The sequence below is a fragment of the Sorex araneus genome, chromosome X (genome assembly GCF_027595985.1).
Source record: "Sorex araneus isolate mSorAra2 chromosome X, mSorAra2.pri, whole genome shotgun sequence".
Taxonomy (NCBI): domain Eukaryota; kingdom Metazoa; phylum Chordata; class Mammalia; order Eulipotyphla; family Soricidae; genus Sorex; species Sorex araneus.
The window spans coordinates 141,122,855-141,263,094 of record NC_073313.1 but is presented as its reverse complement, the minus strand read 5'-3'; the positions used below and the strand labels follow the sequence as shown (position 1 = coordinate 141,263,094).

At 48.9% G+C, this 140,240-nt stretch overlaps 6 protein-coding genes across 18 annotated transcripts; 3 read left to right on the top strand and 3 right to left on the bottom strand.

Moving 5' to 3' along the window:
* Positions 1-1,141: 1,141 nt before the first annotated feature.
* SNX12 (sorting nexin 12) lies at positions 1,142-11,024 on the bottom strand. Its single transcript, XM_004621540.2, has 4 exons — positions 10,763-11,024; positions 4,986-5,081; positions 3,309-3,433; positions 1,142-2,955 (listed from the first exon to the last, which is right to left on the bottom strand). The coding sequence occupies exons 1-4, from the start codon at positions 10,925-10,927 to the stop codon at positions 2,853-2,855; spliced, it is 489 nt and encodes a 162-aa protein (XP_004621597.1). The 5' UTR covers positions 10,928-11,024; the 3' UTR covers positions 1,142-2,852.
* A 35,558-nt stretch (positions 11,025-46,582) lies between these two features.
* FOXO4 (forkhead box O4) lies at positions 46,583-54,634 on the top strand. The gene is made up of 3 exons (XM_004621539.2): positions 46,583-47,477; positions 51,697-52,762; positions 53,049-54,634. Exons 1-3 carry the CDS (start codon positions 47,025-47,027, stop codon positions 53,054-53,056), a joined length of 1,527 nt encoding a protein of 508 aa, XP_004621596.1. The 5' UTR covers positions 46,583-47,024; the 3' UTR covers positions 53,057-54,634.
* A 755-nt stretch (positions 54,635-55,389) lies between these two features.
* CXHXorf65 (chromosome X CXorf65 homolog) lies at positions 55,390-58,219 on the bottom strand. The gene is made up of 6 exons (XM_055119946.1): positions 58,195-58,219; positions 57,989-58,075; positions 57,520-57,654; positions 56,249-56,317; positions 55,692-55,798; positions 55,390-55,485 (listed from the first exon to the last, which is right to left on the bottom strand). The coding sequence occupies exons 1-6, from the start codon at positions 58,217-58,219 to the stop codon at positions 55,390-55,392; spliced, it is 519 nt and encodes a 172-aa protein (XP_054975921.1).
* Positions 58,220-59,044: 825 nt separating this feature from the next.
* Positions 59,045-64,120, bottom strand: IL2RG (interleukin 2 receptor subunit gamma). Its single transcript, XM_055121928.1, has 9 exons — positions 63,997-64,120; positions 63,619-63,775; positions 63,244-63,419; positions 61,907-62,046; positions 61,058-61,220; positions 60,469-60,510; positions 60,099-60,198; positions 59,800-59,869; positions 59,045-59,446 (listed from the first exon to the last, which is right to left on the bottom strand). The coding sequence occupies exons 1-9, from the start codon at positions 64,109-64,111 to the stop codon at positions 59,285-59,287; spliced, it is 1,125 nt and encodes a 374-aa protein (XP_054977903.1). The 5' UTR covers positions 64,112-64,120; the 3' UTR covers positions 59,045-59,284.
* A 3,659-nt stretch (positions 64,121-67,779) lies between these two features.
* Positions 67,780-95,096, top strand: MED12 (mediator complex subunit 12). Of its 11 annotated transcripts, none has more exons than XM_055121927.1 (46): positions 67,780-67,918; positions 68,451-68,555; positions 68,753-68,944; positions 69,074-69,233; positions 70,037-70,218; positions 70,400-70,510; positions 70,634-70,888; positions 71,224-71,370; positions 71,539-71,638; positions 71,770-71,906; positions 72,338-72,469; positions 72,833-72,959; positions 73,499-73,728; positions 74,478-74,558; positions 74,698-74,868; positions 75,088-75,232; positions 75,410-75,460; positions 75,763-75,881; positions 76,068-76,211; positions 76,656-76,819; positions 77,021-77,152; positions 77,584-77,811; positions 77,996-78,140; positions 78,279-78,399; positions 78,949-79,050; positions 79,156-79,269; positions 79,526-79,701; positions 79,883-80,062; positions 81,347-81,418; positions 82,128-82,261; positions 82,429-82,593; positions 83,385-83,496; positions 83,642-83,731; positions 84,548-84,657; positions 84,896-85,031; positions 85,944-86,105; positions 87,491-87,865; positions 88,282-88,432; positions 88,610-88,815; positions 88,986-89,063; positions 89,159-89,213; positions 89,289-89,376; positions 91,768-92,014; positions 92,372-92,488; positions 93,897-93,978; positions 94,202-95,096. In XM_055121927.1, exons 1-46 carry the CDS (start codon positions 67,820-67,822, stop codon positions 94,243-94,245), a joined length of 6,474 nt encoding a protein of 2,157 aa, XP_054977902.1. In that variant the 5' UTR covers positions 67,780-67,819; the 3' UTR covers positions 94,246-95,096. The 11 variants fall into 11 exon arrangements, with proteins under 11 accessions (XP_054977902.1, XP_054977901.1, XP_054977896.1 ...); XM_055121926.1 differs by having other exon boundaries at positions 88,243-88,432; XM_055121921.1 differs by having other exon boundaries at positions 88,243-88,432; positions 88,610-88,806; positions 88,989-89,063; positions 89,159-89,376.
* A 1,652-nt stretch (positions 95,097-96,748) lies between these two features.
* Positions 96,749-122,163, top strand: NLGN3 (neuroligin 3). Of its 3 annotated transcripts, XM_004621533.2 has the most exons (8): positions 96,749-96,905; positions 99,475-100,136; positions 100,772-100,831; positions 105,401-105,460; positions 107,121-107,270; positions 115,112-115,297; positions 118,573-119,362; positions 120,152-122,163. In XM_004621533.2, the coding sequence occupies exons 2-8, from the start codon at positions 99,680-99,682 to the stop codon at positions 120,993-120,995; spliced, it is 2,547 nt and encodes an 848-aa protein (XP_004621590.1). In that variant the 5' UTR covers positions 96,749-96,905; positions 99,475-99,679; the 3' UTR covers positions 120,996-122,163. The 3 variants fall into 3 exon arrangements, with proteins under 3 accessions (XP_004621590.1, XP_004621591.1, XP_004621592.1); XM_004621534.2 differs by lacking the exon at positions 100,772-100,831; XM_004621535.2 differs by lacking the exons at positions 100,772-100,831; positions 105,401-105,460.
* The last annotated feature ends 18,077 nt before the right edge of the window (positions 122,164-140,240 follow it).

Below are 140,240 nucleotides of genomic sequence, written 5' to 3'. Positions count from 1 at the left end.
GATACCTTTTTTCATCTAATTCCTGAACTACAAAAACTACAAAACCCTCAATTCAGCCTACACTCTTCTTAGACCTAACCATCATTGTAAAGTCACGTTAATTCATGTTTTGACCAAAGCACTTTCTTTGATTTTTTCTACATTCAACTGCAAGATCAAAACTAGTGTTGCCACCCCCAAGTGACATAACTCCTCTCTATCCCTCATTCCGATCCTTTCTCAAAACCTACTTTGTGTGGGAAGCCTTTTCAGAACACATTGGTCAGATGAAAGTATCTACCCATCCAAAGTTCTCAGTTTATCCACCACTCCGCCTGCATCGATCTATTTGAAAAGGGGGAGATGTCTCAACCAAGGTAAAAGTTCCATGAAAGAAAAAGTGTTAGTAGGTGGTGCCACTGGATAAGTCCAGGGACACGCGTGTTTACATATATATATATAGCATATGCATACACACTATAAATACACTCCTCCCAAGTTAGCACGAACCCACAAACCTAAAAACCAAATCTGCTAAATCTGACCCAAACCTCTGGTACTGAGCCTCTAATGGCTACTTCCTGCAAATAGATACCTTACCTCTGAGACAAAGTCAGTTGTGAGTTTCATGGTAAAATACTGCTGCCAGCAGCGAGGGTTCTGCTTTACATTTTCTGAAACCAGCTATTTCTTCAGTAAGTTTTATTATATATTTGGGTTTTGGTCCATACCCAGCAATACATTCAGGGCTCAATCCTGGCTGTCCTCAGGGATCACACCTGGAGGGGGTCAGGGAAGCCTATCACAGTAACAGGACTCAGGTCAACTGTAAGACAAGCACCTCACTCCCGATACTATCTCTATGACCCGTTTTACATTTTGGTTTTGGAGCCAAACTCAGAAGTGCTCACGAGTAACTCCTGGCTCTGCACTCAAGGATCACTCCTGGCAGTGTTCTGGGGACCACATGGGATGCCAGGGATCTAACCCAGGCCGGCTGTGTACAAGGCAAGCGCCCTAATCGCTGTACTATCTCTCCAGTCCCACTGTTTGACATTTTAAGTGAAAAACTTACTCAACGCCACTGACCACGTCTCTATGATTTCTGCCCAATACCCAGGAAATCTTAGATCTTAAAATAACCACTAAATGTACAACTGAAGAAGGTAAACAAGAGGCTTGTTTCACAGTGGTTTAATATGAACAGAGTTGAATATGACATTGTCTGACAGAAGAATGAACAGTTCGCCAAATAAAAGCCCCTAAGTCGGATATATACACAGCAGAAATGGGGCTTCAGGCTCTCAGCATTTGTGCACAATGAAAGAAGAAACCTTTAAAATCAATAACAGAAGATACAAATAAAAAAGGCAGCAACTCTACCAACACTGGGGAGGTGAAAATGGGAGCAGAGCTTCCCCGGCACAGGCTCAGCGACTGGAGAGCTGATCTGTCTCAGGAAATGCAATATTTAGATGAATTCCAAATCCTATCAAAATCCAATTCTCGTCTCCCCAAACAGGTTTTTCTCAGCGTGGGCCATCCTTTTTTCCCCAAGGCATGTTGAGAGGACTCGAACCTTTCAGTAACAGGGAGTCTGAGCAGTGAGTCCCCACGTCTTCCCTGGTACCAGAGTTCATTTGCTCCCATCCTAGCAACGTGCAAGAGAGCTCATGGGCCCCAGCAAAAACAATCGCTGCTGTCCCAGACAGCAGCCCAGCACTAAGAAGCTGCTCCCAACTCAAAAATTTGGGAAACCCACCCCCAGCTGCGAGCCTTAGCTCGGCTTCTGGGAAGAATGCTGGCGTTCCGGGGGAAACAAGTGCAGGCAGTTCAGTAACCCTGTGACCCAGTTGGGGAAGGCAGCAACAACTCTTGCCCCTGAGCCCCATCCAACAGCTCAAAGTGCTTTGGAAGGAAACTATGTGAATTGCTCGTGTGCTTCTGCCTTATGGCAGCAACTCAATGGCATGGGGAAAAGGAAAAATGGAAGGAAGAGTGTAGTGATGCCATTCCCTGCCACTGGGAAATACCTAGAAAATGATTCACTCCCACCCTTCAGGGAGTTACCTGGAAGCCACCAAACCTGCAGAGCTGTCCCTAAAGTAGTGATGGCTTGAAAAGGGAGAACTGCAGGCCTATATTCACTCCCTACCGGTGAGCAAAAATTGGAAGCCAGAACGGGGCACCAGAAAGGGGAAGAGCTAGTCAACCAGAGCTCCCCTCCAGACCTACAGCTCTCTTCTGACTCTGAAGTAGCCGTGGTGAGGATGAGCCCAGAAACCCACACACTTGTTCCACACAACAGACTGTCTCAATTCTAGGATTACCACCGTAAAGGAGGGCGATAGCAATGAAAGAAACGGTTGAGAAAACCGGGAGCAGACCTCGAGCAAACAAGGACGGCTTCTGGGTCTCTACCATCTTCACCAAAAGGAAAAAGTACATGCAGGTAGGAAAGGCAGAGTTGTTCCCTGCTCAGTGTTCCTGGTTAAATCTAAGAGTAAGAAAAATCCCCGGGGCTTGCAGCATCAGTATGTATTCGAGTGTCTCGCTGGCACAAGACACCCACCCCACAAAGTCAGCCTTCTGGCAGGGGTAAATGCCCAAGAAATTGCCTTCCAGTCCAATACCCCACCCCCACCCTTACCCCCAAGCAAAGGACATCTGCCTGGAGCTTCCCACCTCTCCTCAGGGAAGAGGATCCTAGCAGAATGCCCACGGTGTAGTCAGGTACCAAGAAGCACAATGCCAAACAGTCTATCAGGCCAGGGGATGGGTAGCCAACTTCAGATCAAAGAGAGAGAGAGGCTTAGTGTAAAAACCAATGTCATTTCAGCAGGAAAGTAGAGGGCGAGTGGCGAGAAGGCCTCCTACTGGCGCACCTTCCCGGGGACATAGTTCCTGTCAATTGCCTCCTCCTGCAGGAACATGTGTAGGCAGCGTTCATTCTGAGCCAGTGGGTGCCCCGCAATTCTATAAAAAAGATCAAGAGAGTTATTGGTAGTACTGGAGATCAGAAAGAATTCACCGGGGATTGGGGGCAGGAATAGAAGAAGTGCAAGATCAGCCCCAAGCTTCCAGTCAAACAGAGGGCAGCTGCAAGGCAGCTCCTCAACCCTAGTGTTTTATAGGTTGAACAGGGAAGTCTGGAACTCTCTAGGCACCTCCAACATGCAGGATTTTCTTAGGCCCTGAGGAACAAGATAAGAATTCTGCTCTAAGTGATGGACTTTTACTGTCTACTGCAACTCACCACATCATATAGCACACTACCAAAGAGAAAAACCAGCACAAATAGCGCAAGAGCCCCCAGGAACTTGTCTTACTTGTTAATAAATTGTTCAAGGCCCTGTCTCCTTTCTTCAATGAAAGACTCTTCAAAGATGCCTTCATCTCCTCTAAAAGGGAGCTGCCTCTTCAAGGCTTTCCCAGGAAGTGGTGGTACTACAATCTGCAGGAAAGATACAAATTATCAACCACATGGGTAAGAACAGAGGGCACATGAACTGATACAGCACTGTATACTCCATTTACTTCTTTGTGGGGGCGGCTTTTGGGTCACACCCAGAGATGCTCCTGGCTTTGATGATGCTCAGGAATATTCCAGACAGTGCACAGGGGACCATATGGGATGCCGGTGGGGATTGTACCTGTGTTGGCTGCATACAAGGCAAAAGCCCTACCCACTGTACTATTGCTCCAGCCCTACCCCCATTTACTTCTTTTTTGTTGTTGTTGTTGTTGTTGTTCTTTTCCAGGAGCTTTATTTTTTTATTTATTTTTATTTTTTATTAATTATTATTTTATTTTTTTAATTTATTTTAATTTAATTTTTTTAATTATTATTATTTTATTATTTTTAATTAGAGAGTCATCGTGAGGGTACAGTTACAGATCCATACATCTTTGTGCTCATGTTTCCCCCATACAAAGTTCGATAACCCATCCCTTCACCAGTGCCCATTCTCCACCACCAGTAAACCCAACATCCCTCCCCCCCTCCCCAGTCCCGTCTCCCCCCACCCCACCCTGCCACTATGGCAGGGAATTCCCTTTTGTTCTCTCTCTCTGATTAGGTGTTGTGGTTTGCAATAAAGGTGTTGAGTGGCCATTGCGTTCAGTCTCTAGTCTGTATTCGGCCCGCATCACCCTTCCCCCACATGACCTCCAACCACATTTTACTTGGTGGTCCCTTCCCTGAGTTACCCAGAATGAGAGACCAGCCTCCAAGCCATGGAGACAATCTCCTGGTACTTATTTCTACTATTCTTGACCCCCATTTACTTCTAAGGGTCCATCCTAACTGACAGCCAGATATTTGTAGGAACTAAGACATTAAGAACTGATGGCACAAGTCAAAAATTAACGCAACTCTACTTTGTGTGAAGAAAGGTTTATGCTCTCGGAATAAAGGCAAAAAGGATGCGAAGAGATGAATCAAAGGGCTGGCATACATGTACAGTAAGTATGAGGTTCTGAGTTCAATTCCAGGCCCCTCACCCCATTACTAGCACTGGAGGATGAAGCCCAGTGGCCCCCTCAACACCACTGGACCCAAGCAGCCATACTCAGTGGATTTAACCAAACAGCTAATGCAAGTCAGGCCCCCTATGAACTCCTTAAGAGAGTCCCCCGAAGGGAAAACCTCCAGCATACCTCGATTCCCTCCCACAACCCTACCGTCCAAGAACTCACAAACACCTTTCCTGAGACTATACCTTCCATTTTTAGTGCAAACCTTGCTAAAGTTGTAAGATTTTGCTAGATACGAAGTTTAGTAAACTAAATAATTTTTCTTTACAATTTACCGAGTTTCTACTTTCAGTTTTCAAAGTGTATCATCAACCAGGCCCAGAAGGAATTAGCCAGATTCTATAAAGTGAATTTACGTAGGCAGAATATGTTTATGTAACCATTGACTTCAAGATCGTATTTCCACTCTTATGACCTCTCAACTTCTAGAGATCACCTCCAAGGATTCCATAAAGGGAATGGAGTCATACCTTACTATCACGTTCCAGCTCATTTTTGAGCCACTCAAAATCACTGTAGCGCCGTCGTACACAGGACTCCTTCAGCTTGAAAATAGGTAGATTTGTCTATAGGAAAGGAAGAATAAATGAAGAGCAATGGTAAATAATGTTCAGTCTGTGGGAGTCACCTGTTATAACTGTAATAGCTCCCATGTATGATGCTCCTAATCATCCTTTCAAAATTTGCTGGGTGAATACCACTCCTTACCATATCCAGTCCTGTAAGTTGGTGACTAGAACTTTGCTACTTGCTATTTAGAAATTTTCCTACAAAAAATAAAAATAAAAAACTTGCAGTTGTATAAAAATACTTAAACCAAGGTTTTGATTACATTTTAATTATTTGGAATAATAATAAATGTCACCAATAGGAAAGTGACTAAATAAACTATAGTATGCCTATACAATATAACTATACTACCTACACAACCATTAAACCACGTACCACACAACCTACACAACCATGAATAGAATGTGAAATATATGTGCCAATATGAAAAGCTAGTCAACATTAGCATCAAAGTACACAACAGTGGGCTAGGGAGATAGCTCAAAGGGGTGGAGCGCATGTTTTGCGTTCACAGGCCACAAGTTCAGTCCCTTACACGGAATGTCAACCTGCTCCCCAACACCAGGTATAGCTCTGCTGGCTCTTAAGTGCCACTGCATAGGCCTCTTATTCTTTTAAAAGATACAGAACAGTATATATAACTTATCTCCCGGGTCCGGAGCGACAGCACAGTGGAGAGGGCATTTGCCTTGCACACGGCCAACCTGGGTTCAATCCCCCAGCATCCCGTATGGCCACCTGAGCACTGCCAGGAGTCAGTCCTGAGTGCAGAGCCAGGAGTAATCCCTGAGCATCACCGGGTGTGGCCCAAAAAGCCAAAAAAAATTCATATAGCCTGTCTCCATGTTCTAAAAAGATATATATGCTTGGGGGGATAATTTTATATTCATGAATAAGTTCTGCTAATAATGATCGACTCTGAATTTCTTTCTGTTGGCAGGAGACAACTGAAAGAGATGGGAGGGTAAGCTTTTACATTACACAATTTGAACTTATCATGTGCATATAAGCGAAAATTAAACTTGAGGCTGAGGTTGAGACTCGGTGGTAAAGCATCCCCCATGTGTGAAAGCCCTGAGTTCAAGTCTCAGCACACACAATCCTCACTATGTTGTGCTTTGTAGTTCTTGAGTCTGGAAATTGCTTTTTCAAAACACAGTTTTAGGCATATATCATCAGAAGCTAAATAATTTACAAGCCAACTTACATCCATTAGAACTCTGCCTAGGATCCTCCTCACGGTCTAAGAAATGTTAACAGGCTAATGTGGAGGAAGATGATATAAAGTAATATTTTATGACCGTCTCTACAGAGAAGGAAAAAAATAAGAAACTAGGAGCTGGAGAGGTAGAACAGCAAGTACAACACTTGGCCTGCACGTGGCCAAGCCAAGTTCAATACCCAGCACACTAAATGGCTCCCTAAGCCATGTCAGGAGTAACCCCTGAGCACAGAGTCGGAGCTAAACCCTGAGCATATCCAAGTGTGGCCCAAAAACAAAACAAAAAAGTTATGAAGATGTCTGAGGCCAGAGAAATAGGACAGTGGGTTAGATGCTTGTCTTGCATGCATTTGGACTAGAACCCAAGCAAAACCTCGACTCCCACCCGGATTCATTCCTAAGTGCAGAGCCACAAATAAGCACTAAGCACAAAAAATAAAGAGCAATAAACTAGAAATACTGGTTTCTTTAAAGAAATTACGACAATTTTCAATCATTTTACAACTGCAGACCAGCACTGGTGGAAAACTACTGCTCTAGAGGGCGGAGAGGGGAGAGAGACTGTCTTTTGTTTTACTGTGTATCTTTCACGGTATCTTTTGATTATTGTATCAGGTCCTGGAATTAACTTTTCAAAATAAAACATTACAGAGAACCTTTGAATCCTGCAAGAAATAGGGCACCAAATCAAATCATTACAGTACACCCCAAACCTATACAGTATCTTTTTACTGAATCACCGTGATATAGAGGATTACAAAACTGTTCATGATTGCCCTTCAGTCATACAATGTTCCAATACCCATTCCTCCACCAGTGTAATTTCTATCTTATACCAATGATATCTCAGTAAAGTGGGGGAGGAATAATTCTGCAAGAAAAGCATCCTCCGGGGCTGGAGCCATAGCACAGCGGGTAGGGCGTTTGCCTTGCACACGGCCGACCCGGGTTCGATTCCCAGCATCCCATATGGTCCCCTGAGCACAGCCAGGGGTGGTTCCTGAGTGCAGAGCCAGGAGTAACCCCTGTGCATCGCCAGGTGTGGCCCAAAAAGAAAAAAAAAGAAAAAGAAAAATATCCTCCAGTATCATAAGATTTCCATCCGAGTTCATCAGAAATTTTGTGATTCCGCTAACAGTAAAGTCTTAATTACAGGTCTTACCAGAAGTCACCAGAAGAACCAAAGAAAAGGGGGAAAATACTAAGTAGATTCTTCCACCAACTGCCATTTTGTATAGAGACTTCTTCCTTGATTCACAAAAATTATATTCTTTCCCTATCTCCCACAAGAAAACAACAGCCTTCTCTCAGTACTGAGCCACCTATAGAAGGAGCTGTATATATCTAGTCTCCTAGCTCCAGCCTACAAATCGTATGCGGAAGACAGAACTGTACATATAGGACAGGGTACGGAATCCTTTGGCTCTGGTCTACAAGAAGCCAAGGGAAAATTGGGAAAGAATCCAAGCCCAAGCCTCGTTCAAAAAAGGACAAGTGACATTTGAAAAGTTCCATATAGGGGCTGAAGCAATAGCACAGCAGGTAGGGCGTTTGCCTTGCATGTGACCAACCCGGGTTTGATTTCCAGCATCCCATATGGTCCCCTGAGCACTGCCAGGAGTAATTCCTGAGTGCAGAGCCAGGAGTAACCCCTGTGCATCGCCGGGTGTGACCCAAAATGCAAAAAAAGAAAGAAAATGTCCATATACACCATGCGATGTCATCATGACATCTCTCCATCTCATTTCTCAAGGGTCATGAGAAGGGGGGATTTTTCCCTAAGCAAAATGAAAGACAACAAAATTGGAAATATTTAATTGAACAAAAAGTGTCACCTTCTTCTGCCATACACATGCCTAACTCTCAAAGTACATCTTGTGTCTCAAGCACGTAATAAAGCCTATGTGATCATGTTTTTAAATTCAAGGGGCTAGAGAGATAGTACAGCAGGCGACCAACCTGAGTTCAATTCCTAGCAACCCACATGGCTTCTTGAACGCACCAGGAGTGATCCCTGAGCACAGAGTCAGGAATAAGCACAGAGCCAGGCACTGCTGAGAGAGGCCCAAAAACAAACCAAAATTGTAAAAATTTTAAAAATTAAGGGCCCAGAGAGATAGTACAACATAGAGGGCACTTGCCTTGACAACACGGTTCAATCCACAGCACCCCAGGTTGTCTCCCAAGCCCTCCAGGAGTGATCTCTAAGCACAGTCCCAGGAGTAAGAGCTGGGCACCTCAAGGTATGCCCCGCCCAAAAAATTTAAAACAATGATTTATTAATTTTTGCCATAAGATTCCATGAGAGCTGATAGAGACACAAATAAATAATATAGCCAATATAAACAACACAAATCAACTCAAATCCACAGGAGTAGGAACCACCATCAATTCTAAAATCACTATATAAATAGATATTGTGGAGAGGACCAAGGAAAAGCTTAATGGGTAGAAAAATATTGCACACTGAAGTTGTGCAACTAAGTTTTACCAGAATTGGCTGTAATGTGGCTCAGTGGCAAAGTGCATGCCCTGCATCCATGAATCCTCGGTTCAATCCCTACCACCACAAAAGAATTACTCTTAAGCTTTACCAGAAAGACTCAAATTTAATGGAAAGACTATTATGGGCTTTAGAGTCTGACTGACCTGAGTTCAAAGGCCAGCCCACTGCTATGCACACTCAAGGAAATGACTTAAATTACATTTCTTCTCCAGGTACTATCTGTAAAATGGGGGTTTTACAAGGGCTCAAAACTAAAACTTAGTTCAATTCCTGGCATACTGGAAGCACTGAAAGAACTGTCCCTATTGTTATCAGAATGTTGAAATAGACAGCTACTTCATACTTCCTAAGAATCTCTGGTAATACATAAAGACACTGTCTCCAAACCCCCAGAGCAGAGTCTACATACAAAACAAATTATGAAAAAAGTTATGGCTAGGATCCTCAGGTAATTAAATTCTCTACCACTGAGAGTTCCCACCTTTTATCATACTTGAGGGCTCTAACTTCCATTCATACCAAAAGAAATAATTCAAATTTTTCTCATAGATTGTTTCTTCTCATTTTTCGTCTATGGGGGTGGACCCATCAGTGCTCAGGGTGGTGGGAACCATGTGATGCTGGGGATAAATCTCAGGGCCTCTACATGCAAAGCATGCATTCAGCCCACAGAGCTCCCTCTCTGGCTCCTTTCTCTTCTTTGGATAGTCACCATTCGCTTCTCTTTTCCGTTTGGATTTAGACCTGGAATTTGGTAATCAGTTCTCAATTCAGGTAAGAGACAACAGTCTTCTCATTCATTAAAAATGAAAGCACAAATGCTATCTTCGAAGTGTTCAGATGCTGTCTGAGCTCCACGATCATGGCCTCTAGTCTACAAAGCCATCAAGAGCTCTAGAAAATGCCTTTCAAACCTTTTTTTTTTGCCAGTAATCACTTAGTGGAGCAAAAGAACCTACTGACCACATAGTCTATCTGCACATTCCATCCCTGCATTGTGGACTAAGAACGTGAGAATAAAGTCCTCTGTGGTGCACGATGAAAGCAAAGTACTGCTGCGGCAGCCCTGAATTTCATATCTATTCAAGTAACGTAGACCAGGTTGTGGCGTCAAAAGTTTTGTCGAGACCTGAAAGGGCAAAAGCTCATTCATAGTCAGAAAACTCAAGTGAAAAAGGAAAAAAATACTGCGGTATCCATTTCGGACCCTTCAACTCTCAACTCCAAAGGACCCACCCGGGATGAGAGCAGGGACGGACCAAGTACCACTCCCGGGGCTAAGTGCGGTTTCACGGGGAGACGCACAGTGTGTCAACACTGAAGCCTGAACCAGGTCTCACCTTCCAGGAGAAGTCGAGGCAAATCAGGGAAGCGCTGAGGCTCAAGAAAACGCCCTCTCTGAAACTACTCTCCCAAGTCCCCCCCCCCCCTCTGTGCCCTGGATTCCATCAGGCACCTTGCAGCACAGGCTCTGCTGAGCTCCATCATCCTCGGGAGCCCTCGCGAGGGAGCAGGGGAGGAGGGAGGCTGCCCTCCCTCCCTCTCCAGGCTAACTTCCCACGACCTAGTCCAGTTCGAGCATCCCCGACAGAGCGCCTTGGCTTTCCATCACCCCAACCCCCAGCCTCCTCCTCTCCGTTCCTTCCGCCTGGTGCCTTGAAGCCCTCCCTGTTAATAATTGCCATCCTCCCCGGCCAAACTTCACTTCTTGCTCCGGGGTACCTGCTTTTCCCTCCGCCCAGTCCGATGCCCACCTGGAGAGTTCGCTACGCCCTCGGGCCGCAACGGAGTCGAGGAGCCCTCTCCCCCCCAAGCCCCGCAACCCCCCATGACCCCCGTACGCGGCCGCTCCGCCCTTCACCCACCCCCGGGGCAGCCTTTCCCCAGGCCGGGTGTCCCCGCAGCGTCCCGGTCCCCCTTCAGCTGTCTGCCCTCACCCCGTGACTCACCCGCATGCGAACCTCATAGGTGGTGAAGCGCGCCCGGCCCACGCCCACCGTCTGGGGGTTAAAGATGTCGATCTCCAGGAAGTTGCTGGGCGGCCCGTACGCGTCGGTGAGGTCCTGCGGCTTGGAGTTGAGGCGCCGGGTGTCGGCGACCGCCGTGTCCGACATCTTTCCGCGGGAGAGGCCGGGCCGGGGAGAGGGGGTGGGGGGACGAGGCCCGAGTCAGGAGCGCGCGCGAGGCCCCTCCCGCTCGCCAAAATAAGCAGCCAACCGCTAGGCAGCGGCGGTGCGCACGCGCGCCTCACTCCCCACCCCCCCGCGCACGCACGCGCGCGCATGCGCAGCCCGCCCGGGCTCGGCCCGGGACTCGGCATGGCGTTCCGGCGGGCGGCCGGGAGTCCTTTACGGAACGGGCTCATGCCGGCTTCCGGGTGGCCTTTGTGGCCACCCCGGAACCTGTATCTGCAGCACGCCCCACCCAGTATCCCGGGAAGCACGTCCCGGCGAGCTCCGCCTCCCGCCCTTCTCGGTGTGAGAGGTTGCCTGGTGCTGCTGATCACTCAACAATGGGCACTGCCCCGCGCACCGGCGTCCTGGCCGCGATCGGCCGAGGCCCAGAGACTCTGACTCGGTGTCTCGTACCAAAACCCGAGGGTGGTCTCCCGAGGGTGGGGCTCCCACAATACCAGGTGCCCGGGATGCAGCCCGGCCGCGCGTGCTGCTGAGCGCTGCAGCTCCGTCCACCTGGAGCTGAGCACTCAGGGAGCATCGCCGGGTGCCAAGACACCAGCGAACAGGGGGTAAACAAAGATTATTTCTCGTTCTCACGTTTCAAGAGAATTGGGACACCGTCAACCCCTGCTTCTTGCCCATAAAAGTCTAGATCCAGATGTACTCGTAGATTACGGTTCTCAGCAAATTAAGGCTGTTTACTTCATTTCTCTACCTGGCACAATTCCAGATTTGCCACTGCTCTGAGGTTGCTTGTAATCCTCAGTGGAGATGGAACGCATAAAGAAGAACACCTCTAGAAATATTAATATTTGTGTGAATAATTTACATGTGATGGGGCCAGAGAGATTGAACAGCGGGTAAGGCACTTCCCTAGCGTGCAATTGACCTGAGTTCCATCCTCAGCACATTATAGGCCCCTGAGCACAAGAGGGTGTGACCCAAAATTCACAAAACATAAACACACACACAAAATCCATTGTGAATGGATAATACTCCCACATTCGGGGTTGTTTTAGTCATCCTTCCTCTGTGCTACACCTGCTACCTAAAGCTCAAGAAACAATTTTTGAGGAATTAAGAAAGTAACTCCGTGGTAAAATGCTTGTTTTGCATGTGTGAGACCCTGACTTCAATTCTAGCACTGCAAAAAACATCTAAAAAAGCATTTTTCATATTATTGATGCCTGAAATTCTTCCAACACAGTATAAGGCCTATAGTTTTGCAATTAAGTTATATAATTTGGTTTGACTGATACTTATTAAGCAATTACTATGTGAAAGACATCATGCTAGCCACTAAAGCTCTACAGTTGAATAAGAAGTGTCCCTACCCTAAAAGAGTTAACATTGTAGAAAGGGAAACAAATAAATGGAGCTAATGTTGGAGACCCAAACAATAGTACAGCTAATGCTTGCCTTATACAAAGCCAACTGGGTTCAATCCCCAGCATCCCATTTTGTCCCCTGAAGTGATTTCTGAGTACAGAGCCAGAGTAACACCTGGGCATCCCTGGGTTGGCACAAAAAAAAAACTGACATGACAAACACAAACAATCCAAGGTCCAAGGCAGCACATAGGGCATGAATAATTGGAGAAATTAGGGAAACCTTTCTGGACACTACTGAATTTCACAGACACAAAAGCTAAGAGTGCAAATAGGGAAAAGTTGTTTTTATTTTTGCAAAGGAAATAGCATCTGCAAAATCATCAAGATAAGAAGCAGCATTGCATTTTTAGGCAATTACCACCAATTCATATTGTGTAATAAAGTGCTTAGCAAAGTAAGCTCTCTAGGAATGGGCCAAAGAAGACAAATCTTCTATGTTAAATATCAGATCTCTGGTTTTATGATGTGGGTGATAGGGAGCCACTGAAGGGTCTTCAACAAGTAAAAGACATTAGGAAGCTGTGTTTGTTTTATAAGACTTATTCTAGGGAATATATGAAAGATGCATTTTACTTTAACATGCCTAATTAGGAGAGTATCAGCAATGAGACTTGTAATAAGGTGGTGATGGTAGGAAAGGAGAAAAAGGAAGAGATATAATTACAATCGAGGAAATAAAATATATCAGATTTATGAACCAGACAGCTCCATGGGCTGGAGTGCAAGCTTTGCATACAGGAGACCTGGTTCCAGGACTCCATGATGCCCTGAGCACTAGTAGGAACAACCCCTGAGCACCAATACTGAAGTCGCCCCTGAGTACTATTAGTTGTGGCCCCTAAACCAAAATAGATTTTTAAAAAACATATAAATACATACATAAGTAAATGCCAGACTAGCATCTGGTTAGCTATAGTATAGGGTCATGGTCTCAGACTGCCTGGTTTAAATCACTGATTCCTAGTTGCATAAATTTAAGCAAGCTATTCAAATAGTTTTCCTCATCTGTGAAGTAGAACCAATTTGACTAAAATCTTCTTCCAGGACTTTTGTGAGAATAAATAAAATAAAATATATGCAAATAGCAAGTATTCTGTGACATTATTACTGTTGAAGGAAGACAGAGGGTATTGAAATTTACTCCTAGATTTCTGATTTAAGTAGGTGGCTATCGGTAGATTCTTGGATTTAGGGAGGTGGGTACTAGTGAATTTAGGATTTAGGTAGCTGGATAGTGGTGAATACTAGGTAGACATCTATACTGCTACTTAAATTGAAATTACAGAAATGGGAGTTAATTTTTTTTTTGATTTTTGGGTCACACCCGACAATGCACACGGGTTACTCCTGGCTCTGCACTCAGGAATTACCCCTGGCGGTGCTCAGGGAACCATATGGGGTGCTGGGAAGCGAACCCGGGTCGGCCATGTGCAAGGCAAATGTCCTACCCGCTGTGCTATTGCTCCAGCCCTGGGAGTTAATTTTTGCAGGGAGGCAATGAATTCAGTTTAAATAAGTCTGGGTTGTCATTAAGAGTTCCAGGAGAATATGTCCAGCACACTTGCCGGAAATACTACTTACCTGGAGTTGAAAGGTGTGACAGGGTTAGAGATAGACATTTGAGAGTCATCAGCATGAAGTGTGAGAAAAAAATGTAAATAGAGTTAGAGAGATAGTACAGCAAGTAGGGCGCTTGCCTTGCATGCAGCCAACCTGGCTTCAATGCCCAGCATCCCATGTGGTCCACTGAGCACCGCCGGAGTAATTCCTGAGTGCAGAGCCAGGAGTAACCCCTGAGCATCACCAAGTGTGGCCCTAAAACAAAAAATTGTAGAGTCGAGAAGATTTTCAAATTATTGACAGCAGCAAGCCAGGTTTGATGAGAGTGACAATCTGTACAATCTTTCTGGTAGGTACAAAGGAAAAAAATGACTTAAAGAAACTTGTGATACTTGTCTCTAGAGAGCAGAACTGAAGATCAAGAGAAGAGGAGAGGGGCTGGAGTGATAGCACAGCGGGTAGAGAGTTTGCCTTGCAAGTGGCCAACCCGGGTTTGATTCTCAGCATCCCATATGGTTCCCCGAGCACTTCCAGGAGTAATTCCTGAGTGCATGAGCCAGGAGTAACCCCTGAACATCACCGGATGTGACCCAAAAAGTCAAAACAAGAGAGAAGGGGAGAGCATATTTTCATTTTATTTTTTTTTCCTTTTGGGTCTCCCAAAAGGTGGTCAGGAGCCTCTCTCAGCAATTATCAGCCAACCAGGCTGACAGTACAACATGACAGGACAAGGATGCAGTGCTGCTCTTGTTCTGTGGTGTTAGGGATTACTGCAGCTACCCTGGCAGTGCTCAGGGTCTTCAGAGATACAGCTTGCTGTGCTTAGGGGACCATGTGATATTGCACATTGAATTGATGTTGATTACATGCAAAACACTTCATTTAACCCCTGTACTTACTCTTTGGCTCCTTTCATTTTCTTTTTTTTTTTACTTTTTGGGTCACACCCAGCGATGCTCAGGGGTTACTCCTGGCTTTGTACTCAGGAATTACTCCTGGCGGTGCTTGGGGGACCCTATGGGATGCCAGGGATCGAACCCGGGTCGGCCGCGTGCAAGGCAAATGAACTACCCGCTGTGCTATCACTCCGGCCCCTTCATTTTCGTTTTATTTTTGTATTTAAAACTTTTGTTTGTTTGTTATTGGTCCACACCAGTCTGTGCTCAGGGCTTATCTCTGGCTCTATGCTCAGGGATCACTCCTGGAGGGGCTCATGAATCAAACCCGGGTCAGCCGCATGCAAGGCAAGCACCATACCCACTGTACTATTCTGGCCCTCATTTTTCTTGTTTTAAAACAATTTCATGTTTTACAAAACATTTTACTAAAAACTTTACTTTCCGTCATTTTTGTTTGTTTGGGGCTGTTGTGGGCTATTGTTGACTACTCCCAGCTCTGTGCTCAGGGGTCACTTCTGCCATTGTTCACGGGACTGTTTGGTGCTGGGGATCGAATCTGGGCTTCTTCTAAGCTTCTTCGTGAGCTTAGCCCATTGTGCTAGCTATCTCTTGACCCAACACTTCCAATAACTTATGTGAGTAAAACAATCAGATATATAATCTAGCTTTTAATACTAAATAAATATTAGATTGAGGCAGAGCACAAGCTTTGTATGTATGAGACACTGGGTTATATACCTGGCATCACGAAAAGAAAAAAAGCAAATAACTTCATTTTATGGAATGGAATATTTTTGTAGTCATTTTTTCTAATATGCCAATTTTACGTATTTGACAAATTTTGCAGAAGTTTGGATCCTAGCGCTATAGAGACAGTAGAAGATAAGACATTTGCCTTTCACGCAGCTGACCCCAGTATGATCTTCAGCACCTAATATGGTAGCTAAGCACCCCCAGGAGTGACCCCCTAGCATCCATTGGATATGGCCCAATCTCTCACTTGGAAGAAAAACAATAAATTCTAGGTTTTACAGAATTGATATATTAGCCATTTTTTTTTGCTTTTTTGGATCACACTCAACTATGCTCAGGGGTTACTCTGGTTCATGCACTCAGGAACTACTCCTGACAGTACTTAGGGGACCATATGGGATGCTGAGAATCTAACTTGAGTCGGCCACCTGCAAGGCAAATGCCCTACCCGCTGTGCTATTGCTCCAGCTCCATCTTAGCCATTTCTATGATAAAACTCAGTCTCTTGTGTAGAAAACCAAATCAGCTTCTCCTATGTATCCATTTAAAACAATGACCCAGGGATAAAGCGATAGCTCAACAAGTTAAGCACTTGCTTTGTATGCAGTGGGCCCAGGTTTGATCTCCAGCACCACATATGTTTCCTCAAGTTTCACCAAGAGTGACTTTCCAAGCATAGAGCCAGGAGTAGCTTTCAGCACCCTGGTTTGGTCCAAAAACAAAGAAAAATAAAAAATAGGGGCTGGAGCAATAGTACAATGAGTTGAGCTTTTGCCTTGCACACAACCAACCAGGGTTCAGTTCCCAGCACCCCATATGGTCCCCCAAGTCCACCAGCAGTGATCCCTGAGTGTAGAGGCAAGAGTAAGCCCTGAGCACTGCTGGACGTGGTCCAAAACACAAATAATAATAATAAAATAATCTTCTAGGGTCATAGATATTACTCAATAGTGACGTTAGTAGAGAGATAAAACATGCCTCCAAAAAGAACAAATAAATAGTTAACAGTGTTTAATACAAAATGGTCAAATTTAAAAGGCCTTGAAAATGGCCACTAGATTTGACATTTACCTAAACAAGAGAAGTTTCAGTAGAGCATTGGGGGCTAGTGTGCGCGCACACACACACACACACAAACACAAACACACACACACCGTGTTTTCAGAGTGGCACAGAATTTTACAGAATTTCCTAATATCTACTAAATGATATTAGGAAAAGTTGTTATCCTTTGTACCTCAATTATCACACACAAAATTTTAAAAGGTTTGAAAACAAAAAGAAGAGACCAGAGAGTACAACAGGTAAGGCATTTGCCTTAATTCAAATGCCCCTTGGCAAATAGGTGCCAACAAAACTTGATGTGAGAAATGTTTTTCTCTCTACTGGGTTTTGGGGACCATGTTTATTCTTTGCCAAAAGGAGTCTGGAGTCAGGGGAAAGGAATGACAAAAATGTATGATACTTAAATTGGAGGACTGGAGCACAGCAGGTAAGGTATTTGTCTTGCACGCGGCTGACCCGGGTTCGATTCTTCCATACCTCCCAGAGATCCCAGCAAGATACCAGAGTATCCCACCCGCATGCCAGAGCCATTCGATATGCCAAAAAGAGTAACAACAAGTCTCACTATGAAGATGTTACTGGTGCCCGCTCGATCAAATTGATGAACAATGGGGCGACAGTGCTACTTAAATTAGAAAAAAATATTATTACTTCTTACTCCAAACCACAGGCAATCATCATCATCATCATCATCATCATCATCATCATCATCATCATCATCATCATCATCATCATCATCCCGCTGATCATCGAATTTCTTGAGCGGTCTCAGTAACATCTCCATTCATCCTAGCCTTGAGATTTTAGAAGCCTCTCCTTACTTGTCGTTCCCAATGATGTTGCATTGGAGGCTCTTTCAGGGTCAGGGGAATTAGACCCAGCATTGTTACTGGTTTTGGCATATGGTTAAACCACGGGGAGTTTGCGAGGCTCTCCCATGTGGGCATGACACTCCACAGGCAATACTGTACCTTAATCAAACAGATGCAATCCATCTTCCTGCCCTTAAAAATCCCCCCTAAAATGAGATTACATAATTTTCGATTCAATGTTATGCTGTCATACTGACAAGAACTTCTTTCTAGTATATATTTGGACTGCCCAAGAAAATGGGACACCAAAAATCCTTGTAATATGGGGTGCTTGGGAGAATGGCAAGGAGGGAGCGGTGGTATGGGGCCTGCGAGTAATACCATTCAATGAGGAAAATCAGCACAGCACTCACAGAAAATATATATATATATAATACGTAATATATAATATATAACACATATAGTATATATATCATATGTGTATATATATACACACACACATACTATGTATGCCTAGGAATGTGGATTCTTAACTGTTTTATGATGGAGCCCCACTATCTTTTCAAACACACCCATCTAGCTACCTACTACCATTAGTGATTTCTCCCCTCCTTGAAGTTCATTTTACCTTGTGCCTCCCCTAGGGATAGTCCTCCACTGTATCCTTAATCCCTTCCTGTGATGATGAAGTATCCTTTGAATACTCAACTTGTATACTTAAGTTGGCGATTGTATTTATTTTACTAAAGAGACTCTAGATTACATTGGGGTGAGGGAAATCTGGGAGAAAGCAAGGTGGCTTAAGTGTGTGATAATCTATGCATACTTATCTTTATTGCTAAAGATTTAATCCCTTAGAACCGCGTTTCTCAACCAAGAGCCATATGGCCCCGTTTGCTCCAAGGATATTCCAAGGGGACCACAGGTTAAAATTGCATAAATGGGGGGTGGTGCGCAGCATGAGACTAGGGGGTTAACTGATAGGACAAGGGGACACAGGAAGGAAACAAGGTCTGAAGAGGACCATGGTCAGAAAGTTAAGAAACATCACTGAGATGTCAAGAGTTGGGCCACCAGCTTTGAGTCAGTTATTAATTATACAATAAATTACCTAGTAAGAGTAAGACTTAGTACAAAGGATCCAGAGAGATAGTACGTGGGTTATGAAGCTTTCCTTGCATATAGCTGGCACCACATGTTGTCCCCCAAGCACTTCCAAGAGTGTCCCCTGAGCACCACTGAGTGTTTCCCCAAAGCAAATAGAACAATAAGAACTAGAAAGATAATAATATTACAATTAATTTGCCTTCTTCCCTTAGTAAAACTAACATTTAATGAACAGTTATTATGGTACTGTGTTTGTATTTTGGGGGGATTATGCCCTGCAATGCTCAGAGGTCTCTCCCAGCAGTGATCAGGGTGCTGGAAATGGAACCTGAGACTACAGCATATGCACTCTAACACTTTGAGCTATCTCCCTGGCCCCAGCACTTTGTATTTTTAATTCAAATTATCCCCACAACAATCTTATAACATAGGTGCTATTTTATATCTACATTGGACCAAAAAAGACACAGACAGACTGAGCAACCTGACCAAAATCACACAGAAAACAGAGCAATAATAGCCAAGGTTTGAACCCAGAGAGTCTGGTTTTGTAGCTCAGGATTTTTACCTACTTCTTAAAGTTTTTTAACCATGCATGAAATAATATTTGGGAGACATATTAGAAAAGGAAAAAAGGAAGATAAATTTTTAGAAAGGTTATGTAGGGAAGTAGTGAAATGTCACTAACGGACCAGTAACAATACTGGTATTAGGTGTCTGTTCATGACTAGATGTTATTGTGGTGAAGAGGAAACCAACGGTTCTCAGGGCTTACTCCTATATTTGTGCTCAAGGACTCCTGTAAGTGTTTGGGGACCACATGAAGCTCCAGGGTTCAAACGAGGGTCAGCCACGTGCAAGGCATGTGCCATACACACTGTACTATCTCCCTGGCTGCGTGACTAAATGTTCTGCATCTCTTTGGTCTTTAGCCTGAAACATTTTGTGTTAAGATTTATCTCAGTATCTATGAGAACTTCAAGCCTATTTGATTTCTACTCATCCATCAAAGCCCAGAGCAAGCCCGACCTCCACCACAAAGACTCAGTGTACATCTAGCTTACAGAAATCAGTGCTTTACTTTTTCTTGCAGATTTATTATTTGCCATATTCATTTGGGTCATGACTTGCATTTTTTCAGGGGGGCCTCCCAAGAGGTGTTCATGGGGCCTAGGGTCAACTCCTGGTAATTCTCAGCCAGCCAGGCTGGACAGTTCAGTGCGAGGGTCCAAGAAGATGAGGCTGTTCCTGCCCTTTGGTGCCAGAGACCACCAGGGACTCTTTAGCTGTGCTCCTGCATCTGTGCTTAAGGATGACTCCTGGTGGGACTCAGGGGACCATATGAGATGACAGGGATAAAACTTAGGTCAGTCATGGTCAAGGCAAGTACTATCTCACTGGAGCCTGGCAGGCTATGTGGTGCCAGGGATGTAACTGGGGTCTGGTATCAATAAGGCATGCACCCTAACCCCTGTACTATCTCCCAGCCCTTGTGACTCACATTCACTTTTTTATTCTGTTTTTTTTGGGGCCACTCCCAGGGGTCTCAGGATCTACTACTAGGGCAGTGCCTGGGGTAGTTCTGGGTGGTGCACAGGAGTCTGTGCAGTTCAGGGATGGAACCTGGGTTCATGCTTGCTAAGCATGCACTCAGCTCTTTGAGTTACCTCCCCCGCTTGGATTCACATTCTTAATTAGACTTGTGTGCATTTATGTCTCATCTTACCAATCCGACTGTAAACTCCCTAAGGGAAGAGATTAAGACTTCTTTTTCTCTTGCATCTTGTATCCCCCATAATGCCTAGCATGGTGAACTGCAAATAATAGGCCCTCAGTAAATATTTGTTGGTTAACTGATCGAAAAAAAGGTCAGAGACTACATCAAACCTTGGTTAACTCCAGTAACATTTAGTGAAGAAGTGTGCACTCCCTGTGTACTCGATATATATTAGTAATAATTACAACATTATTCAAAAAGTCTTTATGTAGTTTCTGCAGTGTGTAGAAGATAGGATTGTGGGAAAAGAAATGAAACCAAACACACAGATTCGACCTATTTTGTGTTTTTTGTGTTTTGTGTTTGTTTCTTGATTTTTTTCTTTGGGAGCCACACCTGGCAGTACTCAAGGTGATCAAAAGTCAAACTTGGTGGTGCTCAGGGGACCAGGGGGTGGGGGAATCAAACACAGACATCCCTCATGCAAAGCATGTTCTCCAGCACTTTAAGCCCGCTCACCAGCCCCAACAGCTTCAGCCTTTAGTCTTCTCTCACTACAATGCAAACTGCATAACCCTTTTTGTTGTTGTTGCTGTTTTTCTCTTTCCAACTGTGAGCTCTTTGGAGGAAATGGTAACACTGTGCTAAAAATATAATAGGACCACAGGATTGTGAAGAACTTCCGAGTTTTCCTTATTATCAAACCCTCCACCCTTTGCAACTGCTCCGATTAAGCTCTTCTGTAATAGGCTTCCAGTATCAGGAATCAACCAAATTAAGAAGCACAACAGGAAGAGTAGGGTCAGGGGCAAAGGCATCTTATGTTTTTACTACACACAAAATGTGATTGTTAATGTGACCGTGAGACAACCTGGTGGAGACAAGATGCTGAAATTTTACATCCAATCTCAGGAAAGAGATCAGGTATGAAAACAAAATTGGGAGTCTTGGGCATGGTTTTCATGCAAGGCATGGTTCAAATAGAGAAACCCACTAAGGGAAACAGGAAAAGGGGGCTACAGATAAAATCTGATAAATCTTGTACTTGGAATATAAGAAGAGAAATCAGTAAGATGAAGGAGACGCTAGTTAAGCAATGATAGGAGGAGCAATAAATTAGCAAGGATAAAACTGAGAAAAAGTATTGGTAGTGATTTTGATGCCTGACCTTTAAGGGTCTTAAAACGAGACTCAGTGAAGTCAAGTCTATTGTTGCTTACTCTTGTTACCTCAAATGCATTGCACAATGCTAGGTTCAATATCTCTTTGTTAAGTAACTCAGTGAATATATGGATCCATTTTAGGTCTGACCAAAAGTAGGAAGGGATATGAAAAGAAAAAAATGTAAAAGCTTTCCTTTAGGGGGCAGGATGAAAAAAATTAGTTAGCCTTTTATTTTTCCTGAGCAAGACGAGAATATGGGTGGGGCTGGAGAAATCGTACTAATGGCAGAGCACTTGCCTTGTATGAAAACTGACCCAGGGAACTACTCCTGGCAGCTTTAGGGACCATGTGGGATGCCAGGAATTGAACCCAGGTCAGCCACATGCCAGCAAATGACCTGCCCGCTGTACAATTGCTCTGACTCCCAGCTGAGAACTATTTGTGATGACAGGGGTGACTGTCAGCTGAGGACTCAGGCTGACAAACAACAGAGCTGCGGATCCCGCTTGGCACACACAGGACACTGGACTTGAACTTGGAGCTTTCATCTTGTAATCCTGGTGCTCTGAACCAAAGCTATTCCCCATCCCCACCCCACCATATAAATATCTTTTAAAGTCATTACCACTCGGCCTTTATTAACTGATTAATTTTTTATCACAGATGTTTTCTCAATTTGTGGGGGTCAGTGGATGTCTTTAGGACATGTGTTAGGGATAGAACTACGTGTGCTGTAAATGCTCACTAGACCTTGCACTATCTCCCTAATCTCATAGGGTCATGCTCTGCGTGTGGGACCTGGATTAGATCTCCAGCACCACATGGGACTCACCACAGCCAGAAGTGACACCTAGAACCAGGCTGAGTAGCCCCTGAGCACCCCCATATGTGGCCCCAAAAACTAAAAAATCAATTAGCAAAATGAAAAAACTGGGTTGGAGCAAAATAGTACAATGAGTAAGGTGCTTGCCTTGCATGCAGTCAACCTGGATTAGATCCTGGCAGCGTATGTGGTTCCTGGAGCACCGTGGGGGTGATTTCTGAATGCAGAGCCAGGAGTAACCACTGAACGTTGCCAGATGTGCACTCCTGCCCAAAAAAACCACTAAAACTGACCTAGGTTCTATCCCAGGCACTCCATATTGTTCCCCAAACATTGCAGGAATAAGCCCTGAGTACATCTGAGTGTGACCCAAAAACAAAAGGAAAAAGGAGAAGGATGAGGGCTGGAGCGATAGCACAGTGGGTAGGGCGTTTGCCTTGCACGTGGCCAACCCGAGTGGGTTCGATTCCCAGCATCCCATATGGTCCCCCAAGCACCGCCAGGAGTAATTCCTGAGTGCATGAGCCAGGAGTAACCCCTGTGCATCGCCGGGTGTGACCCAAAAACCAAAAAAAAAGAGAGAGAGAGAGAGAAGGATGAGAAGGAGCAGAGAAGAAGAAGAAGAGAAGGAGGAGGAGGGGGGGAGTGGAGGAGGAAGAAGAGAAAGAGAAGGATATGGGTGATAATATGGACAGATTGCTAAAATAAGGGCAGCAGGTCACTCGGCAGTAGGGTCATTGCCTTGCATAAATAAGACCCTGAGTTTGATCCCCAGAATTCCCTCACAAAAAGAAAGGGGACCTTAAAATATAGCTCAATGGGATGAACACACATTGCATGCAAGAGGCCAGGTTTGATCCCTGGCACTACATTGTCCCCAGGCATCTCCAGGAGCAATCCCAGAGCCAAGACAAAGTAACTTCTGAGCACCACAAGGTGAAGACTGTGTGTTCACAAAAGAGGGCAGCGGGGCTCTAACCTTCCCGCCGCCAGCGTTCGGTAGCTTCCCCCACCCCAGGGAGGCTGAAGGAGATGGGCAGGCGAAGGAAGGAACAAATACCAGGCTGGTCTGTATCAGTTGCAGTTTATTCAAATCTCCATTCCTGTTCTGCTTCTCTCTCTTCACCCTTCTGCTTCTCTCTCCCAAGCCCCTCTTGTTCTCACATCTTTCATCTTGTGCTCTGCTTCTGTGTCTTCCCTGCTTCTGTGTGTTCTCCTGTGCTTCTGTGTGTTCTCCCATGCTTCTGTGTGTTCTCCCATGTTTCTGTGTGTTCTCTCTACTTCTGCTACAGTCTTAGTTTATATAGCAATCACATAGGGTGGTAACATCGGAACATTAACACATCAACAAAGAGAGGTAAGACCACTCCTCAAGGACACAAAATCTCATCTAAAGAGATTACTCCAGATGACTAGGAAATCTGCTCAAGGGTGGAATCCAAACAAAGGTGTGTCACTTTCTTCTTTCCTCAACTAGAAATCCACTTAAATAGTTGTAGTAAATCTACTTCTACTATTTCTAGCAATGTCATTCTGTATGAGCACAGTAAGAGATATAAGCTTAAAGTTTGGTTCTTCCTGAGGACATTCACCATATATTCCAGACCACAGTCCTCAGGCCAGGTTAATCTTCCTAAACCCAGTGGGGTCCTAATCTCATCGTTACCTAATCTCATGGACAGCATTTGTCCATGATCATGCCCTCAACTTATAGTTGAGTATTGTGGCACTTTGGCCTGGCCCATTTCGATGCCAGGGTAGCTCACAGCTTGCCATGGGTCCTTTCAGTCCCTTGTCGGGACCGTGCTTTTGGGATGCTAGGAACTAAGGGCAACTGAGTCGAGAAATCAGATGCCCAGGAGTAAATATTATTGGAGTCCATCAACTCCCAAGTTACAAAGCATATTAACTGTCTTCCTGTGTCCAAACAGAAAAGACATTGCTTTAAGATAAACTACGCAAAAGACACTAACTTACATATAAGTTCAGAGTCCTTAGAAGGATCTGATCTTACAAGATAACAGAATATGATTAGGGAAAAGGTAATTAACTGGTTAGGAAGGAGGGTGCAGAGAAGAGTTTACAGATAAACAAAGGAATGGGAGTGTCTGGGAGCACTGTGATGGGTGTAACCCAATAAACCTAAGTTCCCTGCAGCAAGGCTGAAAGGACAACCCTTGTGTTCCCCTACAGAAGACCAACATTTTTATTAAAAATAAGCAACAAGCTCATTTTAAAATCTATTACAGTTTCCATTCTCAGTATTATGTAATAAGCTCTTAATAGATAACCTTAAATCTTAGCTAAAACATACACAGGTGCATGCACATAGACAGACTACCTGAATGCTCCGTAGGGTGAACAAAAGCAGTTAGATATTGGAGGAAGGTTAGAACTTGAAAGAAAGGAACAACATAAAGCAAATTTTCCATTTTGTTTATTTGGTGTGTTGGAGTAGAGGAGCTCTCAGCAGTGCTCCGGGGATCTGGGGACCACTTCTGGGGATATTCAACCTAGCTGTGTAGGCCTGAAAGTTCAATGCCTGATCAGCCACCAGATGAATTTCCCATTTTCATAACTGGGTGACTATGCCACTAAAACTAAGTTAGAAATCTCATCTTGGTAGCCTAAAAAGCTATAGGAGGTAAACCCACAAAGGTAATTCAAATGGCTGAAACATATGTTTTGCATGCAGGAGCCCTCAGTAAAATCCCTGACACCACACAGTCCCTAAGCACCACCAAGAATGATCCAAAGTACCAGAAGTAGCTCCTGGAACTTGCTGGTTGTAACCCTGCAAAAAAAAAAAAAAAGCAAAAACAAAACAAACAAAACAAAAACTTCCAGGCCACTTCTTGGGCCCAGTTAGTGCCAGGGACCACCAGGGCCCCAATACTCACTGATATTCTGGGCCTCCAGGTGATATTTTGGCAATATTCAGGGGACCATATGGTGCTGGGGATCAAACAGGAGTTGGCTGCATTCAACACATGCGCCTTAAACCCTGTGATAACTCTCTGGCCCTCTGTTTTTCTTATTGATATATTTATAGTCCCTGGCATGTAATAGGCACTCAATTGATATTTATTAAATAAAGGAAAGACTGCCTGATTTCAGAACAGGCTGTAATCGTGGAGAGGGAAGTCCTGATATTAGTACAGCAAGTTCTCAACATCGTATTATTCAACATGGTTTCTTTATCCACATTGATAGGAAAGGAAATATTCCAGCATGTGTTGAACAAAAAAGGATGTTATCTGAAGATCTGATCTCATTATAAATTGTTTCACTTAAAGTTACAGTTTTTAAGAACCCACTGACAGGGGCTGGAGCAGTAGTACAGCAGGTAGGGTGTTTGCCTTGTACGCGGCCGACCCAGGTTTAATTCCCAGCATCCCATATGGTCCCTAGAACACCGCCAGGAATAATTCCTGAGTGCATGAGCCAGGAGTAACCCCTGTACATCCCTGGGTGTGACTCAAAAATGCAAAAAGAAAATACATTGGGGGCTGGAGCAATAGCACAGCGGGTAGGGCATTTGCTTTGCACGCGGCCGACCCGGGTTCGATTTCCAGCATCCCATATGGTCCCCTGAGCACCGCCAGGGGTGGTTCCTGAGTGCAGAGCCAGGAGTAACCCCTGTGCATCGCCAGGTGTCACCCAAAAAGCAAAAAAAAATACACTGACAATGTGAAATGAGAAGTTGCTGTATAAGTTTCACTATAATTATACTCTTAGATTTTATGGAGAAAATCTATTATATGAAAAACTGAAGCTTTTAAGGAGTGGGGAGATAGTTCAAAGCTAGAGTGAGTGTCTTGCATGCCCAAGGTCCTGAATTCAATCCCCAGAACTGAGTGGCTTCCCAGGTACCATTTTACTAGGGGAACCCCCAAATGTTTTCATTGACTTGACATTTTTCTGTGATAACATAGTTAATTACTGTTTCTGGTACAATCTATATGTGCTTAACATGGCAATCAATGCTTCTGCAACTTCTTACTTTAATACCATTCCAAGAAAAATGGCTAAAATATATAGGAATTACTAAAGTGGTATAGCCAAATGATAGAATACTATGCAGGCGCTGCAGTTTTATTTATGGACCTGTGTAATAATTTGAAAACATCCTTGTATGTTAAGTGGGCAAAAAATCAGGGCTAGAGCAATAGTACAGCAGGTAGGATAATTGCCTTGCATACAGCCAGTCTGAGTTCAATCCCCAGCATCCCATATGGTTCCCCAAGCACTGCCATGAGTAATTCCTGAGTGAAGGGCCAAGAAAAACCTCTGAGGATCACCAGCTGTGGCTCCAAAACAAGACCCCAAGATCACACAATTGTACACAGACTATGATTGCAACAGTGGTTTGCAATCTATGAAGAAGGAAAAAAATAACACTGAAAGAAATACAGAAAATATGAATTGTAGTTTTTATTGGGCAAGAGTATTTTGGGGGCTGATGACATAGCGCCAGGTGCTGAAACAGCACATGCCTCAATGCAGCACATGGTCCATCAAGCATTTTAAGGAGCAACCCCTAAGCACCACACCCCTGAGGACTGCAGGATGTGGCCTCCAAGCAAACAAACAAACAAAACCAAAGTGCATGTTTTAATTTTAAATGTGCATTACTGTTGAACCTTCTTTTAGAAGTTTAAAATAGAATGCAAAAAAATCATAAATAAAATAGAAAATCTCAGGAGGGGCCAGTCTGTGGTTCAGTAATAGAGTGCATGCCTCACATATGTGAGACCATGACTGGCAAAAAAGTGAAAGGAGGGGCTGGAGCCATAGCACAGTGGGTAGGGCGTTTGCCTTGCATGCAGCCGACCCAGATTCGATTCCCAGCATCCCATATGGTCCCCCGAGCAACGCCAGGAGTAATTCCTGAGTGCAGAGCCAGGAGTAACCCCTGAGCATCGCTGGATGTGACCCAAAAAGCAAAAAAAAAGTGAAAGGAAAGAAAGGAAGAAAGAAAGGAAAATGGAAGAAAAAACAAAAGAAAGAAAGAAAGAAAGAAAGAAAGAAAGAAAGAAAGAAAGAAAGAAAGAAAGAAAGAAAGAAAGGATATAGAAAAATTAAAAAGAAGAAAACGGAAGACTTAGGAGGAGCTAGAAAGATAATTCTAAGGTTAAGATGGTTGCCTTGTATGCAGCTGACCCAAACTCAATCCCTGGTACCACATATGATCCCCAAGTACAGGAGTGATCCATGAGCAAAGAGCCAGGAGTAATACTTGAAAACTGCTAGCTATGGCCCCCAAACTCAAATTCCCCCAGAAAAGAAGAGAAAATGAAAGTCTATAGATCAAACATGGTGGCCACTTAATACCTCTATTGCAAACCACAACACCCAACAAGAGAGAGAACAAAAAGGAATGCCACAGAGGTGGGGTGGGGTGGGGAGATGGGATGGGGGGTGGGAGGGATACTGGGATCATTGGTGGTGGAAAATAGGCACTGGTGGAGGGATGGGTACTCGAGCATTGTATGACTGAAACACAAGCACGAAAAGTTGTAAGTCTGTAACTGTACCTCATAGTGATCCACTAACAAAAAATTTTTTAAAAACCCTTTAACTTACCACAATCTAGTTGTCGAAGAAATGGTGACCTCTTGGCACTTTGCTTTCAACAAAGTGCAGCTGATTCTTGACTTCTGCTCTCCAGAATTGTAAGAAAATTAATGATGTTTTCTTAATAAATAAATAAATAAATAAATAAATAAATAAATATTCATACTTGGGAAAAAAGGAAAATCTCAGGGGACAGCTGTATGGAATTGGACTTCTAGTGGTGAGTTTAATGTAGCTCATACGTATGTTGATTTTCAGTGATGCAATGTTACTTTGATTAAAAATTTATCTATCTAAAAAATAAACATGGGGGATCTGGAATAGCTTAGTGGCAGAATGCCTGCTTTGCAAGCATGAGACAGCTAATTCCATTCCCAAGTGTGCTCAGTCCAATCCCAGGGCACTGCCATTTTGGACCCCTAAAGTCACAAGAAACTGTGCCATCTCTGATGAATCTCAACCAAATGTGTGTGACCCCTAGCTGTGTCAACCAGAGAAAGGGAAAGGAAACATGTAAATTTTAAATTAAAGGTAGAAATTAAAATGGAATTATTAGTGCAATAATGTCACCATTGTGCCCATTTCTAAATAATGATTAGTAATAATAAAATAAAGAGTCAGGGAGTTAAAAATCCCCTGTGATACCAGACCACAATCCCAGGTAGAAAAGAACTGTGTTTGAGCCTTCTTTCTCTTTAACTTTTATCTTAATGGCCTGATTCCACGTATAGATTAACTGGGTGCGTGACCTTGTCCAAGGATGCTCTAAGACTGGCCTCAGGAAAAGAAGAAAGGGGATCAGCAATGAAAACTGCCAGGGGCAGAAGGAGAAAAAGACTGAGCAAAGAGATCAGAGGAAATAAACATAAAAGAACAGGAAATGGGAGGGGGAGGAAAAGACAACAGGGTAGGTATGGTTTTCTACATCAGCACCCATAAGAAAAAGAGGAGATAGTAATGGACTTACATAACAGGCATAGATAGCGTATTTTCCATGTCATTTTATTATTGAGTATTAAGAGTACTTATATTTGTGCCTTGTGCCTCATCATTCCTCCCAGAGCTCAGTCTGTGAATTTCCTCAGTCCACATGTGCTGTTCTATCTCCCTGATGCTGCCAGGAAGATCAACTGGACACTAGATCTGGCCATTCTGGAACCTACTTTGAGCAAATTGCATAACCACATGCCTATGTGAGCTAGAGATTTAACAGGCTATATGGGACAGTCAGGAACCTTCTGGTGATAAAGGAGATCGGGATGGGGAGTCAGGAGTCCCAGAGGCATTTATGGAAAACAAGAAAATAAATCAGTTTTCTCTGGGTCTGAACCCCATTTGTGACATACAACCCTAGCAACTGAACAAAGCTGGATTATTGCCAAAACCATTTTTGTGAGATGTTTATACTATTCTGTTGCTTTTGTGTACTACTTCTGTCATCCCTAAAGCTTTTAGTGGACTAATGGATGACTGATGGAAGATTTTAGTTTATTAAATGTCAAGTGAGGGTGTTTGGATTAGAACTAAATTTCTACATGGTTTGGGTATAATCATTTCCCAGAAAGACAGGCACTCACTCTGCAACCTTGACTTTTCTGGATGATAATGCATCGAACTCATCTGGAAACAGGGAACAAGGACACTTAACCTTAAAAAAAAAGACGACTCAATCAAGATTTCAGCCACATCTATTAACCTTTAAAAGGTAGATGGAATTATTTTAGAGTTCCCGGAGTAGCACAAAAGATTGCTGCTCTCATTGCACTGTGTTTTATACCATTTAATAGAAAATACACTAGTCATATGCAGCCAAATTAAAACTAAATGGAAACTTCAGTTCCTTGGTTGCCTAGTGACATTTCAAATTTTCAATAGGCAGCATGTCTATGTCCTCAGCAGAGAATGTTCTATTGGACAGCACTTTAAAACTAGGCTCACAGGGCCTGAGGTCTGAGGACCAGGCATTTCTGCCTCATTTTGTAAAGTGACTTATTTTTCTCTTACTTCAGGCTGTATCTTTGCCAGTGTGTGTTCAGAGTGTCGTAGGGAAATCAAGGCAGTTTCACACACTTATTAGCCTTCTTGCCATAATAATAAAAAATAATAACTCTCCTCTAGAGGAATAGTTGAATAATAATTGAATATTCAATTGGACAATTGAATATTCAATTGGACAATTGAATATTCAATTGAATAATTAATAATTTGGGCATATTCATCCAAGTCAACTACAATATGGCAGTATGGCAGTGAAAAAGAATGAATAGATACATCACTAAGGTTAGATCTCAGAAAAAAATTTATGTGGAAGAACTGCTTATTGAATGTAATCATGTATCACACAGAATAGCACACACTGTCTTGTTTTTCCTATGAAAGAGCATGTGTTCTAAAAGATCTGGAAAAACATTTATCAAACTCATGACTCTCGATTTCAGAGAGAAGGCAAAGGTGAGTGGGATGAGGAACCAAAATAATTTTTGCCCTTTCTAAAGTTTGTAATTTTTTCTGTGGTGTTCTAAATTTTAATTTAATTTTGAAGGACACCAGGGAATGAACCCAAAGTCTCACACATGTGAGACTTGTGCTCTTAACAGAGAGCCACAGCATGGGCCCCAATGTTTTTTGATTTTTTTAAATTTTTATTCCTTCTCCCCTGTTTGTGATCTTTAAAAGGAAACTATATTCACTTATCTTTTTTCTCATCACAGTGACTCAAACAGGAGTATATGCATATATACATACATATATATATATATATACACGAGTAGAGATATGTAAAAAGACATTGGTAAAAAATAAAAATATGAACTTAAATATAATTTACTGTATGTAATTTCTTATTTTTCTCTAGTTTTATTGTATTTTCACCCTTGCATTCACTTTGTCATTGTGATTGCGATGACCAGGGTCACACACACTTGGTTGTGCGCTCACATACTTCTTTGTGGAGCTTGCTGGAGATGACACACTTTGTTGTGCCACTAGGGATAACACTGGGCATGTGGGCGGTGCAAGGTTATGTGAAGCAAGCATTCATTGAAAGAAGGTTACATGACGTTGAGGCAGGCACTCCACCACTGAGATGTCCGAGGCCCCATTTTCTATTTTGTAAAAGATTCTTGTTTTGTAACTGTGATATGAATATAATAGAACATTTTACTTGCTTTCCTTTTTCTATTTTTTGGGGGGGTCACACCTGGCAATGCATAGGGGTTAGTCCTGGCTCTGCACTCAGGAATTACTCCTGGCGGTGCCCAGGTGACCATATGGGATGCTGGTATTCAAACCCAGGTTGGCCGTGTGCAAGGCAAAGACCCTACCCGCTGTGCTACTGCTCCAGTCCCCCTTTTTCTATTTTTGTATGAACTTTTTTTATTATTTACATATTAGCAATAAAACATTTTAAATGAAGTGAACCCACCTTTATGCTACTGACAAAGTGTTATCACATATTAGGTGTAGATCTTTTCTGTTTGTTTTGGTATTTGGGCAGTACTCAGGGCTTACTACTGTCTCTGCACTCAGGTATCATTCCTGGTGGACTGGGTTGAGGGGGCGTATGGGGTACCAGATTCAAATTCAGATCAGCTGTGTGCAAGGCAAGTACTTTATCTGCTGTACTCTCTCTGGCCCTGGTATAGACCTTTACTTTTTAATTAAATTATCATGAATTACGAAGTTACAGAGTTATTTACGATTTATTTGTTTCAGGCATACAACATTCCAACACCAATATCTCTCTCAGTGTCCACTGCTTCCACCAATGTCCCCAGTTTCCCTCCCACCCTCTTAGCCCCTCTGTTAGGTGTTAGGCACTTTTTAATTTTTTCCCCCTCGAGGGTAGATCTTTTCCATTCCCGCCTCGACTCATCTTTGTTGTTTTTCTTGTGGTGAGGCAACAGGGGTGGGGGCAGGCATAGCTCCCCTGTGTCTGTTTATGGGACTCCCACACTTGATTGTGCTGCACACCAGGAGTCACACACTTTAGCTTGTGTGCTTGCCAAGATTCGGACTCCTTTATGGTGGTGTTCACACACACATTTTGGTTGTACGGCTTGCTGCGGGGAGGGGGCGGGGGTGTATAACTGTGTTGCTCACACGTGTGCTCCCCAGGGGTTGCATTCCTGGCCAAAGTACTTGCAAGAGGTGGCACACTTCCCTTTTGGTGCTCCACACTCCTGATCACGGTGTACCAGAGAATGCATGCTTTTTGTTAGTTTTATTTTGGGCTTGGGAGTCACACTCTGTTGTTCCAGGGCTTATTCATGGCTCTGAGGGATCACATCCTATGGGCGCAGAGGAACATCTGTGGTCCTGGGTATAAACTCAGGTTGGCTGCATGCAATGCAGAGCTGTTAGGATGGCATTTAGCGGAGGGTTCAGAACTCAGGCCTCATGCTTAAAAGCAGACATATTTTCCCATGAAACCCATACCTGGGCCCCTTAGGTATAGTTGTTTTTTTTTTTTAGTTTGGGGGCCACACCCAGTGATGCTCAGGGCTTACCCCTGGCTCTACGCTCAGGAATCACTCCTGGCAGTGCTCAAGGGACTATATGGGATGCCCAGGATCTAACCCAGGTTGGCCACGTGCAAGGCCTATCCACCATACTATTGTTCCGGCCTAGGTGTAGCCCGTAAAAGATCATTGGTTCTGGTATGCAATTAGCGCCAGAAATAACAGGTAACACCATTTATGTAAAAGAAAGTCCCCCTTGATGATAGTCTCCAAAATTTAATTGATCAATAAAAAACCTCATTCTGTAGTCAGTTCATACTAACAGGCACAATGGGATCCTACAGCTCCTAAAAGCTGAGTTTTCACTGGAATATTTATGAGATTTTTCCTTCATATGCCCCCGTCACCTCACTGGTTATGGGTTTTGAAAATCACAAATCCCTCCTCTGTGGCATTGAACTTATCTCCAAAATCTGTTTCAGAAGAAAAATCTGGTTTTACCTGCACGCTACCTCCATGGGGATGTGAGATAGACTTCCATGCAGTCAACACCACTGGTGAGGCATCTCAACTTTCAAGTCAGAATGTCAACCCTGTCACCCAACCACCTGTTCATCTGACTAACAGAACATATGGATGTAGCTTCAGTCAACAACATAACATACCAACACTTCTGGCCTTCAATAGAAAATTGGCATAGTCAGCCTCTGAGGTCCTGTCAAAAGCCTGGCTGTGGAGAAGAGATATTTATGGAGTATATTGTAAGGGACATTCTATCCATCCACTCCTTTAGGTGGCATTTTAAGTTGTATCTCCAGATCAAGTTAGAGCATCAGAAGGTTACATGCCTGAACCATATTAGCTCACCCCATACAGAAATGTTTTAATGCTACACCCTTGGCATTTAGCCAGGGTACTAACAAGAAAATAGTATGAAAATATCTTCTGTATATGTTATGAAACTGTTACTGAGGCTATTGCTCTTTATGATAATTACACATGAGAAATTTCTTGTGGGGTGCCAAAGCAATAGTACAGTGAGTAGGGCAATTGCTTTGCACACGGCTGACCCGGGTTTGATCCCTGACATCCCATATGGTCCCCTGAGCACCACCAGGAGCAATTCCTGAGTGCAGAGCCAGGAGCAATCCCTGAACATTACTGGGTGTGACTCAAAAAGACAAAAAAATCCTGTGCAATTGTCCTAGCAATAGATCATTATATGTAACTTTTAAAACTAAAAGTTATGGGGGTGGAGCCACTACAGTGGGTAGGACGCTTGCCTGGTGCATGGCCCAACTGGACTTGATCTCCAGCAACCCATATGTTCCCCCGTCCCCCACCAGGAGTGATCTCTGAGGGTCAAGTCAAGAGAAAGCCCTAAAATGTAAGCTCTGAGCACAAGCCAGGTGTGATCCAAAAGCTAATAATAATAATAACAACAATAATAATAATAATTCTACAAGACAAGATATAAAATATGTTTAAAATATGTTCTTTGAAAAAAAGACAAAACAAAATGGAATATAGGGGGCTGGAGCAATAGCACAGTGGGTAGGGCGTTTGCCTTGCATGCAGCCGACCCGGGTTCGATTCCGAGCATCCTATATGGTCCCCTGAGCACCGCCAGGGGTAATTCCTGAGTGCAGAGCCAGGAGTAACCCCTGTGCATCGCCGGGTGTGATCCAAAAAAGCAAAAAAAAAAAATGGAATATAGACTCTACTGCATTCTTGAAAAGTTATTTGAATCAGTTGACAAAGAATGGAGGGTGGATGTGCAAAGATGAAAACTGTATGAGACAGTGGGATTATAAACATTTTGCTTTTTCAAAATAATTTTTACTGTATCCCTGTCTTCAATTGGAAGGAAAAAGAAATTTAGCAATAGGAAAATTTCTGTATTGAGAATTTGCTACATGTCTACCTTCCTTCCTTCCTTTCTTCCTTCCTTCCTTCCTTCCTTCCTTCCTTCCTTCCTTCCTTCCTTCCTTCCTTCCTTCCTTCCTTCCTTCCTTCCTTCCTTCCTTCCTTTATGTTTTTGGGACACACCCAGCTATGCTCAGGGCTTACTTGTGGCTCTATGCTCAAAAGTTACTCCTAATGGGGCTCGGGGGACCTTATGGGATACCTGAGATGGAACTCTGGTCAGCCACATGCAAAACAGTTGCCCTACCCATTTTACTATCACTCTGGCACCACTATATACTTTTATGGTGACAAAATTATTTGATTTTGTTTCCCACTGATGACCCCCAAAAGGTTCATTTACTGTTCATTCATCAGAGCGATCAATTCCTAAGGTTCTGATGTTCCATATAGATCATTGTAGGGGGAAGGGAGTCTCAAATCAAGCGTTTTCCTTAGTTCAAAAGTTGAACATAATGATGAACACTTAGTACCCATACTGTAAACCATAACACCCAAAATGAGAGAGAGCAAAAGGGAATGTGCCTGCCACAGAGTCGGGGGAGGATGGGGGCGGCGGGAGGGATACTAGAAATATTGGTGGTGGAGAATGGGCACTGGTGGAGGAATGGGTACTCAATCATTATATGACTGAAACATAATCATGAAAGTTTGTAAATCTGTAACTATCTCACAGTGATTCATTAAAAATTTTTAAAAATAAATTCTCAGATGGAAAAAATAAATAAAAGTTGAACATATAACTTTTTGCCTAGTAAATTACGAACATATAAGGAAAAAATGGAGCTGAAGAGAGAGTACAGTGGGTAGGGTGCTTGACTTGCATGCGGCCAACCCAGGTTTGATCCCTCAGCACCCCATATGATCCCCCGAGCACCACTAGAAGTGATTTTATATTTCTTCCTATTATTTCTCATTGGGCTGGAGCAATACGCAGCGGGTAGGGCATTTGCCTTGCACGCGGCCGACCTAGGTTTGATTCCTCCATCCCTCTCAGAGAGTTCGGCTAGCTATCAAGAGTATCCCGCTCTCATGGCTGAGCCTAGCAAGCTACCCGTGGCATATTCAATATGCCAAAAACAGTAACAAGAAGTCTCACAATGGAGACCTTACTGGTGCCCGCTTGAGCAAATTGATGAGCAATGGGATGACAGTGACAGTGATTTCTCATTGTATTTTAGACTAAATTATGAGCATGTCACTTTTTCATGTAACTTTAAAAATATAGGCATATTTTCACATGTTAGAAATTATTTATTTAAAAATGGGAGACTAACACCCAAGGATAGTAGAGATAAGGACCAGGAGGATTAATGCACAGCTTGGAAGCCGGCCTCACATGCTGGCGGAAAAGGCAGCTCAGATAGAAAAGGGACCACCAAGTAAAGGATGCTTGGAGGACCTGCTCGGCATGGGAAATGTGTGCTGAAATTAGACTATAGACTGAACATGATGGCCACTTAATACCTGCATTGCAGACCACAACACCCAAAAAGAGAGAGAGAGTAAAAGGGAATCTATCTGCCACAGAGGTGGGGGGGGGTGCAGGGGTGATGGGTGTGGTGGTGGGAGGGATACTGGGAGCATTGGTGATGGAGAATGGGCACTGGTGGAGGAATGGGTATTCAATCATTGTATGATTGAAACTGTCACTGTCACTGTCATCCTGTTGCTCATCAATTTGCTCGGGCGGGCACCAGTAACGTCTCCATTGTGAGACTTGTTGTTACTGTTTTTGGCATATCGAATATGCCATGGGTAGCTTGCCAGGCTGTGCCGTGTGGGTGAGATACTTTCGTTAGCTTGCCAGGCTCTCCGAGAGGGGCAGAGGAATCGAACCCAGGTCGGCTGCATGCAGGGCAAACACCCTACCACTGTGCTATTGCTCCAGCCCAATGACTGAAACATAAGCACAAGCACGAAAGTCTGTAACTGTATCTCACGATGATTCATTTAAAAGTTTTTAATTAAAAAAATTATTTGTTGGGGCCGGAGCGATAGCACAGCGGGTAGGGCGTTCGCCTTGCACGTGGCCGACCCGGGTTCAATCCCCGGCATCCCATATGGTCCCCCAAGCACCGCCAGGAGTAATTCCTGAGTGCAAAGCCAGGAGTAACCCCTGAGCATCGCTGGGTGTGACCCAAAAAACAAAAAAATAAATAAATAAATAAATAAATAAAATAAAATAAATTATTTTTTTAAGTAAATATCGGGCTGGAGCGATAGCTCAGTGGTTGGGCGTTCGCCTTTCACGCGGCCGACCCGTGTTCGATTCTTCCGCCCCTCTCGGAGAGCCTGGCAAGCTACAGAGAGTATGGAGTCCGCACAGCAGAGCCTGGCAAGCTACCCGTGCGTATTGGATATGCCAAAAACAGTAACAATAAGTCTCTCAATGAGAGACGTTACTGGTGCCCGCTCGAACAAATCAATGAGCAACGGGATAACAGTGACAGTGAAGTAAATATCATACCAGAATTTTCAAAGGCTTGAGCTAAGAGACCTACAGGCAGGTTCTGTGGGGCTGAGAGATAGTACAGGGCATGAGGTGTTGACTTTGCATATGGCTGACCCTGGTTAAATCCCCAGCAATGCAGGCTTCCTGGAGACCCAACCAGATTGATTCTTGAGGAGCACAGAGCCAGGACCAAACCCTGAGCACCAATGGGTATGCTCCCTCAAAAAAATAAAGGAGTTCCAAGGTCAGGTGAGGTGAGCTCCAAATCTGTGCATTGAAGTTTTATGGACCTTATACCGTCTGGGTGGCAGGACCAAATTTATCTATGTGAGAATTGGAATTTCAGGGCAGCCAAAGGCCAAGAAAAGCAATAAAAATCCTAGGAAATCAGATAACTAGTTCTAGGAAAAGATGTTTGAAGCCTTTCTAAAGCATATTCATTATACATCAAGAAAAAATGCACAAGATAAAAATAAATGCATGAGACTAATATCCAAGGCCAGGGAAAACAGGGGCCAGCAGTACTGGTCAATAGTTCGAAGCGGCACATATGCTGCCCTAGCCCATGTGTTGCTTGTGCCCATGTGGCCAAGCACATGTGGTGCCTGAGCACATGTGTCGCCCGCATCTCCCCTCTTGAGACGTGTACTTTCATGCTTTCATTTATAATGCTGGGATGTGTATAGGGGCTCTCTTCACCCTTGCAGAAGCCCAGCTTCGCTCTTGAGCATGTTATTCTCCATTCTCTCCCACTTTCTCTTCCTCCTTCCCTTTAAAACCTGCAAATAAAAACTGTGTAATTTGAAAAATAATGATAAAATAAAATAGTTCGAAGCTTGCTACAAGTGTGTGTGTGGTGTGTGTGTGGGGGGGGGTGAGGGGCCATTAGAATAGAGAAGGGACCAGTAAGACAATAATGGTTGGAAATGATCACTCTGGACAAGAACTGAGTGTTGAAATTAAGTAAAGGGATATACATGATAACCTTTCAGTATCTGTATTGCAAACCATAATGCTCAAAAGGAGAGGGGTGGAAGTGACTGTCATAGAGGCAGGGAGGAGGCAGGTGGGAAACTGGGGACATTGGTGGTGGGAAATGTACACTGATGAAGGGACGGGTGTTGGAATATTAGATGACTGAAACCCAATCATGTACAACCTTATAACCATGTGATCCAATTTAAAAATAAATAATTTTTTTAAAGCCATAAAAGGTGCACTGACTTCTATGAACCCTGGAATCAGACTGCCTGCATGGGTCCCTCTGCATTAATACTAGGTAACTCTGGACCTTAAGTAGATGCTTTTACCCTCTGCAACTTTCATTTTTCTCTCTAAAATGAAAATAGCAATAGTATTTCCATGCATTCTTATTGTGGGGATTAAATCAGAGAATCCACATAAAGCACTTAGCACAGTGCCTAACACACAATTAAAATGCAGTAAAAATGATATTAATAGTAGCATAATTATCACTATTCAACGAGTTAGTGACAGAGTTATGACGAGGACTCAGATCTCTTGATTCAATCTAGTGTTCTGTGTAGTCTCCAGGCTGCTGGGGAAAGCCCCGGTGGCTCTCCCTCTCGCTGCCCGGGTTCAGTGGACTCTGGTCACTCATCCACCCGGGGCGGCCCATGCCATGGGCGTAGAACGGAGGAGGAAATGAGGGCCAGGCTTGATGATTAATGATAAGTTGCCATTTATTCTATTCTCCTCACATGCTTGTTCCAATCTAAGTTCCCCATTCTAGTCTCCCTCTGCGCCTCATTTCCGCCTCCTCCTGTCTCTCCTGCTCATCTCTCTGTGCTCCCTCTCGCAGCCACATCTCTTGTCTCTCCACACGCCTGTTCCTGCATTCTTCCCCTACATTCTTCTCCCTCTGTCCCCCTTGCTAGTCTCTCCGTGCTCCATCTTGCTGCCCTGGTCTCTCTCTCTCTCTCTCCTCTCTCCACATCGGGGTAGCTTCCACATCCTATCCTGTAGCAAAATCGACATATGAAAGCTCTTCCTTTGCTCCCAGGCAAAATACCACTTAAGGTGTTTTTCTCCTTTCCTTAGTTCAATAACTTAATTAACATCTTAATTATGCTTAATTTTAGTTACTTTGTATGGACACAGTAAGAGATACATTGAGCTTATAGGGTGGCTCTCTTGGGGACATCTTGCCATATACTCAGACTACAGTGCTCAGGCAAAATTAATCATTCCTAACCCTAGCAGGGTCTGAATCTAGTTATTACTTTTTCATAACAGAATTTGTCCATGACCATGCTCTTAACTTATAATTAAGTATTATGGCACTTTGACCAGGCCCATTTCCATGCCAGGGTAGTTCACTGCTTGTCCTGGATCCATCCAGTACCCTCATCAGGACCCTAATTTGGGGGTGTTAGGAAGTAGAGGCAGGGAGGAGGCAGGAGGGAAACCGGGGACATTGGTGGGCAAGAGACTTAGGTTGAGAAAACAGATGTCCAAGAGGTCATCTGGAGTCAATTAACTCCCGTTACAAAAGTGTAGCATTAACTGTCTTCCTGTGTCTATACAACAAGGACATTGCTCTGAATTAACTATGCAAAGGACATTAAGGAGAAGAGAAAAACAATATTTACAAGTCAACAGAGCACAAAGAAAGAAGTTACAAGTAAATACAGAGAAATGGGAGTACTGTGATGGGAGTAACCCAATTAACCTAAACTCCTTTCGCAAAGACCGAAAGAACAAACCAATGTTATCAATCACCATGTAGGATTCACTTCCAGAGCCTAGAAAGGACTGAAAAATTGCCTTAAACATCATAGTGGTGCCAACTTAAATCTACTTAGGGCTAAACTTGAGGACTTTGGTCTGGTGTACCCTTTACGTCAAAGCAACTAACCCTGTGTCTGGAAAATCATAATCTCTTAAGAAATGTTTATTGGCTGGAGAGATAGCACAGGGGTTAAAGCACTTGCATTACACAGGGGCCCACCCAGTTTGAGATCAAGCACTACATATGGTGCCCCAAGTCCTACCACGAATGATCCCTGAGCACAGAGTCGGGAGTAAACTCTAAGCACCACTGTGTGAAGAAAGAAAGAACAAAAAGAAAGAGAAAAGAGAGGAAGAGAAGAAAAGAAAATATGTTTATGAAGAACAGGAGAACTGTTCTTCAGTAGGAAGCTCGCCTTGGTTGTGGGAATAAGTTAAGGAAGAGAACACTAGGACAACAGTGGAAGGGGAAAATACCTGCTCTAGAAGCTAACTGGGGGGCGAGGGGGAAACCAGGGACATTAGCGAAGGGAAGTGGCCAATGGCGAAGGGATGGCTGTTGGAACATTGCATGTCTGAAACGTTAATGAATAACTTTGTAGCACTGTAATTCATGGTGATTAAAAAATGTAAGTATTAAAAAATTAAAAGGGGGCTGGAGCGATAGCACAGCGGTTAGGGCGTTTGTTTGCCTTGCACGCGGCCGACCCGGGTTCAAATCCCAACATCCCATATGGTCCCCTGAGCACCGCCAGGAGTAATTTCTGAGTGCAGAGCCAGGAGTAACCCCTGTGCATCGCCAGGTGTGACCCAAAAAGCAAAAATAAAAAACAAAAAAAAATTAAAATTAAAATTAAAAATTAAAAGAATATGTTTTTTTTTTCTTTTTGGGTCACACCCAGCGATGCTCAGGGGTTACTCCTGGCTTTGTACTCAGGAATTACTCCTGGCGGTGCTTGGGGACCATATGGGATGCCGCGGATCGAACCCGGGTCGGCCGCGTGCAAGGCAAATGCCCTACCCGCTGTGCTATCGCTGCGGCCCCCAAAAGAATATGTTTTTAAAAAGAAAATGCATGTTTATTAACTGAAAAGATGTTTTCCCTGTCCTCCCGTTGTGGTTTTGCTGATCAGGGCTTGTGATACGTGCATACTGTGGTTGCTGTGCTCACTGGAGGGAGGGTCACAATTAGTTGTGGCTCTGGTGATCATAAAGGACAGCGAGTGCCCAATGCTTCAAGGATCACGCTCATTCAGCATGTTCGGCAATGCCTACACTCTACCACTGAGCCACATTTCCAGGCCCAGAAACAATTTTTAACAACCGCAGGGTTGCAAGAGTGGTAGTGGCTTCTAGGAGGACAAGAAATATTTTTCAGAAATGTATAAAGAAGGGAAGAATGATACAAAAAAAAAATATGCATGTCCCACAAACTCGAATCTCTGCAGGCCAGGGAGGGTTAAGGACTGGAGCATTAGCACAGGGGTTTAGGCATTTGCCTTGCATGTGGCTGACCACACTTTGATTCCTAAAACAGCACATGATCCCCGAGCACTACCAGAATGCAGAGACAGGAACAGTTCCTGAGCACCACGGGGTCTCAAAAAAAAAAAAAGAAGGTGGGGCTCCTGAAATTCCTTGAACTTTCTTAAGTTTTTTTTATATGCATTTTGTGTATTTTCATTTAGTTACTTACTTGAAACAACCTATACAAACTCCTGGTGGGAGCTGATTCCTTCAGAAAAGAGGAAGGGAAGAGTTGATAATAAATCTATCTGAATTCATGTTAATCAAGTTAATTTGGCAATAGTCTTTGAGGGTTTGGCACCTGAGTAGAAGAGTCTCCTGGGAATATACAGGCCCATAGGCTCGAAACCATTCTGCCTAACAAACTGAGTGCACGCTTTGTGTGTAGGAGGATCCGATTCTATCCTCTGCACTGCCCTGCCACTCCCCACCCCCCAGTATGACTGGAGCAGAGCAACCAACGACCACTGAGCAGTGGCCCCTGAGCACTGCCAGATGTGAAAAAAAAACCAAGAAAAATTAAAAGAGTGAAAGAGACTTTCAGTAGGAAAAAATATGGTGAATTGGGAATCAACTGAAATAAACGATGGGGGAAAGAACTATGTCTCAAGCTCATATCCTACCTATCTGTACATATTTCATGACTTCAAGTGATTGTCTAAGAGATTCCTACTAGGTCTTGCTCCTGGCCAAAGTTTGTATTTTCCGAGGTCACTCTGTCTCTTAACTATGTTAATACTCCCTCGGTAATAACTGAATTACCCTGACCTCTTAAGATGCCTACTATTGAATGCTGGGCTATTATCGTTGCTGCTGTTTTACATCCCACTAATCCTTTGGCTCACCCTCCTAAATCGTATGCCCCTCTTGTTTCCAACTATTTCATGGAGGAGGGGGCTTGGAATCACTTCTCACGGTGTCCCTGGCTATACTCTGGATGCTAATCCTGACTTTTTGTTTGAGGTCACTCCTGGTATTGCCTAGGAGACCATATGCAATACCAGGAATGGAACTTAGATCAGCCAAGTGCCAAACAAGTGCCTCAACCCCTATATTATGTCTATGGCCCAATTTATGATCATTTCTATCTATTCAGGCTATCAAGGTATATTCTCATCTTCTCAGAAAACAATTTGCAAAAACAAAAGAAAGCAACACCATAAAAAGGTTTCACAGAGATATTGCAACGATCTGTAGCACATTCTTTGCTTGTGGGAGCCACAGATTTGATAGCACCTAGCTGTGGAGAGCCGCCACGGGACCATGCTTCGTAGATAACACCTGGTTCCTGTGTCAGTGCGAGCTGAAGAAGCAGCTTTCTGGGCCATTGCTACACCTAGCACCACTAGGAACATCCCCTGAGCCAACAGTGGCCACTGAGCCCTGCTGAATGTGGTGCCAAAAGTGAAAATCAAACCATGACTTAAAACAGTAACCATCTCGGTTTATTCCTGCTTCTTCTACTAAAACATGCACTTATCAGACGTAAACAGAAGACCACGTGTATTCCTACCTGAGGCTCACCATTCTTACAAACACTCTCTCACATCCACCTTTTCTCCCTGAAGTATAGCCTGTTCACTTGGTAAGTGCTGCATGAGAGGTGAATGTGGTAGAGAAGAGAGCCTGTTCATGAAGCTATCAAGTCAAACTGAAACAGGTGTGGTGACAGCTCCTGCAGAATCGCTTAGCCAGGGAAAGGGCTGGGCGGAGCAGGCGCCTATCCAGGCTTGACTTATGTCACACTGTCTCCTCTTTTTCATTTGTTTGACAGAGGCCCACCAGTCCACCAACTCATGGCCATCACCTATTTATGTTTCCAAATCAAAAGTCAGGATGCCACAGAGGCTCTTGGAGATTTTCCCTGACGAATCCATTCTGATAGATCCCTTCTGTTTTGCATGTCCTCACCTTCTTTAAGCTCAGTTTGGCTTCTGTAATTCTGTGTTTGTAGTTATATGACTTTTCACTTCGTGAGGGCATACTCGCTTCCTAAGTAGAATAGAAACTCTGCAGCCACTCAGCCATTTGCCTGCCTCAGCAATTCTGCAGGAGCTGTCACCACACCTGTTTCAGTTCAACAGGAGCTCCTCATGACCAGAGTCTCTTTTACCAAATTCACTGCTCCTGTGGCACTTACCAAATTCTAGAGACTGTGCTGAGAGGAAATATTTGCAGACATTGTGAGCCTCAGTAGGAAAATATGATCTTCTGTTTACCCTCTACACAACCAATGGAGGACAAACGCACACTGTAGTAGAAGTAGAAGGGATGAACCAAGATTGTTATGTTACCATAAGCAGGGAAATAATCACTTCAAAGGCCCTGTGGAAAACCCCATGTTGTATGGCTATTCTTCCTGACAGAAGAAAGTCCTAATCATCAAAGAATACATTTCAAGTAATGACTGTAAATTGTATAATGTTAGGAGCTACATACACACAGAAGTATATTTATAGACCCTGCCCGTCGGAGCTTGCTGTCTACCAGAAAAATGGGGACATAGCTAGCCAAATACATTTATTATGTATCTTAAAGCTTATACTATGTAACATACGATACATTCATTTACAGATCACTAAATGTGAAAGTACTACATTTGGTGTAGTAGAGTGTACATTTGATGTAGTGCCTTCAGTTCCTGAATCAATTAATTTAATCAACATTTACTGAAGATCTATGACCCCCAACTGAGAAGAGAAAACTTCTCTCTATCTTGAATTCTGGTTAGTGGAAGAGATACACATATAAACAATTAAAGTATGTGTTCTGTGTTATATTGATATACCAAATTTATAATGATTCAATTTTAAGAAGTTTTGATTTTAGGGCCAGAGAGATAACACAGTGGGTAAGGAATTTGCCTTGCATGCAGCTGATCTGGGTTCAATCTCCCACATCCCTTATGGTCCCCCTGAACCTGCCAGGAATGATTCCTGAAAGCAGAGTCAGGGGTTACCCCTAAGCACTGCCAGATGTGGCCCAAAAACAGGAAAAAGTTTTCAACTTTATGATAGTGTGAACACAATACTCCTTTAGTAGAAAATCATGGAAGGTTTGGGGCAGCAGCGGCTAGCTGCAACTCCCGGTAAGCATGTTCATGTCACAACATTTCCAACTATAATGTGTTAATCGTGATATAGCTCCACATTTGTTCTTGTTTTGCTTAAGGGCCACACGTGGCAGGGCACACTAAGTTCCAACCAATCAGACTTGTGTACTTTTTTTTTTCAATTTGAGGAAGTGCTCAGGGATCACTCCTGGTGAGGTTCAGGGGACAATATGGGGTGCCAGGGATTGAACCCAGGTTGGCTGCCTACAAGGAAAGCATGCTGCCTGCTCTCCAGCCTTTTCATCTTAAGTTGTGGGAGATCGGTATGGCATAAGCCTGCGAGCAGAGTGTGGGAATACAGAAAAGGGAGAACTGCATATGAGGGAGAGGGGGAATACCGAATGGAGATTTGAGGAGGGGTAATAAGAAGGAGGACATCTCAGGATGCACAGAGAAAGGCCTAAGAATATGGTACTTCCCAGGCCAGGGCGATGGCTCAAAAGATTGATACCACAAGGTGTGCCCCGCACCCACCCCATAATAATGTAAGTTATCTTCCAAGAAAGACTACATAAGACTGCAGCTAGAGAGATAGTATGCTAGCAGATATGGTACTTGCCTTGCAAACGGCCAACTCGGGTTCAGTCCCTGGCACCACATATGCTCTCCTGAAGACTTCCAGGAGTGATCCCTGAGCACAAAAGCAGGAGTAGACCCTGAACACAGCCAGGTCCCAATTGTTTTTTTTTTTCAATTGTTTTTTTTAAAAGAGTACACAACTCTGACTGATTGAAATTTCCCAATTGTTTTTTTTCCAATTGTTTTTTTAAAAGAGTACACAACTCTGACTGATTGAAATTTATTGTGTATAGCAGATGAAGAACCAGGAAAAGTGGAAAGTGGCCTGAATCTAAATAGACCTGTATGTAGAGCACTTTAAGTTAGGCAAGGGGAGAAATCAAAGAAGTTTTAAGAGAAGATTTTGTATGTAGCACTGCACTGTCGCACTGTAGCATTGTTACTGGGCACCAGTAACATCTCCATTGTGAGACTTGTTACTGTTTTTGGCATATCACACCACAGGTAGCTTGCCAGGCTCTGGCTTGTGGGCAGGATACTCTCATTAGCTTGCCGGGCTCTCCGAGAGGGATAGAGGAATCAAACCCTCGTCATCGGCATGCAAGGCAAACACTCTACCCGCTGTGCTATCACTCCAGCCCTATATTTACAGTTAAATTTGTATAACTTACATTTACATTTACATTTGTATGATCACATGTAAATAAGAAAGATTATTGTTCTCCCGGCTCTATGACCTTAAGTGTTAGGGTCTTCATCTGGACGACTCCTCCAGGCCCCTGGCACAATCTAGGTAAGTGGTAGTAGCCTTGGGTACAATTTGGGGGCAGGAGAGTGTTCCTGTTTTTTTGCTTTGGGAAGATGGATTTCCAGTAGGTTGCTGAGCAATATTTTTTTGAAAAAGACCTGAAAGGTTTGGAAGCCTCTGAAGACTATAACAATAGAAGTATTTACTTACAGGATTGATTTGAGTAATAAATGAACGAATGTATATAAAGCAATCAGCGCAGTTTAAGGGTAGCCAGAACATAAGGACATAGGTGCAGAAATAGAGTTCAACTTGGAATCTGTTGAATTCGAGAAGTTAAACTTGGGACTATGAGGACCTGGAGAATATCAATATTTAAGGGGAGGCCAGAACCAGTGACCAAAACTGTTTGGTCAGCTCCGGCGCGGTCATTGTGAAATGCAATGACGGGGTCTGAGGGGCCTGGGGAAGACGCTATCTCCAGCTAGCCTTGTGTAATCTCTTCAACCAGCTCCCCAACGGGGAAACAACCTCCTTTCTAGGCAGGTCTCTGCTCTGCTGCTTCTTGTTCAGTTCTTTGCTCTGCTGCTTCTTTTGCAGTTCTTTGCTCTGCTGCTTCTTTTGCAGTTCTTTGCTGCTTTTTATTTATGCTTCTGCCAGAGACCACTTTTTGCCCTTTCTCCTTCTCTTAATTCAAGGAAGGAAATGCCCAGCAGTTTGCAACACGGTCAGCGAGGCGACCCCGAATCGCAGGGGAGTGGGGGAGAAGGGAAGAAGAGAGGGAAACAACGATTTTGGGGAAGAAAAAGTCCGCGACGACCTCGGCTAATCACAGTTCCACCTCCCCATATCCTGCCACGCTGCTCCCCAGCCCTCCTTATCAAAGCCTGGCCGCGGAGCAGGACGGGAAATGTAGTCCTCAGGCCCGAGCAGGGTGGCACGGCCGAGGAACTCGGTTTCCCAACTGGCTCTCCAGGCGCGTGCGCAGATGGCTGCCCCAGCGAGTGGTAAACAGAGACGTCAGGCGGGGGCTGCTGCTTGGAGCAAAACAAAAGGGAAATCCGGGGGGCGGGGGGTGGGGGGGTTTGATTGGGGAATCGGCACAGGAACAAGAGAGGCTGGGGTCTCGGGGACGTAGACCCCCCCCCTTAAGAGTGGGAGGAAGAGAGGAGGCGGGGGGAGGGGGAGCCAGGGGAGGGGCGAGTGACGCTGGGGAGCGGAGCGTGGGGGAGGGCAGAGATACGGGTGGAGGAAATTTGGGAGGAGTGTCGGGGGGCAGCAACTTAAAAGGGGGAGGGAACTGCAGCTAAGAGACGGTCGGTGATGGGAGCGCAATGTATGAGGGGATACCATGCCTGGGGTTTAAAAGAGCAGGAAGCCTAGTGCGAAATCAGAGGCAAAGTGTCTGCGCGAGGCGGAGGTTACAGGTGGTGCCTCCGAAAGAGCTCTGGGGCTGCAGGCTGTAGTGGAGGCGAGGAGCTTGAGAACTGTGTGGCAGGCACCGCTTTGGGGCTCGCGTCCCGGGGCGAGGGGGGGGGAGTTCGCGACTTCTGAAGACTGGCAGGAATGTGCCTCCTGGCCCTCGGTGCTTCCCCCCTGGGGGGAGGCATCGTGAGGGACTGTGGCAGGCTCCTCTGAACGCTGAGCTGCACAGGTCCAACTCCACGTATGGATCCAGGGAATGAGAATTCAGCCACAGGGGCTGCTGCGATCATAGACCTCGATTCTGACTTCGAACCCCAGAGCCGTCCCCGCTCCTGCACCTGGCCCCTTCCCCGGCCAGAGCTCGCTCCAGAGCCGTCGGGGCCACCCGAGGTGGAGCCTGGTCTGGGCGAGAAGGTACACCCGGAGGGGCGTGCAGAGCCGATCCTGTTGCCCTCCCGGCTCCCAGAGCCGGCAGGGGGCCCCCAGACCGGGATCCTGGGGGCTGTAACAGGTCCTCGGAAGGGAGGCTCCCGCCGGAATGCCTGGGGAAATCAGTCATACGCAGAACTCATCAGCCAGGCCATTGAAAGCGCCCCGGAGAAGCGGCTGACACTCGCCCAGATCTATGAGTGGATGGTCCGCACAGTGCCCTACTTCAAGGACAAGGGTGACAGCAACAGCTCGGCAGGATGGAAGGTAACTATGATCCCCCCCTTACCTCTGCCCCAGCACCATCTGCCCCTGACCCCCCCCCTTCTGAGTTCCAATCTGGGGCCCCCTTTTCATCCCCACCCCAGAAATCCACCTTCCATAGTCAATTACACAAACATTTACTTAGGCCATGCTCAGGGCTTGATGCTGGAGGATCACAGATGAATAAGACACTGTCCTTGCCCTGGAGAAAATTGAATTCTCTGCTCCCTGCTAAATACTCCCAGCACTTTGGCTTGGACTGCCCCAAACACTTATTCCTACAGAGAAGTCTTTATCCTATGTACAGCAGGAACTGTGTGGATTCCCCACGTGAACCGAGCCTCCCTACCTTCCCCACCTCCTACCCCAACACCTTTTCTCCCATTCCTGTGGGATTGCTTGAATTCCCTGCTTGTCTCCCAAAACCTCAGTGTAAAGGTACTGTGTAGAGCTGCTCACTCCCTAGGAAGAGGGAATGGAGGGGCAAAAAGGTTCTTGAAACAGTGATCGTCAGGCCTGGGGAAATCGTCGAAGGGGCTGGAGTGCATGCGTTGCATATGGGAGGCCAGGTTTGATCACCAGCACTGCATTGTCTGATGCAACGGACCGACCCCCCTCGACCACGAGCGTTCTGCAGGGTGTGACCCCAAAACAGAATAAGAAAAGTGATATCTATATATTAAGGTAACTGATCTACCAAGAAAAAGGAGCTGTGAGCTGCTACCTGCCTCGGTTTCATTTATAATGCCACCACATTCTCCAGTGAAAGGGGCCATCAAAGATTAAGGAAAACAATTTTAGGTACTGCTGACAAAAATATCAGGCATGAAAAACAGAGAGATAGGGCTCAGAATTTAGAGCACATTGGGTGGGGTGCTAATTTACTTTTCGTAAAGAAATTGAGAAAATAATCTTGAAGGATGCTCTGAAAATTTGTCCTGAGAAATACAGGGTTGTAAGGCCTGGAATGTGGCTCAGAGGTAAAGCCCTGTATGCACAAGACTTGGATTCATATCCCAGCACTGGGGGGAGAAAAAAAAACAAACAAAAACAACAAAGAAATTTAGAGCTCTAGTCACAAAATTCAGGTTCTTCAACCCGTATTGAGGTCTCAGCTCCTAGGAAGTAGTAAGATCAGCATACAAGGAAATAAGGAGGGTGGACTGAGCAGAGAATCTTCTGCTGGACATTAGAGAGCAAGAAATCAGAAATTCAGTAGCCCTATGGGTTGGGCAGAACAAAAAACAGGACAGCTGACTGAGACCCTTGGCACTATTTCTGGGTAGACTGCCACACCACAGTCTTAGTTCAGAAAGAGCTCCTCTCCTTGGACCCGGCCTACACAGCTGTTTTTCTTTTCCCTTAGGTTCATTTTTCCAGGATAGAAGCAATAACTGTGAGCTGTTAGTAACACTGGGAGTGTAATCCCTCCTTAGACTTTTTGATTGTTGTTTTGAGTCCAGACCCCATGGTGCTCAGGGACTATGCCTGGCTCTGTGCTTAGAGATCACTCCTAGAGGGGCCTAAGGAACCCTATGGGGTGCTGGAGATTTAACCCTGGTAGTCTGCGTGCAAGGCAAGCACCTTTACCACTAACGCTAGGTCTCCAGCCCCGCTACTTGATTCTTTGGGGGGAGGGGTTGTTTGTTTTGAGGTGGAGGGGTGCAGTGCCTGGGATTTAAGCCATGTGAGCCCTAATTGGGTGATTTAGTTTACAAAGTCATTTCAGCTTTTATTCTATTCATCTTCACAGAAATTCTGAGGTTCCTCGTTTTTACATATTCTGAAACTTTGGGGTAGAAAATGGTGGAATGCAGACTTGAACTGGGGTCTGATTATAAATCACATGTCCGTCCTGCTAATCGTGCCACTAGATTCTCTTCCCTGGGGCCTCCAAGCCCCTTCACTCTCTATTGGGGGAAGGGGGCGGGGAGCCTCATGCCTGCACTGGCTTTCCTGGTGAGTTGCCAAGGTTACTCCCACCCCACCAGGGGGCGGCACTCACTTAGAACAAGAAATCTCAATCTCAGTGGCTTGGGGAGCAGTTAGCGGTCACCTCTGCCCCCGTCTAACAGGTAAGAGTTAGGGATTTCTAGACACCCTGGCCTTGCCAGAGAGGAAGCTATTCCTATACTGAGGCCTGAAGAAGAGATGAAGAAGAGATGAAGGAATGTGCCCCATGGGTGATAAGAAGTGGGGAGAGCAGTGCACCTTCTCAGGAAATCCAGAGTTAAAGCATAGAAAGGGGGCAGAGGAAGGTGTCACAAATCATTGTGATCTTCGATTCCTAAAAGCCCTGGTCAGATAAACAAGTATGATTCCCTGCAGAAATCAGAAATAGCACTGCAGCCAGAGCAGTTGAAGTGCCATTACTGAAGGTTGCCAGAGAGACCAGGAGCTCTTTGGCTAGAGAGTCCTGGAACTAAAAGCCACTCCAGCATCTTTACCCGGGGAACGGGTCTCCTTATCTGCAGCTCCCGTCAGAAACATATCAAGTGCTTTCTGACTGTCCATAACTTCAGCTTCCTAGTTGCTGCAAGCACTCCTGGGCTCCTCCCTAAACACCGAAGAGTTCCATGTGGGAGGTCAAATGCCCCTAAGGTTAGAGATCTTGTGCACAAATTCCTGAGAAGTAGGGGAAAGGATGTAGAAAAGAGAAGGGAGGTTGGGGGTGAAGGGGAAGAAATACATGAGGATGGTATTTTTACTAGGGAAACTAGTAAAACTAAGCTGCTCTGGGGGCTCAGGAGGCAAAATATCAGCAACTAGGGGATACACAAAGCTTTGAACATCCACAGTACACAAGGGATTACAAAGTGAGCACTCCGGCTTAGAGCACGCTACCTTGTCAGCGTTTGGTCATGAGTTCAAATCCCTGGTGTCTCATAGGTGCTGAATGTACTCCCAGCAGCAGCTGGGCTGTTTGAGCCTAGAAATGCCACTGCTGCAACCATGGGCACCACAAAAAAAATGAGGAGGAATGACTGACTTTTGAAGGGAACTCTCTATCTGAGGATCACCCAGCCATCAGAAAACAAATATTGATTATGTGCTTGGAGTTATATTGATTATGTGCTTGGAGGTTGAGTATGTACTTACTGGCCTTCTGCAGCGACCGTGTTGGGGATTGTTCCAACGCTGTCTGGGTCGTTGGCACATCCTCTGAGGATGCCCATTGAAACACTGCAAACTCCACGATACAGACTGGGTACAGTTGTGGGGAACGGATGAAAAAGCACTTTACAAGAAATTAGGCTGCATAAGGCAAGCTACCGTTTCTTAAAGAGAGGGGACGTGGTAAGTTGGTCTTTGCTAAGCTGGCAGGCTTTAGAAACAGATGACCCTTTCCGCATTAGGGAAGGCCATGGGGCGGAATGTACCCTGTGTATCTGTTCCACACGGCACGGCATGGAAGCCTGGTCCCAGTGTAGTTGAGCATGAGTGACCAGGAATGGGAAGAACTCGAAGGAAATGAATCTTCAAGTCCGGCGGGGGAGGGGGGAGGGTAGAACACTCGCCCTGTTGAGCTTCCCGCCGCTCTGCCTGTTTGGAGAACTGGCTCTGACTCTCGGGATGGGGTTGGTGAGACTTGGGGTGGTGTGAAGCCACTGATCTGAAAACTCCACCCAAACCTGTGTCGAGGAAAGGGGTGGAGCTGGAGCTGTGGCATGCTCTTTCCCACCTGGGAGTTGTCCCTGCCGACCGAGAAGTGCATCTTCCCCACACCCAGCAGTCCCAGGTGGGAGAAACAACACCCTCTGCACTGGAGAGTCACCCCCATAGTCTGGAGCCGAGGCTGAGCAGTTTGTCTCCAGGTGGGAACTTCCCAGAGGGTCCTATGCCCCCTTCCGCCTTTCTTTGCCCCCACCTTCCGCGCCAGGGACTTAACCAGTTTTTTCTTCGGGTTTTTTTTTTTTTGCTTTTTGGGTCACACCCAGCGATGCACAGGGGTTGCTCCTGGTTCTGTGCTCAGGAATCACTCCTGGCGGTGCTCAGGGCATCCTTATGGGATGCTGGGAAGCGAACCCGGGTCAGCCGAGTGCAAGGCAAACGCCCTCCCCGCTGTGCTATCGCTCCAGCCCCAACTTAACCAGTTTTGAGGCTCAAGGAATCCCCTGCTGTGTCCCAGTAGCCTTTTGGACTGCATGCTGACCGGCTCCTGACCTCCCTTTACTAGCACCTCATGCCCCTTTCCTACCCCCTCTGCTTCCCCCCCCCCCAGAACTCGATCCGCCACAACCTGTCCCTGCACAGCAAGTTCATCAAGGTTCACAATGAAGCCACCGGCAAGAGCTCCTGGTGGATGCTGAACCCTGAGGGAGGCAAGAGCGGCAAGGCACCCCGCCGCCGGGCAGCCTCCATGGATAACAGCAGCAAGCTGCTCCGGGGGGGGCGCAGCAAGGCCCCCAAGAAGAAGCCAGCCGTGCTGCCCACTCCACCTGACGGCGCCACGCCAACCAGCCCAGTGGGCCACTTCGCCAAGTGGGCAGGCAGCCCGTGCTCCCGAAACCGCGAGGAAGCCGATGTGTGGACCGCCTTCCGTCCACGAAGCAGTTCCAATGCCAGCACCGTCAGCACTCGGCTCTCCCCCATGAGGCCCGAGTCTGAGGTGCTGGCGGAGGAGGAAATGTCCGCCTCAGTCAGCAGCTACCCAGGGGGGGTCCCCCCCACCCTGAGTGAAGATCTGGAGCTGTTAGATGGGCTCAATCTCACATCCCCCCACTCCCTGCTTTCTCAGAGCAGTCTCTCTGGCTTCTCTCTGCAGCACGCAGGGGTGGCGGGCCCTTTACACACCTACAGCACCTCCCTCTTCAGCCCAGCAGAGGGGCCCCTGGGTGCAGCAGAAGGGTGTTTCTCGAGCACTCAGTCTCTGGAGACCCTGCTCGCTGCCGATAAGCCGCCCCCTCCTGCTGATGTCCTGATGACGCAGGTGGATCCCATTCTGTCCCAGGCGCCGACACTTCTGTTGCTGGGGGGGATTCCTTCGTCCAGCAAGCTGGTTGCTGGCGTCGGCCTCGGCCCCAAGCCCCTCGAGGCCCCGGGCCCCAGCAGTCTGGTCCCCAGCCTTTCTCTCGTAGCGCCCCCTCCCGTGATGGGGGTTGCTCCTCCCATCCCTAAGGCCCTGGTAGCGCCTATGCTCATCCCTCCCGCTGAAGCTCCAAGCCAAGATCGAATGCCTCAGGATCTGGATCTCGACATGTACATGGAGAACCTGGAGTGCGACATGGATAACATCATCAGCGATCTCATGGATGGCGACGAGGGACTGGACTTCAACTTTGAGCCAGGTAGGTACACTGCTCTTGCCCAGCCCCCCGTACCCCTGCCTGCCCCAGCAGGGTCACGTGTGCAACCCCTATGCCTTTCAGCCCTCCCACTCGTGCCAGGATCTGAGCCCAGGGGAGGCGGAGAACAGGAGGGGGCGGGATGTGTGAGTCCTTGGCGCGCTCCTCCTGGGGGACTTGGAGGGAGGTGGTCCGACTGGAGTGGCGTCGTGGCCAGATGGGATCTCCAGACTCCACGGCCCCCAGCCCCAAGACCCTCTTACCTTGCTCTCTGTTCTTCTTCCCACAGATCCCTGAACCGTGGCTGAAAGCTTTCCCCCCCTGCTTCAGAGGTGGAGCCAGGCGTACCCATAGCCACTCTTTACCCTTGACTCCACCCCGGGAACTCGGGCCCCTTCTTTAGCGCTAGGGTGGGGTCTGCTCACACGGGTGTTGAAGAAACAAATGATCAACAAAAAGCTGCCCCACGCGGGCACGCTGGGGTGGGGGGAGGGAAAGGGATGGGAGAAAGGGAGCAGGTTTATTCTCACTGTGCCAATTAGGGGGTAAGGTCCCCTCTTGGGAGTCATCCTTGGCTTCCCCCATTCCCACCCCCTAGGTCTTGCCTTGTAATGTGGGTGGGCTGTGCTGTTGGAAATGTGAAGTCACCAGTGGCCTTACCTCTGCCTTTGGGGGCAGGATATTTTGTAGTCTTATCTGAGTTGGTCCAGGCTAGATGGAACCTGGGACTTTTGTTTTGTTTTTTTGTCTTTGTTTTTGTTTTTTGCAGTGGCCCTTTAGGCCAGTGGAGTTTATGTATGGGGGCAGGGGAGGGTAGTGGGTATCTGGAAGGGCCAAGGTCTGGGCACTGGAGTGGCTCATCAGGCCAAACCACCCTTGGAAGGCTGAAGAGAATAGAAAGACTCTTTTCTAAACCTTTAAGGAAGTATAAACACAAATATTAGAAACTTTGAACAGTGGCAAGGTGCTAGTGATGGAGCAAGTCTTTTCTTTCTAAAGGCTATATGTCAGTGATATGAAGCAAACACTACAGACAATACTTAGGAAAACACAGGCGGGGGGTGGGAGATGAAGAGGAGGCAACTCCATAAGACAGGGAGGGACCCAGGAAAGCTGCCATGGGAGCAGAGCTGAACTAGCAGAGTTCCTGGCGGGACCAGAATGACCAAAATGCAGTCCCGACTTCTCCACATAGTCCGTGAAGCCCTAGCTCCCGATTTCCTGAAGGAAAAGAAAAACTAAGCTAGATCCCCTTATTCTGTCAGGTTGTGCCTGGGAGCGTGTGGCGGTGGCAGGGGGGTTGTGGCCACACTCCCCTGTGGCCCTATCACCGTGGATTAGGACTAAGGTGGGAGAATTGCTCTGGAGGCTCGGGATTAGTCTGTGGCCAGGGGAAGGGGGCGGGAGGGGGAGAGACTGGAAGGAGGGAAAGATTTAGGGCGGTGAAGTTGGGCACAGAGACCTCCCTGTTCAAGGCCCCTGACAGCTGTCCCTGCCCTTCTTCCCCTCGCCTGACTGCAGGGGTTATGTGGAAGCATCTGTGTGGGGACGGGAGGGGAGGGGAGGGACAGAGAAGGGGGAGTTTGGCCAATGGTCTGGGAAATGAGTCTCGATGGAGAGGAATGTGGATCAGGTTTACTAGCACCTGCCAGGGAGGCCATAGGGGGCTCCCTCTTCCCCCACACCAGCCCCCCGAAGCAGCCCCTCCTCCTCCTGAGCCGCCTGTTTGCATTGTCCCCTCCCCCATCCCTGCTGTGGGTTCCCATCATTTCCTGTGTCAGCGCCTGGCCTACCCAGTTTGTCACGTGCTATATTTGAGTGGGGAAGTGTGTCAAATCAATAAATGAATAAATTCAATAAATGTCTATAACCAGCTCTGGTTTCTGCTGCCTCCCCCCCCCCCGTTTGGGCAGGGGAAGGGAGGGGGGCCGCCCGGAAGCACAGAAGTGGGGGTGGGGAATTTGGGTGGCTGGCCAGGGAGGCCAATCTGATCCCCTCACTCCAGCAGAAGTAGGCGGGCTGGAATAGGCTTCCCAAGGGGAGGTAGTCTGATTGAAGAAGCCCCCACCGCCCACTCGACCACAAAGACTCATTGTGTTGTGGACCTCACAGTCTGTCCTCACCCTCACCCATGCCCCAGAGCTCTCCGCTGACCTTCCTCCCCTCTTCAGGGCCTCCATGGGGCCTGAGGCACACTTACACCGTGATGCAGCTGATGGGAAAAGGAGTCTTTCTTGAAAAAAAGGAGCCTCACATTAAACTTTAGGCAGGAAAAATAATACAGAGTTAAGACACATGCCTTGCTTCTGGCTGACCCCCCATCATATCCCCAGCATCACATGGTTCCCCTGACTATCTCTCATCTCCCGGTGTGGCCCTGGAGGCTCTGGATAAACCCTCACAACCCCCACCATCCCCACTGGGGCACCACAAGGTTGGAGCAACACGCCAACCCCGGGTCATCACATTGAACCACTGCCCCCATTGGCTAAGATCTCTGGATCTAAGGGTCCCCGGGGCATCCTAAACATCACTTGGGAGCACCCCCTCATCCCCAAAACAACTCAAGAACAAAAACGAAGCTGCAGTTACTTTATACTAATATTACTGTGGTAACGTAGTTACTTAGGTCAGCGATGTCTATCCCTCCGGTAAAAGTCTGCTCTGGTTTTGTACAGTGGGCCCCTTCTTGTGCTCCCGTCTTCATCTGGTCGTCCTGGTTTTGACTGGAAAAGCAAAGGGAGAGTGTGTAGAATAAATGTGCCCCTACAAGGAAGCTTTCAACTCTCTGGGATCAAAAGCAGGGCACAGAGCTCTGAGGCAGTTCCGGGGCAGGGAGTCTGGAATTTGTAAAAGTCCATCCCCCACCTGCCTCCCCAGTTGTCAACTGACTAGTGCTAAAGAACATCTGGACACATTGGGGAAAACTTACTGGACGTTTCAAAGAGGATCCCATAGGTGTGACCTTTTTGGCCTCTTGGACTTTCAGCATCTTCACCCGGCTTCTTTCCAGGATTTCACATTGCGCGCGCAAGGAGTCTAGGAAGCAGACACACCCACCTCTGAACACTAGAACAACCTAACCTACACATCCTGTCCTCCCATTGGCTCTGAGATCAGCGAGAGTAGTCAGGTCAACCTTGCAGTAATCTAAAAGGGGCTTAAACTTTGCTTTTTTTCCCATGGGAATTGGGATGCAAGACTCCAAAGGCTGAAGAGGAAAAATGAAAATAATCGGGAGGTGACAGGGAGGTGTAGTGAGAAAACTGAGAGGAGGGGTGGACAGGTGAGTGACAAGCACGCAGTTGGAGTGGACTTTCTTAAAGTGGACCTAGATCCCCATCTTAAAGTGGATCGAGATCCCCACCTGCTTTTTCTAAGAGCCTGCAATTCCACCTGCAGAATCGCATCAGTCACACTTTAGGCATTCAATTGTCCAGCTATGTATAGTACATTCCATGGTGTTTTCACCTCCCTCATGCTCCTTACCTAACAGCTCAGGTTCTGGGTTCTTCAGAAGAGGCACAAAAGCTCTGTAGGAGTAAGCAAGTCTGGTCCCTGGGAACACAATAATAGTATTCTCTTTCCAGTCTCTGTCACCCAGTCTCCACCCTTCCAAAGCCCCAGATTTCAGGACCCTCATGTGCAACACTGTCTCATACTATTGTATCTTGTTTCTTATCCACTGGATCTTCCCTAGAATTAGGTCAGGAACATGGCATGAGTGGACTTAACCTATTATCCTAGAAGCAGCAGATTGGTGGGATTTTTGTTTGTTTGTTTGTTTGTTTGTTGGGTCACACCCAGCTCAGGGGTTACTCTTGGCTCTGCACCCAGGAATTACTCCTGGCGACCATATGGGTCAGGTGATCATATGGGATGCCGGGGATTGAACCCAAGTCACTCAAATGCTTGCAAGGCAAACACCCTACCCACTGTGATATCACTCTGGCCCCAAGCAGTAGTTTTTCTTTCTTTTTTTATTTTTTGGCTTTTTGGTGTTTGGGCTTTTGGGCCACACCCAGAAGTATTCAAGGCTTGTTCCTGCCTCTGTGCTCAGGGGCCACTTGTGACAGGCTTTGGGAACCATATATGGTGCCAGAGATTGAACCCAGGTAATACATGTGCAAGGCTGCTATACATACATGTATCAAATAATGTATCAAATACATGTATCAAATAAGGTAATACATGTATCAAACCTTACTATTTGATATTATTATCTCTTTGGCTCTAAGGCAGTAGTCTTTTTTTTGGTTTGATTTGGTTTCTGGGTTTTGGGTCACACCCGGTGTTGCTCGGGTTTACATCTGGTTCTGCACTCAGTGAACATTTCTGGCAGTGCTCAGGGTATCTGGGATAGTACCCAGGTCAGATGCATGCAAGGCAAGCACCCTGCCCACTGTACTTATCTCCCTAGCCCTCTTCCCCTGCCTGCCCCCCCACACACACTGGTAGTTAGTCATGTTAGACTAACTAAAGATGATCAGTTTGAATCAAGTTGAGGATATTCTATTTGGGCCTCAGAGACTGGGCCACATTGTACATTTTCGAGGGCCTGTCCTGGCTCCATGCTTAGAAATCACTCCTCGTGGTGTCAGGGGAACTTATGTGGTTCCAGGTTTCGAACCAAGCATCCAGCATATACTCAGCCTGATGAACTCTCTCTCTCACTGGCCCAAGGGTGCCCTATTTTAAGAGCAAAGGTCATGATCATTCCTGAGGTTCTCTTTATCTTTGGGAATGCCCCACACATCTACCTGGTGCTCCACGCTCAATTTTACAAACAAAGTAAGTGTTTCGAGGTGTTAGGAATTTGGTGGCGTATTCTCCTGGGGTCTTCATCAGGAAAAACAACTTCATGGTTCCAGTTTCTTCACACAAATCAATGATGTCTAGAGGGAGATGGCAGTTGTGGAAACAAGTAAAGAGAGCAGAGGCAAAAGGGCCAGTCAGCCTATCCAGAGTGGGTTCAAGGAAACTATCAGGATTGAAGAAGCATTCTCTTTTCCAGAATGAGAGTTTGGGGGCCAGAGAGATAGTGTAAAGGGCAGAGCTCATGTTGCATATATGGGAGACCCAGGTTCGATCTCTGTTACTATATGATACATGAATAATGATCCACCAAACACCACTAAGTTTGACCCAATCTCCAAGAAAGGGGAATATGTAGGAAGTAGAGATGGATCTCTAACCCCTGGACATTAGTTCCCTCCCCAAACTCCTCACCTGTTTTGGTTAACCCCACTTTTTTCCTGGTGTACAGCAGTAACTGGAGAATAGTGCAATTGATATTGACCAGAAACTGTTCATTATCTAAGAAGAGATGAGATGAGTCATGGGACCCTTCTCTCAATACAGGATCCCTATGATCTTCACTACCCTCAAACTTCTGCGACCCTCCACACAGACTCCATCTCTGTTGTACCCCTCACCTGCATGCTTGATATAGATGAACATGGTCTGGAGACCCCACTCCTCAGAAAAAAGCTTGATGAATCATAATTAAAAAGGGTACTCTAGAGACTTAGGGGTAGAGAAAAAATGACTCCATTTGAATAGAGGGTTGGAGAGACAGGTGGAATCCATAGGTCTAGATGACTTAGAAAGAGCAGACAAGAGACCACTACACTTGTGACTAAGCAGTATGCTAAGGAGAGGGGTCTGACTGCAGCTGAGGGATTATGAGGTCAGAAGTGACACGTATGACAGGAAGTGGGGTAATAGAAGAGAATAGCTTGGGCATGGACTGTAAAATATTTGTTGGGATTGGGGGCAAAGGGGGAATTTAACTCTAAATGGGGGGGGGCTGGAGCAATAGCACAGCAGGTAGGGCATTTGCCTTGCACGTGGCCAGACCCGGGTTCAATTCCCAGCATCCCATATGGTCCCCTGAGCACTGGCAGGAGTAATTCTTGAGTACAGAGCCAGGAGTTACCCCTGAGCATCGCTGGGTGTAACCCAAAAAGCAAAAAATAAATAAATAAATAAATAAATAAATAAATAAATAAATAAATAAATAAATAGGACCCTGAAAGGAGGGCAGGCCACCTAAAGAAAAGCTTTTGGAACTGTCCTCTTTCCTGGTTAATTGATAGTAAGTGCTGTGGCTTCCATAGCCTGAGTCTGGTACTCCTGTTACCTGCTCTCAGTGCCATACCTCCCATATTTTCGTATCCCATATTTCCCACCCATCCCCCGAAACAGACATTTTTGATCCTTGTCAACAGAAGCTTTATTTCTCATTTATTCTGGAACAACAGAAAGGTAAGAAAGGTAGACGAAAAGAGGCAGGGTGGCCTGCTGTGAAGAGGAAGGCTAGCTCAGGGGAGATGGAAGCAGGCACCGGGCAAAGGTGAGAATGATGAATGAGGGGGAACCGTTCAAAATTAGCGGCAGTGGGATGGGGAATTGTGATGCTGCAAGGCTGGCATTGGAGTCACTCTGGTTGGAAGTTAGTACAATTTAAGGTGACAGGACTCTAATTCTGTCCACTTCAGAACTCAGGTTTCAGGTTTCAGGGTATCACATGGGGGGCCAGTAGGGACCGTGTTGGGTGCAAGGGGAGCCTCCAGGCACCTCCACCAGGGCCCCTCCTTTTGGGGGAATCTCACTGACGTGGCAGAGCCGTTCGCTGTAGTCTGGCTGCAGACTCTCTGCCAATCCCTTAGACACGCCGCTCCAGGCCTAAAGACAGACATCTTCAGGTCAGGGGTCAACCAGGGCAGGAAGCAAAAGATCCAGGCTGTGTGCCAAGGGAGCTCCCCCGACATCTGCAACCAATGTGATTGCAGACTGGACACACAGACCGCTGGCCCCCACCCCCACCCCATGCCACGGATTTCATCTTACTCAACCAATGTATAATCAGTCCTCTGCCTCTCTCTGCCCAGTCACTCAGCCCCAAATTGGTGGCCACATCCTGACAGTTTAGTATAGGCCCCCCCCCCGCCCCTCCCTCCTACCCCACCCCGACTTCGCCTTGCTGGTAGGCAGTCAGCAATGAACAGACTATGGTCTGCTTATGACAATGTTCTCACCGAAAAGTTCCCATGGTATTCGGTAACCAGATCCTCCAGGTTCTTGAGGGTAGGAATTCGGGGCATGGCCCTGAGGGGGAGGAAAAGGGAGCAAGAACACATGGACTAAGCTCTTTTGTTACCCTTCTGTCAGGTCTCTCAGACTGAATGAAGGGAGCCTGTGTGCTCCAGCTTCCCTCCATCACCACACCCACCTGTGGGGATACCACCCTCTACACCTAGAGACCCTTAGTTACCCCCCCCTGCTATTTCCAGCTAACTGCTACTTCCCATGTTTATCTGGGTTGCCCAAGTCTCACCTTTTCAGACAGCAATATATGCAGATGAGGCCAATAATCAAAGCCATGGAGCCAAGGGGGATAATCACAGTCTCCCACATAAACAATGAAAAGTTATCTACTGAAAAGAGGAAAGGAAAATAGACCAAATATTTGTCACGTCCCCACTACTGCCAACATTTACAGACTCTCCACTTGGTGCTAAACACTGACTGAATATTTAATCCAACCAACTGTGTGTGTAGTGGGGAGGGATTATGATCTCCATTTCACAGATGAGGAAAAAGGAACAAAAGATTGTATTAAAGTGTCCAAGGTCAAAGAGATAACAAGTAACAAAAGCAGTTTTCTACCCCAGGGCTGGGCATATAGCTCAGTGGTAATCACTTACCTTGTGTGTGTTGTAAGGCACTGGTTTCGGTTCCTGACCCTGCTAAAAAAAAAAAAAACATTTTGGGGCTGGAGTGGTAGCACAACGGGTAGGGCATCTGCCTTGCACATGGCCAACTGGGTTCAATTCCCAGCATCCCATATGGTCCCCTGAGCACCACCAGGAGTAATTCCTGAGTGCACAGCCAGGAGTAACCCCGGAGAATCGCCAGGTGTGACCCAAAAAGCAAAAAAAAAAATATTTTTTCCCTTGTTACACATTCCTAGGGTCTCAGTGTGGCTTTAGAGCACCTGCCACTCATGTATCAGGCCTTACATCCAATCCCAAACAAAGCAATGCACTGTAGCAAAAGTCATCTTCCCCACAGAGGTGTTTGGGAATGCTGTAGGGAAGTCTGAACCATTCTGTCTTCCCTATGAGCAGGCCTTACAAAATCTTGCTTCCTGGAGGACAGGGTCCAACAGTAAACAGGGCCATGTGCTACAAGTTTGGGGGCCTTAGGGGTGGGAGATAGAGCAAATGATACTGATACTAGGAAGGTTGAAATGCTGGGTTTCTATACAGAGGCCACGCACTAGACCCATCTTACTCTTTAAATTATTGCTTCCCCACTTGATTGGATGACTCCATTCACTCCAAAGCTGAGAGCTTCCGCAGAGAGGGTTATAGCGGCTCTGAACACGGAATGTGTAGAGTTTCTGCCCATCCACACTAGGCAGAGAGAGTCTATTTCTTTGGCCCACTGATTGTTCCTTGGAGACAAAAGGGGTAAAGGATAGGGAAAAAGATATAAAAGATATAAAAGAAGGGTGAATAAGAACTACTACTCCACCTCCATGCTATCTTCTGAGGTCCTCCATCCTTTCTTTTCATTTAGTTCATTTTTACTATAGTGAAGGTAATGCATTTACAATGATGCTGACATTGATGTCCTTGGTGAACACAGCTCCATCCTCTCTTAACATCCTCTCTTCCTGTACTAAAATCTTATGCCTCCACCCCAGATACCCAGAAAGGCATTATTTTTGTTTATACTTGCCTGTCTGGTGCTGGGAAATATGGGAAAGGAAGTCTTTTTCTTTTTTTTTTTTGCTTTTTGGGTCACACCCGGCGATGCACATGGGTCACTCCTGGCTCTGCACTCAGAAATTATCCCTGGCAGTGCTCAGGGAACCATGTGGGATGCTGGGACTCGAACTCGGGTCAGCCGCGTGCAAGGCAAACGCCCTACCCTCAGTGCTATCGCTCCAGCCCGGGGGAAAGGAAGTCTTAATGAAGACTCACTGGGTATAATAGGATCAGGACTTGGAGGAGGATGGAGGGTGGAGGATGGACAAAGAGCAGGAACTTAGGATCAGGCTGTTCTATTTGACAGACTGAATCCTTTCCCCTCTCTTGTTTGGCCTTAGCTGCTAAATTCATATCCTGAGTCACTTACCGTCCAGCTGTGGTCCAGATTACTTCGGTACTGTACTCGGTACTCCAAACAGTTATTCGGCAAGCTGCTATTCCAGGTCAATTCTAGCTGGAATTCACTTAGGTTGCGAAGTGTTAGATTCTCTGGAGCCCAGGGGATCACTGGAGAAATGTGTACATGTTTACATGCAAGGTTATTCCCTGACCTAGAACAGTCTTCATGATCCTGAAGTTTATGTCTCTTTTGTTGTTGTTTTGTTTTGGGGCCACACCCAGAGATGCTCAGGGGAAACTCTTGGTTCTGCACTCAAGATTTGCTCCTGGAAGTGCCCAGGGAACCATTTGGGATGCCAGGAATTCTACCCGAACTGGCCATGTGCAAGGCAAGCGTTCACTCACCATACTATCTCTTCAGCCACTAAAGGTAGTATCTCTTATCCCGTCACTTTTCCTCAGCCCTACCTCTCACTTCTTTTCTTCTCAATTACCCTTCTACGGATAGTTTTATTTTTAGTGGTACTGGGATCAAAGGACTGGAGCAGGGGCTGGAGCGATAGCACAGCGGGTAGGGCGTTTGCCTTGCACACGGTCGACCCGGGTTCAATTCCCAGCATCCCATATGGTCCCCTGAGCACCGCCAGGAGTAATTCCTGAGTGCAGAGCCAGGAGTAACCCCTGTGCATCGCCAGGTGTGATCCAAAAAGAAAAAAAAAACAACAAAGGACTGGAGCAACAGCACAGCAGGTAGGGCGTTTGCCAAAAACAGTAACAAGTCTCACAATGAAGATGTTACTGGTGCCTGTTCGAGCAATTCGATGAACAACAGGACGACAGTGCTACTGGGGATCAAATACATGGTTTCCACATGTTAGCATGTGTTCTACCACTAAACCATACCCCCAGGCCCCCCGAGTACACTTTTATATAGTTTTTTTTGGAGGCAGGCACACCCGGTGGTGCTCAGAATTTACTCCTGGCTCAGTGCTCAGTGATCAGTACTGGCAGTGCCAGGGAGCCGTATGCAATGTTGGGGATCAAACCCAGATCAGCTGCAGACAAGGCGAACATCTTATCTTTGTGTTATCTCTAAACCCTCTCAAATACTCTTATATTAAAGAACACAGCTCCAGGGGCTGGGGAGATAGTTCAATGTGCTGATTGCATGCTTTGTTTTCGAGGCCCAAGTTTGATCCTTGGCATCGGATGGCCCCTTGAGCAATGCCCAGAACCGTGACTCCAGCACTGTCAGCTATAGCCCCCAAATGAAAAAAAATTAAATAAACAAACAAAAAAGACCATCCCATCCGTATACTAAAGCGCCCTACAATATCTCTGCTTTCAGGTCTCTTTCCGTGTTACCCAGATTCTGCAGTTTCAGCTTCTTTGTGGCCTGCCTCCTCGGTTCTGAGGCATCCTGGAGCTGCACAACAAATGTGGAGTAGAAGTAGGCTTGGATCTTGTTTTGGGGAAACCAGCAGCCCGAAGTGATCTCTCCAGAGAACAGGTAATGACCGCATTCCTGGAGTTTATTAAACCTGGGGAAGAGGTAAAAGGAAGAGCGGCAGTGAAGTCAATTGGTGGTCTAAAGAGCTGTCACCCCAGATCTGAATTGACCTCCGATTTAGCCCACAAGAAAACAGTTGCAAAGCCGGGGATGCTGGCTACCCTCTTTCTTGGTCCCCGCAGAGCCTATCAAATTCATTCCCCTTCCTCTTCCCGCTTCCCTTCTCATACCCGTAGTGCAGAGTCAGGTTGGTAGGCTGGGTCTCAGAGCTGCTGTTCCATGTGCAATTCATGTACTCACGATTGAACACAAAACACTGAACCTCTGGGAGGGGTAGGGTGGAGACACTGAGGGTGCCAGCGGGTGGTGGAGCCGTCAGGAAGTAATCTGGCTTAGGGAGAAAAATGAGATGGGGGAGGGAAAATAGACCGGATGGTCAGAAGAAGGAACTGAACTACACGAAGCCAGGGACCTCCCCCACGCTCCCCAGAATCCTCTTAAATCCTGCCCATCTAATTGGAAAAGCCGTGGCAGGGTCCACGTTTCTGTCAGCGGCCCCTTCCCACAGCCTCCCTTCTCGCCAACCCTTCCAGTCCCAGGTTTCCCACCAGCTATGATGTCTTCATTCCCACTGGATGGGGTGTCCTTGGTGCTCAGCCCCACCCCCAGCAGAAGCAGTTGCAGGAATAAGAGAGAGCTGAGTGGCAGTGATGACTTCAACATGGCGCTTGCTTTTCGTCCTCTGGGTGTTGATTGTGTGAGGAACCTTTGCCCTCAGCCCTCTACTCTTCCCCACCCACACATTTCCTTTTGTCATAGCTTCCGGTGGAAAGAACCTTAAAAAACCAGGGCTCTACAGAGGTGTGGCAAATGTATGCTGTGACATAGGCTAAGTCCTCTGGGTGACTGGGTATTAAATCCAATCTGTAGGTGGAATGCCACCACTGGGACGGGCTGTGAAGTAGACACTAATACAGTATCGACACAGACGCAAACCTCCTTAGACCACCCAGATTTAGGGAAGGATCCATTCCCCATCCCCACTATGCCCAAGCCTGTGCTCATATAAATAATTTTTAGATTATGTAGCAGAGGGTCTGATGACCCCCCCTACTTATGCTATGTTCATTTATGCTATGGTGATTCAGGCTCAATCGCCCCCAAATATTTGTCACAGCTCTATCACCTTGGGTGGATGGAAATACAGGCTTTGTTTTATTTTATGTTTACATCCTATGTGCTCAGGGCTATTCCTGGCTCTGGACTCAGGTATCACAGCTGGTGGGACTCAAAGGAACATACAGAGTGTCAGGGATGGAACCTGGGTCAGCTGCATGTAAGTCAAGCTTACCTTACTCACTGTACTATCTCTCCCGTCCAGGAAAATACAGTCTTGGCTCCTGTGGGTGCATAGATAGCTGACTTTTCTCTGACTGAATCAAACCAGAATGTTTTTTCTTAGCTACCGTTTGAGTTGGATCCCTGTTGAGACTGGTTGGTGAGGTCTGACTTTGGAGTCTGGAAATAGAGAAGCAACAATAGTAGCTTCAAACTACTCATCATCCCCCAAGTGTGTTTCTTTTATTGTGTTCCCTATCTCAGTTAATGGTATCATCACTCTCTCAGTCACCCAGTCTTAAGATCCCAAAGTCATCTTCCTATTCCTCCTTCTCTCGCCCTGAGAGATCAATCAGCTCTCCTTCTGCAGTGTTTCTTCGAGCATTCGCCTTTCCATGACCATAGCCTTTCATTCCCCGTAGTCATAATTATTACTAGAACCCACAAGCTGATCTCCCTTTGAAAAGACTCACTGCTCTCTAATTCATTCTTCTTCCTGTTGCCAGATTGATCTTCCTCCAAAACCAGAGCTGATTGGAGATAATAGTTACAGAAATTGTTTGTTCAACTGACCTTCACTGAGTATTGAATATGTGCCCGGGTTCGGCACTTATGTTCTAACACACCTTAGTTCTTTGCGGGTTAAAATTCCTCGAGGTTGGGCCCAAAGAGATAGTAGGTAAGTTGCTTGCCTTCCATGCAGCAGACCCTGGTTTGAATCCCCAGCACCACATATGGTCCCTTAAGCATCAGATAGGATCACTCTTGAGCACAGAGCCAGGAAAAGTGCCTTCCCAACCCAGCATTGCAGAATGTGCCCCACCTCAAAAAAGTTCTTTAGGGTTAGATCAAATGTTAATGAGCTGGGGTGGAGCAATAGCACAGCAGGTAGGGCAGACCCGGATTCAAATCCCAGCATCCCATAGGGTCCCCTGAGCACCGCCAGGAGTAATTCCTGAGTGCATGAGCCAGGAGTAACTCCTGTGCATCGCCGGGTGTGACCCAAAAACAAACAAACAAACAAACAAAACCAAAAGTCATTTGGCTTCCCATCAGCATGCGGTAGTATTTTTTGTTTGTTTTTTGGGGGCCCCACCTGGTGGCTCTCAGAAATTCCCGGCTCTGCGCTCAGGGATCACTTCTGTATGCAGTGCTGGGATTAGAACCTGAGTTGACTAAGGCAAGGCATGCTCCTTAAACTCTGTGCAATCTCTCAGGCCCTTCTATAACATATTTTTGTTTGTTTTGGGGCCACATTGAGCAATGGTCAGGGGTGACTCCTGGCTCTGCACTCAGGAATCATTCCTAGTGGTGCTCGGGGATGCGAGGGATTGAACCCGGTTTGCAAGTGTGCAAAGCAAGCACCCTACCTGCTGTACTATCTCTCCAGGTCCTCAGTGACATTTTTATTGCTACTTCAATTACTTTTATTATTTATTGTTATTCACGGCAGAGCCTGGCAAGTTACCTGTGGCGTATAGGATATGCCAAAAACAGTAACAATAACTCTCACAATGAGAGATGTTACTGGTGCCCGCTCGAACAAATCGATGGGCAACGGGATTTATTGTTATTTATTTATTATTGTTATAGAATCCATCTAAAAGGTAAAACAAAATGTAAAGATTATTGGTGCTAGGGACCAGAGAAGAGAGAATACAGGGGGAAAGGCACATGCCTAGCATGTAGTAGACCAGGTTAGAATCCTTGGGGTGCAGCCCTGGAGGCCCCCAAGCTGGCAGAGGAGACCTGGTTAGTCCCAGGCACAGGAGGGCCCCAGCGTCACCAGTTCCTCTAGCCTCCCCAGTTGGCCAAGCACCATGGGAACCCACGGCACTCTGAGAACCACTTGAGAGCACCCCTTACCCCACGAATTTTGACTGTATAGAGTCAAGAAATTATCCCAGTCTCATCTGTTATCTAGTAGCTGCCCCATAATAATGTGGCAATTAACCCTCCACTCTTTAAAAAAATATTTATAGTTTTCTTTTATTTTCTTTTAATTTTTTAAAACCATCTACTATCCAAGGTCAGCTTCCTCATCTATAAAATAGAGACACAATAACTTGAGTTTTTATACCTATTCCTGTTTGCGGATTGAAGTAGCTAATTAAAACACTTAGTAGGTACCTCTTCCGCTAGAACAATGGTTCTTAATCTGGAATCCCGGGGAATTTAGGAGACATGTATTGTGGTACATTTTATATTTTTTATGGTTTGGGGCCACACCGGCTGTGTTCAGGGGTTACTCCTGGCTCTGCCTTTAGGAATTCCTCCTGGCCGTCCTCCGGGGATCAGATGGGATGCCGGATCAAAACTGGGTCGGCGGGCGTGCAAGGCCAGCATCCTGCTGGCTGTTATTATCTCTTCGCCCCGCTTGGTGCATCTTTCTGGGAAAGGCATCCGGGACACAGAAGGTCTCTCCTTCCTGTCGGGGAAGAAGGAAGCACAGGTATAGCTTCTACCAGCATTTTACAAAGGGTTGTGAATCAGAAAGGGTTACAATCCTCAGGGGTGCACCCTAAAGGCCCGGGGCGGGATGAGAACCTGCATCCCAGTGGGGGGTTCACTGGCTCTTTCTTAAGCATTCAGTTTGTGAATTGCATTCCGCTTGTGAATTTCATCACCGTGTTGAAGAACGAACCCATTTTTCAGATGCCCAAACGAACGCTCTCGCGCCCTTACTCTAGGCCCAGGAGGCGAGGCAGCCGGAGGCCAGCCCCGGGGTCGCCCCCCGCCCCCCGCCCGGGCCGAGCGCGCTCCCACGGCGCCCCGGCCTCGTTGAAAGCCCGCCTGGGCGGCCCCGGCTGAAAAGGCTCCCGGGCCGCGAAGCCCCGCCCCCCGCCGGGCCCGGCCCCGCCCCCGTTGCGGTTGGTATTGTCCGACGGTTCCCGGCGTCCCTCGGTTCCCCTCGGGAGTTTCCGGCAAAGATCGCGCGTGCCTCGCGTGCCCCCTCGCCGGCTCTCGCCGGCCGCGCTCGGAACCGCCGCCCCCCTCCCCCGCGCCCGCGCCCGCCCGCCCTCCCCCGGCCCCCGCCCCCCGCCCCCCGCCGCCCGGCCCGCCTGGCGCCTCTGGCGCTACGGGCTGGGCAAGATGGCGGCCTTCGGGATCCTGAGCTACGAGCACCGGCCCCTGAAGCGGCCGCGCCTGGGGCCTCCGGACGTGTACCCTCAGGACCCCAAACAGAAGGAGGTGCGCTCCGAACCCGGGCCGCGGGCGAGGCCGGGGGCCGGCGACGAGCCGAGCAGGCGGCGCTGAGGGCTGGGGGAGGGGGGGCGGGGCGGGGCGCTCGGCCGGGAAGGAAAGTCCCGGAAGGGGGGCAGCGTGGAGTGGGCCGCGGGGGGGGGGCGGGGAGCGTGGGAGCTGGCGGGGGCCGTCGTGGCGGCGGGGTTCCGGGGCTGGAGGCGCCCCCGGCTCCGCGCACGCCCGGCGCAGAAAGTTGTCTGAGGTGGCGCGGGGAGATGGGCTGCCCGCGAGGGGACAGTGATGTGGAGGCGCGCGCCCGGCCATGGGGGATCTCGGGGACTGGGGGGGTCGGGGGGAGGGGGGGCCCAAGTGCCTGGAAGGGCCTGTCTGGAAATGACAATCTGGGCCACTCAGGATCTGCCCCCTGCCCGCCCCCATCCCAATCCCTCCTCTGACCCTGCCCTCCCCGGGTCATGGGAGCATCCCTGCCACCCCCACCGGGAGGGGGCCACGCGCAAAGCTTCTTTTCCTGCCTCAGGATGAACTGACGGCCTTAAACGTGAAACAAGGCTTCAATAATCAGCCTGCTGTCTCTGGGGATGAGCATGGCAGTGCCAAGAACGTCAACTTCAATCCTGCCAAGGTGAGACAATCCTGCCAGCGTAAGACTGAAAGTCTCTGAAAAGGAGCAAAGGCCCTGGGGTGGGAAAAATTCCGTGAACAATCTAGCTGGCTTTCCTTCAGAACCTACCACAGGGGCTTCTGTGTGGCCATCACAGGCATTGCTTTCTCTCTGCCCCCCTCTCTCCCCGGGCCTGAGGCATAGTTTTCTTCCCTCAGATAAGTTCCAACTTCAGCAGCATTATTGCTGAGAAATTACGATGTAACACCCTCCCTGACACTGGTCGCAGGAAACCTCAAGTGAACCAAAAGGACAACTTCTGGCTAGTGACTGCCCGATCCCAGAGTGCCATTAACACCTGGTTCACTGACCTGGCTGGTACCAAGCCACTCACACAACTAGCCAAAAAGGTAAGGCGCTGTTGGCTGCCTTTAAGGCCAAGGGGTGAGGGAGCAGGGCTACCAAGTGGCCTTCTAGTCCCATTTTTATATGAAGGACATGCCCGTGCAGCAGTTTCGTTTTTTGCGATGTTCATCCAGGTCCCCATTTTCAGTAAGAAGGAAGAAGTGTTCGGGTACTTAGCCAAATACACAGTACCTGTGATGCGGGCCGCCTGGCTCATTAAGATGACATGTGCCTACTATGGAGCGATCTCAGAGACCAAGGTTAAGAAGAGACACGTTGTTGACCCTTTTGTGGGTAAGTAACTCTTGCCAGGGGTACGATCACTGGTCACATCAAGGAGAGAGAAGGAAGTTTTTGGACTGATCTTCCTGCCTCATCTATATTCCTTTCTTTTGCTTGGATCTTGCATTCTCTGGATCAGTAATATTTGAGTATCTACTCTGTGCATGTACTGGGTTCTAAAGATGACTAGTATGTAACCCTTGCCCTTAGGATGCTTATAGTCTAGTAGGAATGGCCAGGCATACGTATGGGTGATTCACATCCTTAAATATGGAAAGTAGTAAGCATCAAAAGAGGAGGCAGCACGCTCTTTGATGCTCTTCAGTGGACAAAAATAGCATTTGATTTGGGAAAAAACCAGGGAAGACTTTAAAAGGATGTCTAGAGAAGTGTTTCATTTGGGGGCCCTACCCAACTGTGCTCAGAGCCTTACTCTTGTCTCTGTGCTCAGGGATCATTACTAGCAGTGCTCAGGGGATCATACGGGGTGCCAGGGATTAAACCCAGGTCAGCCGTGTGCAAGGAAAGCATCTTACATGCTGTATTATCTCTCTAGCCCATAGAGTAGTTGTTTTTTAATCTGCCAGTCTATGGCCCACAGAAATTTCTTGCTATTCTGCAGAAGTAGGTGTTGTGACGTAACACAGTGGTTTCAACTGGTGCTAGTCCACAGGTGTGGAAAGGTTAAAAAACCACTGGACAAGAGCCGAAGAGGATGAATAGGATTTAGAAGTATGGTGAGTGGAGATGGAGGGATCAAGTTATTCTAAGCCAAGGAATAGACTAACTCAGCCCTTTTCCCATCTTGCCTCCAGAATGGACTCAGATCATCACTAAGTACTTATGGGAGCAGCTACAGAAAATGGCAGAGTACTACCGGCTTGGTCCTACAGGAAGCGGGGGCTGTAGTTCCACTATCGGGCCCTTGCCCCATGACGTTGAGGTGGCAATCCGGCAGTGGGACTACAACGAGAAGCTGGCCATGTTCATGTTTCAGGTAGGCAGTAGGACGTGGCACGTGGCAGTGGGATTGAGCCTGATCTTTCGCTCTGCCAGTGGAGAACAGACTTCGGTCGGCCCCCTTGCCTCAGTGTGGTTCTTATCAGCAATGGAGACACTGCCTCATCTTTCCCCATCCCCGGCCTAAAGTGCTGATCTTCACACCCTGGTCCTCTTAGGATGGAATGCTGGACAGACATGAGTTCCTGACCTGGGTACTGGAGTGTTTTGAGAAAATCCGCCCTGGAGAGGACGAATTGCTTAAACTTCTGTTGCCCCTACTGCTGCGAGTAAGGCCTGGGACTTGGGGGTGGGGGTGGGGGTCGTCTCAAGGGAGTTTTGAGGAGGAAGATGATGTGAGAGCAGTGTTCTCTGGAGAGAACCGGGGATTTTGACCCAGCATGTCTTGCCAGTACTCAGGGGAATTTGTTCAGTCCGCATACCTCTCCCGCCGCCTTGCCTACTTCTGCACCCGGAGGCTGGCCCTGCAGCTGGACGGCGTGAGCAGTCACTCAGCACACGTTATGTCCACCCAGTCGACAAACACATTGCCCTCCACTCCAGCCCCTCAGCCCCCAACGAGCAGCACACCCTCTACGCCCTTCAGTGACCTTCTCATGTGCCCTCAGCACCGGCCCCTGGTGTTTGGCCTCAGCTGTATCCTTCAGGTAGGTCCTTGGTGGGTCCCAGCAAGTTCCCAAGAGGCCTCTTGAGAAGAGTTGGGTGCCCATTCCGGAGAACGGGGGTCATTGGAAATTGGAAGTGGGAGTAGGCCAGACACTTGCTGGGGGAGCATTGCTTTCTGTTTCGGGGGTGTTGGCTTCTTCTTAGTCAGTCTGCTTCGAGGCCGATCCAGATGGCAGACCCAGAAGTGGGGCGGGACTCCGGCGATGGGAAGAACCCTGGGGACTCTGACTAGTGCTGGAGCTGAATTCTAAGGGTCGGGTTTCCTAACGGGATTCTGGAGAGGGCCATTGACTTCGCTCTTCTGTCCACCTGGCAGACCATCCTCCTCTGTTGCCCCAGTGCCTTGGTTTGGCACTACTCACTGACGGATAGCCGAATTAAGACTGGCTCCCCGCTTGACCACCTGCCTATTGCCCCCTCCAACCTGCCCATGCCAGAGGGCAACAGTGCCTTCACTCAGCAGGTAAGTTGAACCAGGAACCTGCTCCCTGCCCCCATCCGCTGGAGCTGAGAGGTTCAGTGTAATTACTCACTCAGAAGTAGTGACTTGGAGCCTGGCACTCCAAGTACCTGCCATCTCAAGCCTTTTATGTGTCTGGGTACATCCTGAAAACCCTCCTCCATATTACAGGTCCGGGCAAAGTTGCGGGAGATTGAGCAGCAGATCAAAGAGCGAGGACAAGCAGTTGAGGTTCGATGGTCTTTTGATAAGTGCCAGGAAGCGACTGCAGGTGGGTGTCACAGGATTGATTGCAGGAGAAATGTCTGGGGACAGGGTGAGGGTGGCAAGGACACAGAGAGCCAGAGTCAGAATGTGTTTAGTCACTCATTAACTCCCCTATCCAACACATTTCCTCCTTAGGCTTCACCATTGGACGGGTACTCCATACTCTGGAAGTGCTGGACAGCCATAGTTTTGAGCGCTCCGACTTTAGCAACTCTCTTGACTCTCTTTGTAATCGAATCTTTGGATTGGGGCCTAGCAAGGATGGGCATGAGGTAAGCAAGAAGGGCAACCCAAGGAGGAAGAAAACATTCCAAGGGTCACACCTTCAGTCATGAGGGGGAAGGCCTGGTGAGGCGTTGAGACCAGGGGATTTTGGTGTAAGATGGGAGCCGAATCTGTAAAAATGTAGAACTCAGTTGCATGTGTGAAGCCCTGGGTTCGATCCCTGCCACCACAAAAAAAAATTTGAAAAGAGAGAAGACAATGAGAAGGGCCCAAGGGGCTGAGTGCGTGCTTCCCGTGTGGGAGCCCTGGATTCGATCCCCAACACCGCATGGTCCTTCAGCACCACCAGGAGCGATTCAGAACACAGAGCCAGGAGTACCCCCTGAGCACCACCAGGTGTGGCTCAAAAGTCCAAAAAGGAAATATAATTTGGTTCTCCGTCCCCAACCGCACCTTACCGCCATTCTTTGGCCTCCAGATCTCCTCGGACGATGATGCTGTGGTATCATTACTGTGTGAATGGGCCGTCAGCTGCAAGCGTTCCGGGCGGCATCGGGCAATGGTGGTAGCCAAGCTGCTGGAGAAGCGACAAGCAGAGATTGAGGCTGAGGTTAGGAGGCAACAATGAGAGAAGGCAGCTGGCCGTGGGGGTGCTGACGCCTGGAGTTGGAAACGAGTTGGAACTAGTAGTGGGACCCAAGGCAAGCGTGGTGAGAGGAGAGCAGTGGGAGAGAACCCGCAGGCCAAGGCCAGGACATGAGGTCAACGGAGAGAGGCGTGAGATGCTGAGCGGTAGATAAACCAGCCAGGCTTCCGTTGGAAAGTAGGAAGGAAGTGGAGGACAAGCGGGAAATGGCAGTGCGATGCCCTGGGTTGGGGTGGGGGGGAGTGACACAGGTGGGAGTTGAAGGCTTCTGCGTGAAAGAATGAAGAAACAGGTGAAAATGAGTTCCGCATTCCTTCTCCTTCACAGCGCTGTGGCGAATCAGAAGCTGCGGATGAGAAGGGTTCCATCGCCTCTGGCTCCCTTTCTGCTCCGAGCGCGCCCATTTTCCAGGACGTTCTCCTGCAGTTCCTGGATACCCAAGCCCCGATGCTGAGTATGGTCCCCTGGCCTCGCTGGTTACATCTGCCCAGACCCTGTTACTTCCCACTGTCCTCAGAAAGCATAGTTAAGAGCCTTCGGGTGCCTGTTTTTGTCTTGAGCTCCGTGCAGAATGCTGCTAGTCTGGGATGATCTTACACCGAGCAGACTAGGGAAAGAACAGAATAAAAAGAACATGCAATTTCACTGTGTAAATACCAACAGAGAGAATAACCTTCTGGGGTTGTTTTTAGTTTTCAGTCATTTCTGTTTTTTTCTTTGTTTCATGGCCCATAGCCAGCGAAACTTAGGGACCACTCCTTACTCAGTGCTTGGGGGTCATGCCCAGCAGTGTTTAGGGGACCATGTGGTGCCGGGGCTCAAACTCAGGCCTCCTGCATGCAGAACCTGCACTCCAGCCTGTCTCCGTGGCCCGTCATATCTGTGCTTGCCTACCGGAGGTGTTCTAGCAGTATCAGGCCTTGCAGGGATTCCTCTGTCTTCCCGCTGCTTTTGTGCTCACCTAATTCATCTTTTCTCACGCCACTCCTCCAGCGGACCCCCGAAGTGAGAGTGAACGGGTGGAGTTCTTTAACTTGGTACTGCTGTTTTGTGAACTGATTCGGCATGATGTTTTCTCCCACAATATGTACACTTGCACCCTCATTTCCCGAGGGGACCTTGCATTTGGAGCGCCTGGGCCTCGGCCTCCCTCGCCCTTTGATGATCCTGTCGATGACCCAGAGCGCAAGGAGGCTGAGGGTAGCAGCAGTAGTAAGCTGGAGGTGAGCGATTTTCACTTGCCCTGACTGTGGCTTCTGGCATTCAGGGGCTCCTGAGTCCCGGCGCGAGACCTCATCTCAGGCCCGTCCACCCACGAGTGAACGGCTCATCGAGCCTTCTCGACAGCTGGCCGTCGCTTTCTTTCATTTGGGGCATTTCTTCCTGACAACAGCCCCGTGAGGGCTTCTGATCCTCATTCTAGGTTCTTTATTTTTTGAGGGTGCGGGGGGGGGGGGGCGGGCGCTTGGCCACACCTGGCCATGCTCAGGGCTTACTCTTGGCTCTGCACTCAGGAATGACTCCTGGCAGTGCTCGTGGGACCTCATGTGCTGTCAGGAAGTTGAGTGTAAGGCGAATGCCTGCCCCGCTGTCCTATGGCTCCAGCCCTTAGTTTCTTTCTTTGTGCACCCAGAGGTGCTGCTTGGCCAGCTTTTCAGAAGGAGGGTGCCACCCTGCAGGGCTTGGGGCTCAGGGGGCCATATCACGCCAGGGATGGATCTCAGCCCCGCACATGCTTAGCCTGCCCGCTAGCCTTCTAGGCTGTCTTACCTCCCTGGCCCCTTAGTCACGACTGAAAGTTGAAGGCAGTCGAGAGCCATGGTGGCTGAGACCAGTCAAGGCTCGGGTCCAGGCCCAGCGCCCTTCCTACCGGGCGCTCTTCTCTCCAGTTCCCCTGTTGAGTTTTCTAGGCAGAGGGTGGAGCGCCGCTCCCGGGGGCTCCAGCCGTGTCCCTTCTCTCCCGTGCCCGTAGGATCCAGCGCTCTCGGAGTCTATGGACATTGACCCTAGCTCTAGTGTACTCTTTGAGGATATGGAGAAGCCCGATTTCTCAGTAAGTTGCGTCTTGGCATGAGAGAATCCAGCTCCCGAAGTGCTCCCAGGAGAACTGCTTTGGGAAAGCTCCGGATGGCCCCTCGAGCCCTGATCCCCCTTCCTCTGTGTGAATGGCCTGCTCTCTTGCCTTTCCTCAGCTGTTCTCCCCTACTATGCCCTGTGAGGGGAAGGGCAGCCCGTCCCCTGAGAAACCCACCATTGAGAAGGAGGCCAAGCCTCCGCCCAAGGAGAAGCTGGAGGGGACGCTCGGCATCCTTTACGACCAGCCGCGGCACGTGCAGTATGCCACTCATTTCCCCATCCCCCAGGTACTGCTCCAGAACCCTTGCGGTCCCTGTGTTTGGAGCCTAGGTCTCTGCCAAGGACCGCACCCGGGGGGCTGGAGCCGTGGGGAGGGGGAGGCAGGCCAGGAAGGGGCTCCGGCGCCCGGGCTGCGGGGGGCATGCGGCATGCTGGTGCGAGGTGAGCGACGCGGGCAGGAGTCCGGGGAGCCGGAGTCTGACCGTGCCGGTGCCACCGGGGTGCAGGAGGAGTCGTGCAGCCACGAGTGCAACCAGCGCTTGGTCGTACTGTTTGGGGTGGGGAAGCAGCGCGATGATGCCCGCCATGCCATCAAGAAAATTACCAAGGATATCCTGAAGGTTCTGAATCGCAAGGGAACGGCGGAAACTGGTGGGTTGGAGGCTCCTCCAGCAGATCTCCCCCCCCGCCCCCCGAAGAGCCACCCTAGTCAGGCTTCCCTTCCCCAGCGCAGGGCACTCCGAGTCATGTCCCAATGTCCTGTCTCTTGGAGTCTCCTGAGAGCTCTAGTCCTTTTGAAACTTCCCCCCTCATTCCCCCCCTCTGCAGACCAGCTTGCTCCTATTGTGCCTCTGAATCCTGGAGACCTGACATTCTTAGGTACCTCACAGTAAGCCCCGTACTGCCCGCCCTCCCTCCCCCTCCCCCCCCTTCGCCTAGCTCCTCCCTGTACGTGCTCCTCTAAGGTCCCCCTAGTCTGTGGGCTGTGAAACCTTGGCTTCACTGTGCCCTTCCCACCGTCCCACCCCTACCCCTTCCTGGACCCTCCCTTCCCATTTTCCCTCTTCCTTCCCTCCTTCCCGTCCTCCCCCCCAAGCCTTCTCTCCATACCCCCCCCTCCCCACCCCTAGTCCTTCCTTCTCTTCCTTGCCCTGACTGGTGCCTTTGAACTGTCCCCTCAGGTGGGGAGGATGGGCAGAAGCGGCGACGCAACCGGCCGGAAGCCTTCCCTACCGCTGAAGACATCTTTGCTAAGTTCCAACACCTTTCACATTATGACCAGCACCAGGTCACAGCTCAGGTGTGGGCCTGAGAAGTTCAGCTGCTTCCCTACCTTCTGGCTTCCCATCCTGCTTCCTCTCTTCCTTCTCTTCCCCCTACCACCCCTCTAGGCAGGCAGAACCTCCTTCCTGTGTCACCCTTTGCCCGCCTCCCTGATCCTTCCCGCCACTTTTCACTCCTGCCTCACTCCTGCTGCCCTTATCAGGTCTCCCGGAATGTTCTGGAGCAGATCACAAGCTTCGCGCTTGGCATGTCATACCACTTGCCTCTGGTACAACACGTGCAATTCATCTTCGACCTCATGGAGTATTCACTCAGCATCAGTGGCCTTATCGACTTTGCCATTCAGGTGGGAGCATTGGGGAGCTAGAGGGAGAGGGTAATGCTAGCGCCTCACATCCCTGTCTCAATCTATTTGGAGGAGCAAGCAAGACCAGCCTGGGTGTGGGACATGAGCTCAGCAGCAGGAATAGAGACTCGAGCTCCCCTGGGGAGGCCCCAGGGGCGGATTAGAGCCGTGGGCACAGACTGTCCTCCACGGTGGCGTTCAGAGAATTGTATCCTGGAGACGGGCAAGGTCATTGATGTGGCTTTGCGTCGGTAATGTAATAGAATCGGTTCCAGAATTGAGGACAGTCGTGTATGGCAGCTGCATCCCTCTGCAGAGGGGGGGCTGTCTCCCACGGAGAGGGACTCCGGCCTGGCCTTTCCAGTGTCCTCACAAGAAGAGGGAGGATAGATAACACGAGAAATGTCTTCTCCTTTCTCACCCCCCCCAAACTTGCTCTGCTAGCTACTGAATGAATTGAGTGTCGTGGAGGCCGAGTTGCTTCTCAAATCCTCTGATCTGGTGGGCAGCTACACCACCAGCCTGTGCCTGTGCATCGTGGCCGTCCTGCGGCACTATCACGCCTGCCTCATCCTCAACCAGGACCAGATGGCACAGGTCTTTGAGGGGTAAGCGGGACCTCAAGAAACCAAAGCCTGTCGGGCCCTCGTGAGGGGCCGGCGGGGTGTGCACTGCGGGAGTACGTTCTGTACCCAGGGGGCGGCGAGGGACAAACTTGCCAAGAGACTGGAAGCGGGCCAGGACCTTGCTCGCCCCAGCCCCTGCACTCCATCACCTCCTGACCCCCCATCCCTGCCCTCTCCTGACAGGCTCTGCGGAGTGGTAAAGCACGGCATGAACCGCTCCGACGGTTCCTCTGCGGAACGCTGTATCCTTGCTTATCTCTATGATCTGTACACCTCCTGTAGCCATTTAAAGAGCAAATTTGGGGAGCTGTTCAGGTAAGGGGGGGCGTGAGGGGGCAGAGGACGGGACCTCGTCCCATCGCCCTCCTCTTCCTAACCCACATGAGACAGCCATGCTGTCTCCTCCAGGGTCACTGGGGAATGTCCTCACTGGAGTCTAGGGCCCCTGAGAGTGGACCGTCCTTCCTCCTCACCCTTACTGCTCACCCACCAGTACAGGCTCTGCCTTCCTCTCTGACCCCCCCCCCAGACGCCCCTGTACCTTAGTCTCACTGGATGTCCTTCCTGCCCAGTACATGTAGTCCTGTCTCCTTTTTTATTGTCCCAAGATCCCAGGGTGGGATTATATTTTCTGTGTTTTTTTTTCATTCCCTGTTCTCTCCTTTCCTGGCCACTGCATGACTTCACATCACCTTCAGCACGGCTCTCTCCTTCCCACCCACCCCCGCTTCCCTCTGCCTCTGCAGCGACTTCTGCTCCAAAGTAAAGAATACCATCTACTGCAATGTGGAGCCATCAGAGTCCAACATGCGCTGGGCACCCGAGTTCATGATCGACACGTTGGAGAACCCTGCTGCTCATACATTCACCTACACGGGGTTAGGCAAGAGTCTAAGTGAGAACCCTGCTAACCGCTACAGCTTTGTCTGCAATGCCCTTATGCACGTCTGTGTGGGGCACCATGATCCCGATAGGTATGGGGTGTCCTTTGGGGGAGGTCGGGGCTCTGTGCTCGGCACCTGTGTTGGGAGGGATAAGATGCCTGCAGCGGTACTGCGACTTTGGTTTATCGCCGGATTAGCGATGAAAAGTTCACAAGTGGGAATTTTTGTGGACTCGAGGGTTTTCCTGAGGGCATTTGTGCTTTTTTCCCCCCAGGGTAAATGACATTGCAATCCTGTGTGCGGAGCTGACGGGCTACTGCAAGTCTCTGAGCGCAGAGTGGTTAGGTGTCCTGAAGGCCTTGTGCTGCTCCTCCAACAATGGCACTTGTGGCTTCAACGACCTCCTCTGCAATGTAGATGTGAGAGCACAGGGATGTGGGGTGGGGGGGCAACAAGCTGGCAACAGGGCAGTAACTAGGGACAGCCTTTGTGAGCGTGGAGACACATGCCCCTTGGAGGTCCGAGTCCGATGCCTTCCGGTATGCCTTTTCCTCCAGGTCAGCGACCTGTCTTTTCACGACTCCCTGGCTACCTTTGTTGCTATCCTCATTGCGCGACAGTGTTTGCTCCTGGAAGACCTGATTCGTTGTGCTGCCATCCCTTCGTTGCTTAATGCTGGTGAATTATCAACTCGTGACTTCTAGAATTTCTGACCTCTAGAATGGAAACCCCCCCTCCCCCGCACACATTTCTTTTTTTGTTTTGGGTGTTTTTTTTCTGGTTTTGGGTCACACCTGGCAGTGCTCAGGGCTTACTCCTGGCTCTGTGCTCAGGGATAATCCTCCTGGTGGCCTCAGGGAACCATATGTGGTTCCGGGATCGTTGTCTGTGTGCAAAGTATGTGCCCTACACACTGTACTATATTCCCAGCCCCTGGAGCCCACATTTCAACCCACACTTCCTCGCTGCACTCTGGTTGTTGTCTGGGGGGCCTCTAAAGTGCTACCAGGTCTTTGTCCAGACAGGGTCTTTATGAACCTTCCATTTGTAGCCCAGAATTTTCCGTGTATTGATCCTGTGGCCACTCACCTAGTCATGCACAGCATTTAACTGCTCTGTCTTTCCTCCGTGGTGTCTATTTTCCACCATCCTTATGTGTCTCCCTTTGGAGCCCCGCAACAGACAGTCCTTCATCCTTTCCCATGTGCTTTCTCTCCCCTCTCGTAGCTTGCAGTGAACAGGACTCTGAACCGGGGGCCCGACTCACCTGCCGTATCCTCCTGCACCTCTTCAAGACCCCTCAGCTCAACCCTTGCCAGTCAGATGGAAGTAAGTGGCCTCCCGTGGGGGCCCTGGCCTTCTCCCCTCAGAGTTGAGTTAGCCTTCCCCCACAGGCTGCCTTTGGGCTTCCTCTGACTCCAGCTCCCTCCCCAGACAAGCCTACGGTAGGAATTCGCTCCTCCTGTGACCGCCACCTGCTGGCTGCCTCCCAGAACCGCATCGTGGACGGAGCTGTGTTTGCTGTTCTCAAGGCGGTGTTTGTGCTTGGTATGGGGGTAGGAAGGCGTGGTGCCAGAAGTGTGTCGAGGGTGGAGTGCCCGCTGAACTACAGAGGACAGTCTTTCTCGCTCCTGAAAGTGGTCTCTCTGACCTTTGGGGAGGAGAGGCAGGAGGAAAGTGCGTTTCTGTCCCGTCCGGGCAGGGCTTCCAGAGAGCTGCAGCCTCTGTGGGTCCCGGGCGTGTCTCCACCCGGGTGTAGCTCTCACCCTGCCCTCCCTATCTCGCTCCTGCCCGTGAACCACAGGGGATGCAGAACTGAAGGGTTCAGGCTTCACTGTGACGGGCGGAGCCGAAGAACTTCCCGAGGAGGAGGGAGGAGGTGGCAGTGGTGGTCGGAGGCAAGGTGGCCGCAGCATCTCTGTGGAGACAGCCAGTCTGGATGTCTATGCCAAGTACGTGCTCCGCAGCATCTGCCAGCAGGTCAGTTTCACCGCCTCCCCCCACCCTTGCATCCTAAATGCCCATCTGTAGTGTCACCCTCTTTCTCGCCAGGACCACTCCACCCCCTTGCCCTGCTCTGTGTCCTTGACCCGCCCCCACCCGCCCGCAATGCTCCATCCCCACGCCGTAGCCCCCGTCTCCTAATGGGTAGCTTCCTCAGGAATGGGTAGGAGAACGTTGCCTTAAATCACTGTGCGAGGACAGCAATGACCTCCAAGACCCAGTATTGAGCAGTGCCCAGGCCCAGCGCCTGATGCAGCTCATCTGCTATCCTCATCGGCTGCTGGACAACGAGGATGGGGAAAACCCCCAGCGGCAACGCATCAAACGCATTCTCCAGGTAGGCCAAGGAGCAGTGGGCCCCTAGAGTGGATGGGGGAACAGTGGGGACCCTGAGAGGGAAAGCGAGGGAAAGAGAAGGAAGGATGAAGGTGAAAGGGGCTGGCAGAAAAAGGTCCAGCAGGAGTTGGAAGGAAAAGTATGGGGCTGAGGCAGGGGCTCTGAAGGCGAGTGCGTGCTTTGCACGTGGGAGCCCTGGGTTGGATCCCCGGTGCTGCATGGTCCATTGAACACTGTCGGGAACGCTTCCCCACCCAAGATAAAAAGCAAAAGAACAGCAAAGTCATTGTGGTCTAGACTCTGAAGTGGGTTGATGGGTACTGGCACAGCTGTGTGGTATAGGAACGTGCTGTAGCTTTTCTGTGGGAGGGAAGCAGCTGGGAAGCGTCGTTGGGGGCCTTATATGTTGGGCATTCCGCTCCTGACTCAGTGAGAAGTAGTAAGAGCTGCTCCGCGTTGAGCACCTACTTTATATGCCCTTGCACTCAGCGCGCTGCGGAAGTTTTCTCTTTCATGGTTATAGGCCTATGCAATAGGTACAAAATTCTCTTTTTGGCCAGTGAGGAAACTGAGCCTTAAGGGGAGTAAGTAACTTGCCCCAGGTTATATAGTGAGGACACTTAGAACCATCAGGTGAATGCTGCTTTGCCCGTGTTCTCTGTGCTTTACCACACTGCTTCAGAAGTTCAGGTGGCTGGAGGGTAGAAAAATAAAGCCACTGAGAATAAATTAGAAGAATGAGGTCTTGACCCAGGGAGCCAGCTCAAAGCCTGGACTTGAATCCTCTTACCCCATAATTCCCCCACCCTTACCAGTAGTGACCCCTGAGCACCAAGATAAGAATAGCCCCCAACACCATTAGGTGTGGTCAGAAACTTAAAAAATGAGATAAGGTCTCTTCAGCTTAGAGCAGCTAGAGCTGCAGATTCGCCTACAGTAGCCTTCAGGTCTATAAGGGACTTGGAGCAGGTGGTCTAAATTAAGAAGAGCAGACTTCAACTTTAACATCAAAAGTTGAAGGTCAGCATTAAGCAGAGCTTTCTAATGGTAAAGAATATGAGACCCTGGAGCAGGAGACTCGGGAGAGTGGGAATCTTCCCCAAGCCACTTGGCAAATCCAAAACAGGGGTGTCTAGCCATTTGGGATGTTTGGGATGGAGAGAAGTCCTTCTCAGATCCCTGGGCATTTGTGAGTCAAGGGAGAGATTGAGAACTGGCCTCAGGGCAGTGAGCAGCTGTGGGTGACAGGATGATAACAATCCCATGGGTGGGCTTTCTCTCCCAGAACTTGGACCAGTGGACCATGCGCCAGTCTTCCTTGGAGCTGCAGCTCATGATCAAACAGACCCCGAACAATGTGAGTGATGCTCAGGACTTCCCTTGCCCAAACCCACTCCCAGCCTACTGGTGGACGTACGCTACCAGGGAAGAAACTTTCTCTTATTTTTCGGCTCTCGAGCTGAGACATAAGGGAAGACAGGCCGATGGCCGGTGTGGAGCTGGGACCTTGATGGTGGCGCTGAAGGCTCCTTTTGTGTCCAGAACAGTAAGGAGAGGCATAAGTTGCATGAGACGTAGAAGTATCTGCCTTGCATATGGCTCACCCAGGTTGAGTCCCCGTACCACATATGGTCCCTAGAGCACTGCCAGAAAAGAGCGCAGAATCAGGAGTAGCCCCTGAGCTCTACTAAGTGTGACTCCCCCAAAAATGGGGAATTGCAGAGATACGGAGGTGCTAGAGCTCATGACTCCTGGCAGAGTCAGGCCCCTCCCATCAGTCTCCACAGCTGCCTTTTTCAGCTCTCATCATCTTTTTTTTTTTTGCTTTTTGGGTCACAACTGGCGATACACAGGGGTTACTCCTGGCTTTGCACTCAGGAATTACTCCTGGCAGTGCTCAGGGGACCATATGGGATGCTGGGAATCGAACCCAGGTCAGCCACGTGCATGGCAAACGCTCTACCCACTGTGCTATCGCTCCAGCCCCTCTCATCATCTTTTCTACCTTCTGTTATCTTTTGCCTGAGTACCCTCCCTAGTTCCCCTGTATTTTGAATCCCGCCTAGGAAATGAACTCCCTCTTAGAGAACATTGCCAAGGCCACCATTGAGGTTTTCCAGCAGTCCGCGGAGACAGGATCGGCTTCTGGAAACACCACGGGAAACATGCCGAGCAGCAGCAAGACCAAGCCTGTGCTCAGGTCAGGCAGAAACGCATTAAGGAATCCTTCCAGGTTTCTCTTTGGGTCATGTACCTGACTCTGGCCACAGAGAGACATCTGGTGTGCCCAGCTGAGAAAGGAGGGGGTGGGTGGTTCCCATTTGGCCCTGCACCTCTGTGACCTTGTGTACTTCACCTGTTTTTCAGTTCTCTAGAGCGATCAGGTGTCTGGCTGGTGGCCCCTCTCATTGCTAAGCTACCCACCTCCGTCCAAGGACATGTGCTGAAGGCCGCTGGGGAGGAACTTGAGAAAGGCCAGCATCTGGGTTCCTCTTCCTCCCGAAAAGAACGTGATAGACAGAAGCAGAAGAGGTATGGCAGCTCAGGACATCCAGAATGGAGGAGGCATCCTGGGGAAGGGAGGAGAGAAAATTAAGTTTATTGCAGCAATTGGAAAGTAGAATTGACTTACAGAAATGGCAAAAAAACTCAGAATTCTTGGAAATTAAAAATAAACAAGGCTGGAGAGAGTACAGCAGGTAGGGTGCTTGCCTTGCACACAGCTGACCTGAGTTGGATCCCCAGCATCCTGTATGGTCCCCTGAATCCCACCGGGAGTGATCCCTGAGTACAGAGCCAGGAGTAAGCCCTGAGCACCACAGGGTCTGCCATCCCCCCTAAAAGAAAAAAAAGATTTTCTGAACTACAGAAGATGGTTATAAAGCAGAATCTCTGAAATAAAATAAGTTAAAATAAAGATATACCGTGAAGGGAGCAACAAATGGCCAAAGGAACAGAATTGGAGAGTTGGTCCCTAGAACTGAGCTTACTTGGAGGGAGAGGGAGTGGATGGGATGGGTCTGTGGAATATCAGTGGAGGGAAGCAGGCTGTCTGGTGGTGGTTGTGGTGTTAGGATGACCTGTGTATGAGAGCATCATGAACAGTATTGCAAATCATGGTCCCTCAATTAAAATGGGAGAAAAAAGAAAAGTTAGGTTTGAAGGCTGAGAATGAGTCAAAATCGGGGAAGAGAAGGTGTGACAGACCAGAAGCTAACTCTCAAGAGTGTGGAGTCTGGTGCTGGGGGGCAAGAAATTTGGATGTTGCTGGCTCTCTAACCTGTGGGCCTCTTCTCTTCTCTTCCCCGCCCCCCCATCTTCAGCATGTCCCTGTTGAGCCAGCAGCCCTTCTTATCCCTGGTGCTGACGTGTCTGAAAGGGCAGGATGAGCAGCGGGAGGGCCTGCTCACCTCTCTCTACAGCCAGGTGCACCAGGTACAGGCCTCTGGGCAGAACAGACTGCACCATCCAGGCCACCACAGACATGGAACCTCCCGTCCTCGCTGATGAATGTCTTGAGTGCTTTGGGATGAAAGGGAGTCGATCCCTGAGCCCCAACTTGTGCTCCATTCTCTCGCAGATTGTGAATAATTGGCGGGATGACCAGTACTTAGACGACTGCAAACCCAAACAGCTAATGCACGAGGCACTCAAACTACGGCTCAACCTGGTGAGAGGGGGGGCAGGGTAGAAGGAAGAAGCAGCGGGTGGGGCTCGACACAAATGACCTGAGAGGCCTGCAAAGGGTAGGGGGATAGTGGAGCGCTTGGGCTCCTCCTGGGTCTCCAACTACCCCCCAAGCTCCTAAAGGATGCCGAAGTAAAAGGAGTGAAAGGAACTGGAGGGACCTTGCCTCGGTATCCTGGATCCTTGCTGGGGTTCCAGAAATCCTAGAACCCTTGCGTGCATGTGGAAGACATGCCTAGACATCCCTTTGTTAATGCGGGGTCTGGAGGCTACACCCAGCAGTGTTTGGGGGGCTATTCCCAGCCCAAGGGGCCCTTCTGGAGATGTTTGGGGAACCATGGAGTGCCAAGGATCGAACCCAGGCCTCCTGTATGCGAAGCCTCTGCTCAGCCTGTGACTCCCTCTGTCCGGCGCCTGGCCGGCCTCTTGTCTGACTCCCAAGGTTTGATAAGAAACCCCGGAGAGGGCCGGAGCGATAGCACAGCGGGTAGGGCGTTTGCCTTGCACGCGGCCGACCCGGGTTCGATCCCCGGCATCCCATATGGTCCCCCAAGCACCGCCAGGAGTAATTTCTGAGTGCAAAGCCAGGAGTAACCCTGAGCATCGCTGGGTGTGACCCAAAAAGCAAAAAAAAAAAAAGAAACCCCGGAGAGGTCAGTGATTGAATCAGTGGCCCGAGTTCACGAGGCACATATTTGGGGCAACAGGCACGTTACCCCTAGCCCAGGTTCTAGTGTCAATTGGCCCCGGATGCTGGATGTGGCTCTTGGGCCAGCTGACTGCCGTTTGGCCCTGGCAGGTGGGAGGCATGTTCGACACGGTGCAGCGAAGCACCCAGCAGACGACCGAGTGGGCCGTGCTGCTCCTGGAGATCATCATCAGCGGCACCGTGGACATGCAGTCCAACAAGTAAGGCACCCTGCCCCGGCCCCGCCACTCAGCAGGCTCCTCCTTCCCCCGGACCCGCCCCTCAGCCCACTTCACCTGGTGTGTGACTGGTCCTCCAGAAGCCACTGGCCAGGGCTCTCTGCGCCCAGTTCCGTGCCCTCTTCACTCCGCGGGTGGCGGCACGACTCGGCTTGTGCCCCATCGCACAACGTTTGCCTGTCCATCTCTCGTTGCTCTCCTCCCTGGCTCCCTGTCGCAGCGAGCTCTTCACGACCGTCTTGGACATGCTAAGTGTGCTCATCAACGGGACCCTGGCCGCAGACATGTCCAGCATCTCGCAGGGCAGCATGGAGGAGAACAAGCGCGCCTACATGAACCTAGTGAAGAAGCTGCGGGTGAGAAGGGCAGGCCCTGGGTTGGTCCCATCTTGGCTCCCTCGTCCCGGAACTTGCCCTGGCCTTCCTGCCTTCAGGACTTGCCCTTCACCTGGTCTCATTCCTTATTTGGACAATGAGGAATTTATTCAGTGACTTCTTTATGTCAGGGTCTGTCCATGCTGCCCCCCTGAGGCCCCATCCCTCTTTTGGTGTGTCCTGGAATTTTTTCGGGGGGGGGGCGGGTGTACATCCAGTGGTGCTCAGGGTTTACTTTTCACTCTGCACTCAGGAATTACTCCTGGCAGGGGGGTTCAGGGGACCACATGGAATGCTGGGGTCTGAACCGAGTCTGCCACACACACGACAAATGCTGTACCCATAGTACTATTGCTCTGCCCCACTGGAAGTTTTTTGTTTTTTGGGTTTTTTTTTTTTTGCTTTTTAGGTCACACCCGCCAATGCACAGGGGTTACTCCTGGCTCTGCACTCAGGAATTACCCCTGGCGGTGCTCAGGGGACCCTATGGGATGCTGGGAATTGAACCCGGGTCGGCCGCGTGCAAGGCAAACGCCCTACCCGCTGTGCTATCACTGCAGCCCCCCCCCCGGAAGTTTTTTTCAACTAGAAATTTATTATTTTGTTTGGGGAGGCCGCACCCCATGGCAACTGGGGAGGTGATTTCCACCTAGGGCTTGGTGAGACTGGATGTGTTCATTAAACCTTGTGATTCTGGGCATCAAACTCAGGGCTCCTACAGGTAGAGAATGTTCTCTAGCCCTCTGAGCCATCTCTCAGGCCCCTCATAAACTCCATTTGTTTGATGCTCGGGATCGAGCCCAGAGCCTCTCACACACAAAGCAAGTCCTTTACCCTTGAGCCACACCCCCGGGTATGGTCCTTTATTGTGTGCCGCATCTTCTGTGCCTGCAGAAAGAGTTAGCAGAGCGCCAGTCCGACAGCCTGGAGAAGGTTTATCAACTGCTGCCACTGCCCAAGCCAACTCGAGATGTCATCACCTGTGAGCCGCAGGGCTCCCTCATTGACACCAAGGGCAACAAGATTGCCGGCTTTGACTCCATCTTCAAGAAGGAGGCACGTTCCACCATCTTACCACCACCTTTCTGTGTCCCCTTTCATGCACAAGCCTTCTGCGGGAATCAGCAGGCTCGGGGGGCTGGGAAGTCCTTCAGGCTGTCAGTGAGGGGGCGCGGGTATCCTGATCACTTAGCTTTCTGTATATCTCTCCTCATCTCAGGAGACTCGCCTTCCTCCCTGCTTTCACCTCTCACCCCTGCCCATCTTTTTACCGCCCACACCCCCATTTTGGCATGTGACCCCTTGTTCAGCAGCCCACCATCCTCTCTTCTCTGCCCTACCTGCCTTCTGTCCTCCTCCACCCCATCTATACCTGGCCTGGCTCTCTGGCCGATTGCTTCTATCTCTTTCCTCTTTCCTCCCTCCACTTCTCTCCCTCTTTTTTTCCCATCGCTTTCCTCTCTCCATGTCACTTGCTAGGTTCAAGGAGTAACCACGGTCACTGTGGGTAACAGGGAGAAGAGGAGGAGGCTGTAAAGGCCACAGCCCTCCCCAGTCACATATACACCATCTGCCATTCTTGGCCTGACCCACCTGCATGCCCCCCTGCCACCTCATGGCAGAGTTCAGAGGACCATATGTGGTGCTGGGGATTGAACCCCAGTGTGCCACGTTCAAGGCTTTCCCCACTCCCACTGTACGCTCTCTCCAGCTCCAGAAAATACCATGATGCACATTTGTGTGTGTATGGTTTTTGGACCACATACAGTGATGCTCAGGGCTAGAGCCTGGGTCCATTGCATGGGCCACTATACTTTCCCTCCAGCCCGCCTCCCTAGTTTTCTTAGGAACCTCTTTGGCACGTGTGTCCTTCAACACTACCCTCTAAGCAGTCCACGGCAGACATAGTTGAACTCCAGCCTCCTGCATGTCTCTGCCTGATTTCCTTTTGCTTTTCTGTATCTCCCCCTCTTAATCTGTATCTGATTTTTCGGTGAGTGGGGTGGAGGGGGTGTCACACCTGGCTGTAAACCAGGGCTTACTTGTAGCCCTGTGCTCAGGGGTCACTCCTGGCGGGGCTGGGACCAAATGACGTGCCAGAGATTGAACCTGGTGGGCCACATGCCATTTCTCTTAACCTCTGTACCGTCTCTCTAGCCCCGGCCCTGACCTTTGTCCCTTGCACTGCCAGTGTCTGTCTGTCTCCCTCTGAACATCAACGGGGGTGTCTGTCGTTCTTTCAGCTCCCCACCCCTCCTTGACTCCTGTGTGTGTCTGTGTGTGCGCACATGTGTACTTGACTTGTTGCTGCCATCCTCTCACGTCTCCCCTGCACGCACCTATGGCTTCTTTTTCTTTCTTGGCCAATACATCCCTCCCTCAAGGTTTGTCTTCTGATTTCCAAATCTCAGCAGTTCCCCGGTTCTCCTTTTCTCGAGCAGGGTCTCCAGGTTTCCACCAAACAGAAGATCTCTCCCTGGGATCTTTTCGAGGGGCTGAAGCCGTCGGCACCCCTCTCGTGGGGCTGGTTCGGGACTGTCCGTGTGGACCGCAGGGTGGCCCGTGGGGAGGAGCAGCAGCGGCTGCTGCTGTATCACACGCACCTGAGGCCCCGGCCCCGAGCCTATTACCTGGAGCCGCTGCCACTGCCACCAGAGGATGAAGAGCCCCCCGTGCCCACCCTGCTGGAGCCAGAGAAAAAGGCTCCAGAGCCCCCCAAAACTGATAAGCCTGGCGCTGCTCCACCTAGTACCGAGGAACGCAAGAAAAAATCCACCAAGGGCAAGAAACGCAGTCAGGCAGCTGCCAAGACAGAGGTGGGTGCTATCCACCACACCCCGCTTCCGCCCTCCCATGCACCCTCACAGCCTCAGTCCATAAGACTCTATTGGGTTTGTTTTTGGGGTCAACCCCGCGGTACGCAATCGCGCTCAGTGGTGGCTCCTGGTATTGCTGGGGCGGAGGGAGCATGCGGCGCCAGGGATCAAACCCAGGCCTCCTGCATGCAGAGCCTGTGCTCAGCTGTGGGGCTCACTCCCCAGGCCTGCCTTTGGCAGTCTTTGCACTTCCTGCTTTGTGGGAGTGGGGGATGGGGGTGCGAATGTGATGACACTGGAATGACAGAAATTAACCATGCTGATTTGACTTCTCTTCACCCCGTGCCCGCCCCCACCTTGCCCTCTCCCCACCTCAGCTGCAGCCCACTCAGCTTCCTCCTCTGCCCTTCACACAGGACTATGGCATGGGCCCGGGCCGGAGTGGCCCCTATGGCGTGACAGTGCCCGCAGACCTCTTGCACCATGCTAACCCGAGCTCCATGCCACACCTGAACTACCGGCAGGGTTCCCTAGGCCTGTATGCCCAGAACCAACCACTGCCGGCAGGTGGGTACCAGCTGCTAGGAATGACGGTGTGTCTGTTCCCAGGCAGTTGCTCCTGACCCGGAGAGCTGATGCCACTTCCCCCGAGGTGGCGCTGCGAAGGATCAGAATCAGGACACCAGGCAGGGAAGGGCGGCCCGTGGGCCACCAGACTTCAGTGTGCTGCTTTTCTCTTTGCAGGTGGCCCCCGTGTAGACCCCTACCGCCCTGTGCGATTACCCATGCAGAAGCTGCCAACCCGGCCGCCATATCCCGGCGTGCTGCCTGCAACCATGACTGGAGTCATGGGGCTGGAGCCCTCCTCTTACAAGACCTCGGTGTACCGGCAGCAGCAGCCTGCAGTGCCCCAGGGACAGCGCCTCCGCCAACAGCTCCAGGCAAAGATAGTGAGAGGGACAGTAGGGAGGGCCACCAGGGAGAGGGGCTTGGTGGGGGGGGGCCTGGGGTTAGGGAGACCCTTGGCATCTTCACAAGGGCATTCAGAGTGGGTGCCCACAGGAAGCAAGAAGGGGGACGTGACTTCCTGAGTTTGAGTCGGTCTCCTTTTGCCTTTTAGCAGAGTCAGGGGATGTTGGGCCAGTCATCTGTTCATCAGATGACTCCCAGCTCTTCTTATGGTTTGCAGACTACCCAGGTAAGAATGCAGAGCGGGGAGGATGAGGGTGGCAGAGGGCGGGCCGGCGACTGCACTCGCTTCAGGCCCTGACCCCTCCCTCTCCCTCCCTCCAGGGCTATACTCCTTATGTTTCTCATGTGGGATTGCAGCAACACGCAGGCCCTGCAGGTACCATGGTGCCCCCCAACTACTCCAGCCAACCTTATCAGAGCACCCACCCTTCTACCAATCCTACTCTTGTAGATCCTACTCGCCACCTGCAGCAGCGGCCCAGTGGCTATGTACACCAGCAGGCCCCAGCCTATGGACACGGGCTCACCTCCGCTCAAAGGTACCCGCTAGAGCAGGGGGAGCCGGGAGTCAATAGAAACTCCTGGACTTTGTTTTGTGGGGCAGCGTTGATGCTGGGCTTTTTGTTTGTTTTGAGGGGGGAGCAGGGGATACCTGGCGGTGATCGGGAGCTCCTCCTGGCTCTGTATTCAGAGGTTGCTCCCAGCAGTGCTGTGTGGGGCAGGCATGTGGTACCAGGGATAAAGGCCAGGCCTCTTGCAGCTGCAGCCTGAGGTGCTGTCTCCATGGCCTGAGGATATTTGACTTGGGAAGAACCTGTGCCTGGAGATGATGACTAGATGGAACTTTCGGAGGGGACAGGAGTGCTTGCTCGGGACAAGGGAGCAAGAAATGTGGGTCGGTGGGAGAGCAGAGTCTGTGCCTTGTGTGGGGAAGGTCCTGGATTCCATCCCCAGCACCAGCACAAATAAGGTCTCGGAGACTTGTGTCTAGGAGCCAGAGCCATAGTTCAGCTGATAGGGAGCTTGCTGTACATGTTCCCCCAAGCCCGCCAGGAATGATCTCCGAGTATCGAGCCAGGAGTAAGCCCCGAGCACCGCTGAGTGTGGCTCAAACCACACCCCCCCAAAAAAAAAATTCATACCTGGCCACACAGCCAATTTCCACAAAAGATGGCATAGGAAGGGACCCTGGTCACCAGTCATGTCGCATTCACTTCCCCGACATTTTTTTAAGATCAGAAATGGAGAGGGGAATTCACTTGTACAGCTCTGATAAACAAAAGACCTGGGGTTCTTAGATGCACTGCATGGTAAAGAGCCGTCAGACTAGTACTCGAGCCATTTAACACCTGAAATGACCAACAGCCAAGTCCTCCCACCATGAGTCAAGCCTCACTTAAGATGCTATAATCATGTTTTGAGGCTCTGCACCTTAGGATTTTGGAACACGGCAGGGTGGGCCAGAGGAAAAGTCCTGTGATTACAAGTATTGATTGTTTGTACACAATCTGTATGGCCACCCCTCTGTATGGCCACCACTAGGTTCTGTGCTGTAACCAGGTGGGTGGGAAAAGAGACATAAAAACACAAAGTCCTGAAACGCAGAGCTAGCACCATGGGCTGAGCGCAAGCTTGCTATGCAAGAGGTCCAGGTTCGATCCCTGGTACTGCATGGTCCCCCAGCACTGCCAGGAGCGACTCCTGAGCACTGAGCCAGATACGACCCCAAAACACAAACATGAAAATGCAGAATCTTTTATCACCCCCAAAAAAAGTACTGTGGGTGGGGAGATGAGACTAAACTGCAAGGCATTTAGAGCACTCTCAGAGGAAAGCTGTCGTCAGGTGTGCAGCTGTGTGATGTGCAGTGAAGCAGGGACTCAGCTAAAGGACTCAGTACGGCGCATAAAGGACTCGGTACAGCGCATCCGTCATCAGAGGAAGCTTCCTGAAGGAGAGCCGGGATTTGAGTTGGCGGAGAAGAGACATAGGAAAGGCATTGCAGATGAGAGGTCACGGCATGATCAGAGCTATGGGGACAGGAATGAGTGGGTGGCTGGGAGCAGGAGAAGGAGAAGAATTTGAATGGAGTATAAAATTCCTACCAGGGGAGTAGGAGCAGAAGGCCTTGGAGTTGGCAGTTTGAGAGAGGGCCTCGAGTGATGGTGCAGATTGAGAGAGCATCCCTCCCGGAAAAGGATTTGGTCAGAAAGTTGGAGAGAGAGACCCGTTGAGCGCTGAATATGGAATGTGAGGGCTGGAATGGCAGTATGGCAGGTAGGGCGCTTGCCTTGCTTGTGACCAAGCTGGGTTTGATTTCTGGCACCCCAAATTGTTCCCCAAGCACCAGCAGAAGTGATTCTTAAGTGCAAAGCCAGGAGTAAGCTGCGTATGGCCCCAAATAAAGCGTGGAGTGCCTAGGGAAGCTGGGAGAAGGCTTAAGATATGGGGCAGCAATTAGTCCGGTGAACTGATATAGAAAGGAGGAGAAAGAAAGGTTTAAGGAGATAACACGAGACAACAGCTGCGACTGTAACAAAAGGAACCTGAATCATTGTTTCAAGAATAGAATGCCAATATGTACTAAGACTTTTTCATCATGGTGGGGAGGTGCTGGGGATCAAACGTGGACCTCACGTGACCAAGGCAAATGCTCTATGGCAGAAATTCAGCCTCAGCCCCAGACTCTCCATTTCAGAAGAGGAAAAGAACTAAAACAACAGAATTTCCCTGTTCCTCAAGTTTATGAGCTGAGGCCCTAAAATGGGGTGTTGTGTTTGCCCCTTGTTCTACAACCTGGAAGATGGTTGAAACCCAAATGGGCTAGTCACAGAAAATGAATGCGATTGTCTGGACCTTGCTTTCAGATTCAGTCCTTGGCACGCAGGCTCTTCCCCAGGGCTTGACCTCTGAACCACGTCCCCTTGTAGGTTTTCGCACCAGACACTGCAGCAAGCACCCATGATAGGTACCATGACTCCACTGAGTGCCCAGGGCGTCCAGGCCACTGTCCGATCAACTTCCATCTTACCGGAGCAGCAGCAGCAGCAGCAACAGCAGCAGCAGCAGCAGCAACAACAACAGCAGCAGCAGCAGCAGCAACAGCAGCAGCAGCAGCAGCAACAGCAGCAGCAACAGTACCACATCCGGCAGCAGCAGCAGCAGCAGATCCTGCGGGTGAGGCCCTGGGATTTTGCCTGGGACCCGGGACGCCCAGGAAGAGGCAGAAGCACAGACTTCCCGAGTGGCACCAGGACAGGATGCGGGTGTATGCCCAGCTCCCCGCAGATGCTCTCACGAATACTAGGGACATAGCAGTTCAGACTCGTCACCCCCTGTTTGTTTTCTGGAAGTCCTGGGGGGCGAGAGGTGGGGCTTGTCTTCTGGAGACTGTCTCCCTGCAGCTCTGAGAAAGGTGGGCAGTAGATGCAGAGTCCCCGCCCCCCTCTTTCTTCCCGCCTCTGTCCCCCTTGCTGCAGCGGGTGGCTGCGCTTCTGGCTCTCCTCCAGAGAAGTCTCTTTCCTGTGTTCCTAGCAGCAGCAGCAACAGCAGCAGCAGCAGCAGCAACAGCAGCAGCAGCAGCAGCAAGCACACCAGCAGCAGCAGCAGCAGGCAGCGCCGCCCCAGCCGCAGCCCCAGTCTCAGCCCCAGGTAGCTGCCGGAGCCCCTCTGCGGGCGTGGGGCAAGCAGCTCTGGAATCGGGTCAGAGGTGGTATGCAGGGGGTGGAGAGGCAAGATGATGTGTGACTCTCTGAACAAGAGGACAGGGGCTGGAGCGATAGCACGGCGGGTAGGGCGTTGGCCTTGCACGTGGCCGACCCCGCTTCGATTCCCAGCATCTCATATAGTCCCCCAAGCACCGCTAGGAGTAATTCTTTCTTTTTTTAAAATTAATTTATTTTTTAATTAGTGAGTCACAGTGAGGGTACAGTTACAGATTCACACATTTTCGTGCTTGTTTTTCCCTCATGCAATGTTTGAGAGCCCATCCCTCCACCAGTGTCCATTCTCCACCACCAATGAACCCAGTATCCCTCCCACCCCCCAACCCCATCCCCCCCATGCCACTCCGCCTCTGCGGCGGGGCATTCCAATTTGATCTCTCTCTTTCCTTTTGGGTGTTGTTGATTTGCAGTAGGGGTATTGAGTGGTCATCCTGTTCAGTTTCTAGTCTACTTTTAGCACGCATCTCCCTTCCCGCGCGGGATCTCCAATCACATTTTACTTGGTGTTCCCTTCTCTATCTGGGATGACTTTCCCCCAGCGTGTGAGGCCAGCTTCCAAGCTATGGAGCCAACCTCTCCAGGAGTAATTCTTGAGTGCATTAGCCAGGAGTAACCCCTATGCGTCGCTGGGTGTGACCCAAAAAGCCAAAAAAAAAAAAAAGTAAAAAAGAGGACTGAAGTAGGCCAGAGAGCTGCAGTGGGTAGGGCGCTTTCTTACCTCACATGTGGCTAACCTGGGTTCAATCCCCAGCACCCCATTTGTTCCCCTGAGCAGTGTTTTGAGTGATCCCTGAGCACAAAGCCAAGTGATCCCTGAGCACATGCCTGTATACGAGGCATGGCCCAGAAAACCAAAAAAAAATTCCTTAAAAATGAAAAAGTGGGGCCGGAGAGATAGCACAGCGGGTGGGGCGTTTGCCTTGCACGCGGCCGACCCGGGTTCGATCCCCGGCATCCCATATGGTCCCCCGAGCACCGCCAGGAGTAATTCCTGAGTGCAAAGCCAGGAGTAACCCCTGAGCATCGCTGGGTGTGACCCAAAAAGAAAAAAAAATGAAAAAGTATGGGGCTGGAGTTATAGCATAGCGGGTAGGGCGTTTGCCTTGCATGCGGCCGACCCGGGTTCGATTCCCAGCATCCCATATGGTCCCCTGAGAACCACCAGGAGTGGTTCCTGAGAGCAAAGCCAGGAAGGACCTCTGAGCATCGCTGGGATTAAAAAAGCAAAAAGCAAAAAAAAAAAAAAAAAAAAAAAAGGCTTGAAGCAGAGCATGAAGCTGTGAAGGAAGTTGGCGTTGTGAACTCAGCTTCCCGCGTGGCCTTTCCTCCTCCAGTTTCAGCGTCAGGGGCTCCAGCAGACGCAGCAGCAGCAGCAGACAGCAGCCTTGGTCCGGCAGCTCCAGCAGCAGCTCTCCAGTAAGCCACGCTGCCTTCCCCCGGGGAACACCGCGGAATCAGTGGGCAGTGGCGGGAGGGCTAAGGTGGACACAGTTGACAGCCGAGGTGTGAGAGCTTCAAGCCCAGGCGCGGTGGGGAGCATCCTGCTCTACCCCTCCCCTGGGTACTCAGATCTTCTGTAGGCTAATGGTCTTGCTTGGGCTCCCGCCCCTGAAAGTCTCTCTCTCTTTTTTTTTTCCAGATACCCAGCCACAGCCGAGTACCAACATGTTCGGACGCTACTGAGCGGCACGGAGGAAGCGCTTGTGCACTGGACGTGCCCCACCCTCACCCCCAGCCCCCTTTCCAGGCTAGCACCGGGAGTGGTCAGGCCTCTTCCCTCAGGCTCCATTTTTATGCGTTTTTATTATTTTTGTTAACGTGAGGCATTGAGCTGTTGGGTTTTGTATATTATTTATATAGAGACCCCAGAACTGTTGCACCCAATACACAGAGCTTCTTTGCAAAGGCAGTGTGTTGACTTCTGCATGGCCGGGAGAGACAGCTCTCTGTAAAGCCCGGGGGGCTGGGTTCACAAGTCGGCTCCTTCATTCTGCTCCCCCACCTCTCCCCTGTTCACCTTCCACCCACCACATTGTCTTCGCTCCAGTTGGATTGCTAGGTCGGGGCAATAGCTGAAAGGGCCGGAGCACACGCACAGGATCAGGCTTAGAGTTCCCGGTTCAATCCCCTGCCTCCCTATGGTCCACCTGAAGCCGAGCATCACTGGATATGGCCCCCAAAACCAAAACACCGAATTGGACGGCTCCTCGGCCTGCCTGCCTTCCAGACTCACCGCATTATTTAATTTTGGTCTCAAGCAGGACAGCTCCCCTTCTCCTGTCAGTGTTGCAGCTTACTCTGGAAGGGTTTGTGTTGCTGGGATTTGGGGGAGGGGCCACTGGGCAAAAGGAAAAAGCAGTGCAACCTGATTGTCCCACTCACCCCACAGGCTGCTTCCGAACAAGCCGTAGGGGCTGCCGTGCAGGGTGGGGGTGAGAAATATTGCTTCTCTCTTTTCGCTGCCTGGTTTGATATCTGTCCTGCACCATGCACCTGGACAGAGACCTTTCATCTGAGTCACACTTCTGGGATGGGCGAGTGTCACCATCAGAGCCCAGTGGAAGGGCAATATAATTCTAGGACAAAGACTAGTAAAAGGAAGCGCCCTGGTCCTTCTCCACTTGTTGATGGCACCATTTGTTTTTCATACGACACTTCTTGGCAGTTACCATGGGGAACTTAATCCCATCTGACATTCTGAGAACTCAAATATTGTTGTTGCGAAAGTCACATGTAGAAGGCATTCTTAGCTCTCCTCCCAACCTTCAAGTTTGGAGTCCTAGATGTGAGACGATTGAGGACTGCCAGCGGTTTCCTACAATGGAGTCTTCCTGTGGGGTTGGGGTGTGGGAAGTGGAAGAGGCAAGTGGGTGGTATAGGCTGATGTCACAGCTTCAGAAAACCATCACAACCCGAGGAGCACAACATCACCAGAAAGTGTCAAGTGTGCTGGGAACGCCAGGGGCACCAGTCAATAATGCCCCGGCTCTAAAAAGATAAATAAAAGAATGAAATCCCGGGAACTGGGGGGGGGAGCAATAGCACAGCGGGGAGGGCGTTTGCCTTGCATGCGGCAGACCCGGGTTCGATCCCCGGCATCCCATAGGGTCCTCCAAGCACCGCCAGGAGTGATTCCTGAGTGCAGAGCCAGGAATAACCCCTGAGCATCGCTGGGTGTGACCCAAAAAGCAAAAAAGAAAAATCCCAGGGACTGGAGGGAGAGCACATTGGGTAGGGCATTTGCCTTGCACGCGGCCAACCCAGGTTCGATTCCCAGCATCCTACATTGTCCCCCGAGCACCACCAGGAGTTATTCCGGAGGGCAGAGCCAGGAGTTAACCCCTGTGCAACGCCGGGTGTGATCCAAAAAAGCAAAAAAAAAAAAATCCCTCTAAAAAGATAAATAAAATAATTAAGTCTCTTTGAGGTCCGAGAAGCCCTTGCTCTGGGAGACCTACAGGTTGAAGAGCCCGTGCCCATGCGCAAGGAAGGGAACTCATTAACAGGGCGAGGCTGCCACTACTAAAGCGTCCTCCCCACCTGGTCTGTCCTGAGGCTTCCTAGACCAAGGGGTGTTCAGGAGGGCAGGGGTGGAGGGAAACGACAGACCAGACAGGCACACCAGAGACTGGTACAGCAGTTCAGAAGCATTCAAATTAGGAGGGGAGCGTTGGGTGGCCAGACAATTGGCATACTGGCACTGTCCGGTGTGCTCCAGTAGCAGCAGCAGAAACGGAACTGCTTTGACCTTTAGGAGAGTGACAGGACGAGGGCACAGTAGGGCATCCCCACCCCTACTGGTTGCTGCTGGAGTAACACTGGTGCTGGGGAGAGGCAGGGGACACTGAGGAAGGTGGGGGCCCGCTGGAAGAGCACTGAGGGCTTCTGTGGGCAGTGCCTCTGTTTCTCCCTTTGTTTCAAGGTCTTAAGCTGGGCAGATCAAGTTTGGATTTGCTACCCAGGAAGATCACCTGTTTGTGACTTGAGGGGGTGTGGATGTGTGTGTGTGTATGTGTGTGTGTGAGAGAGAGAGAGAGAGAGAGAGAGAGAGAGAAAGGGAGAGAGAGAGAGAAAGGGAGAGAGAGCGTGAGCAGAATGCTTGAGCAAGGGAGGAATTGGGCCATGCCCCAGGACTTGAGCCATCTATGGCACAAAAGGAGTTAATGGCAGGGACCGCGCCCCCCCGTGTCCGGGCACGCGCAGCGCGCCCCCTCGGTGCGCGGGCACAGCAGCCAGGCTGCCGGAGAGCAGATCTCGGGGATTTGGGTGCGGAGCCCTTGGCCTGGAGGCGATATGGGTGGTCCGCGGCCCGGTTCAGTCGCTCGCAACAGCCCGGGGAACAGGTGAGGCCGCCTGCCCCGGTCTCTCATTCGCCTGCTGCCCATCCCTTGCCCCATTCCCTATCCCCTCGCAATCCTGGGCTCCTCCACTCCCCAGTTAGTGCTCCCCATCCTTCTCTACCGAATGTGCTCTGCTGGTAGGTACCCCAGACCCCCTCCCAATCTTCCCCTGCTTTGCTTCTGTCCTCCACTCTTCCTTGAATCCTGCATCCCTATCATCTTCCCGTCTGTCCGTCTGGCTGCATGCTCATCAAATATCCCTACTGAGGGAGCCCCCAACCTCATTCTGGTATAGCACACTGCCAGCAGGGGTGGGGGACCCCCGCAGTGCAGCCCCGTCCCTCTTCTATAGAGCATCTCATAGCCAAGCTCCCTCCCCCACTCCCTGCAGCCCCCCTCCCCCAGGCCTTTATCCTATCCTCCCCCATTCCAATGCAGCTCTGTCCCCCAATACCGGTCTGAACCCGCGCAGCCCCACTACGGCAATTCTCCATCCTAGTCTATTCCTGCACAATGTCCCTTGCCCAATACTGCTCCAGCCCCTAGAGCCCCCCCCCCTCCCCAGATGCCATTGCAATCCCTGGCAATGCTGCCTCCCTTGTCTTCTCCCAAATTGCAAGTTGGACCAGGATGGAGATCTTGGCCTTGGGGGACTCACAGTGGGTCCTAGGGTACAGAGGGCATTTGGGGGTCGGTTGGTTTGTCTGAGTGTTCACAGGGGAGGGGCTTCAGGGAATTGACTCCAAGGGGACCGGCCTTTGGCAAGGAAGGGTTACTGTGGAGAGAGGCATCCTGAAGGTGTTAATGGAATTTGTGGGGAGGGGCAGCACCGAGGGGGTTAATGGTGGTGTTGGGGGGGGGGTGTTGCTGGCGGGGAAGCCGTGTGAATGAGCAGTCTGTGCCCTAGAGTTGCTATGGAGACGGTGAATGGGGGGATTGTGTGAACTCAGCTGCGGACTATCCCCCCCATACACAGACACACAGACACAGACACAGACACACACACACACACACACACACACACACTCTCATTTTCTCTGCCCCCCCAACTCTCTCACTCTCACTCTTTATCTCTCCCTCCCTTCTCTCCCTTCTGCCCCACCTCCCTACTCCTACCCCTTCCTTCCCCTAACCTCTCAACCAGGGTGCTTTCTGGGCAACGTCTGGAGTCTAAACCCCCGTACTTTGCTCCCCATTTCCTCTGAGCACCTACCCCTTTAGTTGCTTTCCCAACCCCTCTTTCTTGTTCTTCTCTCCTTCTCTGTCTCTGTCTTTGTCTCTGTCTTTGTCTCTGTCTCTGTCTGTCTGTCTGTCTGTCTCTCTCTCACACACACACACACACACATTCTCATTCCCCTCTCGTGGTGGCTGATTGTCAATTGTCGGGGCTGGGGCGTTCCCAATCTCCCTCCCCCACCTCTTCAGCCAGTTCTTAAAGGAGCAATCTTGCAGTCTTGGAAGGCGGAAGAAATGGGGGGACCCCAAATTGTGTGCATGTGTGTCCAGACGGAAGTGTCTATATGTGCCTGTACAGCTGTATTTGCTGTGTAACTGTGTCTTGAATGTGTTTCTCTGTCGATTTCTGACCCCACCTATGTGTCACCGGTATGCTGCGTATGTCTCTGGCTATTTACCTATGCACTGTGTGTGCTTATATTTCAGTAAGATTCTGTGTTTTCGTGAGGCACTTTGTCTCCGAAGGTGGGGCTAGATGAGGGGATCTCCGCGGGTCTGAGATGTCTGTCTCTGTGCGTGAGCATCACAGTGTCTGTGATACTGCCGTGGTTTCTCTTACTCCTTGAAGTCTTTGTGAGTTTTTTCTATGAGTTGCTGAGTGTGTGTGTGTGTGTGTGTGTTTCCTCCCTTTCCCAACCCCACTCCATTGTCTGGTTCACACAGGCTGAGCATGGACAATGCATAGGGTGCTCAGCAGAGAGGTTTCCGCCTCACTTCGGGGCACTCTGTGTGGAATATATGAGTGCCCATGGATGGACCAGGACTTGACAATTGAGATACAGTGAGGGTCTCAGAGGGGCCTGGCAGGGACTGGGGACCCCGGGAGCATCTGTTCTGAGTCCTGCCCTTCCTGAATTCTCACTGTGGGATCCTTTGCCTATAGACTGCTTTCCCTTCGAGACTCCCTCGATAAGGAGACTCTATCACACCCCAGTGTGGGAATATCTGTATTGGGGTAACTGGATCCTGGCGACTCAAGGGCTCCAAGTGCACACAGCAAACCCAGGGACCTGGGTTCCATTTCCAGTAATCACCCCCTACCCCCGCCTCCCTCTGGCCACCGTAGCTCCCAATGACACCGAAGAGCTCCAAGGGCTGAGGAGTTGAAACTGGGGACTGACCACTTGCACTGGCACTCCTGTCATTCTGTGTCTCATCTCCGTGGCTTGTCTACCCCCAGCCAGGCCCGTAGCATGTTTCTGATTGGGAAGCACCTCCATGGGTCCCCGGACTCCCCGACACGTGAGGCTTCTCCTAATGAAGGAGAAGAGCACACGTCCCCCAGAGCCCTAGGGACCAAGCAGCTCGGATGACACGCACTTCCCTTTTTCCACAGGCCTGTCTGGCCCTGAGGGGGTCCCCTTTCTGAAGCTGTGGTGCTTGGACGACCTGCTCTCTGATCGCGGCATTGCTGGGCATGTGTATGTGTCCTTCGAGGGCTCGGTGTTGAGGTTCCAGTCAGTGTGGCCATGAAGGGGCTGCCTGTTAGGCTGATGCTGTGACCCAGGAATCTGCCTTCTTGCCACTCCCCTGCCCAGAACATGTGGCTGCAGCTGGGCCCACCCTCACTGTCCCTGAGCCCCAAGCCCACAGTTGGCTGGAGCCTGTACCTCGCGCTGTGGTTCTTCAGCTTGGTGCTGAGGGCTAGCACCCAGGCCCCAGCACCCACAGTCAATACTCACTTTGGGAAGCTAAGGGGTGCCCGGGTACCACTGCCCAGTGAGATGCTGGGGCCTGTGGACCAGTACCTGGGAGTGCCCTACGCCGCTCCCCCAATTGGCGAGAAACGTTTCTTGCCCCCCGAACCACCCCCCTCCTGGTCGGGCATCCGGAACGCCACCCACTTCCCCCCAGTGTGCCCCCAGAACATTCACACAGCTGTGCCCGAAGTCATGCTGCCCGTCTGGTTCACTGCCAACTTGGACATCGTCGCCACATACATCCAGGAGCCCAACGAAGACTGCCTCTACCTGAATGTTTATGTGCCCACAGAGGATGGTGAGTGCTGTGGCCAGGCACTGTGTCCTCCCCGCCTCCCCTCCACCCCGTTGTGTTTGTGGCTGGCATGTGGTTGTGTGCCCTGCAGCATGCCTCTGTCTGTCTGTGAAGATGCTTCTAATCATCACTCTGCTTGGACCCCCCTCCTCCTCTCCGTCCTTCCCTCCCCCGCATTGTCTGAGCTCCCACGTGTGAGTGACACTGGTACCAGGAGGGGCCTGGCCAGTCCTCCGAGCTTTGACAGGTCTAGGGCTGGAGTGCTGAATGGGGGTGCCCCGGGGAGTACGGGTCACGGCTGGAAGAAGCCTGCGGGAGGATGCCAGCTCCGCCAGGCCCCCATGTTGCCATTCCACCTGCTTTGAGAGGTGGTATGTGTGTGGCCAAGGGTGCTGGGGTGGGGCGGTGGGGCTCGGGGGCCAGCCCGGTGGGCATGACTTAGGTGCCTCCTCTTTCATTAGCTGATACCTCCTCCCACAGGGGTGACACTAAGGTAAGTGACAGAAACAAGGAGATGGTGGGACAGGCTCTCTGCCATGTGCCACCTGCAGAGCAGCTCTCGGGGCCTGGGCGGGTGGGGGTGCATGCCCCTGGGCAGAGGCCTCCTGTTATTTTTTAGTTTTTTATTCATTTTACAGTAAAGCGGATTTCCAAGGAATGCGCCCGAAAGCCCAACAAGAAAATTTGTAGGAAAGGAGGTAGGTAGCGAGCCGGCGGGGAGGGACAGAGAGAGAGAGGGAGGGCTGCCTGCCCACCTGCCCTTGCCCCTGAGAACCCAGCCTTCCTTCAAGCAGCCCGGGCTCAGGGGGAGGTCGGTGAGCAGCTGTGAGCTCCACCACATCCAAGGGCCCTGGCTTCTCTTCAGGGAGGATTCGGTGGCTCAGGAAGGGTCAGAGCAGAAGCAGCAGGCCTGTTTCTTCCAGTCTCGCCAGTCCCCAATTCCACCCGCAAGCGTGTGCCAAACACAGAGCCAGTGCTTCTCTCAGAGACGCTGAAACCAGGCAACCAAGATGGCACGGGAAGTTCTGCCCTTTCTTTTCCTGGTGGCGAAGCTACCAGCTCCCCCTTCCTGCTTTTCCGGGTTGAGACTCCCAGTCACCTCTCCAGCCCTAAGACTGAAGCCCAACTTGTATACAGTCATCGCTCTCTCCCTGGCCCACCGCTGTGGGCCAGTGCAAAGCTGAGTGACCCAGGCTAGTCTAGTGGCCCTCCTTGGGCATCTCTGGATGGGTGAACTGTGGACTCTAAGCAAGAACATGCTCCTGGATTTTAAATCCTCCCCCCTTGGCTGGGAAGAATTTGTACTCCCGTAGAAGAAATCTTCCTGTTCAAATACTACTTGATGTTTTCTGAAAAGCGCCTTTATGCTTACCCTCAAAAGATCTTCTCCACACCTCTAGAGGGACGCTTAGAAGGCAGGAATGTCAGCGCCCTAATTTTATGGGTGAGGAAATGGGCCCAGGAGAGTGATTTACTGTGCGCTAAGACCCCATTGCCGCTCCGTGGGAGAGCTGGGGCCAAAGCCTGGCTCTCTTGACCCTCAGAGCAATGTTCTTTCCACTGCAGCAGGAGGCAACTCCCATTTATCCATTCTCACCTCCCTAACTCTGAAAAAAAAAAGGTGAACTCTGAGTGGGTTGGTAACAACCTAAGGAACAGGCTCTGATCCCTGTGATCCCTGCCACACTTCAGCAAGCTTAGCATGGGTTTTCTTCTGCGATCTTAGGCAAGGTTCCCCAGAATGCAGAACGGGGTGGTCAGAATTCCTACTGCGAAGTTCACAGCTAAGTAAGAATGACAGGCAAAGTGCTGTGCCTCCCTCCATTTCCACGCCTCCCCCTGCCACAAATGTGCACATAAGGGTTTTGGGGGGACCTGGTTAATTTGGGGGGTGGGTCATCTCCAGAAGTGCACAGGGCTTACTCCTGGTGGTGCTAAGGGAATCGTATGTGATGGGACCCTGGTTGGCTACACGCAAAGCAAGCATCTTCCCCGCTATACGGTATCTCCTGGTTCCAATTCTGAGGGTTTGGGATGCGCACTGAAGCTCTGGGTAAGCCTGCTGCCCCAGCGACAGAGTCCCACCACCTTCCCACACACAGCCCCAGACCCTTCATACTGTAGGTGATGACTTTTTTCCCCACAAACGAACAAGTGTCATGGTGCTGCAGAAAGGATATAGGTCTGGGGCCAGAGTAATAGTATAGCAGGCAGGACACTTACCTTTCACACAGCCAACCCAGATTCAATCCTTGGCACCCCATATGGTCCTCTGAGCCTGCCAGGAGTGATCCCTGAGGGCAAAGCCAGGAGTAAGCCTTAAGTACTAGGTGCGGCAAAAAAAGGGCACAGGTCTAAGAAACACACAGCTTGCCCAAATCACAACTTTTGCTGCTGAATCATGCAAAGACTTTTTCCCTGAAGAATATCGATTTTCCCATCTAAAGGGGGTAGGGCCCATTGCAACAGCTGAGCCATGTACATCAGTTCCTTTGTATGATCTACTTGAGGAGGTTGGAGGGTGATCAGAGAGGAAACAACATTAGGAGGTTTTATCTCTCCAGCACCCAGAAAAGCTTGGGAGAGCTCAATGTAGCCCAAAGAGTTTGAACAGAGCTAACTGGCAACTCCACTTGGTACAAACATTTAACTAGTGCAGTTGTGGGTTATGGGCAAGTCCTATGTTAGATACTGCTGGGACGTGAGGGAGAGGACCGATTTAGAAATGACTAAAGGCCCGAAGGCTCCTCTGAAGAAATTCCTAGCTTAATGCTGAAACTCAGCTAGTTTCCCTAAGCTGCACAGGTCAAGCCAGGGAGCAGGTTTCAGACTGTGTGCCAAGGGCTTTTGATCATTTTGCACGTCAGGTCCGTTCCCTACCCAGGGTCTGTCAGCCATAGCAAACAGAAATCCTGTCTCTTGGGCGAGACGCATCCCCACTAGTTGTACAGGTGTCTCGCCATTTCACATCAATGTTTCCTCTCTCAGGCCAGGGTACTGTGCACATAAACCCGTTTGCTAGTAAACGAGGCAGGGAATCCCAGTGAGGAAGAATAGAGAGAAAGCTACATCTCCTATTTTATCCTGTGGGGGGTCAGCTGACACCCAACTCGGCCTGCTGCCTGGACGGGGGGTAGTTGGGGTTTGTGTCCCTGGTACCCGGCTCTGCTCCAGGAGGCCATCCAATGATCCATACATGCTGGAGCACAGAGGGAAGGCAAGGCAGATCCCGGGATCCTGAAGCTGCAATGTTAATGTCTAAGGGAGGTTGGGGGAGTTGGCCAAGAAGCAAGGCCTAAGATAAAGGACTTAGGAAAGCATCTGTAATGGGGGAGCCAGAGACCGCACAGGACCACATCCAGTCGGGTGAGGCACAAGAACAGTCTGGGAGAGGCCCACAGGAAGGGAAGGAACTCCCGGGGAAAGACATCTCATCTCCCCACCAGCACCCTAATCATGTTGGAAAGAATTCAGGTTTAGGCATGAATGATTCCTCTCCGTTTGAGGGGCTTTCCACCATGTGGTGGCTGATGCCCCATGTCCTGCCGGGTTGATGAGGGCCGTATGGGCTGTGGGTATGAAAATCGTAGGTGCCTCAGGGAGCCGGAGATGCTTTCTGTCCTCCCTCCTCCCCAGGCTGGGCTCTCGCTTGAGTTGAAAAGCCATTTTGTAATATGAGAGCGGTCCCTGTTTTGATTAATAGCTGTAAGGGAATTCAGTCACCAGAGCCCAGAACAGCTGAGAAAGAGGGCTATTTGCTATCTCCAGGCTAAGAGTAGCTGGTGTCACAGACAAGAGGGTGGGCTAAGCCCCGAGGTGGCTGTAGAGTGACCTCTGCTTCCCTGATCAGCATCTAGACAGTAGCAGATGTCCCTTTTCCATCAACATTCTCAAGAGGTCCTTCGGGGCTGGAGCGATAGCACAGCGGGTAGGGTGTTTGCCTTGCACGCGGCTGACCCGAGTTCGATTCCCAGCATCCCATATGGTCCCCTGAGCACAGCCAGGGGTAATTCCTGAGTGCAGAGCCAGGAGTGACCCCTGAGCATCGCTGGGTGTGACCCAAAAAGAAAAAAAAGGAGGTCCTTCGCAGCTCCTTAGAACAGGAAGGAGACGTCCAGTAACTGGGAAGTTGTCAGCTTACCCCAGATCCTAAATGTCGCTTTTCTCTCTAGTCTCTTCTCTTCTCTCCTGCCCTCCAAACTCCGTGTCTTTTCTCATTTACTTTTCCCCATACCCCCCCACAATCCTAGAAATGTGACATGGTGCAGTGGAAAGACCATGGGCTTTGGAGTCAAGCAGATATCACCTCTAGCACTTCCTAGCTGTGTGATCTTGAGCAAGTCACTTTACCTCTCTGAACCTCAGTTTCCTCATCAGCGAAGCAACAATAAAGACAGTATCTACCTCATTGGGGTATAAGGATCGAACAATGTAGCAGGTGTAGAGTGCCTGGCATTAGAGATTCAGTACTTAGTATGAATTATTACCTCTCTCTTTCTCCCTCTCTGCCTCCCTCTCTCCCTATCTTCCTGTCTCTCCTTTCCCCCTTCCTTCTTTCCCTCCCTCCCTCTCTGGCTCTCTCTATGTCTCAGAGCAAAGCTTGTGATTATCAGGCTTGCTTCTTGTGGGCACGAACCCCATTTGCTATTAACCAGAGCAGGAGGTCCCGAGGGAAACTAGAGGGAAAGCTTCATCTTTCATATTCTGTGGGAATCAGGGTCAGCTGAGGCCCAGCTTGAGTCTGCTCACTGGACCCATGTAAAAGTCAAGGCTGGGGTTCCAGGTACCCATTTGGTTTTGCCTCAGTAGCTCGCATCCATACCTGCTCATGCTAGAAAGGCCGCCTCTCACTCTCAGTACCTGCCCTGTTCTCTAGTGCAATCTACATGTGGACACACTCGCAGCCCCTTTTACCTGGGGGGAAGCCTCTTTCCTTGAGGGGGTCTCTGGCTCTGTGCCTTGGCCCACCTGCCGCTACCTTCCTCCTATCTGGGAGCGGAGTGGGTTCAGATGGGCTGCTGGGTCCAGGGAGGTGGGCCAGGGAGGTGCAGGGAGGCCAGCACTAGCAAGGGCCTGCCACACCATCATCCTGGAGGTCTGGGCCTCAGCCCACCCATTCCCTCAGTTCTCGCCATCCCTCCTGCCTGTCCTGGGCCCAGGCCCAGAGCTGGCTTGCTGGGCCACACTGCAGTCATGCTGTTTTTGAATTCTCTCTCTGTTTTGTTCTCTGTTCTGTGCTGTTGTGTCTCCCCGTGTCTGGTCCCCAGGATCCGGCGCTAAGAAACAGGGCGAGGACTTAGCGGATAATGACGGGGATGAAGATGAAGGTATTTGGGGGCTGCAGGGCGCGGCAGCTGGTGCATGGCACAGAGCCCCTCCCCTTCTTGATGGGGAGAAGCCCCGTCTGTCTGTCTGTCCGTCTGTTGGTGTGTTTTTGTTCCTGTACAAGGCCGTTGGGCCGTGAATCCATCTTTGGCCGACTCGGCGACAGGGAGTGCCGAAGTGATGGACACGGCTGGTGGGAGCAGGGGACACAGGCAGAGACATGGGGCAGGCATCCTCCACGCCCAGGCCCCCAGCCCCCCTCTCAGCCCTCCAGTAGAAGTGGGCAATGCGAGAGAAATCTTCCTCCCCCCCATCTTCTGTGGTTCATGGGCACCTACCTCTACGAGCAGGAGGGAGAGTGGTGAGAACAACTCGGCCTACGGGAGGGGGAGAGGCACAAAAGAAACTGTCGACAAGGAGACACCTGTTCTTCAAGGGAAGACTGGCTCCCGGAGTGGAGCCCAGTGGGATATCGAGGAATGAGGTCGACCACCAAAGGGGTTGTGGCAGTACGGTCGCCTAGACCCTCTGCAAGTTTCTCCTCATACGAAAGAGATGGCCTCGGGATGCATTAGGACCCAGACTGGTCCAGAGACACTGGGCTGAAGTGCCCGTGGAGGCCAGGACACGCAGCTCAGACAGTAGAAGCGTTAGATCTTGGGGTGAGGGTTGAAACTGTCTTCCTTCCTTCTTGGGATAGTCTCCAGGCCCAGGCCTGGAGGGGCCAGTTGGCTCCCAGGGGCCCACTGGTGGCTGCTAGGGCTGTGCTGGTGTGGCAGAGTGTTGGTCCAACTCCCGGACCAAGAAGCTGCAGGTAGAGTTGAGCAGGTCAGGTGCCTGCTGGGGACTGCTGGCCCTGCGTGCTAACTGAGCCCCACCAGATATTTGAAGGTCCCTCCCCGAATGGCCTCTGGAGGGTCTTCTTCCTCTTACAACTGACTGGAGACAGGCTCTCCTTAGTCTTGCGTTGCCCCGCCCCCATCCTCAGTATTCCCGGTAAAGCCTGCCAAACGCCCAGGGAGAATCGGGTAAATGAGCACATGGCTTAGAACCCTTGTCAATAAGGTCCCCCCCCACCCCATCTCTGCCATTCATTGCCCTTTCCCCACATCCTTCCCTGTTGTCTCCCTGTGCCACACCTTTTTTACTCCCCCTCTTGTCTCTGTCTGCACTGGGGGGGGCAGCTGTTGCCAATGGCCATATTTTCATGTAACTGGTTCAGTCTTGGGGGTTTCAGGGCTTCCCAACCCCCTACTTTTGAAAGCCATGTCAGGTCCCAGGACTCCTGGGTGCCCAGGGCAGGGACTCAGTCCATACTGTCAGAGGAACAGCTCTTTCGTTTCTTCCCAACCGTGTACGCAACCCCCATCCTCCAGTTCCCAGGCCCCTGCCATGGTCGATTTAGGCCTCGTTGTGTTAGGCAGACCTGGCTTGCCCCTGAGGCTACCTGGAACCAGAGCCTTTCCAAACATTCCCGAGTCTAGAGGTCTCTGGCCAGTGCTTGAGCCCAGGCTGAGCAGCCCCATGAGTCCTGCCCTCAGAGTTAGTGGTGTCCTGGCACCTGGGATAGCTTTGCTGCCCGCACTCCCACCCCCAGGGCTGGTGGGGGTTGGGGAGGAAGGGCCTCCTACCCAGCCTATGTCTTACCCCTTCTCCTTGCAGACATCCGGGACAGTGGTGCTAAGCCCGTCATGGTCTACATCCATGGAGGCTCTTACATGGAAGGGACAGGCAACATGATTGATGGCAGCGTCCTGGCCAGTTATGGTAACGTCATCGTCATCACCCTCAACTACCGGGTTGGAGTGCTAGGTATGATTCCTCATTAGATGCCTAGAAAAAAAAAAGCTGAGATTGTCACTGAGAGAGGAAAGAGTGACAGGGGCTTCAAAACACAGCATTGTTTCTCTAGCTACTGCTAACCATCATGGACAAGATGTTATCTCATGACCCTTTCCCAAGTGTGGGGAGCTTCTCTGTGCTCCCAGGCCATTTTCTGGTATCTTCCCTTGTCATTGAAATTTCAAGTAAATCTTCACACGTTCTCTTAGGTTTCAAGCTAGGTTTCTGATACCAAACTTCAGTTTGGCTCAGTTTTGTAAAGCTCATTTTTCTAGTGTTGTGTGCTTATCCCTAAACAACCCCCTGCTAACGCCCACACATACACAGTCCTTCTAGCAAATCACATACCCATATACCCACATACCTTCACAAGTTCACACGCCCACACTCTCCCACATCTACTTCTATGCATGTAATTATTCTGCACTTACCCCTAATAAACACACATATTTCGACCTATATAGACCCCCACGTTCGCATCAATAGGCTCACACTCTTCATTGTTCTTTACATACCCCACATATATAGTCCCCTTCCACATCCACAGATCCATGTACCTCTGTACACACCACAGACATGCCCCACTTCTATTGATTAGTCTTGCCTTCTGCGTTTATAGACCCACACCCAAATCCCCATAAATCTCTCCTTCTGTATCTCTATATACTATTTCCATGTCTCATTCCATAAACAGTAAACATAATCACACTCACACCTTTCTCTGCCCCTATCCACACGCTCTACGCATCTCAACATCCACATGTGAACCCCACACATCTACAACCTGAATGTATATATAAGTACCTCCCACACGTGCATACATATACCATATCTCCCTAAACATCTCATTTTTGCAGTCCCATGTACATAGTCTCTCAGATCAACACAAACCATTATTCTCCTCACTACACATTTCTACACTAGCCTGTACTTCCACATGTCCCCGTTCCACACTTACAAAACATCTACACAATGCCCTTGTATCCATTTCCATGCCTATATATACCCTCTGTACCATACTTCTATATTCATTCCACATATGCATATTCAAGTGGATGGTGCATATATACCCACGCACACATATATACACACAAAGGCATACTCTTTTCCCACACTCTGTGGATACATTCAATTCACACATACGTACATGTACCCCCACCCACAACTATATCTACACCCATACCTGCCATCTCTAACAGACACATACCACCCTCTTACCTTCACACCCTACACTTTTGAAGCCCCCATATATATGTATATATATGTACATACATATATATACATATATATATATGTGCACACACATGTACATGCCGTCACTCTCTGCATAAAATTCCCATATACCCACCCCCACAGACTGGTTTATTTCCCCAAGGACAACTCAGAAACACCCACTCACTCATCCCCACACAAGTTCTGTCATCTGTACTCTCATTTCAGTGATTTAGGCTATCCCTCTACCCTGTACTCTCTTGGTGCTTGAGAATGCCTCTCTGCAGCCAAGGTCTGGAGGTAAATGAGTGCCTTGTACACTGCCTTGTTCAGTGCCTTGACTGAATATATCAGAACTTTCTCCCTTTCATATGCTCACCCAAGACTCACAGGGCATGTGTAGCCCCGTATTCCTAAGAGGGCCTGAAACCAACCACGTGGCTTGAAGGTTTGTGTCCTCAGAGTTCAGGTGGGGAATCTAGACTTTTCTGAGCTCTAGAGGATTGGGTGCAAAATCAGTGGTTAGGCAAGCCTCACTCCATGGCCAGTTGGCTATCACTATCTTACCTGAGTTTTCCTTAGAATATATAGTTCTAGTATGGCGTCTTGCATCTGGGTGTGGAGATGAGTGCAGAAAGCCCCTCTCCTTTTCACTAGTTCTTCTTTATTACTGTGTGGATTGGTAAGACTCCTCTTTTGGCTACAGGCAGGACAAATGATATTCCCTAAGAAAAGTGAAAGCCTATGATCCATTCAGTGGCACCTGGATAGGCAGGAGGGAGTAGCTCCACAGTCTCTCCACAGTGTCATGGGCTCTGGTTTCATGCTGCTGCCATGGCTCTTCTCTCTTTCTGAGTCATCCCAGACAGCATAGCAAGGCTCTTGTAAGTGGTTCCATCCTGCTGAGAATGGAAATCGGAATATCAGCCAGTGAAAACAGTGCTGTGAAGGTAGCTGTGAACCCACACATGAGGGCTGCAGAACTCCTGAAGAATAGTATATACACAGACATAATTACATCAGAAATACAGGTGCATACACTGTAATTAAAGGCCAGATGTCATTTCACCATTTGCAGTTCCAAGGCTTGATAGAAGAGATTCAATCAGCTACTTTAAAATACTATAAACACAGAGGCGGAGAGAGAGTTGAGTGCAGGGCTTGCACGTAGGAGGCCCAGGTTCCATCTCTGGCATCCTGAGCACTGCCAGCAGTGACTCCCAAGCACAGAATCAGTCCCTGATCATTGCTGGGAGTAGCTTCAAAACCCCAAAAGTTAAAATTAAAAATAAAACTTTTAAAGTATAAATACAGGGGCCAGTAAGATAGTACAGTGGGCAAGGAGTTTGCCTTGCATGTGGTTGACCCAGGCTCGATCCCTGGCATCACATATTTTCCCCTGAGCACGACCAGGAGTGATTCCTTAGTACAGAACCAGTAGTAAATCCTGAGCACCATTGGATGGGCCAACATATAAATATGATAAAAAATAAAGCTCCATTCTGTAAAGTTATTAGAAAGCACAGAAATTAAATACTAAGACTGTGTTTAAGTTCCCTATTATTAGATCAGGCTTGGGTGAAGAAAAAGAGAGAATGGAGGAGAGGATGGGGAGAGAAAGGAGAAAAGAAAGAAGAAAAGGCAAGGAAAAGTGGACAAAAGTGATAGAGGGCACAAAAGAGAATGAGCCACTTGTAGGATTGAAAGTGTCGATTGGCACACAGGGTCCTTATTTCTTTCTATTTTGCTAATTACTCCACAAAACGTCAACTGCTCTAGTATAATGATTCCTTATCAAGGCCAAACAGATAGTACAGTGGGTAAGGTGTTCGCCGTGCACATGGACAACCTGGGTTCAATCCTGGCATCCCATACATATAATCAACTGAGCCCACTAGGAGTGATCCCTGAGTACAGAGCTCTGAACATTGAAGGGTGTGGTCCCAAAACAAACGGGGCTGGGAGGGGAACCCAAAACAAAACAAAAGATTCTGTAGCAGGGTTTGAGTATGTGGCTCAGTGGTAAATACCTGCCTGCCTTGCATATGTGAAGCCCTGAGTTTGATCCCTGAGCACCCCTGTGCCAAGAGTAGCCCTCCAGCATATAACCTAATCCCTGCAAAAAGAACCTCCACTTTAATGACTTGAGAGATAGTTAAAGGGCAGGAGGTCCAAGTTTGATCCTAAAGCATTGTCAGGAGCAACCCCCAGTGCTTAATATCATTTAGATAACCACCATAGTCCATATTGAGAGGGGTATAAATAATATTGGGGTGAAGAGATTTAAGCAGTTAATGATCAAAGTATATTATCCCAACTTTAGTAGTCGCAAACTGAAACTTGGTCAGAAGTTCTCTGAAAACTCCTGCTGCAGAACACAAACAGAACTATTAAGCCACTGACTGTTTTTTGGGTACATCCAGAATGGGTTTATTTTTTGGTACCAGATATAGAACTTCGGTTTGTCCCTGATGTCTGTGGATTTTGCTATGTAGCTGAAGCTTTGCTTGTTTGTTCTTTCCCAAAGCCACCCAGAACAAGGGATCAGTTTGGAGCCCCAATTAAATGTATTCACTGACCTACTGTCCTACCAGCTTCTCTGGAGTACTGAGCACAGTAGAATCTTCACTTTAAAAGTATTTCTGGGGGCCAACCAGGATGACAACACACCAAGTAGGGCATTTGCCTTTCACAAAGCTGACCCAGGTTCAATCCCCGGCATTCCATATGGTCCTCCGAGCACCACTGGGAGTAATTGCTGAGTACAGTAATCTCTGAACATCACTAGGTGTGGCCCAAAAAGCGAAAAATAAGATTTCTCTAGGCATCTTGGAAATTTCAAGCATTTGGAGATGGTCACAAGCTAGTCTATGGATATACCCTCCAGAGTGAGGGACTGTTACGTAGGAAACCCTCATTGGGCTTGAGAGACACAAAAGAAGAGGACTCCAAAAAGCCTCAGATGTGGATGTCCCTGGGCTGAGGAATTAGGGGCTTACTAAGTTTTACTCTGGATCCCAGAATTTTTCTATTTGACTTTTGTTTGGGAGCCTCACCCAACAGTGCTCAGAGCTTAATCCTGGCTCTGTGCTAAGGGGTCGCTCCTACTGGAGCTCAGGGGACTATGTGGGAGCCAGGTATCAAACCTGAGTTGGCAGCATACAAGACAAGTGCCTTAATTGCTGCACTATCTCTCTGTCCCATGTTCCAGAATTTGATCTCACATTAATTTTTATAAACTTTTTTATTGAAACACTGTGATATATACCCTTACAAAGCCGTTCATGATTGGATTTCAGTCATACAGTATTTCAACACTCATCCCTCTACCAGTGTACATTTCCCAGCACCAGTATCCCCAGGTTCCCTCCCATCACCCACGCCCCCCACCCCCACCTGCCTCTATGGCAGGTGCTTTTCTTCTCTGTCTCTGTCTCTCTCCTCTCTCTTTCCCTCTCTCTCCTTTTGGGCATTGTGCTTTGCAATATTGATACTGAAAGGTTATCAAGATTATCCCTTTACCTACTTTAAAGAAAATATTAGAGAATCACTGTGATGTACAGTTACAAACTTACGAACTTTCGTGTTTGAATTTCAGTCATACAGTGATCATTTACCCATCCCTCCACCAGTGCCCATTCACCTTCACCAATGATCCCAGTATCCCTCTCACTACCCCCACCCCATCCCCCCCCACCCTGCCTCTGCGGCAGGGCATTCCCTTTTGTTCTCTCTCCTTTTGGGTGTTGTAGTTTGCAATAGAAGTATTGAGTGGAGAACATGAAGGCCACCCTTTACCTACTTTTAAATGTGAGATCTTTAATCTCACATTCTTGCTCAGGCATCCTTCAAGACTTGGATGTTACAAATATATGGTTTTGGTATGATGTACCAGATCCCCCTTCATATATTTTGTTGATAAGCTTTTATTTTGCTTTTATTTTTGAATCACATCCAGTAATGCAGGGTCACTCCTAGCTCTGATCTCAGGGATCTCTCCTGGGAGACTCAGCTGACCATACGGGATGCGGCGGATCAAACCCGGGTTGGCTTCTTGCAAGGCAAGCGCCCTATCTGCTAGACTATCACTCTTGACCTGTTTATAAGCTTTTTGTTTGTTTATTTTGGATTCTGGCTTGGGGAACACTCCTGATTCTGTGCTCAAGGATCACTCTCAGTGGGGCTCAGGGGACCATCTGTAATACCAGGGATCAAGCCCAGGTATCCTGCAAGGCACTTGCCTTATCATTGAGCCATTACCAGACCCATGCAAGAATCTTGAAGTCAGGGTAGTTGCAAGGTTTCATTCATATGCTTTAGTGTCCCTTATCACCTGGTTCACAGGATCCAAAGGAGCAGAAAGCAATAGGCAAATCCTGCATCCAAGCCCTTTAAATATTTGTTCCTAAAGCAGGAAAATCAGTACCTGGTAGAGAAATTTGCTGCCACCAGACACAGGTTCTTCCTGCTGATCAGAACAGACATATTTTACACATTTCACTGAACTAACTATACCTTGGCAAAGGCTGACTGCAAGCCTGCTATTGCCCAAATAAGAGAAAAGGACAGACAATGTGGGGGAAGAAAAGAGGAGGGAGCAAGGAAAGACAGGCTAGAAGAAGCAGTTATGATTTTTTTGCCGGAGAGTCTCAAGGCTTGGATGGCTGAATTGGATCTTGGTCAGGGTACTTTCTCAGATGCACAGGAGCAGCTTTGGTTTGTGAATGGACCAGTAAAAGTAACTGGTTGCCATGTCTAGGGGAGCAGGGGCTCCTCCTTGCATCCTCATTCAGGCTTTTTATAATTCTTTCTCACTTACTGATTGGGAACCTGGAACTAAAGAGGGCTTGTGACAAGGTCCTGAGAGGAATAACTAAGTACATACTATAATTAATTGTACCAAAGGTAAATTAATAGCACATCAGAAGAGAGTGAAGTTCGTTCTTTTGCGGAAGCTAGAATCAGAAGGACTCAAGAAAGGCAGGGATACAGTCTTGTGCCCGCTGAAGTCTATTTGAATTCAGTTCCTGCTGGTGAACTGCCAGGGCTGCCAGCGAGCGCGCTGTGGGCTGAGCGAATATCTTCAAACATGGCCTCCCACAAGGTTCATTCCAGGTGCTACGAATGAGCTGGTAGCTGTGGTATTTAAAAATGCCGATGCCCAGTGGGAGTTTTCAATGTGGAGAAGCACTACAACTCCCCACCTGGAAAGAACCTCTCCTAAAGTCTATGGCAGGAGGAGAGAGCCTTCCAAGAAGCCTAAGGCTTAGGGAAGAGAGATTAAATGAGGCAGCAGGATCGGTCTAAAATGGAAGCAGGGTTGGGGGAATATAGGACATCTCTGTGGGATAGTCAGCAGGTGGGCGGGAAGGTAGTCTCCATGGCAACAAGTCTCCACAGCAGCAAATCCCAGCAGGTGGGTGGGAAGGTAGTCTCCATGGTGACATGTATCCTCAGCAGCAAATCCCAGTGGGTGGGCGGGAAAACCTGTTTCTGTGGTAACGCACTGCACTGACTTCCTCATTTCTCCACCGAAGGAAAAGAGATGGTCTAACCCAATGATGGTCTAGCCCAGTGAGGGCCTAACCCAACTTCAGCGGGCATAAGAGTCACCTGGAGAGTTTAAGCATGCTAGTTGCTGGCCCCCATTCCAGAGTTTTGGTTTCATTAGGTCTTTGAGGAAAAGAAATGAAGACCTAGCCTAAGAATGAGGAGAAAGGGCCATCCTGAGGGTTTAGGAAAAATTTTAAAACTAGACTAACTTTCATAGGAAGGGCAAGGAGAGTTTAGTAAGCGTTTCTTCTTGGAACCGTTACTTTCTTCTGAGCAAGAGGGAAAGGAAAGAGCAGCAATGACTGATTTGTAACATGCTAAGCAGTTTGGATATGGCCGGTACATTTTATCCTGGTTACAGTCCATTGAAATATTTTTAGCCTCATTTTGCTGAAGAGAAAACTATAGCCCAGAGAACAGAATAAGAAAACTTGTCCAAGGCCACATGACCACTAAGTGGGAGTACCAGATCTCAAACCAAGGACTGACTCCAGCATCCAAGTACCTTCCACTCAGTCAGGCCAGGGCCTAGGGTCAAGTACACTCAGGCCCATAGTGCGGAGTCACAGTCACTCACTGTGGCTATCGTTTATGTTTCCCAGCTAGAGGCACACACACTTGATTTTCTCATGGTTCTTGGGCCACACTTGGTCATGCTCAGGGCTTACTCCTGGCTCTGCACTCAGGAGTCATTCCTGGCGGTACTCAAGGAACCATATAGGATGCCAGGGATTGAATGCAGGTGGGCCGCAAGCAAGGGAAGTGCCCTGCCTGCTGCACTATGTCTCTGGCCCCAGAGGCATCCACTTCAGAGGGTCTACAGAACCATCCTTCCAAGCTGGAGAATGGGGGGAAGGAGCAGATCTTTCCTCTACAGGTGGTGCTGGGTCTTGCCCAAAGAAGCAATGGTGTATGTTGGCTAGGTGGAAAGAGTTATCCTTTCTGCTTGTCCTATAGCCTCAGGCCCCTGATTCTCGTCAGCCATCTTCCCTCAAATCCTCCATACCCTCTAATTTCACTGTCCTGCTGCCCTTTGTTAAATCCAGGTTTCCTGAGCACCGGCGATCAGGCCGCCAAAGGCAATTATGGGCTCCTTGACCAAATCCAGGCCCTCCGCTGGGTGAGCGAAAACATTGCCTTTTTTGGTGGTGATCCCCACCGTATCACCGTCTTTGGCTCGGGCATTGGCGCATCCTGTGTCAGCCTCCTCACACTGTCACATCATTCTGAGGGTAAGTAGCTCCTGGGGCAAGACCTGACCTGGCAACGTGCTACATGGCAACCCTGAACCGTAGACCTTCCAAGTTCCATAGGCCCCTCACCCTAGGAGCACCCTGGGGAAATCAGCCAGTCCTTTTTAACCCTTCAATGTGATAGAGGGCACAAGAGAATCCCGTTTTCATCCGAAGCCAGTCCAATTGTCCTTGTGGTGCAGGAGTCTTATTTGGACGCCTGGGAGGAGAAAGCCTCTCTCTGAAGGGATGATAATTATTTGGGGGCAGAAGAAATATTCCATCTTGGGCAGGACCTGTGACTTCAGGGAAGAGAGCTCAGGCGGAAATTAGTTTTATAATCATGTCAGAAACACTCATTCTCTGCTGTTCTCTCTGAAGAGCAAGTCCATACAAGAAAGGAACTAACTGTCCTTGAAGGGAGCAGATGGGCCTTGGAGTGAGGCATGCTACGCTGCAGAGTGGGATTTTTAGAGGTGTAGTGATCTAGGATTGGACTCCATATCTCTTCTGGGACTCCACATTCCACCAAAAGTCGAGCTCATTTTTATCCTCAAAGAAAGCCTGTTGTTGGGGCTAGAGCCATAGCACAGAGGGGAGGGCATTTGCCTTGCACGCAGCCGACCCGGGTTCGATTCCCAGCATCCCTTATGGTCCCCGAGCACTGCCAGCAGTAATTCCTGAGTGCATGAGCCAGGAGTAACCCCTGTGCATCACTGGGTGTGACCAAAAAAAAAAAAAAAAGAAAACCTGTTGTCTTGCAGTGAGTCTCTCTGTCAGGGAGTTTTCCAAGAGGCCAAAGAGGTTCTGCTCATGCCATAGGAAATGTTTTCTCCTCCTCTGAAACATGGGGCACATTCCCTGGGAAGCAAAGGTGAGCTTCTCACAAAGGAGAGATCTTTCTGGGCAATGTGCCCTTCTCTCAAGAAAGGAAGTTCATGAGAGAAGACAATATACTGTTTTTCCTTTGGGGTCCACACCTGGTTGTCCTCAGGGGCTACTCCTGGCTTTGTGCTTGGGAGAATCTTTCCTGGCATTGTTTGTAGGACTGTGTGCGGCACTGGGGATCGAATGACCACCTCCATGTCCTCCACCCTGTTGAGTTATCTCTGTGGCCCAAGAGGAAATTCTTTTCTTTTTTTTTTTTGATATTTTGCTTTTTGGGTCACACCCGGCAATGCACAGGGGTTACTCCTGGCTCTGTACTCATGAATCACCCCTGGCAGTGCTCAGGGGACCCTAGGGGATGCTGGGAATCGAACCCTGGTCGGCTGAGTGCAAGGCAAACGCCCTACCCGCTGTGCTATTGCTCCAACCCAGAGGAGATTATTTTCATGAAATTTTTTTATAGATGGTGTTGATTTACCCCCCAGAACTCAAGATTCTCACAGAGACTTTTCATCTTTGTCTTTGGATTTGGTTTCTAGTTTTGGGGCCACCCCCAATGGGACACAGGAGCTGCATTTGGCTTTATACTCTAGGGTCATTTACGGGGAAAGGGGGGGCCTTAGGGAACCATGCTGTGCTGGAGATGAGACCAACAACTCTAATATTCAAACCATGTAACATGTTCCATGTTCCCAGTCAATTGAGCTATCTTTCCGGCCCTCCATTTCTTCTTTTTTTAATTTAATCACCATGAGATACAATTACAAAGCTCTCATGTTTGAGTTTCAGTCATACAATGATTGAACACCCATCCCTCCACCAGTGTACATTTTCCATCACCAATGTCCCCAGTATCCCTCCACCCCATCCCTTTCTTCTCGAAGAAAGATTGTCTCGGCACAAAGGATGTGGCCCAGGAGTAATGCACGTGCCTCATATGTGTAAGATTCTGTATTCAATCCCTGCCAGCACAAAGAAAAAGGCCTGGGGAGGCAGAGAGATTGTATAGCAGATAGGGCACTTGCCTTGCATTCAGGCAACCTGGGTTCAATCCCCAGTACCCCATATGATCCCCCAATCCCTGCCAGGAGAAATCCCCAAGTGCAGTCAGAAGACCTGACCACTGTCAGGTATGGCCCCAAACAAAAAATAGCCTGTGTTTTTCAGAGAAGGAAGAAAAAGGGAGAGAGGAAAGGAGGGAGAGAGGGAGGGAAAAGGAGGGATAAAAAGAGAGAAATTAGTTTTCTGGCCTAGAAATTCTATCTTTGTCCCTCCAAGGACTATCCTGGTAAGGGAATACCCCATCTTAGAATGTGATTCTCTCAGTGAAGCAATGGGGATAATAGTCTCTTCCCACAAAGAAGGGTGGAGTAATACGGTGTGAAGGTGTCTCTCTCTTAATGGAGGAATGAGGACTTCCTCTATGTGAAGACACTTTCCCTGGAAGGAGAAGACCATTTTTGAGGCTGTACTCTACCTCACAGGAATCCTGGGTCCTGGGTCCCAAGCTACTTTAAACATCTATTATTTCTGTAATCACCACATGTAGAATAATCATCTTTTGAAAAGGGAAATTCTCTCTTAAGAAGTAATTTCTATTTTCCTTCCTACCCATGCAAATTGCCTATCTCTGAGAGGAATAAAATTGAGTGTCTGATGGGTAGATGCTGGGGGGAGGAGAAAATGATAATCTCCCCACCACCATCTAGGATGGGGACAAGAATCTTCGAGTCTTTTGACCTGGATTCCCTCTGTAAAGGGAAAATCTGGATATTAGCCATCAGTGAGTTCTGGGAAAAGTCTTTGTGAAGGCTACAGAGTAGGTATCCTCAGTCCCTAAATCTTTCAGACCCCAAGCCTTTTGCCCTTGGGAATCTTTCCCCAAACTCCCAGAATGTGAAACTGTCTCATGCTTGCATTTCTCATCTCTCATGAAAAAGACCCCTTTGTGGTAGAAGTGCCAGCTCCCTGGTGGTGCGCTGGCACAGAGCTGGGCCCAGCTGGGCAGGAAGCAAGGGGGGAAGACAAGGAGAGATAAAGAGAGAGAGCATAAGGAAGCTGGTGTCTGGGACCCAAGGGGTTAATTCTCCCTGGCATTTCCTTAACTCCCAAGTTACCAACCATTGCCCCAGGACAAAGAAGGCCAGAAGCAGGCAGAGAACCCTTCAGGGAAGGCATGAGGAAGGCCCCAGAGCCCTCCTTTGATCCTCGCCACCACCCTAGCCTAATGGATTGTCCCTCTTTCCCAGTCGGTTCTACCCGGAAAGCCACCTCAGTAACAAAGAAACAGGGAGGAGTTTGATTTGTCCCTCAGACACAGGCCAGGAAGGCCCAGCCCTGGACTGTGTATGACACAGGCCTGACCTAGAACTGCCTGTCTTTCACAGGGCTTTTCCAGAGGGCCATTATCCAAAGTGGCTCTGCTCTGTCCAGCTGGGCTGTAAACTACCAACCCGTGAAGTATACGAGCCTGCTGGCAGACAAGGTGGGCTGTAATGTGCTAGACACAGTGGACATGGTGGACTGTCTTCGGCAAAAGAGTGCCAAGGAACTGGTGGAGCAAGACATCCAGCCGGCCCGCTACCATGTGGCCTTTGGCCCTGTGATTGATGGTGACGTGATTCCTGATGATCCTGAGATCCTCATGGAACAGGGGGAGTTCCTGAACTATGATATCATGCTAGGTGTCAACCAGGGCGAGGGCCTCAAGTTTGTGGAAGGGGTGGTGGACCCTGAAGATGGGGTCTCTGGCACGGACTTTGACTACTCAGTCTCCAACTTTGTGGACAATCTCTACGGCTATCCTGAGGGCAAGGATACCCTGCGGGAAACCATCAAGTTCATGTACACAGACTGGGCAGACCGTGACAACCCTGAGACCCGGCGTAAGACGTTGGTGGCCCTCTTCACTGACCATCAGTGGGTGGAACCCTCAGTGGTGACAGCAGATCTGCATGCCCGCTACGGCTCACCTACCTACTTCTATGCCTTCTATCATCACTGCCAGAGCCTCATGAAGCCAGCATGGTCAGATGCAGCTCATGGGGATGAAGTACCCTATGTTTTTGGTGTCCCTATGGTAGGACCCACTGACCTCTTCCCCTGCAATTTCTCCAAGAATGATGTCATGCTCAGTGCTGTCGTCATGACTTACTGGACCAACTTTGCCAAGACTGGGTAAGGAAAACTCGGGGGATTCTTCTTTTTTGGGGAACTCCCAGCTCTCCCCCTCCCCACAATCTGTTATGTAAGCCTATCCAATGATCCCTCCTCCTAAGCTATTCGCCAAATCTAGCTCCCTTACCGGCTGCCTTCTATTCCCTGCTTTTAAGTCATTTCTACCATTCCTTCCCTCAAAAAATGTTGAAGCACTGAAATCAGTTCATGATTGGATTGAGTGTGTGTTACATTCGTAGCACAATTATGTGCTTCAAGGTTCAAGGGCCAGAGGCTGCATAGATGGGAATAAAGTGCATTTAGAAAGAGCCTTTAAAGGGCTCTTGGCAAAATTGGGCAGCTGAAAAGATTGGTGACTGCTCGGTAATATGGGAGCAAAAAATATGTCTATGGCTAGAGAGAGTTCGGGGGTAAAGGCACTTGCCTTCTATTCATGTCAACCCTGATTTGATCTCCAGCACCGCATGTTGTCTCCAGAGCACCACACCACCAGGAGTGACCCCTGAGCACAGAGCCAGGAGTGAACAGTGAGCACCACTGGGTATAGGTCAGACACCCCCCAAAAAAGATTTCTAGCATGGGTGAGTGCACAGTCTAGATGGTTTCCCTGACACTGTGGGACATAGAAAGAAGTTCAAAGCCTGGGGCAGAAGAGCAGTATGGACACGAGCAAGGACCCTGAAAAATATTGAAATGGGAAGAGGTTTTGTTTTTTGGTACTGGGGAAGAGGTTTGGGATGGGTGTGAGAGGCAGAATGCTTAACTCCGGATTTTCATGTGCTATTTCAGAGACCCCAACAAGCCAGTGCCCCAGGACACCAAGTTCATTCACACCAAAGCCAACCGCTTTGAGGAAGTGGCCTGGTCCAAGTACAATCCCCGAGATCAGCTCTACCTTCACATTGGGCTGAAGCCAAGGGTCCGAGATCATTACCGGGCCACCAAGGTGGCCTTCTGGAAACACCTGGTGCCCCACCTCTACAACCTGCATGACATGTTCCACTACACATCCACTACCACCAAAGTGCCGCCCCCAGACACCACCCACAGCTCGCACATCACCCGCAGGCCCAACGGCAAAACCTGGAGCACCAAGCGGCCCGCCATCTCTCCCGCCTACAGCAATGAGAATGCACAGGGGGCCTGGAACGGGGAGCAAGATGCGGGGCCCCTCCTGGTGGAGAACCCCCGCGACTACTCCACTGAATTAAGTGTCACCATCGCTGTGGGGGCCTCACTCCTGTTCCTCAATGTTCTGGCCTTTGCCGCCCTCTACTATAGGAAAGACAAACGGCGGCAGGAGCCCCTGCGGCAGCCTAGCCCTCAAAGGGGAGCTGGGGCCCCTGAGTTGGGACCTGCTCCCGAGGAGGAGCTGGCAGCATTACAGCTAGGCCCCACCCACCATGAGTGCGATGCTGGTCCCCCCCACGACACACTTCGCCTCACTGCCCTGCCCGACTACACACTGACCCTGCGGCGTTCCCCCGATGACATCCCACTCATGACCCCCAACACCATCACTATGATCCCCAACTCCCTGGTAGGGCTGCAGACATTGCACCCCTATAATACCTTTGCCGCGGGATTCAACAGTACTGGGCTACCCCACTCACACTCCACCACCCGGGTATAGCTCCAGTCCAGAGCACGGCCTCTCTCCCAGATCTCTCCCTCCTAGATCCATGAACACACACACACGCGCGCGCGCACACACACACACACACACACGCACACATACACATGCACACACGCACACACACACACACGGACACGCACACGTATACGTGTACACACACAACAACAACAACACTTGACAGCAAACACCTACACAGACATCAACAGATGTGGACATGCGCCCGCATGTACAAAAACACCAACATGGAAGTAGACCTAACTAAGCCCTCCCAACCGGGACACAAATGAGTCCTTGGGAAACCTAGGACCCACGCAACAGCAGCCCCATGAAACAGCAGCTGAAGCAAGCTCCCCAAGCTGACTACAGACACTCCGGGGGGCCTAAAAGCACCACCTGGACACCCCCTTGGTGCTCACCTTCTGCTCTCTTGGAACTACATCATCTACCAACTGCAGACTTGGGTACTTTCAAGAGCAGAGTAGCTCTTTCCTCCCCAGACTTGGGCATTTTTCCTGGGTCTTGTTTTGGGTGATTTTCAAACACGTTTGGAACAAAATCTCCTCGACCTGCAAGTGCTTAGAGGCTTCAGAAGGAAAGGTTTCTGGCCCAGGTTCCTCTGGCCTGGGAAGCCCCCAAGTGCTCACACGATTCAGCCAAGGAACCGGATCCTGAGAAAGAAAGCCATTCGAGCCACCAGAGGGTGGAAGGAGGAAGGGGATCCCACTGGATGGGGTTGGAGGGCTCTCAAGCCGGGCCTGTGCCCCCTGAAGGACTGCAGAGAGAAGGCACAGGGCGTCCCTGCGGGCCCCTTCGCCAGAAGCCGAGTAGTCCTGGCTAAACCAGGGAGCCTGAGATTTGGTGATCCAGGTTCCGTGGAGGCCATGTTCTTACCGGGGCCCCTGGGTAGGATCTGGGTTTTGCCTCTGTCCTTGGGGATAACACTATCAGAAATTCGCCTCCCCCCCGACCCCCCCCCCGTTTTTCTTTACAGAGTCTCTTTTGTGTCTGTCATTTCTCTTTCCAAAAGGCGGTGTTTTTTGTTGTTGGCTTTTTTTTAAAGAAAAGTTCTTAAAACACTAACGGAAACCCATGGAGTTTGTCCTTTGTAAAAATTTTAAACACAGTGTCTTGATATAAAAATAAAAAATCCAGTTAGCACTCCCAACCTGCCTCCCTTGCACAGGCCTCGGCCCGACAGGCTGCCCAGCGGGGTCCTCGGCAGAGGGCGGGCGGGCGGGGGGGGGGCTCGGAACCCCGCCTCTCGCTGTCTCTCCCCACCCCCACCCTGCCCCCTAACGGTCTCGCAGCCCTGTGGACCTCACGAACGGGCAAAACAAAACTTCCGTTACTGCCGCCAGTGCGCAGCCGCCGCCCCCATCCCCCACCGTCGCTGCCGCCGCCTCTGCTGCCCTCCCGCCCGCTGCTGCCACCTCCCGCCGCCGCCAGCATTATCTCACCATCCTGCCCTCCACCAGGACCCCGGGGGCGGGGGGGCGGGGAAGGGGGGCTGGGAGGAGTTGTGACCTCTAACATGCTGAAATTCTTTGTCGCGTCAGAAACCAGTGCGGCTTCAGATGTGTGGACTCTGGCCTTGACAGAGTCGGGGGCCCTCGCCTTCCCCAGAGATATTTGCTTCCTGTTGTGTGACTTCGAATGGGAGAAGGAACTGGGCGCAGAGAGCAGTGAGCTCTTCAGGATTGTGAGCAGTGACTCACTCCCTAACCATCCCAGGGCCGGATTCAGTGCAGTTCTGGGTGAGCAGTGTGGGCTTTCATTGTGTTCTCAGTGACTGGAAGTACTGGAACAGGAGTGTGACAGTTGGGTATCTTTGCTGACACCTCAAAAATTGGGAGTAGTATTCTCCAAAGTGATCCTGAGAGGGGCTGGGGCGATAGTCCAGCCAGTAAGGCATTTGCCGTCTATCTGGGCAATCTGGGTTCGAACCCCAGCGTCCAATATGGTCCCCTGGGTACTACCAGGAGTGATTCCTGAGTGCAGAAGTCAGGACTAACCCCTGAGTGTGGCCAGTGCGTCCCAAATAACAAAACAAAGAGCAACAAAACGAAGAACAAAGGGATCCGGAGAAGATGAGGGAGATGAACTAATGCAACAAGAAGGTATTCACAGGGGAAAACACATGGTGGTTCGAAGCCCCAAACTCAGAACGAACATATCAACTTATTACCTGAGCACAAGAGAGATGGGAAAGGTCAGAGAGATTGTAAGCAAGTAAGCTGCTTGCTTTGCGTGCTGTCAACATGATCCCTGGCATAGTATGGTCCCCTGAGCCCCGCCAGAAGTGATCACTGAGTACAATCAGGAGAAAGCCCTGAATAAGGTCAGGTTTGGCCCAAAGACTAAGACGGGGAGAGAAAGAGAGCAATGATGGACTTGACAAAAGGGCAAGACACCCATGAAAGGGTGTCAGGGTCAGCTACAAACGGAGTGAATCCCTAGTGTACAATTATTTTTCTTTTAATTTTTGTTTTTGCTTTTGGTTTTGGTTTTTGGGATACACCACTGTTGCTCAGAGGTTACTCCTGGCTCTGCACGCAGGAATTACTCCTGGTGTTGCTGGTGGACATTATGGGGTACCAAGGATTAAACCCAGGTTGGTCCAGTGCAAGACAAGCACCCTCCCCACTGTACCATCTCCTGGCCCCAAGAATTGGTTTACATACCACTCTGCCCTCCTGCCTTTTTCCTTCCTATTTTCTAAAGCTAACGTTTCTAGCATATAACAAAAATATAGTCTGAAGATGCAGGGAAAATGAGTCTGCATTTTAGAATTTAAAATGACCTCAAAATCAGCTAGTGCAATGGGCAAATGGACCAAGTAAGCCCATTACAGTTAATGTTCAAAACAAATCTAGAAAACTGGGATGTGCCCCACTATAGAGCACTCGCCTGGTATGTGGGAATCTCACCCAAATTCAATTCCCAACATTGCAAAAAAAGAGATAAAAATTGTGTAAAACAATCTAGCATTGCAGTCCATTTGTACAAACCCCTGAGCACCTGAGCACTGCTGAGTGAGCCCCCAACCCCCAAAAAAAGACAAAAAAACAATAAACTGGGCTTTTTAACTTTAAAAGGGAATTTGTTGATGAGGAAACAGTAAGTGTGGAGCGACTATGTAACATATACACTATTACCATCTACAACATTTTAACTTCTAAGGACAGGACAGGCGAGTTACTGTCTGTTTCTTCTGAGATGGATAGAGGAGAAAGGGACATGAAGTTAGATACAGTGGAAACTATAGATAGGTGATTACTATGGTGCCCAAGAAGTTCTCATTAATAGTTGTCAAATGGGACAAATGAAAATAAGGAAAATACTGAGGTTTTTCATCTTTGAGGGGTATTGGTCATCATAACTGATGATTCCCAGGTCTCAATCCTGGCTCTGTGCTCAGGGATCATTTCTAACAGTGTTCAGGGAACTATTGTGGTGCTAGGGACCAAACTGGGGTTGGCACACTCTCTCCAGCCCCCTTCATCTTCTTGAAGCAGGAGGGCTGATTGCATGAGCTTTTTGGCCCAATTCAGAGTTTTTGTTTTTATGACCCTTTGATTGCTCCATTGCAAATATTACCCAACTGGACCTCATGTTCTGCAATGTATGTATAACTTCAAGTGAGGAGGCTGCCTATTTGGGGAGGATTGTTTCTTGTCTTTGCTCTAAGAATTCTAGGTGTTAGAGCGAACTCAGCCCCAATCCATCAGTGAATGAGTCCACTTTTGTCTTCACACCATTGAAAGTTTTGGTGAAAGAGGTTACCTGTAAGACAGGATTTCTGATTGACAGTCTATGTTATGCCTAGTGGTGCTTTGAACTTGATCCTTTTGCTACTGCAAGCCCAAGTCATTGTTTGAAGAGGGACTGAGGGTACACTTGGACTTTAGTACATATTGCAAGAATGATTCCTGGGAGATGTAGAGATAATACAGAGGCTAAGATACTTGCCTTGCATGTGGTCCACACAATTTTTACCACATATACCACATATATTCCCCTGAGCCCCGCCAGCAGTGATTCCTAAGCACTGCCAGGCGTGGCCAAAAACAAAAACAGATAATTATCCCTGGGTTAGGGATTGGCTCTACTGGTAGAGCATAAGCCTTGCATATATTATGCCCTGGGTTCAATGCCTGGCACCTCATAGTCCTAGGAATGACCTTGATGACTCGAAAGAGAGTACTGCCAGGAGTTGCACCCACAACAATAAAAATTAAAGTTAACTCATTTAAAGTCATTCTCCCCTGGGGGGCTGGAGCAATAGCACAGCGGGTAGGGTGTTTGCCTTGCACGTGGCTGACCCGGATTCGATTCCCAGCATCCCATATGGTCCCCTGAGCACCTCCAGGGGTGATTCCTGAGTGCAGAGCCAGAAGTAACCCCTGTGCATTGCCGGGTGTGACCCAAAAAGCAAAAAAATAAAATCATTCTCCCCTTGTCTCTGAATCAAGGCCAGCAGTTTGTCAAAGCTGTTGGTTACAAGCAGGAATCTAAAAAAAAATGCCATTGTATAGTCTGCTAATCATTTCAGAATTTTGGAAATTCATTAGAAATAGACATTTGAAGAACATCAGGGCCAGAGCCACAGTGCAGGTAGGTCCTGCATATGGCCAACTTGGGTTTGATCCGCAGCACCCCATATGATCCCCCAAGCCCACCAGGAGTGATCCCTGAGCATAGAGCAATTAATAAGCCCTGAGGATAGCCGCATGTGAACCAAAACAAAAAATATTCTTTCCTATGGGCTAGACAGAATGTACGATAGTTAAGGTGTGTGCCTTGCATGCTACCAACCCCAGTTTCATCCCCAGAATCACATATGGTTCCTGAAACATCTCTGCTTACCCTCAGGTGTGGTCCCCAAACAAAAACAAAGTAATTCCTCCCAAAACTATGTACAGTCTGCATCCCTAGACTTATCTAATTTCCATTTTAATTCTTCGTGTAGCTGGACAGAGCTATGATGGGATATGAACTTGGGGGCATGGAGAGGCCAGAGGTTGGTTGCTATGGAAATCTCTTTAGGAAGATAATATATTAATCAGGAATTAATTGCCTTTTGCTAGTTTATGTACAATGAGAGATAGAAGATATTTTGGGGGCTGGAGCCATTGTACAGTAGGTAGGGCATTTCCTTGCATGTGGCCAACCTGAGTTTGATCCCTCGTACACCATATGGTCCTCTGAGCCCTGTCAGTAGTGATCTCTGACCAGAGACTCAGGAGTAAGCCCTGATCATAGCTCAGTGTGGCCCAAACGCTCCCCCAAGAAAAAAGAAAAAACATGAAAAATGAAGGAAAATTATACTACAGCCTAGAGATGAGCAAGTACTCCAACCTTTTACAAATGAGAAAGATGAATTACACAAACTATACATCGATGTTTTAAATATTGATCCAGGGCAAATAGAGTGGTTCAGAAGCCCTTGCAAAAGGAAGCAAAGATCACTCAGTCACTATGTGAATTCAGGAAAAGCAAATAATTTCCTATCAGCTCTTTTCCTTTGAAACTTTGATGAGATGGATAGGTAGGTTAGGAACACGCTATACTTAAAAGTGTGTTTAGGATTCACAGTTCCCAGAATCTGGAAATAACTCGAGTACCTGAGAACTGATGACAGGATAAAGAAACTATGGTAAATCTACACAATAGAATACTGTGCAGCAGCCAGGAAAATTGAAGTCATGAAATTTAGTTATACGTGGATGAACATGGAGAGCATCGTGCTGAGTAAAATGAGTCAGACGAAGAGGAAGAGACATAAAATGATTTCACTGATTTACAGGATATAAAAATATATAGTATGGGACTAAAACCCAAAGACAGTAGAAATTAGGGCCAGGAGGGCTGGTCTATGGTTGGAACCTTGCCACAAGTGGTGGGGGGTGCAATTAGGAGAGATAAGGGACCATAATGACAATGATAGTTGGAAATGATTACTCTGGATGAGAACTGAGTGCTGAAACGAGGGAAAGTGATATAAACGATAACCTTTCAGTATCTGTACTGCAAACCATAATGCCCAAAAGGAGAGAGAAATAGAGAGAGAAGAAATGTTTCTGCTATAGAGACAGGAGGGAGACTGGGGATATCATTGGTGGTGGGAAGTGTACACTGGTGAATGGATGGGTGTATGATGAACACCCATATTAGAACATTGTATGATGAAAATCCAATCATGAACAACTTTGTAACTATGTATCTCACAGTGATTCAATAATCTTTTTAAAAGTGTGTCTAGACACTGGAGAGAGAGTAAAGAGTTTAAGGCACTTAACCTGCATGCCACTGACCTCTGTTCGATCTCTGGCACTATATATGGTCTCCCAGAGTGATCAGTCCCAAGAGTGATCCCTACACACAGAGCCAGGCGTAAGCCCTGAGCACAGTGAGGTGTTGTCCAATTTCCCCTAAAGAAAAGTGTATCTGGAGTTCAACAAAACAATTTCTCATGGTACTCTTTGCATGATACGGGGAAATATGGTGTGGGTAGAGAAATCTAGGTGGATTCTCAACCTGTTGAATGACTACATACAAAAGGATTCTATTTTAATGTTACTGAATCAAGTTTAAATTACTCATAACTGAGAGAGCCAAAATGTTAGATGACAGAATCGTACTTACAGAGATGTCAAGAGGTTGATGTGATGGACTCAATATAGCAAACTGAAAATTAACAGGGACAAATGTAAAGTCACTTATTTGAAACCCCAAATGTGACAGTAAAAGTGTAGGATGTGAGAGATGGGGCCTAGCATAAATGAAATGTCATCATGATCTGGGAGTTGGAAGCATAGCTTTACTGCTATGAAAAAATAAAAGTATTTTCGGGCCGGAGAGATAGTACGGCAGGGAAGGCACTTGCCTTGCATGCAGCTAACCCAGGTTCCATTCCTGGCACCCCATATGGAGCCTAAGAACCAGCAGCAGTGATCCTTGGGCAAAGAACCAGGAGTAAGACCTAAACACACCTAGGTGTGGCCCAAAAGAATAGGCAGTGTGACTTAGGGCTGTGTTGTTGAGTAGAATGTCCAGAATAAAGGAGGTGGCCCTCTTGTGCTACTCTTTACGAGTCATATCACATCAGATGGCTTCTGTTCAGTAGTGGTCACCAACACTTTAAAGGAGATATCAGCAAAAGTATATTTCCAAGCCAGGGACATAGTTCAAAAGGGTGGAGAGCATGCTTTTCAGGTAGGAGCCCTGGATTAAATCTGGATAAGCACATGATCTCCCAAACAACCCTGAGCTCTGTGCTGGGAGTAGTCACAAAAACCAAAAGGGAAAAAATATATATTGGGAGAAAGAGTGGTGAAACAGTGAGGGAGTGGTGAATCACAAGAGAAATTAGTTCACTGTCAGCAAAGCAACAAGCCCACCTGGGAGAAGTATATGCAGAGTTGTTCTACGTGACTCTACCAACTCCAAGATCTAAATGGGTGGAAATTATAACAAAGAAACTTTTGTTTCTGGGCTGGAGCAATAGCACAGTGGGTAGGGTGTTTGCCTTGCACATGGCCGACCCAGGTTCGGTTCCCAGCATACCATATGGTCCCCCGAGCACTGCCAGGAGTAATTCCTGAGTGCATGAGCCAGGAGTAACCCCTGTGTATCACCGGGTGTGACCAAAAAAAAGCAAAAAAAGAGAGAAAATTTTGGTTCAAGCTAAGGAAGAAGCTTTTTATTCATTTCTTCCTTTACAATAAATGGTAGTAAAACTTTCAGCTCATAACTCCATCTTCTTGAAGTTGTTTTAATATTGCCACAGGGGCTGGAACAATAGTACAGCAGGTAAAGTGCCTGCATGTCTCCCTTGCATGTGGCAGACTCGGGTTCAATCCCCGGCATGCCTTATGGTCCCCTGAGCACCGCAAGGAGTGATTCCTGAATGCAGAGCCAGGAGTAAACCTGGAGCATTGCTGGGTGTGGCTCAAACCCCCCTCCCAAAAAATAAAATAAAATTTATTGCTACACACCCAAAAGACAGTTCAAGGAGTCGAGCACATGCCTCTGATGCAGGTGGCCCAGGTTTGATCTACAGAACCACCTGGTCCCCTGAGTGTTACCAGGAGTGAACCCTGAGCACAGCACCAATAGGATCCCCTGAATACTTCTGGGTATGGCCCCCAAATCCAAATAAATAAACAAATAAGCTATAGTCTTAGGATAGCAGAGATAAGCTAGAGAACATGCATGTGTCTCCAACTTCAACCTCCAGCCCCACATGCCTCCCCAGCACCATGAGACTCATCTTGGAATAGCCCACCCTCTGCCCCCCGTACAGCTTAGTGCAGCCCCTATATAGAAAAAAAATATTTCGAGAGGGTAAGAGTGTACACACATTTTGCAGGTATGAGGCCCTGGGTTTGATGCCCAGCACCACAAAAACGAATAACACAGGCTTGCCCTTCGAGCCTGTGTGCTCTTTTGAATACATATCTCGCTTGCTTGTGCTTATGTTTCATTGCTTACCTATTTCCACTCTAGAGAAACCTGTGTTCTCTCTTGATCACAGACTTCTCTCTTTCTCTCCCCTCACAATTTCTAAATAAGCAAACTAATTCTCCTGATGGTGCAAATAAAGTGAACTCCTCTTCCATTAATGGGCCTTCCAAATTTGAAAGCTGAATGTAAACCACCGTCTTCTAGGTTAAATAGCTCCCGTGGTACATATATGATCATTTTTTAGTCCTCTCACACTCCTGGCACCTCTCTTATGCATGCCCCAGGTTGGTAATGCTGCAGTTCATATGCGGTATCCAAGGCCAAAAGCAATCCTCCACAGCAATCTAATGAGCAAAGAAAGCACAACTGTAATCTCCCACATTCTCGCCCCAAATTTATAGCATTTCAGGCAACTAGTATCCAAAACACTAAGTTTCCAAGCACCTCAAACATTTGAAATCTCGGGGCTGGAGCGATAGCACAGTGGGTAGGGCGTTTGCCTTGCACACAGCCGACCCGGATTCAATTCCCAGCATCCCATAGGGTCCCCTGAGCACCACCAGGAGTAATTCCTGAGTGCAAAGCCAGAAATAACCCCTGTGCATCGACAGGTGTGACCCAAAAAGAAAAATAATTGAAATCTTTTCACAGAGACTGTTGGTGTCTCCTGCCTTGCACTGAAGCATTCAGTTTTGATGAACTTGACTATGAAACTTTGTTTCACTTTTTCTGGCTCCTCATGGCCTCTTGGGATTTTTCTGAAACCAGCTACATGTCATTTGCAAATTTGATCAGCAATCCATTAATGTCCTGATCCAAGTTGTTAATTAAATTATTGGACAGGCCAGGGACCTCCCTTCAGGCTGACAAAGATCCATTAGTCACCAGCTGTGAATACACTTTCTTATCCTGCCTTCCACCTAGTTTGTTTACTTAGTCATAATAACATCTCACACCACACCATTCTTAAACAAAATAATATCTGAAAACAAGGGAGTGGGGAGAGGGAGATAGAAATGAGAGGAGTTTGACTTTTTGCTTTCCTGCCTTTCCCCCAATTCCTATGATGAGTCCCAGGCATTCAAACTACATGAGCGAATTTTCAGTCAAAGGTTCAGGTACTTAGAAATCAAGAGAAAGTAAGCATAGTTCTGTTGGTAGAGCACCTATCTGGCAGGCATAAGTGAGGCCACAAATTTGATCCCAGTGACTCCCCACATACTGAATGTAATCATTGAGGCAGTGCCATTTGTGCAATCTCTGGTGTATTGCAACCAAGCGCGTGTGCTCAAGACTAAAAGCATTTGTCCCCTAGCAAGCACATAACTAAGTATTTGAACATCAGAACAAGTAATAGAGCACTGCAACAAAGTCAGCAACCACAAGTAATTGCAATAACAAACAAAGGGAAGGGACGGGGAAATAAAAAAGAATAATAATTAGTGGGGGCCAGAGCAATCATACAGTGAGTAGGGTATTTACCTTGCATGTGGCTGACCCAGGTTCAATCCCCAGCACTGCATATGGTCCTCCAAACCTGCCAGGAGTAATTTCTGAGTACACAGCCAGGAACAACTTCTAAACACCTCTGAGTATGGCCCCAAACCCAAAAATAAATAAATAAAAAGAATAATAATCATAAAGTAGAATAATAGGTCATATAGATTGTACAAGGCATGCAACTAACCTAGATTTGGATTCCCAGTAACATATAAACCACACTCTAAACACTGCCAAGTGTCACTCATTAGCACAGAGCCAGAACTAACCCTTGATCAGCACCAGGTATGGGGAAGGAAGGAAGGAAGGAAGGAAGAAAGGTGGAAGGGAGGGAAGGAGGGAGGGGAGCGAGGGGGAGGGCAGAAGGAAAGAGAAGGGAGGGAATAAAGGAAGGGAGAAAGGGATGGAGGGAGAGTAGGAATGAGGGAGGAAGGAAGGGAGGGAGGGAAGTAAAGAGATGAAGGGAGGAGGAGAGGGAGGAAGGGAGGAAGGAAGGAAGGAAGGAAGGAAGGAAGGGACAAAGGGAACGGAAGGAGGAAAAGGAAGGGGTGAAAGAGATGGAGGGAGAAATGCAAGAGGAGGGATGGAAAGGATGGCGGGAGAAAAGAAAGAGGGAAGGGAGGAAAAGATGAAGGGAGGGAGGGGAAGAAAAAAGAAAGGAAGAAATTAAAAGAACCAAATTTAGGCTCAGAAATCCTGCATTAAGATCCATCTCTACCTTTTCCTAAAGTTTTTCTAAACTTCTTCTAATCTCTAAAATAGGGAAGATAAGACCCACTTCAAAGGTGTGGAAGAATTACATGAGAAAATGAATGTGAATGCTCTTTGTAAATATTTTTGGGGAGGGGGAGCGCCCAAGTGGCTCTCAGAGTGCCTGTGAACCATTGCCGGAGATATCTAGTTAATCTCGCTGGAGACTCAGGGCGAGGGCCAAGGGTGCATTGCTGCTCAGGCCCTGCAGTGCTAGTGCTGGGGTACACTGAGATCACACCCAGAGATGCTCAGGCAGCCATGTGGTACTGAGAATGGAACCTTAGACCAAAACTAATACTAACACTGTCCTGCTATCTCCCAGCCTCAGTACTTTAGGAACTGTAAGTACCGCATAAATGAGAGGTAGCATTGTTATTTATTGAGTGAATACTGTGTTTCAAAAGATAAATAAGATTACCCTTCCCCGGGGCCAGAGTGATAGCACAGCAGCTAGGGCATTTGCCTGAATGCGACCAAGCCCGGTTCAACCCCCATATGGTGCCAGAGCACCGCCAGGAGTAATTTTTGAGTGCAGAGCCAGGAGTAACCTCTGAGCATCGCCTGGTGTGAACCAAAAGGCAAAAAATGACAAGCAAAAAAAAAAAAAAGATTATCCTTGGGACCCAGAGCAATAGCACAGCGGGTAGGGCGTTTGCCTTGCACGCAGCGGACCTGGGTTCAATCCCCGGCATCCCATATGGTCCCCCAGGCACTGCCAGGAGTGATTCCTGAGTCCAGAGCCAGGAGCGTGGCCCCTGAGCATCGCTGGGTGTGACCCAAAAAGAAAAAAAAAAGATTATCCTTGCCCTCAGAAAGCTCATAATTTTGTTGTGGAAATATGTTCCCAAATAACTATAATGTAAGGTTGTTATGGCAGTTTTGGAATAGTGGGAGGGGTCAGGGAGAGGCTCAAAGGGCTGAGCACATGCTGTGCATGTAAGCCTCGGGCTCAGTTCCCTACACTGCCCAGTCTCCCGAGCATCCCTGGGGTGGACTCTTGAGCACGGGGCTGGGAGATTTCCGTAGCTCCTCTGACTATGGCACCCTTCCCCACAAAAGAAGAGTATGAAATCCCTTCACAAGGGGGAGAAGAGTATGTAAAGGATCAAGGAGAATCAAAGTTTTATGGAGTTCTTTCTCTATTTAGATAATTGGGATGGATCCAACATAGAAATGGATGAAAGAGGGAAGGGACCAGAGAGATAGTAGAGGATGAAAGGCACTTCCCTTGCATGTGGCTTGTGCAAGCCATGACCCCAGAACCACATATTGGCCCTTAAGCACAGAGTCAGAAATTGCCACTGAACACCACCAGGTGTGGTCAATTCCTCTAATTCTCCTCCCCTCAAAAATGAAATGGCTGCAAGAGAATAATATTTCAGGGGGAAGCACTTAGCTATGGGAAATTTATGTGCATGAAGCAATCCTATTTTGTTATAAGGGACAATGAGGCATGCCTTCCACAAGATTTGGCCACATTCTTTAGAAATGGTCATTCCCTGCATTAACTCCTTCATAAGAGAGCCTGCCATTTGAACAGAATTGCCTCTGTCTCATGTCTGCTTGTCTTTATCTGATTTCCTTGAAGGAAAACAACTCTTCTAGAATGTGGAGACTTCTGGAAAGGTTGGGGGGGGAATAGCTTTTTGTTTATTTTTCCCCCTTATCTGAAAGCTGAGAAACAGTTCTCTGGGAAGAGCACGGAATCAGCCCACATATAAATCCTAGGAATCTTCCATTGGAAGTGGCTCTGGCAAAAAGATTCAGGGGTTTTCATGAAAGGAGAGTCATTCCCTTCTGCGACTTCAAAGCCATAGTGGGGAGAAGGGAGGGAGGGGGAACTAGTTCAAGGGCTCTCTCAAGGTCCATTTCCTAATGCTTTCTTGCAATTATGGTTATGATTTGGTGCCACCTGGTGTCCGAGACAGAACATAGCAGCCTCCTGTCAGCCTCGTGGCCTTCGTGTGTTTAGAGCATCATACAGTACAGGTATTACATATTGTACTGTGTGTAAAGTCCAGAATCTAGGGATGCAGATCCCTTGCAGAAGAAAAGAGAGAGCTGCTCAAAAGTACTGTGAAAGTTAGAATACAAAAGACAGAAAGGAAAAGTACTCATATCCATCCTTCCCTCTGACGCCCAAGTTTCCCCTTTTCTCAGAGTAGTCTTGGAAATGGATTCCTTCCTAAGCAGTTCGGGAATGTCTACCAGAGCCCTACCTTACCCACATTCACCCCAACCAAGTACTCTTTTTGTGATGGTGTTAACACCTGTAACAGATCATACAAGAGCTCTCTTTTAGGTGTGACCAAGAAAAAGTGTTGAAATTCCAAGGGTGAACAAAAGAATAAGAATCAGAAGGTCTGGTTCACCCAAAAGCCAAGGTTGAAGTGTTGTTTCCTCCTGAGCTGGCTAAACTTTTCTACATGGGCTAAAGCTATACTTCATAATAAATGTTTTGGGATCGGGGAGCTAGCTCAAAGGATGGAAGCGCTTGCTTTACATGGTCTCCCAGAAGAGCAGCCAGTGACCCCTGAGGACTGAGTCAGAAGTGGGTATGCTGCCTTCCCCTACCTGTGGCATCACCAGGTGTAGCCAAAGGAAAAATAAACCTGCTTTCCTCACCTATACTGGAGCTTCCTACAGCCCCAAGGTTTGGAGAGAGAGAGAAACTTGCCTCAGAGAATAGAACAGACTGTTGGGCATTTTGCTCCTCAAATCTTATTGCTGGGTGGATGTGAAACAAACAATAAAACTAAAACTGAACTGCTTTGATGAGCTTCACAGAGGGGTGAATAGAAGCAGCTGGGAGTGGTCTTTAACTGGCAGATGGAACACAAGAATTGAGCTCATGAGAAGGTTCGTCTCTCTGCCACCACCTCCATTGTCAAGGACTCTGCAAGAGTGACTTCCAACACTGAGCCCCACTCTCGAGTCAAGACTTTTCAAGCTCTTTGGGAGTGTTGGTGAATCCTGAGCTAGTTCTCTCTTTAGAGAGTGGGTTGTGGCTGGGGGGTGTGAAAATGAGCAAAATACAGAAGAATCAACCGGAGTAGAATGCTTCGGGTTCTCGGATAAAGACTCACGCATAGCTCTTCCCTGCTTCCTAAAAAAAAAAAAAAAAAAAAAAAGAGGGACTGGATTGTAGGCGGCTTAATTGGATTGGCGAAGAAATTATCGAAACCCTTTTTAGCCTGTAGATTAGCTATCACAGGACCTCAACTTTTGAAAAGTAACTTTTGCTTAGGAAAGTAATGAATTGTTTAAACAGAAACAAGCAAAAGACCATAAAGACAAATGAGGTTGCAAAAATCACATTTCTCTGTGCGTGGTGGTGGTGGGGGGGGCAGCACACCCCAGTTCTCAGGGGACACTCTTAAGTTCTTTGCTCCAGGATCATGCTTAGGTGTGCTGGCGGACACACGTGGTGCCAGGGACAGAACCCGGGCCTCCCAGATATAGAGCGTGAGGTCCCTCTCCAGCCCCAAACCCACATTTCGTATTTCCATCCCAGACCAGCTAAAAATCTAACTGCAGATGAGTTTATCTGACGCAGTGCCCAAGGCAACGAATTTCTTTGTGGCCAGGGCAAGCTTTCCAAACAGTGCGAGGGCAGAGGCTCGGCCCCCTAAACTGGGCTCCCGATCTGGACAGCCCGGCAGTGCCCGGCGGCACGCGCTTCCTGCTTGGATTTCTTGGCACAACTCAGGGGCTGCCTTCGGCGCTGCAGCCACCTTACTTCCAGGGCTTTCTCCCCGCACGCCCCGCCTCCCCGCCCTGCCTTTCCCGATCCCCGAGAGAGAAGGGGCCCGGTGAAACCCCACCCCTCCCCATAGTGTTCTGAGACTTTAAAAAAAAATAAATCAATCAATAAGCCACATATCTTTCTCAATGCTTTTGAGTATAATTAGAGGGGAAACGCTAGTTTCGAGGCTGCTTGCGAAAATCCGCTTCCTAGAGCAGCGATCCAGACGAGCCTGTCATTTCCTTCCGTCGGCGCCGGGGCCCATGTGACCTTGAGAGCAAACGCCATCTTACAAAGGAGCCCGCCCGCCGCGCACACGCCCCGCGCCCGCGGCCGCCTCGCCTTCTTTTCCGATTTCCAAGGCTCGAGCCCGCCCACCGAGAGCCTTCTTCCGGCCCGCGCAGCCGGACACGCTCGCGGCTCATTGGCGGAGCACATAGGATTGACGTGTGAGGTGGCTAATGAGGGCGCGTCTCTTTCCCAGGTTCCCAGGGCTAGTTCCGCTCCCCTGCCCAGCTGCTTTTTGATGACTCATCCCTCAGTTCCTCGGCCGCCTCGCCCTCCCTCTCCCTGCCCCGCCCCACCTTCTCCTCGGGCTCCTTACTTGCCGTCTCCCTCACCCTGCTGGGAATGGTTTTTGTTGCGAATCCTATCGGGTATCCTGTTTTTTTGATTTTGTTTTTTTTTACCATGTCCTTTAAACATAGAGAAGCAAAAAAAAAAAAAAAACAATTTCCGCACGAGGAAGAGGAAGCTCGTTTCCTTATAAGGAGCGTAAGCAGTCCCTGTTCCGTGCGCTTTCCCTTTCACATCATGGAGATGGGTGAAAGGGAAAAGCCTGCAGGACTTTTGCCTCGCTTTCTAGTTCGACCTCCACGCACCGAGGCGGCTAGTTCTGAGCGAAAGTCGAGCTGCTGGTTCACGCTACCAGCCTCCCCTAGGAAGCAATGACAGACAGACTTGGACGTTTTCAGAGGTGGTGCAGATCTCTTGAGAAGCTGCAGAAGGCACAGATAACAGTGTTGCTGGGAATGCAGCCCTAAAGAGGAAGCAAATCTAGCACTGATGCGGGGTGTGGGGAACAAGGGGGAGGCTGAGTCTTAGGAAGCTGCCCGAGAGGTACATGGACGACTGGAGAGATAGTACAGCTGAAAAGGCACACCCCCGGCCCGATTCCTGGCACCACATGTGGTCCCGGAGCCCTGGCAGGAGGGATTCCTGAGTATAAAGCCAGGAGTGTGCCCTTTGCACTTACAGACAGGCACAAAAATGCAAAAGAGGGGAATGAATGGGCTTTCACCGAAGTTAGGGACCCTGCGTGCCCAAGCATGTTTTCCTGGAGAGGATCAGATGAACCCAGTAGACCTATAGTAGAGAGATTGCAAGGAACTTGCTGCGTGTAATCCCAGTTGCGCCTTACTCACATAATCATCCCCACTTCTCTGCTATATCTTACATGCCACAGTTAAAAATGTGTGTCAAGGGCCAGAGATAGTACAGCGAGTAAGGTGTTTGCTTTGCACACACCCTACTCTTTTTCGATCCCCAGGACCACATATGCCCACCCATCCCCCAGGAATACCAGGAGTAATCCCTGAGAGTAGAGCCAGGAGTAAACCCTGAGCACAGCATGCTATGGTCCCCGAAACAAAAACAAACAAAAAACCCGTGTGTCACACAGTTAAAACCAGTTCCTCCTAGATTTAACACTCCCTGGCTTAGGACTTTGTGTGTACTGGGTGTATGGTCTTGAGAACCAAAAAAAAAAAATCAAGAGTCTGAGACCACCCAGTCTGCAACGTGCCCTACAATTAAGAATCTCTTTGGAGGGGCTTTCTGCAGTTCAGTATTGTATCTCTAGCTTTTGAAATACACAGGCCCCTTCCTTTTCTATTCCCTCTCAGCCAGCTACTCTGCTCTCCCTGGGGAGGCCTCAATGGCCCAAGTCCCATCCCCAGCTTATTGGCATTGTCCAAGCTTGCCCCTCTGGCCTCTGAAAGGAATGTGGCCAGTGAACAGGGAAGAGGCGGCATGCTCTCTACCCTTGACGAAACAGCTTCTTTTTCCAGTTCTCTCCTTCTTTTTTTACACAAAAACTATTCTGCAGCTTTTTATTTATCCTCATTAGTTTACACACAGTAAACTCTGCCTGAAAATCCAAGGCAGTAAGAGCTGAATGATGGGAAAATGGCAGAAAGCACCTACGTGTGTGGAAAGAGAGGGTGAAGGGAGAAGGCTGGTAGGGAAAATGTGTAGTCCAAAAATGTTCACATCAGAAACATAACCAGGGCTCAGTGCTGTTTGGAGCTAAGGGAACGGGACAAAGACATGTGATTGTGTTGAAAAGTGGGATGGATAATTGTAAGAGTTTTACATCTAGGCAGCCTGGGACCAGCAAAGCTATTAAGTCTCAAGTGCAAAGGATTCCTAGAGGAGGTGGAATTTCAGAAATAGTTGAGTGACAGAACCAAGTGGTCAGAAGGCATTTGCATCCTGAGATGGGAGTGGAATTAGCAGAGTAGAGTTTCATTGAGAAACCATGAATAAGCGATGATTTTTAATCCTTCTCTTCTACCCCTCTCAGCCTGCATTTGTTGAGTGCCAGCACTGTCCTAGATACTAGGACACAACAATAATAGCGAATAGTTACTGACTATGTGGTATGTGCAAATGCTGTATTAAGTACATTATCTTACATCTCACTAGGACTGCAATAATAATAGCAAATTGTTGTTGAATATTTACTATGTGCAGATACTACATTGAGCACGTCTCAGTTTGGGAGGAGGGGACATACCCAACAGGGCTCAGGAGCGACTCCCAGCTCAGTGCTTGGGGATCATGCTGTGCTGGGGGTTGAACTCAGGCCTCCCCCACGCAAAGCATGCACTCGGAGCCCTTACTGCTCACATTTGCTTTACAACAAAGGTACCATTTATCATGCCCATTTTGCATATGGGACAATTGTGATTTAGAGGTGAAGTGAGGGTCCAGAGTGATAGGACAGCAGGTAGGGTGTTTGCTTTGTATGACATGAGGCTGACTGGGGTTTGAGTTCTGGCATCCCATATGTTCCCCTGAGCCTGCCAAGAGTGATTTCTGAGTACAACCAGGTGTAGCCTAAACACCAAATAAAACAATTTTTAAAATAAAGAGAGGAACTGAGAAGCCAGAGACTTAGACAGTTCAGCAGAGAGGGTGTTTGCTTTGCACATTGCCTACCCGGGTTTGATCCTCAGCAATCCTTATAGTCTCCCGAGCCCGCCAGGAGTAATCACTCAGCACAGGGCCAGGAGCAAGCCATGGGCATAGTCAGATGTGGCCAAAAACAATAAATAAATAAATAAATAAATAAATAAAGTGTAAACAATAAAAGAAAAATAAAAAATAAAAGATGAAGTGAAGGGCCAGGGAGAGAGTACAGCATTCATGCACAGGAATTAGAGTCCAACCTCCTGCTTCCCATACCTCACTCAGCATAGGCAGGTGTGATCCTGGTGACCCCCCAACACTGTTAGACAAGTGCTCTGCATAATCAGGCTCAGTGCTGAATCATCAGGCTGTCATTGGGAGTGACCCCCTAAACACTGTTTGGGAGGCACAGGGATATGACTCAGTGGTAGAACACATGTGTGAGACCTGGGTTCAATATCAGTACTGGTGAGCGTGGGGGGAGTGGGAAAAGGATCTAATTACAAAAGAGTGAGATCAGCTAGTTGACATTTCTCTGATTGCATATTATCCCTTAAAAACTGAAAATGAAAGGGAAGAAATTTTAAAAACAAATTAACATAATTTTCACACAAACACCGAAAGAGACAGAGTGACCTGGCCCAGATCTTACAAGTTTTAATTTGCTGTAAGTGGAAGAGATAAAATTTGAGTCTAGCTGATTTGAAACCAGCTGGAGCCCGGTTCTCTTGAAATTTTTTTTTTGGTCTTTTGAATTTTATAGGTGTGTGCTGCCTAATTTAGTTGGACATTTGGACAATGATAGAAATTGAACTGAACTTTTCCATTTCTATTCCATTAACTCTTTGTAGCCATTGTCTGAACACTATCATTCCCCAAGACCAGCACTACCTCTATCTTGACTAATTCCAACAATCGAGAAGGGAAGGGGCAAGAAAGGTGGTCTCTTGGAGGGCCGGAGGCATAGTACAGTGGATATGGCACTTGCCTTGCATGTGGCCAAGTAAAGATAGTCTTTTAAGTGTTTTTTTTTGGGGGGGGTCCACACGTGGCTATGTGCAGAGGTTACTCCTGGAGTTGCTGCTTGGGGGACCACATGGGATGCTGGGGATCTAACCTTCAAGGCAAGCACCCTACTTGATGTACTATTGCTCTGACCCGCAACCCAGGTTCTATCCTTGGCACCCTATATGGTCCCCTGAGAACTTCCAGGAGTGATTCCTGAGCACAGAGCCAGGAGAAACCCCTGAGCACTGCCAGGTGTGCCCTCCCCACAAAAGAAAAGTGATCTCTATTCCAGTGTCTCTCGATCTTTTTTCTGACCATGAACTCTTTCTGACCTTCCTTCCTTCCTGAGGCTCCCTTATCCTTCCAGACAGAGTCCTCATTTCCTGCTGTAGTGTCCCATTTATGTGATTTTCACCTATGGCCCCACTGGAATATCCTGGGACTCAAAAGGGGACATATGACCTCTCAGTTGGGACAAAATACTTTAAAAGCATGACTTATACAAAGCAGAATTCTCACAAACCGATTGGTAGTAAAGTGTCAAAGAAGCAAATGGCTTCAGAAGCCATTGAAGAGCT

Bases quoted from the DNA above. Each gene is read 5' to 3' on its own strand.
- SNX12 (XM_004621540.2), bottom strand. From the start codon at position 10,927: ATGTCGGACACGGCGGTCGCCGACACCCGGCGCCTCAACTCCAAGCCG. The intron at 5,082-10,762 runs GTGAGTCACGGG...CCTTTCCTATAG, and splicing joins CCTATGAGGTTCGCATGCGG to ACAAATCTACCTATTTTCAA. The intron at 2,956-3,308 runs GTAAGACAAGTT...TCTTTTTTATAG, and splicing joins CTTGAACAATTTATTAACAA to AATTGCGGGGCACCCACTGG.
- FOXO4 (XM_004621539.2), top strand. From the start codon at position 47,025: ATGGATCCAGGGAATGAGAATTCAGCCACAGGGGCTGCTGCGATCATA. The intron at 47,478-51,696 runs GTAACTATGATC...CCCCCCCCCCAG, and splicing joins ACAGCTCGGCAGGATGGAAG to AACTCGATCCGCCACAACCT.
- CXHXorf65 (XM_055119946.1), bottom strand. From the start codon at position 58,219: ATGTTCATCTATATCAAGCATGCAG. The intron at 55,799-56,248 runs GTAAGGAGCATG...TCTGCTTCCTAG, and splicing joins CCCAGAACCTGAGCTGTTAG to ACTCCTTGCGCGCGCAATGT. The intron at 55,486-55,691 runs GTAAGTTTTCCC...TTGCTTTTCCAG, and splicing joins GATCCTCTTTGAAACGTCCA to TCAAAACCAGGACGACCAGA.
- IL2RG (XM_055121928.1), bottom strand. From the start codon at position 64,111: ATGTTGAAGTCATCACTGCCACTCAGCTCTCTCTTATTCCTGCAACTG. The intron at 63,776-63,996 runs GTGGGAAACCTG...TCCCTAAGCCAG, and splicing joins GAATGAAGACATCATAGCTG to ATTACTTCCTGACGGCTCCA. The intron at 63,420-63,618 runs GTATGAGAAGGG...CCTCTTCCCCAG, and splicing joins AACCTGACTCTGCACTACGG to GTTTAATAAACTCCAGGAAT.
- MED12 (XM_055121916.1), top strand. From the start codon at position 67,820: ATGGCGGCCTTCGGGATCCTGAGCTACGAGCACCGGCCCCTGAAGCGG. The intron at 70,889-71,223 runs GTAGGTCCTTGG...TCCACCTGGCAG, and splicing joins GCCTCAGCTGTATCCTTCAG to ACCATCCTCCTCTGTTGCCC. The intron at 75,882-76,067 runs GTGTGGGCCTGA...TGCCCTTATCAG, and splicing joins AGCACCAGGTCACAGCTCAG to GTCTCCCGGAATGTTCTGGA.
- NLGN3 (XM_004621533.2), top strand. From the start codon at position 99,680: ATGTGGCTGCAGCTGGGCCCACCCTCACTGTCCCTGAGCCCCAAGCCC. The intron at 105,461-107,120 runs GTATTTGGGGGC...TTCTCCTTGCAG, and splicing joins TGACGGGGATGAAGATGAAG to ACATCCGGGACAGTGGTGCT. The intron at 119,363-120,151 runs GTAAGGAAAACT...GTGCTATTTCAG, and splicing joins ACCAACTTTGCCAAGACTGG to AGACCCCAACAAGCCAGTGC.